Below are 144,179 nucleotides of genomic sequence, written 5' to 3' on the forward strand. Positions count from 1 at the left end.
GGGTTTGGTGTTGGAGGACAGCATGGGTGGTGGGAAATAGTCAGAAATTTCATTCCTGTTCACAACTTGTGAGCTGTGCTGGTCACGGACAGTAGGTTGCAGGTGGTGATGGGGTTATGATGCCACTGCGCATTGAATTATCTGCCAACACTCCCTGTCCAGGCTCATACAAAGAATATTTATTTTGGGGAAATTACATTGCATCAGCATACATTTGTGTTAATAGCAGAAATTCCTTTTTTTGTTTTATTCCCGAATAAACCTATTCGGTAAATGAGACTCCAAAACTAAATACTATTTCTCCTACCCTAAAAAATAATTAAAGAAGGTAACAAAACAATAATTAGAGAGTGGGTTCCAAGTGGCTAATTTTCAAAATAATGCTTTACTTTGTTATATCTAAACATGAATTTTAAACATTAGCACATTTTTCGCCATTTTATAAGGTACTAGGCAACCCAGTGAATGATGAGTCAACAGTAATTGTCAGGCTATTGTCATGGTGGCAGCAACTTTACAACTTGGATAAATCAGTTTATTTCATAAATTCCTATTTTAGATGGATCTTTGTTAAGTAGAATATAGGGGAAGATAAAGAATTAAATGGTTACTTAGCCATTCAACTACAATTCACATCACATCTGTGGCATGCAATAGGGGAAGGGACAGATTGCAGCAAGACAATAGAGCATCGCTATAAAAGGTAGCAATATAAAAATGTATTTAACTTCCTTCTGTCCAAAATAGGGTTTGAGCTCATTTTAATTGCTGAGCAAAGACTGTTGTAAAATTCTGTTGGTGATATTTGAATGCAATGTAAACAATGTGAAGATGGAATTTCTTGCTTTATTTTATAAAGGCCTCAAGCTGGTTAATTCCAAAGAAAGTAGGGCCCATTTATCTACTTCCAGAAGTGTCATTCAACCAATATATGTTTTGTACAATAAATTATGAAAGACCAATATGGTCTATCTTTCAGCATAAATGAAGGATCATACATAAAGTGCCCACTGGTTCAATCATTTTTTAATTATGGCAAAGTGACATTGTGTCCATAATAGTGAGGAATGTAAATTGATCACAGATTTATTGTGCATTGGCAACGCCTCATGATGGTCTAGTATCAGGCTGTTTTTACAATGAATTGAAAACAAACAAGTCAAAATTATTTATGACTAGATATGGAAAAGCATTTTGCTCTCCCAAGATACTATTTGCAACTCTTGCAGCAACTAACAGCACAAATTGTAAGATTGTGTCGCACAGGGACTCAAAAAAAAAGCTTCCTTTAACAGATGATTTTAATCTAGTCAAAAGATTTATGATTTAGTAAGAATAACAAAAGCTTCTTCAAAGAGTTTTACTTTTTTTTATTCAACCTCAACTATTCAAATTATGATCCATTATTCAAATCTTCTGGTGGTTTGTGTTGATGCTGTTGTGTTAATTTCATTCTATATACATTGTTACTTATTTGTTAATTAGACTGAGATTTCAGTTTGAGAGAGATTAGAATAAATCTCACGAACTAGCTACAGCTATTTAAAGAAGAAAGGTTGCAGAGGTCGGCAAAAAGGAAAGCAATAGTTAAAGCCAAATTTAAATTGAGAACAGAATTTCATCCTTTAATTATGAACTTCATGATTAACCAAATATTCTATGCGTGTATTTAGTTGGAAAATTTGAACGATTTGTGCGTTTATTAAAAGGCAAGTTATCTCCTTCAGAATATAACATCACAAAATAAAAGCAGCTCTAGTTATACTCAGCCATTGTTTAATTAAAGAATGACCCAAGTAACTATTGCAAGAGACATGAAATATATTTCTGGAAATCTAATATAAACGAATAACCTTTATCAAAAAATTATAAGTTTTAAACATTAACATTCATTATTGCATTTCTTAAGCTAAAGTGGGATTGTTTTTCAGATCCTTCCCATGGATAAATCACATTCTTTACTATACTAGTTGTTTACACGACCAAATGTAGCTTTCAGAGTAAGGTGGGTTTAGAAGCCAGTGCACAGATGCAAGGCAGTCCCAATTTTCAAGTCATACATTCTCTATCCTGACTTTTAAGTTTCCATCATTTTAAGTTTCCATCCGTTGTCCATATTTATAATGAAAACTGCCTTTACAAAATTGTCACTATAATTATACCTTCCTGCCACTGGTGGTGCTGCAGCACCTTCACTGGGAATAGCATTAAATTAGTATAAGTTTACAAAGAAATTTGTAAAGGAAAACTCAATTGTGAGCAGGCAAGTTTTTTTGAGAAAGACATACAATATTCTCCTAATACTCAAGTAAAATTTAGTGTTACAGGAAACAAAAAATTCTAAATGAATAAAGTTTACCATGAAAAATAGCTCCACCCTATCGAAAATTGCAGCTCATGCACTCGCCAACCCAAGCTTGCAAGCAAGTCAGGGTCATAGGGAAACAAAACCATATACAGTAGATAATTCCAAATTTAAGATAGCAAATATTGGAACACTGATATCATAAAGCTCAATTTCCTGCACTGCCAGAAACAGTGCATATATGCGGTTTATTACCCTCTGCATAATTTTTTAAAAAACCGTCAACATTTACAGATCTAACCTGGAATTGACTGCAGTTGATTATTAATATAATAAAGACTAATCATACTTTTTCAAATGCATTTAACAAAGATGTAGCTGTTTTGGTATTGGGAAGGCAGTCAGGAGGGAGAAGAGGGAAGGGGACTCAACACCACATGGTTGATTTCCTAATATAGTAATTGCTGCTCCATTTATGAAAATTACAGGATACTCTGAGCTTTCTATGGTCAACACTTCCAAATATTTGCCATATGCTTTATCAAAATTGTACCACTATTTAAATAAGTTTGGATATATTTATGTGGCGTACTAAGCCTAATTACGGAACAAATTTATTACTGTATTTAAATTTCTTAGTATTTAAATTATTAAGCTAGCATCAATTTCATGGGATGACACAAAAAATACATTAAGTTTAATTTTTGACGCTTTCTCAATCTTATATAGACCAAAGGAATAGATGCTTGCAACCATGTTGAGTTATTTAATGCACAATCTCAACAAACTATCAAAGCAGAAAAATGCAGCAAAGTAATGCAATGGTCCATTTTTACACCCTGGCCAGGCAAATAAACTAACAGCTAAATATACAGACACAACATATCAACTGATGGTATTGTGAATTTAAACACAATTCATGGTGGCAAAACAAAAAAATTCGAAGTAGCAAAGAGAGGGCAAATGCTAGAACTATTAGGATACATGAACAATCTTCAGTCACCAGCAACAATTTTCCACTGATTTACTAAACTATTAGCAATTTTGGTCCCCATTAGCAAATGATTTTCATAGCCTCTCTCCATACATTTTACTTGAATCTGAAATTACAATAAACTCAAGCTGCATTATCATTTATCTCACTGTTTCACAGAAGGGCTTTAAGGCAGCCACAACTTATTTTCTTAATGTCTCTCCCTCTCCCGTCTTAAAATCTTTAGGCAACTCCTTAAGAATGAAACAGCAGAGAGGGTAGTTTTAAAATTTCTAACAGATTTCAGTAAAGACCTATTGATGGTCTAGAAAAACATAATTGCAATTTGCCTTGTGTTACAGCATATTTTTGCATTAAAAACATTACTTTATTTCCCTTCAAATACCAACAAAAGTGGTGTATTATTTAGTATGTCTCTAAATCTACTCTAAGACACTATGATTGCACATGGATTGTCTTTTCAGGAGGCACAAAAATTACTAAAAGGTTAAACAAGACAACATTAAGGTGCACAACAAGCTACATTATCTGCATTCTCACTGTTCATAAAGTACATGACAAACTGTCCACAGGATTAACAGGATGAAAAACGTGTGCAATAGCTTTGTGAAATGGTCTCGTTTTGAAATCTCCAAGGTAGTTAACATATACCACAGTGGCCAGTTTAGAAGAATGTAAAAACCATGTTGATGGAATTTATAAAGAAAAAGCAACATTTGTATAGTAACGCATTCACTGCAGGGCTAAAATTTAAGTTAGCAAATCTGGCATATCAATCCAAGAACTACAACTGATATTCTACATTTGTTTCCTGGGTTTTCAGATACAAACTGATAGGGACAAGCTGCATATAAATAAAGGGATAGTTGGCACTAGTTCTGATGAAAGGTTATGTATTATTTGAAACATAGTTTCTCTCACCACAAATGCTGCCAGACCTGCTGAATATTTCTAGCATTTTCTGCTTTTATCTTAGATTTCCAGCATCCACAGTATTTTGCTTTTGGAAAATAGCGTGTTGCATTATGTTTGGTTACATCTGAAATGGGGATGTTTAAAATTACACATGCAATGTTTTTTTGCATTCCACACACTGGTTTCAGTTGGAATGGGTCATCATTGATTCTTCTTTGCAACATAATTGTAATCATTTAACAAAGTCGGATTCTATACATCTTTAAAAAATCAATTGCCATTTTTTCAGTTTAGCCAATAGGATTGAAATTACTCAACATAAATGCTGGACTAACTGGATTCTGATATTCCCTCCTTGTATTTAATACTTCTATTAAGTTACCGCAAATGTTTGAATTTAAACTTAACAAAACACAAAATTATAGCTCTGCAGTTTTGTCTTTAGGCTATTAACTATAATCTTGCAGTTTTGAATGGATTTTTTTTTGTTCTTGGGACAAGGGGGACAATGGCAAGGCTGCATTTATTGAGCATTACGCGACATGCTCTGAGAAGGTGGTGGGCCTTCCCTTTGAAGAATTGCAGTATTCATGGTGATGGTACTTCTAAAATGGTGTTAAGTAGGGAAATCTAGGATACTGACTCAAGGAGGATGAAGGAACAACAATATATTTCTCAGTTAGGTTGGATGTATAATTTGGGAGTGTCAGTATTCCCACAACATTGCTGCTCTTGGGACAAACAAAAAAAATTAAGGACAAAATAAGAAAGGACCATTATACCCATCAAATCCATCCCTTCCTCAGACCAAGTACAAAACAATTAACCTTCTCATTTACTCTATTAAACATAACTAGCCCAACAGTGTGATGCAAATAAAAGGTAAAACTTCCAGGAAAATGAAGCAAAATTTCTTCAGGACTTGTTAATTAACTTGTTTATTAAGTTAATTAACTCTAAGGTATAACCTAACCATGTAACTTCCATGGTTTAATCCCAAATATTTGCTTTCAACAATGCACCAGTAGCACGGGAACCATCATGTCCCACAGCATTTGACTACCTATATTGAAACATGGCATGTGTACAACTTGCAAATCTATTACACCTGCCAGAAGAGACCTTATCACCAAGATTCCACTTTTCCATCCTCCTCTGTAACTAAATTCTATTCATATTATCAAAGATTAACAGTTCTAAAGAAATATGTAATAGTAAATTACTGTAGCATTTACAGAATTAATTACTACAGTCTTCAGTGGCCATGCTTATGATTATATTTTATATCAATATAGGAGTAACTATTGTGCTATTTAGGTCTTTGTACTGTATTCCAATTCTTCATTTCGATCATAGTATGCACTCTTACTACTGAACTACCTTCTCATTCTTAAATGGTGTTGAAGTTTTGATTGTGTAATCTTGATCTAATATGTCTACATATTACATAGAAGCATACACGCATAGATTAACTCATTTCTTCCTCAAAACACGTGCATAACAAATTGAAGCATTTTATTCTGGGAATATTTATAATATAAAAAATTGAACTATCAAAAGGATTAACATTCTGACAGACAAAGATAGACCAGCCCAGAAAGGAAAGCAAAACTAGACGGTTTCTAAATTGTAGTATGTTTACAAATTCTACTGCACTTTATACAACAGTAGCTTGACCATACACACACCAGAGTAGTGTTGCATAAGTTGCAAACAGAACTCTTGACATGGTTCACCATTTGCCTATTGCACTATAATTACGATGCTTCAGATTCAGAATGTGCAAACATCTCCATGTTTGGAACTGCTTTAAAAATACGACTGAGATACTTGTATTATGACAGTGGTAAGGGTGCAAGCAGTCAGTAGAGTAAACAAATGTATTCAAGGTTCACAGCAATAGTAACTTACCAATACACATAATAAACATGATAAATTAATCTGCACTGCAAATCACTTACATGCCATCGTCTGCAAAGATGTTAGCACAGTGCATGTCAACTAAGAGCATGGTTACATCTTAAAACTTATTAAATCTAAGAAAATACAACCTGGAAGAAAATCTAGAGCCAATAGCAATAAATGTTACATAAACTGGCTTAATATTCAGAGTGTTGCGTGCTTCGCAATGAAAACAAATTGTAGGCAGTTGGAGAATTGCGAAGCTCCGTGATATAATGCTGAACCATTACCAGATCCTACCATAATTTATTTTGGGAGAGGAGTGAGTCAGCAAAACAAGTGTGTTTATATGAAGAATAGTGATACAAATTCTGGGGAATAGACATCCTTGCAATTCTGTTGCCTTGTGTCAGCATAAAATACTCCCTTCTCAAATATAGCACAGATTTGATGTAGAGCAAATGTTCTGCTCTGCTTCAACATTTGCTGTGTCAAGCATGCCTTAACCGACCTCAGAATAGCAATACCTATTACAAAATATTATATTTCCAAATCATTCTTCTCAAAAGGAAACTGCCAGTTTTATATAGTCAATGCATTAACTAGGCACTACATCATGTTAAACTAATTTTATATAGAATCCTTACGGCCAGCACTATGGGGACTTTCATTTTACTAATCTGAGATACCTTCAAACCCTGGTAGTAAAACGGTAAGTGTCCTAACCTCCTCTATGATCCATTTGCTATTGAGAGTCTATCGAACTTAATTGCCCTCTATTAAATGAATTGAGCTGATTTGTCACACAAAGCATCTTAGCCCAACTCAAGAGAAACACCAGGAGACGTAAAACCTTTCCCTACAAACTTACCTCATTTACTTACTAAGAATGGCATTACTGAAAGTTATAAAGCAATATACAACCCAAAAAGACCCATCTAACAGCATCCAAGAGAAAAAACTGAGAAAGCCAGAGTAAAATAGATATTAAAAAATGTAATCATTGCACCGTCAGAATGGTTACTAGGTGTTAATTTCAACAGATTGGTGATGCTCAGCATCATATTTGTACAAAAAGGTGAATACAGCCATGGAAGAAAAATGTGGAACACAAATATGAGAATCTTAAGTGCTGCTAACCAGCTGTAAATGGAAACTTACCACACAGTTGGTAGTACAGGAAGATGGACTAATGGTTGGGTTGTACCATCAAAACCACTCAATTAGCACCCACTGTCTTCCAGCTAGTCAATCATTAACTAACTAAATTACAAGGAATCAGTTTAATGATAACTGATTTCTAAAAAGGACTTGCTTTCATAAGATTTATTGCTAATGGTCTTTAGTAAATTCCATACTGTATGTAAAAATGCTTCATACAGTTTATACATATTTCTGCTCATATTTATGATTGTATTGCAATCATTTGCAATAACCTTCATTGCACGGAATCTTTGTATGGATTGTTATTTTATAAATCGAGTACACTAAAAAAACTTTTTGATCATTTTTAATCTGGATAGTTTACCTTCTCTGATTTTCATTGCATCACAAATACGCACATTATTGAAGGCACAAATAAGCATTTGTGTACCTGCACAGTGCACATGTGCAATACATTCTACATGATGCAAATAGGTAAGTGTGGCACCCCTTTATTAAGGAGGGTTCTCCTGCTGCAGTAATCTTACTGTGGATTATAAACTATTACACCACTCTAAATCAGGAGAGACCGAACTCAAACTTGACATAAATAGATATGCATAGGTAATGAAACACACCACCTATGTCCCCTTTGGGAAAGTGGCAGGACACTTTTCAAAATGTAAACACATTAAACACAACACCTTTCTCTTTTTCCCCCTGCATTCCATGCCAATAAATAAATGTATAACTTCATAACACCAGTTCAATGGCAGCTTCCTAACAAGGGTGACATGCTCTGTAAAATATCTTGAGGAAAGAGTGCAACATGTAGAATATAACTGTAATTTAAAACAAAATGATTTTGATTGTCAGCCTACGAATTTGCATGACATTTTACAACAGTCACGGTGATTTGTCTGGATATCTACTCGATTGTCTCATGCAAAGTTTGAATTCCAATGGATGAAGGACTTTGACAGCAAAATGAGGGCTAACTTGCAAGTTATCTGTTAGTTCTGCTAGTTAGAGGTACTCATTTCCCAAATATCCCCAGGTCCTTTCTGCAAGTTACAGAAATGGTTGCTAATGTCTTGCAGTGCATTTAGTTTTACAGAACACCGTAATGGAACTTTGAAAATACACAAGGTTGAATTTGTTTCAACTGATGTTATATAGTTACTTCATGTGCCTTTGGGTCACAGTGCAAAAAGCTGTCATAATACTACAGAATAACCTGCTTGGGAGTACTATGGTCATAATGATGTGCACCCGCAAATCAGAAAAATCCCCAGTTATGCCAGCAATTATGTTAACCAAAGTCCTACATGTTTCTGATGAAGCAGAGGATTCAGGCCTTGCACCCAGCACTACAGGAAAAGTTCTTAATTCATGGTCTACATCATTATTTAAGTAACTGCAGCATGAATTAGCATAGCTATTCCATGCATGTTATAATTACTGCAGTTGATTGTACTGTGGTTTATTGTTAAATGTGTTTGGTACCCAAGTGAAGTGATTGCTACAGTTTGCCATTTTGTTTAGATAAGTAACAGGCACTGCACTGGTCTGCCTTTGTGCATAACAAGATATTGAAGGGTTGTCCCCAGTTAATATAGGGAAAGTAGAGCAGCAGCCAATTTTGATTCTTTAAAAATGCTATTAAATACCTGTCACAGTTGTTTTACGTGTCAGATACTGTAACAACTTTTCTTTCTCTGCCCCGCCCACCCCCACCAACCATGTCCAAATAAAAAGCAGAATTTTACACATTCTTGCAATTCAGAGTGGACAGTTCTTTCTTGTCTGGGGTTAATCCTATGGCACACTGGTCTGTAATTTACTTCTCATGGTTATTCAACAGAAGTATGGAACAACATATCTATAATGCACTTAGTCTTGTTGGTTACAAATTGATTAAAGTGCATCAGACAAGCTAAACTGAGCTATCTAGCGAGTTATTGCCTGCTTTGAACACCATTTTTGTTTCAATGGGGGGGGGGAAAGACGTGCACTGGATGTGGTACACATTGTAGAGTCAGTACTGAATTGCCTAGGAAGTACTGATTTTTGGTAAACTAAAAATCACAAATATATAGTACATGCAAAACGTACATCACATTTTGTGCTGATTTGAATTTTTAGAAGACTTGAATTTTTAAATTGCCACAAATGACAATTACAAAGGCTTTGATAGCTTGAAAGCTGTAAAAAAGCTTGATTCATTCAGGAAGAGAATGGGTATGCAGCTCATATACTGTGAATCAAATGAAATAAGTTGCTACAACTTTACTTACAGCAGGCAGGCTGTAACTGTTCATTTAGAGAATAGGTGCGCATTTTTTTCCGTGGACAGTTTTACAATTCGAGATGCCAGTCTATTTCTGTTTGTACAAAAAGATAAAGCAACTGCATTTTTATATTAAAAGTGCTCCTTGTTTGTACAATTAAAAAAATTATGAAAGTTTGGCTGGAGAGTTTTTTTAAAAAAATGCAATGTTAACCACAGCAAACTCTAGTTCCTCTCAAGGAGGCTGAAATGAGCACATAACTCCTTCTCCACAAATTTGCTTTTCCGAGGGGTGAACCAATGAAATAAAATGAAGGCAGATAATTTTTTGCATTGTACATGCAATCAGTTAGCATGGTTTGGTGCTAAAGGCAGGGTGAAGTGGGAAAATAAAATTAGGATGGAAACTTGAGGAGAGGGGTAAGATGACGATGATAGCGGGGGGGAGGGGGGTGCAAAGGGAAGTTGAGGTAATGATTGGGGGTGGGGGAGGCAAGATGATAAGACAATGAACTGAGGGAGGGGGAGACGATTTGATGATCTAGGGGAAGAGATGAGACAATTATCTGCGTGGGGAGACAAGATGACAACGATCGGGGGCTGGGCGAAACGAGACGGTGATGATTTGGGCAGGGGAACAAGATGATGATAATTTAGGTAGGGAGGCAAGACGATGATCTGAGAGGGAGGAAATGATCTGGGATGGGGAGGAGAGATGACGACGATGATTTGAGTTGTGGGGGGTGGAAGAGAAAACAATGATGGTGATAATGATTTGGTGGGGGTGGTGTCCAGGGAAAATGATGTGGGATTATATATTTGCCTTGGAGGCAGTAAAATGAACGTTCACCAGATTGCTCCCTGGGATGTGAAGGTTGTCTTTTGATGAGAGGCCGAGTAAATTAGGCCTGTATCCTCTGGTGTTTAGAAAAATGAGTGGTGATCTTATTGAGACATATAAGATTCTGAAGGGGCTTGGCAGGGTAGACATTGACAGGCTGTTCCCCTGGCTGGGGAATCTAGAACATGGGGCACAGTCTCAGGATAAGGGGTCAATTATTTAGGACTGCGATAAGGAGAATTATTTTCCACATAAAAAGGTTGTGAATCTTTGGAATTCTCTATCCGAGAGGGATGTGGATGCTGCATCGTTGAATATATTATAAACTGAGACATATTTTTGATTTCTCGGGGCATCAAGGGATATGGTGAGTGGGCAGGAAAGTGTAGTTGAGGCAGAAGATTAGCTATGATCATACTTAATGGCAGAGCAGCCTCTTAGGGCCATATGGTCTACTCTTGCTCCTATTGCTTATGTTCTTATGCAGATATAGGGGATTTGCTGGACAGAAAAACAATGGAAGAAATTTTCAGGAGAGAGAGGGGGCAACGGGGATTCGCGGGGGAGAGAAAGGATGATGGAGATTCACAGGGGGAAAGAGAGGATGAGGGGATTCGTGGGGGAGAGAGAGAGAAAGGATGACGGGGACTTGTGGGGGAAGAGGGAGGACGACGGGGATTCACAGGAGAGGATGACAGGCATTTGCGGGGAGAGAGAGAGGAGGATGGGGATTCATGGGGTAAGAGAGGGAGGATGAGGGGGTTTCGTGGGGAGAAAGACAATGACAGTGATTCACGGAGAGACTGGGAGGCAGGGAAAGAGTAGGATGGGGATTTTTGGGGAGAGAGACAATGATGGAGATGGGGTGGGAAGAAGGGGAATGGGAGACAACGATGACGACAAGGAGTGAGGGGGCTGCACCTTTCATTTTGTTAAAGGTGCTACATAAATATACATTGTTGTAACATGGGAAAACTAGGATGATGAGGTCAGCTGATATCAAGAGGGAGAGGATATCAAAGGGACTACTGATGTAGGGTGTCAATCCTCCTCCTCTTCCTCCTCTGCACTGTCTGCGGCGGCGATTTCTCTGCTGAGCTCGGCCCTCCTGTCCCTGCGCCTCTCCTGGATCGCCCTCATCTCCTCGGCGTATCTGAGGAAGTTGTCGCCGAAGCGGGCCCAGGCTTTGTACGGCACGGTGATGGAGTGGCGGTACGAGGGCTTCACCTCGCTCAGCCGCAGGAAGATCCCGTAGCGGTTGGAGCCCGGGTCGAAGAAGAACCTCTTGTTGTCGACGGGCACCGAGATGCCGGCGGGCAGCTCCGGCGGCGGCCCGGGGGCCCCGGCCTCGTCCCGCGGGGAGCCGCCGCTGCCGCCGCCTCCTCCTCCCCCCGCCGCCGCCGCCGCCACCGCCGGGGCGGCTCCGTAATCCTCGATGAGTCGGGCCAGGGCGTCCCGGAACTCGATGAGGCCCTGAGCCGGGAGGGCGATGGTCTGTCCCTGGGTCGCCCCGGGGGTTTGCCCCGGGTAGCCCCAGCCGGGGCCTCGGCTGACGGTCTGGCGGATGCGCAGGAAGCGGCCCCGCTGATTCTCCTTCAGGTCCAGGTAGTACTTGCGGTTCTCCCGCACCAGGTACTCGCTCTTCAGCACTCGCTGCGGCTGGGCCTGGCCCTGGGCCTCGGGCGGAGGTTGGGCCGACGCTGGGCTCGGCTGCGGCGGCGGTGGTGGTTGTGGCGGCGGCGGCGGCTGTTGCTCGTCCTCCTCACCCGGCCTCCGCCGTCGCCTCAGGCCCGCGCCGCTGGGCAGCCCGAGCTGCGCGTAGTGCTCGATGAAGTCCCCCAGGGAGTCGCGCATCTCGGCCGCCACCGGCATGGAGACGGTCAGGCGGCTCTTGCGGCCTCCCGCTCCCACCACCTCGGCGATCTTCAGGAAGCGGCCCTTGGCGTTCTGCTTGACGTCCAGGTAGAAGCGCTTGTTCTGGATGTCCACCCGCTTGGAGGCCAGCTCCTGGGTCTCCAGCAGCAGCGGCGGCAGCGGGGGTGGTGGTGTTGGCGGCGGCGGGGGGCCGGCGGCCGGGCTCCGATCCCTCGCCTCGGCTGCCCGGGGCGCCTCACCCTCCACAACCGTCTCCGCTTCCTCCTCCTCTTCCTCCACCTCCACCACCTCCTCCTCCTCCTCGGGCGGTACGACGATGGCCGCCGGCTGAATGTCCCCGGTGGCGCTCATTCCTCCTCTGCCAGAGTCGCTGGTCGCCATGCGAGGCCTGGGCCTAGGCCTCCCCGTCACTCCCAATCCGCCGGCTCGAGCCCCCTCCCCAACCGCCCAACGGCCGCCGCTCGCGGGCGCCCGCACACAGACGCAGCCGTTCGCACCGCGCAGACTCCGCATCCGCTTGGGGAGCTGGGAGGGGGAGAGGAGAGGGAGGAGGATACCCCGCATCACCATGGCAACGAGAGGCGCCGCCGCTGTCCGTGGAAAAAGGAGGCGGGAATTCCTGGAGAGGAAGGGGCGGGGGCGCAAGCGTGCGAGGGGGCGGAGTTTTGGGTGGTGGTGTTTTGGGGGGAGGGGTCGAGGTTTTGATGGGGGGGCGGAGACTTGGCGAGGGGCGGAGATGAGAGGGGGCGTGGACTTATGGAGGGGGCGGCGCCTTGGAAGGGAAGACCGGGGGGGGGGGCGGAGACGTGTGGGCGGGGTTGTGGAATGGGGCGCGGTCTTAGGGTGGGAAAGGAAGCAGCCTCGTTCAATCCTGCGCCGAGAACTCGATCGGAATACACGTTTCACCTCCTTTATTTTTTGTTATAAACCCCGCGGTCTCCCCCACGACCGGAGAGGGCGCCAAGCCGGGTTCCGCCGGCGATACCGTTCACATTGACGACGTCTTTCCTTTTTTCCTCAGAAGCAAAGGAGGATGAGACCTGGCCAATCGAGCGACGGAAAGGTGACCATGGTTACGCGCGTGCGCGTTCCGCCGAGGTGGGGCCGGTGAAGATGGCGGGTGAGTGAGGGGTTCCAATCGCGAGGAGGTTGGCAGCCCCGGTGTTTGGGGTGAACTCTTTTATGGGTTTCTTTCCTGCTGGTTGCAGCATGCACCGAGTTAATGAAATAAAAGCAGAAAGCGCTGGATAAACGCAGCGGGCCTGGCAGCAGCTGTGCAGAGAGGAACCGAGTTAACGCTTCAAGTCCGAATGACTGTTCTTCGGAACCGGACAGAGTTAAAATGTGTTCCCTGCTCAGCTCTTTCTGCAGACTGCTGGACAGTTCACCTTCCAAGACACCTGCATTGATTTATATTCATATTTCGCCTTTAATGCAATAGGGACGGAATATAGAAGCAGGGAAAAAAACAAAAAACTGCGGATGCTGGAAATCCAAAACAAAAACAGAAATACCTGGAAAAACTCAGCAGGTCTGGCAGCATCGGCGGAGAAGAGCAAAGTTGACGTTTCGAGTCCGCATGACCCTTCAACAGAACTAAGTAGAAACAGGAAAGGGGTGAAGTATAAGGTGGTTTTGGAGGTGGGGGTGGGGCGGGGGGTGGTTGTTGGGACAAGCAAGCAGTGAGCGGAGCAGATAACCAAAAGATGTCACGGACAAAAGAACAAAGAGGTGTTGAAGGTGGTGATATTATCTAAAAGAATGTGCTAATTAAGATTGGAGAGCAGGACAAGCAAGGTAGCTCTAGCGGGGGTGGGGTGAAATAAACCATGGGTGGAATACATTTAAAAATAATGGAAATAGGTGGGAAAAGAAAAATCTATATAAATTATTGGAAAAAACAATAGGGAGGGGGAAGAAACGGAAAGGGGGGTGGGGATGGAGGAGGGAGTTCAAGATCTAAAGTTGTTGAACTCAATATTCAGTCCGGAAGGCTGTAAAATGCCTAGTCGGAAGATGAGGCGCTGTTCCTCCAGTTTGCGTTGAGCTTCACTGGAACAATGCAGCAAGTCAAGGGCAGACATATGGGCAAGAGAGCAGGGTGGAGTGTTGAAATGGCAAGCGACAGGAAGGTCTGGGTATTGCTTGCGGACAGACCGAAGGTGTTCTGCAAAGTGGTCACCCAGTCTGCGTTTGGTCTCTCCAATATAGAGGAAACCACATTGGGAGCAGCGAATGCAGTAGACTAAATTGAGGGAAGTGCAAGTGAAATGCTGCTTCACTTGAAAGGAGTGTTTGGGCCTTTGGACGGTGAGGAGAGGGGAAGTAAAGGGGCAGGTGTTGCACCTTCTGCGGTTGCATGGGAAGGTGCCGTGGGAGGGGGTTGAGGTGTAGGGGGTGATGGAGGAGTGGACCAGGGTGTCCTGGAGGGAATGATCCCTGCGGAATGCCGCCGGGGGTGGTGAAGGGAAGATGTGTTTGGTGGTGGCATCATGCTGGAGTTGGCGGAAATGGCGGAGGATGATCCTTTGAATGCGGAGGCTGGTGGGGTGGTAAGTGAGAACAAGGGGGACCCTATCATGTTTCTGGGAGGGAGGAGAAGGTGTGAGGGCGGATGCGCGGGAGATGGGCCGGACACGGTTGAGGGCCCTGTCAACTACCGTGGGTGGAAGACCTCAGTTAAGGGAGAAGGAGGACATTTCAGAAGAACTGTTTTTGAAGGTAGCATCATCAGAACAGATGCGACGGAGGCGAAGGAACTGAGAGAATGGGATGGAGTCCTTACAGGAAGTGGGGTGTGAGGAGCTGTAGTCGAGGTAGATGTGGGAGTCGGTAGGCTTGTAATGGATATTGGTGGACAGTCTATCACCAGAAATTGAGACAGAGAGGTCAAGGAAGGGAAGGGAAGTGTCAGAGATGGACCATGTGAAAATGATGGAGGGATGGAGATTGGAAGCAAAATTAATAAATTTTTCCAGGGCCCGACGAGAGCATGAAGCAGCACCGAAGTAATCATCGATGTACCGGAGAATGAGTTGTGGGAGGGGGCCGGAGTAGAACTGGAACAAGGAATGTTCCACATACCCCATAAAGAGACAGAAGTAGGGAAGGCTGGCTACAGCTGTGCAGGGCATAGTTGAGATCGCACCTGCAGCACTGTGTACAGTTTTGAACTCCTTACTTAAGGAAGGATATATTTGCATTGGAGGCAGTTTAAAGAAGGTTCACTAGGCTGATTCCTGGGATGAGGAGGGTTGTCTCAGAAGGAAAGATTGGGCCTATTACTCATTGGAGTTTAAAAGAATGAGAGGCAATTTTATTGAAACACATGGGGCTGGCAGGGTAGATCAGGGTGACCAAATGTCCCTTATTTTATGGGTTGTCCTGTAATTGAACCAACTGTTCCACACCCTGGGTTGCATGCATCCAGGACATGGATTTTCGCGTAATTCAGGCCTTTGAATCTTGTACATGTGTGGTAACCGCTCTCCTCCCATTTTTTCCTTCTGGCAGCCTCCCCATCATCCTCCTGCCCTGCCTTCCCAACAGGCTGTAACAGACCCCTGTACCAGTAGCCCTTATTTTTCTCTGCGAGAGTTGGTCACCCTGGGGTAAATGCTGAGAACACTTTTCCTCTGGTGGGGGAATTTAGGCCCGGAGGGTGGGTGGTGGGGGGGTGGGGGGGGGGGGGGGGGTTGGCGGTGGTGGGGGGCGCAGTTTCAAAACGAGTTTCCCATTTAAGATGAAGATGAGAAATTTCTTCTCTCAAGAAGATCATTAGTCTTTGGAATTCTCTTCCTCAGAGAGCAGTGGAGGCTAGGTCATTGATTATATTTAAGGCTGTGTTAGATTTTTGATTATTAAGGGAGTCAAGAGTTATGGGGGACAGGCAAGAAAGCACCATTAAGGCAACAATCAGATCAGCCATGATCCTTTTGATTGGCGGACCAGTGTCGATGGGCTGAGAGGCTTACTGCTGCTTATTTCTTATGTTTATGTTCTGTGATTTAAAAGCCCTGAACACCATAGACAATGAATAAGTCAGGGACAGCACACTCATCCGAGTCACAAAGCTGTGGAATCAATTTCTATTCCAGAGACCTGAGCATAATCCAATACCGAGAGAGTGCTACACTGTCAGAGATGCTGTCTTTCAGAAGAGATGTTATTGCAAGCCCAGCGTGTTGTTTCAGGTGAATTTGGCCTGGTCAATTTTTATCCGCCGACTGATATCACTAACCCAAATTATCTAATAATATCCCATTGTTGCTTGTGGGACCTTGTGTGCAAATTGGCTGCTGTGTTTCCTATATTGTGACTCCACTTCAAACATAGAAGGCTGAGAGGAGACTTCAAAGGCATATTCAAATGTACCCGCTTGTGAGAGGATCGAGGAAGAGAGGGCACAGATTTGAAGTAATTGGCAAAAGATGCAAAAGGGATTTGAGAAAAATCATCTTCATGCAGCGAGTGGTTAAGGTTTGGAATGCACTGCCAGAGAGTGTGGTGAAGACGGTTCAGTTGAGGCATTCAAAAGGGAATTAGACCTCCCTGAAAAGGAAGAATATGCAAAGTTATGGGGAAAAGGCAGGGGAATGGCATTAGGTGAGTTGCTCATTTGGAGAGCTGGTGCAGACATGACGGCTGAATGGCCTGTTCTGTAACAATTCTGTGATACTTCATTGGCTGTAAAGCACTTAGGGAAGCCCTGAAGGTGTGAAAGGTATTAAAATAAATGCAATTGTTTTCTTCTCGATGGTCACAGCAGACAGTGTTAGAATTGGTGGCTGTGCAGCTGTTTCTGCAGACTGCGGGACAACAGTCCAGGACACAGAAACAACTTGTGTGCTGGAGACAACTCTCTTGTCTTTCAGATCAGTGGTAATGCTCTTCTCCAAGTCAAAACATTGTGGATTCAAGTCTCACTCCAGAAACTTAATTAAGTGCATTAGTCAGGCTGTTACTTCACTGCAGTACTGAGAGTGCTGTCTTTCAGACAGGCGTTATACTGAGATCTGTCTTATCCTCAGGTGTATTCAAAAGACTCTGTAGCACTACCATTGGCCAGAACACTGGGAGAATTCTCCTGCTCTTCTTTAAATTGTGTCTTTGAATCTTTTATGCCCATCTGACGAGGTCTGGATTTACTGTTCCATCTGGAAGATGGCATCTCTAAGAATGCAGCATTGAAGTGTCAGCCTAGACTATGTAATCTAGTGTCCAGACTGGGTCTTTCTATCGCTTAACAGTGTGCTTGAGAAGAAAAGGAGATTTTGGACCCATGGTTCACAAAGTTCTCCATCACTGGGGTTTTCCTTGCCTCATGCCTGGGTCTGTTATAGACTGATAGAGATTGATTGTTAACATTAGGTAACAACATCCCTATTGTTGTATAATACGGCTCCTAAGAGAGAAGATAGATGGGCTATTGTCAGTTTTGACTTACAATGCCCATCTCCCCATTGTTTAGCAAATGAGTATGCATTGGCAGGTTTGTACTAGTAACCCACGCTTACATTCTCAACAAACATGGTGTAGAGGTCCATGTTCTGTTCTCCGTATCTCTCCTGGAGCTGTCTAACTGCAATCACCATATTGGTGGTTCCTTGACCTTTTTTGAAACTATGCTGACTCTGGCAGCAGATCCTGGTTTGAGGTGTTACACTACGTGGTTCATAAGGATCCTGGCGAAGATTTTGCAGGCGATGGAAAGGAGTGAGATTGGCGAGTTCTTTTCTAGTTGTATAGGTTAACATGGACTCCTGCACCATGTTTGTTCACCTGACCAGGGCCTTTTGAAGATAATGGAGAAATTTGGCTGCTCTGAGAAATTCATCACAGCGGTTCGGCAGTTGTATGGCAGCATGTTCCCGCGTGTCTTAGATTATGGTGAGTCTTCTAACCCATTCCTAGTTAATAATGGAGTTAAAGAGGGCTGCGTGCTAACCCCAGCCCACTGCAGCATGTTTTTCTCCGGCATGCTCTTCCATGCCTTCCATGATGGTGATTCTGGCATCGAAATCAGATATCACATGGATAGGAAGTTGCTTAATCTGAGACAACTTCTGGTAAAGACCAAGGTCTCCAAGGACATACTTGCGATTTCCTGTTTGGCGATAACTGTATGCTAGCTGCCAGTTCAGAGCTGGGGTCTTGTTCCCCAATGCATGCGGCAACTTCAGCGTTCTGAGCACGAAGAAATCTTAAGTGATGTACCAGCCTGCTGCAGGAAAGCCCTATCTCGAACCCACGGTTTGGTCCTTGATCAGAACTTGTCGGCAGTGGACAGGCTCAATTATCTCGGGCAGCACACTCTCTTGAGTTCTCTAAGTTTAGACAATGAGACACATGCAAGAATTGCCAAAGCAAGTGGAGCCTTTGGCAGGCTTCGAACATGAGTTGGGCCCCTCTTTGCAGCAGAACCTTCTGGGGCAGATTGGCCTTAGCAGTCACCCACATACCCACTGGAACCCTACCACACACCCTAGATAATGAACATGGTCATTTTCACCTCGAAGGCCGATCAAGCATCGGTATCAGCCTTAAACACCGGCCACTGTCAGAAATAACCACCTGTTCAAGACTATGTAAAAGCATTTTGGAACAAGTACAAATGAATATCCACTTGTCTCTGGGGCATTCTTGCGAGAGTGATTCGAGATACTGAAAAATATGTAGTCAAAATTGAAATGACAAAACCACGATGATTTGAGAAAGCAAGCATTTCACTTCTTACATTTCTGGAAATCTGACATCCATTCCCTGGTGATCGGCGAAGGGCAGAAATTAATCGGGACATGAGATTATTAAGTACTCTGTGTTTGAATCTTTCCCTATGGTCTACTTCTGCTCTGGCGTGTTTCAGAGTGTTGTCAATTAAAAACAATTTTTTTCCGTACCTCGGCAGGAAAAGCTTGAAAAGGATGCATTAAACGGTGAGAAGATGACTGATGAGCAACGTAAACTACCGGAATGGATGGCTTTGGAAGAAATAAAAAAAGATGAAAAGCAACAGAAGGTATACAGGAATAACTGGCAAACTTTCTATCAGCTCTTGTATGACTCCGTTGTTTGAAAGATATGACTTCATTATTTTTAATTTGTTTAGGGCAAACATTACAAGGTGTTGCATTTTACTTCCTAAGTAAATGGGTGTTTTTTTTAAACCTTGATAGTAACACGCAAAAGGTGGAAATAGAGGGTGTGAAACTTTACCATGTGTTTGTACCAAGAAGATGCATTGACATGATCAGTAAGAGAAAGATACGATTGCATCTGCTGTTATTAATATTGCCTTCATCTTAGCTTTAATAGGAAGGACACTGAAAAAGTTTCTGCTGCAGCACACACACATACTCCTGCACAGAAAGTAATACAGCATTGTAAAAAATTCAGGCCTTGCTTGCTCTAGGAATTAAACGTTTCTGAATGCTTCCCAATTATGACCCTGACTTCTTAAGCCTCTACCCATAAGTATAATCATCCCAGTGAATCTATTCTATACCTTTTCCTTTGGCTATATCTGTCCTTTAATGGGGTTCCTCAGTTGCAGCCTAATTAATATCATTTGCAAGTTCACCATATCCAATTAAGTGTCCTTGCCCATGATATTGCTTTTCCTTGCTATTTCTACACTGCATCTAATTCTGTTTTAATCTGTGTCTCAAATGTCCCCCTACCTTTAGGTCTCCTATGTGCTCTGCTTTTCGACTGGAGGGGCAACATAGTGATTGTTTGTGTTTTGTTTCAAGCAAAAACTCCTCTTTCTCATGAACATTTTCCAGTCTCTTTTTGTACTTTTTCTCCCTGCAGCTCTTGCTAACATCTTTCTGTTGTTTGTTGTTAATTTAAAAAAAAATGTTTTTGGGAAGTTGGCAAGGCAGTATTAATTGCCTGGCCCTAGTTGCCTCTCCCTGAAGCGATTGCTCGTATAACTTAAGACATGAACAGTCAATGGTGTGAAACTGGAGCCACATCTAGACTAGAATGGGTTGGCAGGTTTCCTTCTTTGAAAGATGCTAGTGAACCAGTTGCATTTTTAATGCCAATCCAGAAGATTTTATTAATTTCTTGCTGGCTGCAAAAAAATAACTTTCACAACTTGGCAACGGTGGAGTTTTAACTCCTGAACTCTATAAACTCATTGCGTTGACCAAGTTTTTGATCAGTATGATGTACTATAGTTAGTAATGAGCTCCCAGTACTGTGATTCATTTCTCATTCGCTGCTCAGTTCTGTACAAAGGGATTCTGCATGGTCCACTTGCCTGTTTAGTTCCTTATATTCCAGTGCTATGATATTGCTCCTAGTTACCCCTATTACTAATCACTTCCTTCCTTATCCTATCTGAATCTTTTGTACCTGAGATTATTTAACTGCTAATTCTGACCCTAGTTGCAACCAAATTACTCAAGGATTCCAGTTCACCAGTTATGTTTGTTACACTCCTTAACATGTAGAGGCACAGAGTCATCTATTACTCAAGGAGGCCACTTGACCCATTGAACCCATGCTGGCTGTCTGTAGAGCCATCCAGTCAGTCCCATTTGTCCAGGTCTATTCCTATAGCCCTGCAAATTTATTTACCTTTGTACCTATTCAGTTTCCTTTTGATATCATTGATGTTCTCTGCTTGGTTTGGCAATTTTTCTTCCGGATTCATTTTTATTATCTTATACTGTTGTATCATCAGCTTATTACTATAAATCTTGAGCACGCTTTCCTTTCTGCTCTTCTCCTCCCCATCCCCCCACCATGTTAGTTTAAATCTTCCCCAACAAATCTGGTTAACTTTCCTAGGAATGGTGGAAATTTGCTTCACCATCGGGTGGGTTGAAAGGAGCAGAGTCCCAGTACTTGAAAGCAGCAGCTGGTAAAAATTGAAGTGTTGTTGAGGGGGAGAAACTTAGTACGACTGAGAGAATAATTTGTGCAACTGCCCATGATTTAGCCAATTACCCAACAACTGCACTGTGATTTTTGGTGTCTTATGCTGGGTCAAATCGCTTTGCGACCATGAATAATTCTTTTGTTGAGGAAACAGACATCCTTTTTCCAGGCATTTGCTACTGCTGTTTATTTGAGCTGCTGTTTGGGAGGAGAAAAATTTGCGTGGGTTAACCGAACCAGCAGTGTAAAATCAACTCTCACTCTTTCCTTTTGGCAATTTGCTACCCCAGTTATGGAGCTGAGAGTAGACATTTCTGTGTAGGGAATCAGTAGGGAGCCTGCTCTGTGAGGCAGTGGATTAGTATAACTCCACACTATGAGATATCGCTTCATTGGACAGCATGACAAGTAGGTGTCCATTTAAACAGAGGAGGAAAAAATGGTTTTCTTGTTTTCAAGGTTTCTTGCATCAAGAAAAATGCTCTGGAGGACAGACTTCCCTTCTTGGACTTTCCTGGATCCATTATCTGCAGTTATGAAGCAAATGACTGTTCTTTCCTATCAGAAGATTTAAGGTAAGATTTCTGAAAGTGAGCTATATTTTGTCTCTGAAACTAAATTGAATACCCCTATATTTCTTGTACATTGGTTTGGATGCAGCACAATGATTGGTGCCTAGATTGTCTCTTGGTTGTTATTTCCAAGGCTTGGTTCACCAAGAGTTGCACACTCTCATGAACCAGTGATATCAATCTCTACCCTGCAGAGAGGCATCAATCAAAAATGGACTGTTTTCTCACAGAGCGTGGAAGAAAATAATAGGTGCTGTCATCATTTGGCTGCTGTAATTGTTTTAGGTGTTAGCTTGAGCGGGTGCAGGTCTGGGAACTGGTCTTTTTTGAACAATCTGCGGGAGACCAGAAAAGAACAAATAATAGGTAAGTGGGTAAAATAATTGTGCAATATGCCCCTTCGTTCTTCCCCAAAAATGGGTAGTTCTTTTATCTATAGGAGAAGCCCTAGGTGCTAACAATTCAAATTTCTTGCACTGTTAGAATTGTAACAAAAATGGAAATACGTATATATTAATATTCGTTATTTTTTTCTAACAGTTTTATTTTTAAAGAGGAGGGATCAGTTTCTCTCTTATAAAACTGTGGATTTTAATTTCATATTTTTAATATTTAGGGATTATAAATGCCAGTCGTATTTTTTTGAATAAAATATAATTTCTGTTTCGTCTTAGGTCTTCTATTCCAAAGGAATCAGCCATTGGGTTTGATATGGAGTGGCCTCCGACATATATAAAAGGAAAGGTTGGAAAAGTCGCACTTATTCAACTGTGTGCCTCTGCGAACAAGTGCTACTTGTTCCATATCTCTTCCATGTCAGGTTAGAGTTTGATATGTTTTTAGTACTTATTTTTCTCCCTTCCTCTCACAGTGGTGGGTGAGTGCTAGCAATCCTTTGGTATCTCACAGAAGCAACTGCTCTTCCTGTATAAACCAGCTCTAGCAACAGTTTAACGGCTGAGTCCAACCCTAGCTTTATCTGACATCTACACATTTGCAGGTTCTAGCATGGCTCACTGGAGGAAGAAAGTTCAGAAGAAAGCTCAGTGTAACAAAAGGACTTTAAGCCCATCAGACTAAACCCATCTATTCTATATACAGTCCTCCCCACTTATACACTCCAACTCAACAATTCCAATGCTCCCTGGCTGACCTCTGTCTATGTGAAGCGATTTAGGATGTTAAAACTGCTGTATAAATGTAAGTTATAGCTTGACTAGCAGCTGGAATGTACCAATCCCTACCAATGTCCAGGCACAATATTCTCCCTGTGACCCTGTTCCAATTGTTATAGACAGTAAATGTCACAGCAGCAATTTCAATGTTAATAAGTAAATGTAGCCTTCATTCTAGTTGGAGGATCATACAGCCAGCATCAATGGATGTTAAGTTGAGAACTTGTGTTCTAGAATACACATTTGGAAGAACACAAAGCATAGATTATTGTTCCCTCCAACTACTGTGACTCCCACATAGTCAGTTCATGATATTGGCTGTGCTGTTAACTGAGGTGGTTGCTGAGGCGTATGTCAGAGGGTTGATTACAAATTGCCAGTAATCACGTGGATTTGGAGAATCCAAGAAGGTGAGAAATAAGTAGATACAATTTTTGAAACTTATAAGGTCCCAATGGATACAATAATAAATAGCAAAAGATTTGGAAAATGAAACATTTCTTAGGCCGGAGGTTCTCAACCTTTTTGCTTCTGAGGCCTCCCTCTCAAGTTGAAAAAGTTCCAAATAGCACAGCTTTTTCTTAAAAGATTGTCTCCTGTCATGTTGTAAAAACCAGCAACAATTTGCACTCAACAGAAAAGTAGATGGATCATCATATATGATATGTGCCTAAACTCCAGGCTCAGTTCCCAATATAAACTTTCATGACTGCCCGCTCCTCAACATTGAGTTCAACAATTTTAGACTGTAACCACTGCTCCCCATTTTGTTTCACTTTTCTCTGCAGGATTTGGTTTTACTCTCGTTTTTCCTTTGTTTTTGTTTTATGACAGCAACCGTTTATCATTCTCCTATTTATATCTCCTCTAAACACATCTTTTTTTTCTTGTCCCATTACCACTCCCTTTGGCCCTGCACCACGACTCTTTCGTCATTTAATCTCGCCTGTCTTCCACTCAATTACCTTCCTTTTGGTTCTTCAACCACCCTCCATCCCTTACGCTTACCTAAAACTTATTACATTTCTCACTTTTCCCAGGTCTGATGAAAGCTCATCGACCTGAAACATTAACTCTGTCTCCAAAGATGCTGCCAGACCTGCTGAGTGTTCCCAGCATTTTCTTTTTTTAAAATTCCACTAATCTGTTGTTCTACTTCCCAAAATTAAACATGGTGCCAGGGGAGCCTGTGCTGCATGGCTTACCGGGAAAATAACCTGCTGCCAATTCTCACTAAGGGATTGGGTGGGAGAGGAGACAGGGTCTTGCTCCTCTCCTTCAACATTAGCAGTGGCATCACATGGAACTAACCTCACAGTGCAATGAATCAAGCCTATCTTTTGGAGTTGGGCAAAAGAAGCATATAACTGATTTCGAGGTCTCATTCTTAGTAACGCACAGGGCACCACTAAAATCAATAGTAATCACTCGCGCTCATTTTTTTTTTGTTGATTCTGCTTGCAGAATTAAACTTTTAAAAATCTTTATTCTTGAAAGATGGCAGAACCCTTGAAAGCCTCTTTGGACTCCAAGGGGATCACGGACCCCTGATTGAGCAAGTAGAGTTGCGTTCTAGGCAATACTATGCCATTTATCAGAGGAGTTGAATCTATATTGATGATGCGAATTTGGATTTAGGATTTCCAAGTGGACTGAAAAGGTTGCTGGAAGATGAAGCAGTTAAAAAAGTTGGCGTTGGAATTGACGGAGACCATTGGAAACTAATGAGGGACTATGACATTAAACTCAAAGGTTTTGTGGAACTAACTGATGTGGCTAATCAGAAGGTAAAACCTTATTTATTTTGTATTTTACTGTGGGCTAAAATGTCACTGATCCAAGATCTGAAGTCTTCTGAGAGCTGAGATAGTTAATGAAATCAATTGTAAGCCAAACAGACCTTTTTAAGAAAGGTATTTAAGTATTTTTCAGATTTTACAGTAGAAAAATATTTGAACAATAGCAGATCCAGATCACCAAATAAGCACTTCACACATACATTCTGTTGGGCCAGTGTTTAAGTACTCCAACTCTCATCTCCCATCAGAAAGTCCTGATTCTTCTAAATTAACCCTGTTTCCAAGTTTCACTTCTTTTGCTGACTGCATATTATATCAGTGCTTCCAATTCCTGTCTATCTTTAATCACGGCAACGTTACTGTGGTGAAGTCAGCTAAACTTCTTCCTTTTAGTTGTCCTTTCATTGCAACAACAAGCTTTAAAAGGAAAGATCTTGCATTTATACTCTGCCTTTCATATCTTTAGGACATTCTGAAGTGCTTCAAAGCCAAGGAATTTTTTTGAAGTGCAGTCACTGTTATGTAGGAAGCCAGTTTTGCACACAGCAATGAGATAAATCCTCATTCATTTTTGGTGTTGGATTGAGGGATAAATGTTGTCAGAACACCAGGAAAACTCTACTGCTCTAGCTCTAATTGTTTCATGGGATTTTTTATAGGCAGGAGGTTTAACATTTATTTGAACGACGCCACCTTTGCCAATATAACACGTGCTCGGTACGAGGGTGTGTTACAGTTCACTTGGAATCCTAGCTGCTGTGGCAACATGCACTTTCACATGTATGTTATAGTCTGGATAGTGATGCTGGAGGCTCCAAATTTCTTTCCATCACATGACTATCTAGGAATCTCTCCCACTCTTAACGCCTTCCAATGGCCTGTGATGGCAGGATTTGCAGGTTGATAATCAACCTGTTTGGGCATTTTGTGAATGCACCTTCCTTGGCCATTCCCTGGGTGGGACTCAAACCTGGAGTTTTTGGCTCAGAGGCAGGGAATGCTACCCATCACGCCACAAGACCACCATCCTCAGTACTGCACTGAGGTGTTACCTTAGGTTCTAGCCCCATCTCCAGGACTCAAACACATATGACCACCTGATTTAGGAGAGAAAGTGTTACACTGAGCCATTGTTGACGTATTTATATAGCGTGTTTTATCATGAACAAAAATGTCCCAAGGCAAATAGGAATATTTGGGGGTTGGCTGTTATGCCATGGAGTGACAGATTAGGAGAGGCAAACCTAAAGCTTGGTCAAAAATGTGCATTTTGATCCAATTTTTAAAAGCTGGGAGAGTTGCAGGGTTTACAAGGAAAAGAGATAAAGTATTCCAAGGAAAAGAGATAAAGTGGTTGAAAGCTTCATCACCAGTAGAGCAGAATGCAAGAAAGGTCACAGTCGCAGAACGGGAAGGGTGTGGAAAGGGATATAAAGTTGAAGGGGATTGTAGACATAAGTTAGGGCAAAACTACAGATTTGACAAAGATGAAGATTTTAATTTCAATCCCTTGGACAGGAAACCAGCATTGGTCAGCGAGACTATGCTTGATGGGCAAGTAGGATTTGATGTGTGATAGAAGATGGGTTCTAAGATAGAATGCTGAGAGATCATTAACAAATAAATGTTAGCATGAAATTCAACATTAATACTTTGAACAAATATTAAACAGTAGCCTGTATTTATATAAACCCTCAACATAGAAAAACGACCCAAGACGCTTCACAAAGACATATGAAAAAGATATGAATGGTGAGCCAAAAAAATTAGGAAAGTGATCAAGTGCTACATTTTGTTGGACAAAATTTAAAAGTCTTTTTGATAAAATGTTTGATACCGAATCAGAGATTGGTATCAGCGATATTGGCACAAATTGGCATTTAACCTGACCCTAATCTCCATCGCTTTGTGTAAATCATTTGCAGTGAGCAAAAGATGCTTTTCTGAAATATAATCAGCATTTATTGTCAAATGTCTTTAAACCTGGGGTGAGCTAAAATGGATGGGACTCACAGAGAAGCGGAACTGTGTTGCATACTTTTCATGAAAAATCTGAGTGGAAGGAAGAATTGCTGCCTTAGCAATTTTTAATGTGAACTGAACTTGAAGAATCGTATAAATACATTATGAGCTTGCAATATTTCCAGTAAATCTGCTTCTCATTAGAAAATCTAAGACTATCTTACAAACCTTAAGTTTGTAAATCTAACTAAGGAACAGTATTAGGTAGCTGTGGGAACTTTGTGACCGTCCATGTCCAAGATATTTCCATCTGATAGCTCATTTTAATTCTTCGAATTTGACATTGAGACTTTCTTATTCTTTCCCTTGACTGATTTGCACCAAACATCAATGGGCTTTTTCTTTCTTGTAAAAAGCGTTTTGCAATCCTATCTTCCTGAAATTCGAATTGAGTTTTTAATGCCAACAAGATGTAAAAATGTAATAGCACCAGGATAAAATATAATATTTCCAGTCCCTTTCCAGGTCTGCTTCTGATCTTAGCTGGGATGAATGGCTTATCCTATGAAGAAAGGTTGAACAGTTTGGGCTTATACCCATTGGAGTTTAGAAGAACGAGGGGTGATCTCATTGAAACATATAAGACCCTGAGGGGACTTGATAGGTTAGATATCAGGAGGATGTTTCCCCTTGTGGGTAGACTAGAACTAGGGGATGCAGTTTAAGAATAAGAGGTCTCCCTTTTAAGACTGAGATGAGGAGAAATCTTTTCTCTCAGAGGGCCTTTAACCTGTGGAATTCTCTTCCCTGGAGAGCAGTGGAGGCTGGGTCATTGAATTTATTCAAGGTAGAGTTAGACAGATTTTTGATAGACAAGGGAGCAGGCAGGAAAATAGAGTTGAGACCACGACCAGATCAGCCACAATTATATTTAATGGCAGAGCAGGCTTGAAGGGCCAAATGGCCTACCCTTCCTAATTGCTATGTTCCTATGAACCAGCTGAGAAGATGATAGGCACTGTTATCATAACCCATCAGGTAAAAGTCTGGTTGTTTTCAGAAGCCCAACAGTATATTTCCTTTCTTGAAACCTGTGCAACATTTTTAAAGTGGATGCTCAGATTTCTTTTCATAAGGCTAACCTGAATTAGATATTACGTTACAAAGGCTGTCAGAAGATTTGTTCTGATTCTGAAACTTGTTCTCCTGTGGTACACTGTAGTTGAAATGTGCAGAGACGTGGAGTCTGAATGGGTTGGTGAAGCACCTCTGCGGAAAACAGTTGTGGAAGGATGCATCTGTCCGCTGCAGCAATTGGGATATATTTCCACTCAGTGATCAACAGCAGCGATATGCAGCAACCGATGCCTATGTATGTATATGTCAACTTCAGCCTAAATACCCTGTCCCATATAATTGTTATTTCGGTTCTTTATTATTTAATTGAAAAGCTCTTTCACTCAGGTGCTCTTTTTAAAATGAATAAAGTTTGCACCAATAAGTAGTTAATTCACATGCCTTTTATGTGCTTTGGTATAAGATTTTTAATTGGTTTTTAATTTCCTTTTTAAAATAACTAAAATAACAACAAAGAGGTATATGGAGTATATGAAGCTTAATGGTGATGCTCTGCTACTGAGTGGCACATAGAAATAAAAGTAAGGCGTTCAGCTTCTGTAGCCTGTTCTGCTCTTCAGTTAAATCATAGCTGATCTGTATCTTAACTCCATCTATTTGTCTTGGTTCTGTCACTCCTAATGCCCATACCTAACAAAATACTATAAATCTCAGTTTCAACATTTTCAGTTGACTCCTAGCCTCAACAACCTTTTGGGAGATTTGTAGAACTTAACTTTGCACGCACTCGACATGCTTCTGATTTATGGTGCTTTGATGGCACTGTGTCGAACATGGGCACTTCCTCTTGGCGCTGTGAGATTGGTGTCTGAATTATCAATTGCCGTTCTTGTACACTTTCGGGATGTGGAATAAAGCAGGTCATTAGCAGAGGCTGGTTTACCCAAGTGCCCTATTTGCAGGGATTGGTGTTGGAAACTTTTGGAAAAGAAATGCGGTGGGAGGGTGGGGAAGCAACATTTTTAAAAGACCCTACATCGTACCTTGAAGTTAAAGGCAAGACCGCTGTTGTGCTACAGCACGTGTAGTAGTTGCGGAGTTGTGGCCAAAATTGTCCATGTATTGAGGCTTTAATGCTAATTGTGTTGTGGGCCAGATAGCAAGCTATGCACATCACCAGAGTGAGGGGAAGAAAATTGAGAACGGAGAGCAGGGAATTGGTCCAGGCTGCTCTTGCATGCTTCAAACAGCTGGTTTCAGAGTAGCACTGTGGGGGGTTGGTCCCCAGTTGAGTAAGTGCCATCTTGGCTGTGGTATAGTATACTCATAACACAGCACTATTGTTCAAATATCAATGGGGAAACTAAGAAGATTTAATAAAAAATTATCTGATTTCCTGAAAGTATTTTGGAGCCCTGTAACAAGCATTATACATGCCAGCGATTAATTGCATTGTATTTTTTTAAAATACATTTCTTGTTGCGTAATGCTTTGGCATTTGGGCTCATGTACTCCATTCCCAGTGGTATGTTTTGCTGTTTTGGATCTATTGCTCAAAACAGGACATTATCACATGTCAGAAAGGTAAATCAAGCCTGAGTTTGTTATTAGAAGGACTGCGGTGGCAATATTTTATAATTGACGAAGTTTGCACTCATTTATGTTTCTTTCTCTTTCTCCAGGCTGGTTTTCTAATTTACGAAAAGTTAAATGGTACGTTATGTTCGGGTTAGATAAGTTCCCCAAATGATACGTAACTTGATAATCAAAATCTCCTTAAGCTTGCTCAGTTCCATTATAACATTGGGAAGGAATTTCTCGAAGTTGGCACAGGTTTTTTCCCACTGTTTTTTTTGGCTCCCTGACTAATTATCATCACTAGCAGCTGCAGTTGCACACTCCAGTGGGGTTTGAAGGGCATGATGCTCTTTTCTTACCTTACCTTTTGAATGTTTATGTTAGATTGTCATTATCTTTGTGTAATGTAAATCAAAATGGCCAATTTTTGACAAATGCTCTAATTTTTTATTTGCTTCAATTTTGCCCCTATTTATTTGCTTGTTAACGCTAGCAATAATAATCATCATCTTTTCGTCACTGCAATAAGAGGTGCCTCCAGAGCATATCATGATGCTAGATTGGTGGTTTGTATGACCTGCTGCTCCATTTCAAAGCATGACCAAACCTGCCCCACCAGGCTGCCACGTGGTAATTTATCTAAACTATTTATGAACAAGTGTTTTGTTGAATTGAGAATATCCACTGAATGGATCTGTAATTATCAACATCCTGGGGGGGTTACCATTGACCAGAAAGTGAACTGGACTAGCCATATAGATACTGTGGCTACAAGAGCAGGTCAGAGGCTAGGAATTCTGCAGTGAGTAACTCACCACCTGATTCCACAAAGCTGGTCCACCATCTACAAGGCACAAATCAGGAGTGTGTTGGAATATTCTCCACTTGCCTGGATAAGTGCAGCTCCAGCAGCACAATCCAGGACAAAGCTGTTCGCTTGATTGGCACTCCTTCCAAAAACATTCAGCCCCTCCACCACTGATGAACAGTGACAGCAGTGTGTACCATCCACAAGGTGCACTGCAGGAACTCACCAAGACTCCTTAGGCAGCACCTTCTAAACCCACAACCACGACCATTTAGGCAAGGGCAGCAGACAGATGGGAACGCCACCACCTGAAAGTTCCCATCCAAGTCACTCACCGTCCTGACTTGGAGCTAATTGCCGTTGCTGTCGCTGGGTCAAAATCATGGAACCCCCTCCCTAACAGCACTGGGTGTACCTACACCATGTGGATTGCAGCGGTTCAAGAAGGCAGTTCACCACCACCTTCTCAAGGGCAATAAATGGTGGCCTAGCCAGCGTTGTCCACATCCTGGAAATGAATTTTTAAAAACAAATAAAAGACCTGTTCCCACCCTCTAAGTGCTACTGTTTCTCTGGCTGATTAGCATGAGAGAGCAGTGAAGGGTGATTATCTCTTTCATTGGAAACCATCTGGACTCCATTCCTAGGGTGCTGCTCACGTGGAAACACCACCCCCGCAATGGTGCTGTTTACATGCAGAATTCTCAAGGTGCGCATACGTAACCTATTAATCTAGCAGTGTTTTGGAATGCCACTGGGTGATTCCGTTGTTCTGTCCCAAACAGGGTACAGTTACTTTCAGTAAATGGGAAAGCCATGTGGGGAACTGAGGCATCAGAGCACTATGGTACAGAGCAGTAGGACTTGGGTTTATGCTGATGCTGCTCGCTGCTGAATTCTCAGTGGAGTCACCAAATGGAGGTTTTGCATTTCTCTTGGAGAAATAGAAAATGGCCACCATGGACAAAACTGGTCTTGCACACCTTTTAACAGTTGGCTTCAGCATGTCAGTTACAGAGGCCAGGATAGTGTTTAGTGCAGGAAATAATTGGAAATGAGAAAGGAGAAAATCCAAAATACCGTGTAAAAATTAAGCCCACAGTGCAAGTGCAATATGTTGACGCATCAATTTTGTCTTCATCTGCTACCTACCCACTGGATTCAGGCACCCAGTAGCAAGTGTACCCCTCCATCTAAAGTGGAGCTTTAATTAGAAAGAATTGCTTTTTTGTGAATTAATAGTGCCTTTAACACTGTGGGATTCCCAAATTAACAGCAGTTTGAATTCAGATCATCCACTGAGCCCTGTACAGGTATTTTAGCATCTGAAATGGGCACTCTCCCACACTGCCATGTGAAAGATCAAAGGAGCTAATTTTTGTTTCTTTGATGTTCCCACTTCTTTCCCAAGAATAAAGGTATTAGATTAGAATGACCATTGTGCCTAATGTTGACAGGCAAAAACGAGCTGGACATATGGGTGTAATATCTGCTAACTGATAATTTTCTACCTTGTGTGTTTTCAGACCAGAAACTGCTTCCTTCCCTTGATTTAAGGTCTAACTTGACCTCTGTTGCCTGTGAGATGCAGAAACTGGCAGAGTTGGTCCCTGATTCCTTCATTAGTGGTGTGCAGAGGTTAGTGATGAGCAGCTAATCGGATGCTGCATATGAGGATCTGTTAATCATAGTGTTGTCATCTTTGCACCTAAACAAAAATAAGTGCCTGCTTTAGCCAGTCTTTCAGATTGGGCCTCAGCTTCTGTTGTCTTGTTTTTCAGTAGTCTAATGGCTGTTCTGCAAGTAAGCATTTGGTTTTACAATTAGGAACAGGGGTGTTCACTACGCGCCCTGTGGGCTTTGTGCAGCCTGCAGCCCTTACTATGTCTCCCTCAGCCGGTTTTTTGTACCATTTTATGATTGGAGTCATGAATCCCTCCTCCTCCGAGGCAGCAATGACACCTGTGGAGCAGAGACTCTACCGGGACATTCCTGGGCTTGGCTCCGAGGCCCCATGACACACACCCACGTTTTTTTTCTTGCTGTGGGTTTGGAGGGTGTGCCCTAAGGAAATGCACTGCAAAGTCCCTATAACTGCCTCCATCAGAGACTGCAAAGTGATTGTGAGGGAAAAAAAGAACTCCTTCCCTCCCCTGTGCTGCTCTCAACAACCACCCCCCCACATCTCTCCACCCTCCTCTCTCATGTGGCCCGATGAAAATTTTCAATATCCCAATTGGGTAATCTAGTGAATACCAATGAGCACTGGAAAGTCTACCTTTTCTACGCTCAGTATTTACCTCTGCAATTGCCCCACTAACAGTAATCTTAGTAGATTTCATGTAGCCTTGTACTAGGTTGTCTATTTGTAAATAGTATAGAAACAAGAGGATAACTTGAATTTATATAGTTCTTTTTATCGTCACAGGACGTTCCAAAGCACTTTACAGCTAGTGAAGTACTTTTGAATTGTAGCCACTGTTATAATGTAGGAAACATGGCATCCAATTTGCGCACAGCAAGCTTCCACAAACAGCAATATGAACATGACCAGATGATCTTGTTTTTGTGATGCTGGTTGAGAGGTCAATATTGACCAGGACACTGGTGATGTCTCCCATGCTATTCTTCAAAATAGCACCTGCGATCTGTTACATTCACCTGAGAGGGCAGAAGGGGCAGGGCGGGCTCGGCTTAATGTCTCAACCACAATACCTCACCTCAGCACTGCATTGGATTTGCAGCTTTGAATTTTGTGCTCAAGGCCTGAAGTGGGGCTTGAACCTGAAACCTTGTGACTCAGAGTCGAGAGTGCTACCAACTGAGCTACGGCTCACTCTCATGGTAAATGGCAAATGTTATTACAAGAGCCACTAATAATGAGTTTGCTTAAAAGCAAATAGTAGTATCAAGCATAAGCAACAGCAAATCCTGAAATTATAATATTTATTTAATGTAGTATGAAGAGAATATCTGCATTAGGTTAATTATCTTCAGTGAAAATGCTTTCAGATCTAGTTTAAATGTTGCTGCCAGGCTGACAAAATGTTTGCACTGCAAATTCCATTTATCCCCAAACATTTTTCAGAAGACTTAATTAAAACCTCTATCTCTCCAAAGCTGCTGCTTTTAGCTCCATAAATGTTGAAAGCCAATACCTTCTGGCTATTCACGGATGTTTTGTTTCCCATACAAATTGCCCATACTCACTGTGGACTCTCACGTGAATGGCCACATGGACAAGGCATTTGTGGAGGTCTGTCTTCAGAAAACACATGTTTTTAATAAGTGCATAATTTCAGAGTTAAAATCTCTAAATGTTTATACTTAATGTTTTATCTCTGGATAATCAACTCCCTCAAAAGATTAGATAACATGGGGACAGTCCACTTGAGTGAAAATTATCCACAGTTCATTGGAAGGAACAGGGCACTTTTCCTATGTCTTTATCCAGACAGCAATGCTATAGAATTGATGCAGGATTACAGACACTCGTTAGCATTTACATTTGACTTTAGTGTGCCACGTACTAATACTTGTTTTTTTTTTAATCAGAGCTACGAATATCTTGAGTGTCATTTCTGAAAACGTTTCTGCTTTGAGGACTATTTTGCTTGAATCGACACCTGGAACTAGTGCAGAGTTGGGGAAAGAAGCAAAATCTGAATTGCATACAGACAATCGAGCTGCAAATGATCATTCTGAAAATAGTTTAGAAGGTGTCCACAATACAAGTGGGAGCTACCAAGAAGTAGAGCAAGAAAGTAATTTGACTGACTCACCATTGGATCCACATAATAGTGGTGTAGCTTGTTTGCCATACTCGGAACCCCAGGGGATTGACAAAAATGAGAGTGATGTTTGTGCAGAAAGCAATCAGAATAAGCATGAGGATTACCTGATGTCTTTACCCATATCTGAATATGAGCTCCAGATGTTAGAGCAGCAGGCAGAAGCAGAAGATGCAGTGGAAAATGCTATTTCCTCTTTGCCAATCAAGGTAAAATATCATGCAGTTATATCTTTGAACATTAATTGCACTGCCTTTAGTACAATAAAACTCTCTTGACAGTGACCCAATTTATAATGAAGCAAAAATAGAAAATGCTGGCCCAAACTGGGAGTACATCACATTGAGCTGGTAATGGAGTAAGTTGGAAACAGAGTAGGAGTAAGGACTTCTGAAAATTGAAATTTGGTGAGAGTGGGAATGCACCGTGTGGACATGGAATATAGATGGTGTTTTTTATGGACCTGAAATGCAAGCTAAGAATTATCAACTTGCGTAACTGTAAGTCAGGTTGGCAGTTATCTGCCAGTCAACTGAAAGTTGGTGACTAGCCAAACATTAGTTAGATATTGTGCAGTTGGGGGCTGCCTGACTAGTTGGAACTGGTTTGTGCCTGAGGAGGAAATAATTGAGAGTTCCCACTGAGCACATCGCCAGGTACACTGGTAACAATTCCTGCAAGATCTGGCAGTTAACAAACACCTGAGGTTAACTTGAGCAAAACGTCTATGGCAAGAACCACCAATTTACGTTGCGCAAGCTCAGGACTTGAGAAGGAGATGGAGGCAATTTAACATGTTATGGCAGAAGAGCATTTTATGGAGTGAGAGTTTGAGAGGGTAGTCACTCTGATGACAGATAAGGAACTGGCAGCAGAGGAGGAAGGTTTGACGACTGTCCGCAGGGAAAGAAGGGAAAGAGTGAACCCCGAGAAACTTCTGCTCTGAAACATATTTGAAGCTCTGGCTTTCTTCAGTGAAAATGAGAATTCTGATAGGGCTGTCAAATAAATATTAGTGGCACCAACTGATGGTTCGGCAGAGGGAAGAGATTAGCCTAACAGCAAGAAATGCAGTAGTGATAACGATTCTATAGTTAGACGGCTGACTTGACCTTTTGCACCCAAACGTTCAGCAGTATACAATTTGTCTGTAGAGAAACTTGGTTAGGCTATATTTGCAGTACTGTGTATAGTTTTGGTCTCCATATTATAAGGATATAGAGGCACTGGAGAAGGTGCAAAAAAGATTTACAAGAGCGATACTGGAAATGAGGTGCTATAGCTATCAGAAAAGATTGGACAGTTTGGAGCTTTTTTCTTGAGGAAAGAGAACGCTGAGTGTGACATAATGAGGGCTTTAAAATTATGATGGTGTTTGGTTGGGTAGATGTAGAGATGTTTCCACTTGTGAAGACAACCAGTGTTAGGGGCCATAAATATAAAGATAGTCGCCAATAAACCGAGTGAGGAATTCAGGCAAAACTACTTTATCCAGAGAATGGTTAGATGTGGAACTTGCTGCCACAGGGAGTGGTTGAGGCAAATAGCTTGGATGCATTTAAAGGGATGCTAGAGGAATAGAAGGGCAGACTGAAGGGGTTAGATCAGGGACGGTCAAGGAGACTTATGTGGAGCTTGAGCCAGTTGGACTGAATGGCCTCTTTCTGTATGTATATTATGTCCATGTCTCAATCAGGAAAGCTACTTTGTCCTGGTTGTGTCATGTTTCTTGAGTGTTGTGTGGCTGCACCCATCTAAGTGAGTGGTGAGCATTTCATCCCCTTTCTGACTTGGGTCTTGTGGATGATGGAAAAGCTTTGGGAACAGGCCAGTTATTGCAGAATAGCCCAGCTTCAGCCCTGTTCTTACTGCCACGTCTTTTATATAACTGGTCAGTGCTAATCCCAACATGTTGATAATGGGGGATAAAACATCACTATTTTCATTTCACGTTTTGTAATTCCGCAGGCACCTAATGCTGATGAAGAAGCAGATCTCTCTTATGTGATTGAAAGTGATGAGGAGCTAGAGAACGAAATGATCAAGGTAAGGTCAAAAAGTGGAGGATTGTGTCAAATTATGTTGAAATGTAGAATGAAGGCATGGCAACAATAACAACAAAATATAACTTGACCAACCCTACTCAACTGCAATCTCCTGTTTTGGTTTTGGCAAAGATAGCACAATAACTCAGGTCATTGAAACCTCAGTGGCCACCTGTCAGCTAAACTATTTGTCTCATTTGTCCAAGCTCAGTTCTTTCCTTTTTGGAATTCTCTTGGAAACAGAGGAAGTGACGTATTTTATTAAGGGGAAATAAAAGTGGAAACTCTAATCACATGCGGCTTCCTTCAGGCTCGGGTGATGCTAGAAGTCTGTGTCTGCTGAGTAGGCTCCAACTTGCCCCACCAAAGTCATTCCTTCAATGGTCAGTAGCAATGACATTAACAATAGTAGAAAGTTTGTGGGCCTCACCATCACCATTTGGTACCTATTGTTACATTTAGAAAGTGTACCTTGTTATCGTTGAAATGTGTGAAAACATTCCGGATCAATGGAGTTATCATAACATTAGAGAAAATTACAGAATTTTACGGTGCAGAGAGACGCCATTTGGCCCTTCATGCCTGTGCCAGCTTTCTTGAAAGAGGTATTCAATTAACATCTCCTCATTATTCATAAGAGAGTCACTCTTTAAAATATCTTGTTTGGCTGTGACTGTCAGATGAAGATAATCATCAATAAAGATATAGACATTTTTTTTCCTCTGCTTTGAAAAGCCATTTATTTTGCATCCTATGCTTTCTTTAGCTTTGATGCTGTTGCTGTGCCAGGAGTTAATATGGCTGGCTCCAGTCACCTTTTATCAGTCTTACTTTGTAATGAAGCCTAACTTTTTAATATGCATTCTTAACACTTGGATTACACGAGGCTCCATTGTTATTCCTTAGTTACTCAAAAGAACTGACTGACCAGGGATCACTGCTAGAGCACAAAGTAAATTGTGCTCCTATTTTTCAAAACTTTTTTAAATGAGCAGTATAACTCATGCACTCTCTGTTCACACCAGTATATTAAGGGTGCTGTCAGGTTTAAATGAATCCACAAGCCTGACGCAGCTTTGCTGTATCTTCCAGTTTTGCAGAATTGGTGGTGTCTGTAAAGCTTTTCCTTGCCTAACTATTGAACAGCCGTAGCGGGTAAGCACATCTGAGCAAATGTTTATGACTTGGGTAACCCCAGTAATTTGAGATTACAGTTGTAGGTAATTTCGGTATTCAGGAGGGAAAGAATGTTTTCTGACAGAGCATTGCAATTCAGAGCTGAATTTACAAGCAGCTCATTTACAGATACCCACTAGATGGCACCCAAGTAAAAGTTATACATAGGGGCAGAACTGCAATGCAGAAGTCATTTTCCCTTGGGCGTTGATGCAGTGGTATTCTAACTGAACTGGCAGCTAAGTTTTCCTATGTACTGTGTTTTTGGATATAGTGAAGGATTCCCACCAGAATGTGGAAACTTGAATTAGGCTGCTTCACCTGGCCACTGGCACAGATGGCCCACTAGCAGGCCATATAGAGAACTGCTCTTCAAGGAAGGGTGTTAACTGCAGTCTCCCTGCAGAGTAGACTGTTTCCTTCCACACTTCACAGCTGAACACAGGCAAAGAAAACAAATTGTCATTGAGTCAGAATTTTAATTGTGCTACACAGCTGTACCCAGCTACCTGGGGAGGTGTGGAGGGTGGGCTGGTGGAGAGGGGATGGGGGAAAGCTCAGTTCGTAAAAGGAGTCATTGAAACTTATAGCAGAGAAAGATGGCCATCAACCCATTGTTTACTTGCTAGAGCATATCTTTGCTGGAGGCGGGAGCTGTATAGACCGGGTGGGTTGCACATCAGCAGGGCTGGGACTAATGTCTTCAAGGAGCAGTTTGCTGCTGCTGTCAGGAAGAGTTTAAATTAACCTGGCAGGGGGATAAAAACCAGGATGTAGCATTAGGTGGACAAAGGATTGGGAGAGACAGCACTAGAGTAAGAAATAGTAAGGTAATAGGTGGGTTCAGACGAAGAGGAAATACACTAAGATCTAATTCAGCTTCACAGTGCATGTATGTAAATGTATGGAGAATGATAAATAAGGTTGATGAGCTGCAGGTGCAAATACCCCAAGGGAGTATGATGTCATGGTGTTAATAGAGATCTGGCTCAAAAAGAGGCAGGGCTGGGTACTAAATATCCCTGAACACAAGCTGTTCAGGAATGATAAGGAATAAAAGAAAGGAGGAAGGGTGGCAATATTGATTGAGGGAATGTTATAGAGAGGATGTCCCAGAGCTGCCAATGACAGAATCTATTTGGTTAGAACTAAGAACGATAGAGGTGTCATTACCTGACAAGGTGTATTCTGTAGGCCACCAACTAGTGGGCAAGATATAGAGGAGGAAATTTACAAGGAAATTAGAGAGAGGTGCACAAACTATAGAGTAGTGACAATGGGGCCTTTAATATATCCTAATATAAACTGGGATAGCAATAGTGTAAAGGGCAGAGATGGGGAAGAGTTTCTGAAGTGTTCAAGAGAATTTTCTTGATCAATACATTTCCAATCCAATGAGGAAGGAGACATTGCTGTATATAGTTCTGGGGATTGAAGTGGGCCAAGTAGATCAAGTGTTAGTAGGGGAGTATTTAGGGAATAGTGATCATAGTAATATATGGTTAAGATTAGCAATAGAAAAAGGGTGCATTCTAGTGTTGAAATACTTAATTGGAGGAGGGTCTATTTCAGCCAGTTGAGAATAGACCTGTCCCAGTTAAATTGGAATTGAAGATTGGCAGGAAATACTGTAATGGAACAATGGGCAGCCTTTATAGAGGAGATGGTTCAGTCGAGGTACATTCTCGTGAGAGGGAAAGGTAGGACCAGAGCCAGAACTCCCTGGATGATGAAAGAGATAGAGTAAGCTGAAGTAGGAAAAGGGTGCAGCTAATAGGTATCGATAATACAATGAGAATCAGGCTGATTATATAAAGTTTAGAGGGGTAGCGAGAAAAGAAATTTGAGAGGCAAAGTGAGAGTGAGAAGAGACTGGCAACTAACATAGAGGGGAATCCAAAAGTCTTCCAAAGGCATAGAAATAGTAAAAGGAGGGACTAGGGCTGATTAGGGACCAAAAAGGGGATCTGTGCATAGAGGCAAAAGACATGGCCGAGGTACTTTGCATTTGTCTTTACCAACGAAGAAGATGCTGCCAAAGTCATAGTAAAGGAGGAGGTAAATGAGATGTTGGATGGGCGAAAAATTGATAAAGACAAGGGATTAGAAAGTTTGTCTGTACTTAAATTTGATAAGTCAGCTGGACTGAATGGGTCGCATCTGAGGAGTAAAGGTGCAAATTGTGGAGACACTGCCCATAATCTTCCAATCCTCCTTAGATATAGGGGTGGTGCCAGAGAACTGGAGAATTGCAAATATTACACCCTTCAAAAAAGGGTGTAAGGATAAGCCTGGCAACTACGTGCCAGTCATTTTAACCTCAGTGGTGAGAAAGCTCTTAGAAACGATAATGTGGGACAAAATTAACAGTGAATTGGATAAATGTGGACTAATTAAGGAAAGCCAGATTGTTAAGAGAAAACTGTTTTTAAATAACTTAATTTAACTTTTTGACGAGGCTACAGAGTGGGTTCATGAAAGTAATGTGATTGGTATGGTGTACCTGAAATTCCAAAATGCATTTGATAAAGTGCCACATAATAGGCTTGTCAGCAAAATTGAGGCCTATGGAATAAAAGCCACAGTGCCAGCATGGATACAAAGTTAGCTGAGTGACAAGAAACAGAGAATAGCGGTAATGGTTGTTTTTCGGACTCAAAGTGGTATTCCTCAGGGGTCAGCAGTAGGTTTTCTAGATATATATTTGTGACTTAAACTTCGGTGTCCAGGACAGAATTTCTAAATTTGCTGCTGATATCAAACTTGGAATGTTTGCAAACTGTGAGGAGGATAATGATAGACTTCAAGAGGACATTGGCTGATGGAATGGCGTAACAGCATAGGAAATAGGAGCAGGAGTAGGCCATTTAGCCCCTCAAGCTTGCTCTGCCATTCAGTAAGATCGTGGCTAACCTGATCGTGACCTCGACCTCGACTTTCCTTCCTGTGCCCCCCCACCCACCTTGACTCGCTTATAGATCAGAAATCTGTCTAACTCAGCCTTGAATATGTTCAATGATCCAGCCTCCACTGCTCTCTGGGTAGAGAATTCCAAAATTAGCAACTTTGAGAGACATATGGCAGTTGAAATTTAATGCAGAGAAATGTGAAGTGATAATTTTGGTAGGAAGAATGAGGAGAGGCAATATAAAGTAAAGGATGCAATTCAAAAGGGGGTACAGGAATGCAGAGACCTCAGGGTATATGTGCACAAATCCTTGAAGGCGGCAGGGCAGGTTGAAGATGTAGTTAAAAAGGCATGCGGGATCCTGGGTTTTATAAAACAAGGTATAGAGTACAAAAGCAAGGAAGTTATAAACCTTTACAAAACACTGGTTCGACCTCAACTGGATATTGTGTCCAATTCTGTGTCTAATTTTGGAGGCCTGGACAAAGTAGATAGGGAGAAACTGTTTCCACGTGAAAGGAGTGAGAACGAGAGGGCACAGATTTAAAGTAATTGGCAAAAGAAGCTGAAGTGATATGAGGGAAAGATTTTTTTACGCAGCATGTAGTTAGGGTGTGGAATACACCGCCTCAGAGCGTGGTGCGGGCAAATTCAATAGAAGCGTTTTAAAAGAAATTAGACTGATATATGAAAAGGAAGAACATGCAGCATTGCGGGAAGAAGGCAGGAGAATGGCACTAAGGGAATTGCTCATTCGAAGAGTCGGTGAGACGTGATGGGCCAAATGACCACCTCCTGCGCTGTAACAACTCTGTAATTCTGTGAATTCTGGGCACCACGCTTTAGGAAAGATGTGAAGGCATTAGAGAGAGTGCAGAAAATATTTACGAGAATGGGTCGGGGGATGAGGGACTTCAGTTAGGAGGATAGATTGGAGAAGCTGGGGTTGTTCCCCTTGGAGAAGAGACGGATGAGAGGAGATTTGATAGAGGTGTTCAAAATCATGAGGTTGATGGAGAGAAGCTGTTCCCTTTGAAGAGGTCAAGAACCAGAGGACGCAGGTTTAAGGTGATTAGCAAAAGAACCAAAGGTGACCTGAGAATTTTTTTAATGCAGTGAGTGGTTAGGATCTGGAAAACACTGCCTAAGAGTGAGGCACAGGCAGATGCAATTGTGGCTTTCAAAAGGGAATTGGATAAGCACTTCTTTTAATGTTAAGACAACCAGCTAAATTGAACATTATAGAACTATTGTAAGTTAACAAAATTCAGTTCCGAGAATACAGGAAAATGTATAAATTATTATATCAACAGAATTCTTTTTTGGCTTGCTCTGATCCATTCGAAATAGTCCCAGTATCTCAGATCTATCCTCATAATTATAACTTATCATCCCAGGTATTATAGGACCATAAGACGTAGGAGCAGAAGTAGGCCATTCAGCCCATTGAGTCTGCTCCGCCATTCAATAAGATCACGGCTGATTTGATAATCCTTAGCTCCACTTTCTTGCCTTTTCCCCATAACCGTTGACTCTCCTACTGATAAAAAATTTGTCTATCTCAGCCTTGAATATACTTAACGACCCAAACTCTACAGTCCTCTGCGGTAAAGAATTCCACAGATTGACTACCCTCTGAGAGAAGAAATTCCTCCTCATCTCTGTCTTAAATGGGCCACCCCTTACTCTGAGATTGTGCCCTCTGGTCCTAGATTCTCCCACGAGGTGAAACAACCTCTCAGCATCTACCCTGCCAAGCCCCCTAAGAACCTTGTATGTCTTAATAAAGTCACCTCTCATTCTTCTAAACTCCAATGAGTACAGGCCCAACCTACTCAACCTCTCATAAGAAAATCCCTCCCTACCCGGGGTCAACCTAGTGAACCTTCTCTGCACTGCCTCAAATACCAGTATATCTTTCCTTAGATCAGGGGACCAAAACTGTTCACAGTATTCTAGGTGTGGTCTAACTAGTGCCTTGTATAGTTTTAGCAAGACTTCCCTATTTTTATTCCCCATTCCCTTTGAAATAAAGGCCAGCATTCCATTTGCCTCCCCTATTACCTGCTGGACTTGTATGCGATCTTTTTGTGATTCATGCACGAGGACCCCCAAATCCCTCTGGTGAATCTATGTTTCATAATTTTCAATGGCATTTTTGTCCCCTTTGTAATGGAATTTCCAAAGCTGTAACATTTTACTTTTCTGATGTTCTGTTGACTGCAATTCATTGTACTATATGTGAAGTTTTAGAGAAATTATGATATATACATGCAAATAGATTCTTTCCTAACTAGGGTCTTGCAAAAACAAATTTATTGCCCATGAACTTTAAGACCTGGGTAGCGCACATAAGCATCATGATAATCAAATTATATACTGCTGCCTCATTACTATAATTGTGGCTTCCTGAAATTGTGGATGCACCGTAGTTCAAAGTAAAATGATAGGAAGGTCTCTCATTCATTAAGGGACATTAGATCTCCAACCATATACCTATGCATTGTAGAATTCAATGGGAGGAGATGTGAGCAATGGCAGCGTTGCATTTTTGGTTTGACCAACACATTCATCCATGGTAACACAGATTTTAAGAACTGTACTGTGAGAAGATACCTTAATTTCAGCCTTGCTCATTGCTACAACTCTATTTAAAAAGGATGGCATGATGAAATTACTGCTTCATCCCCATTGTGGAAATTGTCACAGTGGTGACATTGCCTTAGGGGAGAGGGGTATTACTGTTCTTCAGATAAGGCGTTAAACTGGAGCCCTTTCTGTTCTGAAAGTTCAGATGAAGAAGAGCAAGAATTCTTCTGTTGTCCTGCCTGAAATTCATTTCTTAATCTATATCATGCAAGTTGCTGCCTGGTCCATTGCAAAGCAACAATAGCAACTGCACTTGAAAGCATTCATTGTATGCAAAGCATTTTGGGATGTTTCTGAGAGAATTATAATCTTACATAAATGCAAGAGCCTCTTTTTATCTAGTATCTTCCAAAAACAAATTTATGTACATGAACTTTTAAAAACTTATAGCATGCACAAGCATAAAATGATTTCAGGTTATTTTGAATGCAAAAATACTTAATGGGATTGTGCCATGCCTTGATTCTATTATTCTTCCCTCCTGCTCTGGGACCTTCAGAATATACTAACTGATGAGAACACCCCATGAAAAGAAAAATATGTAAATGCTTGCTCAAAGAAGTCATCATAAGTAGCAATGAGCTGAATTACCAGTTGGACTATTTTGATGGAGGTATTTGAGGGAAGAATATCAATCAGGACAACTCATTACGTGAAAAAAAAGCCATTAAGTTAATGAAACTTGGGTTTTCTGTTTATTTTGCCTCTGGCCCGCTTACCCTCCAGGCACTGCAGGATTTGGACAACTCTTCTGGAATGGAAACTCAAGAATCTCTCAAGGATTTATCTGACCAGCTTGATGCATCAGAGAAATTTTGTGGGGTGGAGGATGAAGAAGATGAAAGCATCAAGGAAGAGGAGGACAAGTGGGGTAAATTGGCTTAAAAAGTTGTTTGGAACTAAATGTCGATAGAACTTGCAACACTTGTAGGGCTATGCTTTTGTATTAAAAATATCCAATATATAATATCCTTTTGTGTTATCAGTTTTCCATGGTGCTTTTCCTCCCCACAACTGCCCCCAAATGTTTGCCCTCTCATCATCAAATCAGCCCAATTAAGTAATTTCAATTATGTAATATAATAAATTTGCACTTTTCTGTAATCAAAATATTCAGGGTGTGTTGCAGTTATATACTTGTGTGTTTTGTTATTTTTGATCTAGATGCTTCAATACCTGAGCCAAATGCAAAACAGATCAAGTGCCTGAAGACTTATTTTGGACATTCTAATTTTAAACCGTAGGTTTTATTTTTCTAAAGCATTTGGGTCATTTGGCATGAATTAATAGTAGAAGCCACATATAAATAACACACTTCGGCCTTTCTGTTTTCTCCTCTGCTAATGCCACCCAGCTTTTATTTCTCCATTACTAATCGTCTCTTTAAAGCATTCTCTTTTCCTTCCCCGTCCTCGCTTCCAACAAAAGTGCAAGGAACTTATGGACTTTGTTGTCATTAAGATTGAGAGTGATACCACTATTCAGCTGCCTTTGCTGCTCCCTTTCCTGTTGCCCTGGTTCTGAACCCATCTATTCCTTTAGTTTCCCCCCTGCCTCTCCTCCTGCTATCCCAAACTATTTTTACCTCCAATCCTACCTCCTCTGCCTTGACTAAAATATCCAATATATAATATCCTTTTGCGTTATCAGTTTTCCATGGCGCATTTCCTCCCCACAACTGTCCCCAAATGTTTGCCCTCATCATCGAATCAGCCCAATTAAGTAATTTCAATTATGTGCATTTATATAATAAATTTGCACTTTTCTGTAATCAAAATATTCAGGGTGTGTTGCAGTTATATACCCGTGTGTTTTGTTATTTTTGATCTAGATGCTTCAATATCTGAGCCAAATGCAAAACAGATCAAGTGCCTGAAGACTTATTTTGGACATTCTAATTTCTAATAATCCCACTAAATTACTGACTATGCTACTTTCCTTCTTAGCCCCAATGCCAGCTGACTTTGTAAATAGTTCCCTCTCCTCAGACGCTGCCCTCGTCCATTTTAAATCTGTCATCATCATCACTCCTCAAAGAAATCACCTTGACCTCTCTGTCCTTGCAAATCAGCATTCTATCTTCAACTTACCTTTCAAGCCCTTGAACACATAGTCGCCACTTAGATGTGTGCTCACCTTTCCCAGAACTCCATGTTTGAATCACTCCAATTGGGTTTCCATCCCTGCCACAGCACTGAAACAGTCTAAACCAAATAACATCCATTGTGATTGTTTTGAACTCCTTCTTTTGTTTTTTCCACTTCTCTGTAGGCTTTAAATGGTTGACCACATCAACCTCATCCAATTGTATTCCTGCATTGTCTAGCTTACTGGTAATGCCCTCGCTTTCACTCTTACCTATCTGATCATAAACAGAAGATCTCCAGCAACAGCTTATTTTCCTACCCCTGAGGTGTTGCTTTTAGAGTCCCCTAAGATCTTCTTCCTCAACTTCATGTTGCCCCTTCCCTACGTCATCTGCAGATATGGGGTCAGCTTGCACCTGTACAATAACCACACATAACTGTACCTCTCCACCACCACCCTTTGACTTTCCCAATGCTATTGTGTTGTCCCACTGCTTCCCTGATATCCAGTGTTGAGTGAATCCCTTTCCTTCAGCTATTCTTTAGGAAGACCAAATCCATTGTTTTCAATCCCTGCCATAAGCTACAAAGCCTTATCATTGACTCTGATTCTGTTCCCCATATCCTCTCCGTCACAAAGACTGCCTCTATTCACTTCAGTAACAACACACGCCCCTGTTCTACCACAGATCTTCTGCTGAAACTCTCTGTCACTCCAATGCTCTCCTGGCCGGCTTCTCCACTGTACGTATGTTTCAGTCCACACAAAGCTGTGCTGCTCCATCATACCCTGCTCACCCATCAACCTTGTCCTTGCTGATCTACGTTGGCTACTGGTCCTCAGGCTCCTCAGAATTAAAATTCTCATCCTTATGCTTAAATCCCTTCATGGCTTTGACCCTCCCTATTACTTTATACTCTTTAAGCTTTACATCTCCCCACAAGCTCTCCGTTCCTTTAATGTTGGCCTTCTGTACATCTTCCCACCTCTACCCTCCCAACCCTTCCCACAACATTTGCCTTCCATTTGCAGTGTGCTTTGAGTTGCCTCGGCTTTAGACTCTGAAATTACTTCTCTAAGCACCTCCACCTTCACTTTCTTCTCCTCCTTAAGACTTGCCTTAAAACCCATTACTTTCAGATTTTTGGTCATCCTAATATTTCTTTCTTTGGTTAAAGTTCATTTTCTTTTGATTACACCTGTGAAGTGCCTTGTACATTAAAAATGTTAGATAAATGCAACCTGTTGTAGTATTTGAAAAGGTGAAACTTGTTAGTAAATCAAACATAAAGTTCTAAATGACATTTTGCAATGCCAGCTGAACTGACTGACCCGTTCTTGAATCATAGGGTCCAGTGGAAAGTTATCTATTCAGTACTTCAGGAGAGAAGAGATAATCTTGTTGTTATGGCAACTGGTAAGTATTGGAAGTATGTGTTGTGGTGTAATATATTTTTAATTATTCTTTCAGATATGGGCTTCACTAGCAAAGCCAGAGTTTATTTATTTGTCTGTCTGTCTATCTATTTAGATGTATATCTATCTCTCTATATGCATATATATCTCTATATGCATATATATCTCTATATGTATATTATATATATATTCATTCATGGGATGTGGGCATCGATGGCTAGGCCTGTGAAAACGGTAATTGTTGTTTCCCTTGGGAAGATGATTTTGCTGGCTTCTTCAGCCACACTAGTCTGTGTGGTGAAGTTGCTCTCAAATTGCTTGTATGCAGGATATTTCAGGAGTTTGACTTAGCCATAATAAAGGATCATTGATATTTGATGGCATGTGACTAAGAGGTGAACTTGGAGGCTGTGGTGTTCTCTTGCACCTGTTTCTATTGCCCTTCCAGAATGTGAAGGTCATGAGTTTGAGATGCTGCAGAAGCCTTGGTGAATTGTGTAGTTCGCCCTGTAGATAGTGCACAGTGCTGCCGTGATATGCCGGTGGTGGAGAGTGTGCATGCTTAAACCAGCGAATAAGGTGCCAGTCAAGCAGACTGTTTTATCCTGGATGATGTCAAGCTTCTTGAGTGTTGTTACAGATGGACCCATACAGAAATGTGGAGAGTAGTCCATCACTCTCATGACCTGTGCCTTATTGATGATGGAGAGGCTTATGGGAATCAGAAGGTGGACCACTCGCTGCACAATACCCAGCCTCTGACCTGCTCGATACTGAGTATAAGGAAGAGAGGAAGTTAAAATACAGTATGCAGGTTTCACATATTTTGGTGTACAAAGAATGAAGCTACATACTGCAGACAGTAACTACATTTCACTGCAGAAATGGTTTGCTGAATTACAGTTTTGAGTGATACAGGGACAGATGCTGTCTGGTGGTGGCTGGCTGGGATCTATGGTAGTTAAGAGTAGAATTAGACCTCTTTTTAAATTGCCTTCTTCCTCCACCTTTCCTTTCTTAACTTGCAATGCTTAAAAATAAGTGATAATTTACTTATTTTAATTTTAATAGCCCTGAGCAATATTTGAGCTTGTTACACTGTGACTGAAGACTGGGGATTCCTACTGTTTGTTGTTAGTCTGTTATTGATGCTAGAAAGTTCATTTGTGTAGACATTGAGCAAGAATAGGATCAGGTTCATCTGCAATTTTACCCCATGTCCCTCCACTCCACCAGTCCCCCCACTCCACCAGTCCCCCCACAGTTGAATGCCCCACGGCAGGGCTCCTGACATTCACTGTTCATGAATAAAGGTAATTGGGGAAGGCGTCAGATGTCCCCTTCTGCTTGTGGAACTCTACCGCAGCATAATTAATAACTAAAGGGGAAGAAAGAACTGATCACAATGTCTATGTACAGATCACTTACAACCTTTCTTACATAATGCAATTTGAGAAGCAAATTACTTATTTTTTTTTACTGAACAGGTTATGGTAAGAGTTTATGCTACCAGTTCCCAGCTATTTACACAGGAGGGGTTACCATAGTGATTTCTCCTCTCATCTCTTTGATGGAGGACCAAGTATTACAACTGAAGTAAGTCTATTTAAATATGTTCCCTTTTTTCTTTCTTTTTCCCTTCCCCTCTGCTGAAGCAGTTCTTGCTGGGTAAAATTCCATAACTTCAGATGTTATCTGCCTAGTTCTTCTGAGACAATGAATATGAGTAGATTACTTGACTACATGGGAAATCACAGCCAAACCTGGTTTTGACTTCACCCGATAACCACACAGTTGCACTTCTAACAGAGTCACTAATTGCGGTCGGTTTGGCCAGATTGTCCCCCTCCCAAATCCACAGTACTGGCACCCATTGTAGTGCCTCAGTTCAGATCAGCAATTGGTACAGAATGAGGCTCAAACAAAGGATATTACAGCATATAAAAATGATGGGCAGGAAAAGACCAGTCGGTCTATCAAGCCTGCCCCAAACTCCTGATGACTGCAGTATCTTTGCTCCCCCCACTAACCCCTGACAGCCAGGTAACCTCAGGGAGAGGCAAACTAATATAGAAAAAGCCCAGGGCCAATAAGGAGAAAAAAATTACTCTGGAAAATTCCTAGTCTAAATTCTAAAAAACTAGTCCAAGAAATGACATGGACCAAGTGTTGTCTATAAAGACACTTACCTTCTACCTGATGCAATCCCTGCCCCAGTTAAAAAATGGTCCAGCTCCCTTTGAAGGCAGTGCAGAGTCAGCACACACCGCACCAGCCTGCAATGTATTCTAGGGGCTTATGTCCCCTGGCTCACCGTAACCTGTCAAAACTGGAATAATCTGTCAATCAGCATGCTAGACAGTAAAGTCCCGCCATTTGCGGGGGTTACGTTCCCGTGAAACCTTGCAAACGGCGAAATTGCGAAGGAGGAACAGGCTTTTGAATGGGACTCAGTTGGATAAGTTCCAGCCATTCGACGGCAGCCTTGGTTTGGGCAGTTACTGTACTCTACAAAAAGCTGTGTTTCTCTTCGCTGAAACCGTCAGACGTGTATACTCCTGTATACTCTACGTTTTTGATTTTTGTTTCTGATTTCCAGCACTGGCAGTTTTATTCACATTTAAAAATCACGGTCAATGAAAAAGAGAAAAACCCAGGGCTAGCGAGGAGTAAAATATATCCTGGAAAGTTCCTCTCCGATCCCCCCCCACCCCCTCCCCTCAGACCACTGAAATCAGCCAAGGTGGTCACATGAACCAAGGATTACAAGGATTTATAAAAACGCTTGCATTCAGTTTCATGTGATTTCAGTCCTCAGCAGGAAGTAGTCCAGTTCCCTCTGAAAGCATTTGGAGAGTCAGCATCTACCACATCAGCCTGTATTATATTCCAGAGCCTCACTACTCTGAGAAAAGACAAATCACCTAATATCCAGTCTATTTCCTGCTCTCTCACAGTACATTAGCCGATCCCACACTTGAGCTACGCTCAAAGGGTGTACCTGTCAAAGAATCAGTGCAGTGAATCGGACATTTCAAGTGTAGATACGCGAACATTGCTCACGCGATGAGCGATGTGTACAAAGCGCGAGTAAATGAAAACACAAACAAGGACGTCACGGAAGGCGGAACTTTAGCCTATTGACTATTTTATTAACCTCTATCGGGTCACCTGTTAGCCTACACTGCTCTAGAGTGAATGGACACAGCTCTGAGAGTCTATCTGAGTAACTTATAAGCCAGGGATCATTCTCATAGCTTTCCTGAAGCTCTTCCAATGTCACTATATCATATGAGGGGACCAAAAATGAATGTAGTACTCCAGATATGAGCTAACCAGTGATTTGTATAATGACAGTCTGCATAATTCAGCCACTTACTTCTATATTGATTTTGCAGAATGAAGTTTTCTGCTTTGGTAGAATATGATCGGTAATTCAGTCAGTAAAGTGCTTTTTGACAGAATGCGATTGGTCATTTGTTTCATATGTTTGAAATCAATTGCAAAGCAGAGAAACACACAACAATACTTAACTGATTGAGCGGTAGCACTCCCATTCTGAGACAGGTGATTGTTGCTTAAACTCTGCTGCAGAAACGTGCACATAGAAGTATTTAGCAGTTGAAACATGGAACCAGACCTAACAGACTGTCTGTGTTTACTGTCCATGTAAGCAAATTAGGACTGAATACACATATCACCGTTTTCCCACATCCCTTGATTCCCTCTTCCTTCAACCACCTATCCAATTTCATCTCACTTCTTGACAGTGTTGCTGCCTCAGTCACAAGCCCTGGAAGTGAATTGTGCAGCCTCTCAACTCTGTTAAGAAGTTTCTCTTGCCCTCTGTTCTAAATCCTTAATCTTGTTTTTCTGGGGACTTATTCCACATCCCTCAACAACTGGAAAAGGCCTGCTTCCATTTCTGTCAGTTTTAAACACACCACCTCAACCTGCGTTGTTTCAGTGAAAAAAGTCCAATTTTTCTAGTCTGTCTTTGTGTTTGTCTGTCAGGTAGCATCCTAGTGAATCTTCGCATAGCGCTCAAACGCTCAATATTCCTCCCGTAGTTTGGTGTCCAGCACTGCACGCTGTGTGCTGTAACTGAGATCTTGTTAGGGTTTTATATAGGCTTCTTGTTACCTCTTTGCTTTCATAATCCTTACCGTTGGTGATGAAAACCCAGAATTCTTTTAGCTTTTTTAGTGGCCTTCTCAAATTGAGATGCTGCCTTTAATGTGTTCTGGATCTGCATCCTCAAATCACACTGCTCTTTTATACCACTGAGCTGACTTCCACTCAAAGCATAATTATTCAGCAGTATAATTAGAATGATGAGCCAAAACGAGGGACTTGCAGGAAACATTAGAATCAGGGGAGTGAAAAGTGCAAGTGAGTGACGTTTGGTGAGGGGAGGATGGTGAGGTCATGGAGAGATTTGAAATGAGGATACGGATTCAACACAGGTTAACAAGGATGTGGGGAGTGGTGTGGGTCAAGTCATGGGCAGCAGAGTTTCAAAAGAGTTTGTGGCGAGTGGGAGACTGGCAAGGAGGCAATGAGAATAATTAAAGCTAGAGGGAACTGAAACCTGGTGAAATGTTTCAGTGGCAGAGGGGCTGAGGTAGGGCTGGAAGGAGGCAATGTCTAAGGATAAGTACTGTCAGTGACAGATGGAAGGTGGGCTTTGATTCTCCAGAACAAAACTCCAAAGTTTCACATAACCTGATTCAGTACAATTGAGTAGATGGGGAAGGGCCTGTAGCCACCAGCAGGGGAGCACACTTTGTTGGGAGCCAAATAGTAATGACTTCAGTTTATATGGCTTCAGTGTTCAGGAGGAAATTGAGAATGGATCATGACTTGATGTCAGGTAAGCAGGCTGACAGCTTGGAGGTCACCATGGGTTCAAGACAGGTGGCGCAGAGATAGGGCTGTGTGTATCAGCATACATATATTTTTAAAATTCATTAATGGGATTTGGGCATCGTTGGCTGGGCCAGTATTTATTGCCCACCCCTTATTGCCCTTGAGAAGGTAGTGGTGAGCTGCCTTCTTGAACCGCTGCAGTTCCTGTGGTGTTGGTACACCCATAATGCTGTTAGGGATAGAGTTCCACAATTTTGACCCAGTGACAGTGAAGGAACGGCGATATATTTCCAAATCAGAATGGTGAGTGGCTTGGAGGGGAACTTCCAGGTGGTGGTGATCCCATATATCTGCTGCCCTTGTCCTTCTAGATGGTAGTAGCCATGGGCTTGGAAGGCTGCCTGAGGAGCCTTGATGAGTTCCTGCAGTGTATCTTGTAGATGGTACACACTGCTGCCACCATTTGTCTTTGGTGGAGGGAGTGAACGTTTGTGAAAGGGGTGCCGACCAAGTGGGCTGCTTTGCCCTGGATGGTGTCAAGCTTCTTGATTGTTGTTGGAATTGCATTCATCCAGGCAAATGAAGCATATTAAATCACACTCCTGACATGTGCCTTGTAGATGGTGGACTGGCTTTGGGGAGTCAGGAAGCGAGTTACTCACCGCAGGATTCCTAGCCTCTGACTTGCTCTTGTAGCCACAGTATTTATATGGCTAGTCCAGTTCAGTTTCTGGTAATGGTGACTCCCAGGATGTTGATAGTGGGGGATTCAGCGATGATAATGCAATTGAATGTCATGGGGCGATGGTTAGATTCTCTCTTGTTGGAGATGGTCATTGCCTGGCACTTGTGTGGCGCGAATGTTACTTGCCACTTGGCAGCCCAAGCCTGAATATTGTCCAGGTCTTGCTGCATTTGGAAATGGACTGATCTTGTGCTTGAAGATAATGTCCACAAAGAACAGCCTGATAATGAGTAAGAGGAGGGAGTTGCAGTTAGATTGATCTGTTGGGGGACTCTGAGGGGTGAGGATGGGGGACTGAATAGAGAAATCATGTAGAGTAATGTGAGCTGTATTCCTTTTTAAAGTGCATGATAATGGTTTAAGAAATATTCAAAATAGCAATCTTTTTCATGCTGAAGTATGATAGTGCATGCTTTATAACTATCTTTTTCTGGTTTGCTCTTAAAGCTTGTTATTGAAAGAAATGCAGCAGACTATCAAATCCTCTGGGAAATATGGTAATTTAGATGCTATGCTATTCCAAATGATTCCCACAAATTCTCACTTCTTCATTCACTCGAGCCAGACTATGCAGCTTCTTTGTAATTTAAACAGAAGTATCAACAAATACCAAATGCATCTTTATTAATATCCCATTGACATAATCATTAATGTCTGGTTTTTTTGTGTTGATTCTTTGTACTGCGGGGCAGATTTAGCAATAGTGGGAACTGTGAATTGGTCCAAAAGCATAGAAGTGACTTGTGTGTTCAGGATCCTGCTGCCTCTGCCCCAACCCGCACCAGATCCTATTTACCAATTAATCCTTTGCTTATTACCTACATTGGCACCTTGTCTGGCAGCGCCTTGATTTTGATAGTCTAATTATTGTTTTTAAATCGCTCCATGGCCTCGCCCCTCACTATCTCTAACCCTCTTCCACCTTCAAAGATATCGGTACTCCTCCAATTCTGGCATCCCTGATTTCCTTCGCTGCACCATTGGTGGCAGCGCCTTCAGCTGCACCCCTGTGAAGTGCCTTGGGGTGCTTTACTACTTTAAAGGCGCTATATAAATCGAAGTTGTTAATGGCACTGACCCTGCACAATGCCCAAATGAGAACAAAATGACTTTATATACCCAATATGATGCCCTGACTAGAAATGTCACCAGTGCAAATTGTTTATATAGATCCTGTTGATATCAGTATTGGTCTATAGCGCCAGGAAAAGCAGCCTGTATTATATCACGCTTTTAAACCTAAAAATCGGTGTTTCATAGAGGCACAAGTTAAAATGGAGTTGACCTTAATCCCAGGAGCATTTACGATCTCATTTGACAAGCATGTCAAGTTGTTTAGATACAGGATTGCCATCAGAGGCATCATTGTATTACGACAGAGATATTAACTGCACCAGTTGTCAGCATTTGTCATCTACAGTCATTGCTTCTGCTTGATGATGTAACCAATTAAATAAACTGCATTAATGCAACAAAATGGCTCACTATCCCCGTATCTGATGTTCATTTGTAGCATGTCCAACGTGGCAGCTTGTTTCCTTGGTTCTTCGCAGTCGAAAAATCTTTCCCATGAACTGATAAAGTAAGTATGCTGCCAGTGAATTTTAATGTGCTCCTTGTGACAAACTAGAGAAAACAACACCAGCTAGTTTTTCTTTAATCCTTGGATGATGTGTGGAAATTTGAACAAAGTTTACAAAAATCTCCTGAAATTGCTCAGCCTTTTGATTTTGTAAAAATTAAGTTCTGTACAAGAACTCTACATTGCTGAGAAATTAAAATTATTGCCAAGTCTAACCTTTTATTAGTAAATTGACATCTAAGTTTTGAAGATATCAAAATGTTCAAAAAATTGCTACGTTTATGTAAATTTGTGATGTTAAGATGGCATTTGTGTAAATAATAATATTGAAGGAATGATAAGCTGATGCAATACGTTATAACTCTTAGAAGGTAAAACAGGAAAATGCCATATGTTGCAGCGGCTTGTTTTCCCTTTAAACAAGATCTGCATGTATGTTACTTGTTGCTTTAAAATTAGTTCTGCATGAGTTCCTCGTAATTTGACTTGAGAAGAATCAAATGAACATGTTCCTTTTCAAAAAAGGCATTTGTCACACTTGTTCTAGTGAGCCACACACTTTGAATTTCCTACTTTGAAGAGCACCCAGCCAATTCATACTACGCTGTCGACACATGCTTGGTATCCATAAAAGGTGGCCGGTCGCCTCTCTGTAGTCAGGGAATAAACCGCTTGCAGCTGTTTTGAGTTAGGTAATAATCAAAGCCCCTCTGGCATGTATGATGTATGCATTTCTTGGTTGTTATTTTCATTGTTTTGCAAACTAAATCACTGTTCCAAAACTCCCAAGATCAGTGTGAATTGAGCTTTTGTATAATGTTTACAAGAAAGGTTACTCTATTTCATTATGTAGAATTGTGAAATCTTGCAGCACACAAGGAAGCATTTGTCCCATCATGCATTTGCTGGCTCTTTGAAAGAGCTAAGCAATTAGTCCCGCTCCCCTGCACTTTCTCCATAGCCCTGAAAAGTTTTCCTTAACTTTTGAAAGTTACTACTAAATCACCTTCCGCCTCTCTTTCAGGCAGTGTATCCTGCTGCATAAGACAAAATACTCCTCATCTCTCTTCTAGTACTTTTTCCAAATAGAAAATAAAATGCTAGGAAATTCTCAATGTTTTTCTTTAAGTATTATGTTAATGCTGTAGTGAAATAATGAGAAAAACTAGAATGAATGATAAACGAAATACTGCACTTGTAACCCCATAAAAATTCTGTCATCAAATGTATCTCAATGAAAAGTAGTATAAGGTGGGAGAGCGCTTCATCATGATGAAGAGTGCGTACGTTTGTTACAAAATTGTGAAATACCAGTAGAAATTCCAGAAAGTGTTTATAGGTTGATTGAAATTGGCTTTATGTGAATAGTAATTGTATTTGGGCTTCACATTATGGGGAAAGATTGTTGTAAAATGACTCCAAACTTTGTTTTAATCTTTAGGGGTCATTTCAAAGTTATTTACATGACTCCTGAATTCTGCTCGGGATCTATTTCGTTACTCAAGAGACTTGATGACAGTGTGGGTAGGTGCAACTTACTACCTTCCATGCGTTTTCAATGTGCACAACTACAATAGAAAAATCTAATTTTTAAGAAGTCTGATGGCTGTTCCATTGCATGCACTGCAGTTCAGACGCTTTAATCAAATCTGTTAAACATGCGTTGTGACTCGGCTTCAAATGTCGTTGCTGACCTATTGTCATGAGTGACTGATGCCTCTCTCCACATGAACTTTGGATTAAAGCTAAAATTTTGATTTCAGGCACCTATATTAGCAAATTTTTCACTTAGTTATTGCAATAGGATAAAGGTCACAAAATCAACAATATTGAGTTCTAGAGTGCACTCCTGATACACTAAGCTGATATATTTTCAAGTGATGGATGCTGATCTTTAATATTACTGTAGGGAGTCATTGAGAAGCTCTCTCCTGGGGATGCAAAGAGAATTTATTAAAGGAAGCAGCCACCCTGAACCAATTTTGTGAACTTTCCATTGGTACTCCAAAGAGTGGAATTACTAAAGGTCTGGGAGCTTTTCTCTACCTATCCTCTCATCCAGGGAAGGACCATGGGATGGGAACAGAAGTAATCTGTCCTTTTGACCAGTAACTAATTTGCAGGATTGCTCACTGGTGAGAGTCAATCATTAAATATTGCACAAGTTGAAGCAATTTAATATATTTGTCTTTTTGATTTACTGCCAGGTATCACCCTTGTTGCTGTAGATGAGGCTCACTGCATCTCCGAGTGGGGACATGATTTCAGAAATTCATACAGAAAACTGGGAACTTTAAAAAGTTTTCTGCCACAGGTGAACTGATAAAATATCTTTGCCCAAAAAGAAATCAAAGCATTTTTCCCTTAAGAAATGATATTAAATAAATAGTAACACAAGCTATTGGTTAAATATAAAGTAACTTGGTTCTTTGATATGGCTGTTCATGTACAGGCTGGAACGATAGATTATTGCACTAGGTTTGGAAATGCTTATGACACAATCCTATAAGTTAAGCAGCTTGTGTTTTAACTTCCAATTACTCTTTCAGGGTTAGAAGGACCCAGGAATGTGAGTTTGTATTGAGCTTTACAGAGGCTATACTGAGGAAGAGGTTGCCATCTTCATTGATTAGGATTCAATGGGGTGAAATTGGTCTATGCCTACAGCATAAAACAAGCTTGTAGCGAATTGGCAGCCTGTTATGCACTGAGCCAATTTTTGTTTTCCCTTTGGCTTGTAAAATATCACCAAGATTTTTAATCTTGAAGCATGTGGAGGCGACAGTGAGACTAGAAAATGATTCTCCACAAGATTGTTCTGTGAACTTTATTGGAAAAAAGATCAAGTGTGGTGAAAAAAAATCAGCTGAAGGTTTGCTCCAAACCTGTCTTGTGTTGCTATGTAGACCAATTTAACCCCCATTGGTTTTACTGATTAAAATATTATTCCCCATTTTTTGTCTTGTCCAATGTACATCAAAGTGGCATCAGTAGGTGAAAGAATATAATCTTAAAATGTGCTTAATTATTAACAGTTTTGTATTTCAAGTCCATTGTGTTCACTGTTTGCACAATGAGTTGTTAGTCACAGGGAGAGTAGATTGGATGGTTGGAGTTCATTGAAGGAAAGTTTAGGTTGATTTCTTTTTAATAATTTGAAATTTGCAAAAGCACATTATTACTTCATTTCAATTTGAAAAAATAATTTTACATTCTGTAATTGGATTTTGATTTTGTTATTGGAACTGGGTAAACTGGGCTCATGGTTACAGCACTGTACCAGCAGTCAAGTGACTCAGTTTGAATCCTACCATGGCACGTTATAAAACTGTGGGCTGGCAAGCATAAAGAAAATGACCAAAATACAACTAATGTCCTTCAAGGAGGGGAGCTCTCACCTTTACCTGGTTTGTCCTGCGCTCAGGGCCACTAGGAATTACCAACGAATGCTGCCTCGACTGTGTCACCCACATCCAATGAATGAAAATAAATGTCATTGTTTAAATGGGACTCTTTTACTCTGTTAATATGATCATTTATTGGCACTAGACTCCAGTTGTTGCCTTGACTGCCACCGCCAGCCCTTCAATTAGAGATGACATCATAGAGAGTCTGAAGTTGAAGAATCCTCGGATTGTCTGCACTACTTTTGATCGACCGAACTTGTATTTAGAAGTAGGCTGGAAATCTACAGACATTCAGCAAGATTTAAAGCCACTCTTAATTAAAAGGGATGAGTATGTATTGACTTAAGTTGATCAGATGTATGGAAAATTGCACAATCTACTCTATTGCACAAACAATATGCCTTCATATATTCTAAACATATATGTTTTGTTTGAATGGTAGATTCACATTTGAGTTTGAAGGTCCTGCTATAGTTTACTGCCCCTCCAGGAAAGCCACAGAACTAGTGGCTGCAGAGCTATCACGGATGAATATTGCTTGCGGCGCATACCATGCAGGCATGGGCATCAAAGCCAGGAGAGACGTCCATCACAAGTTCATGAGGGATGAAATTCAGGTCTGAAACAATTTAATTATTTTTCATTTAAATTATCAAGGGCGGTGCTGCACTGGATTAAACTTAGACGGTAAAGCTGAATATTGGTCACTATTTTCAGTTTATCGATATTGATGGTTTGGTATATTTACTGTTTTTGGAGCACTCATGTTAAATTAGAAAAAAAGACTGAGTGGAATTGCCAAAAGTAGTAGGTTTGTATAGAGAATGATGATCTACTGAGGATCAGGTTAAGGCACATTGTTGCAGAGTAGAGGGAGCCTTACAGAGTAGGGAGAGCCTTATCTGTAGCCATACTTGATGCTTACTCTGAGTTTCCAAAATGGAAGTGCTGCCCAGCAGCTTTCCTACACCTTGAATGCTATAGATGTCAGCAAAAAAAAACTAATTCGGAGAAGATAGTGAAAACCCAAAGAGCCAGGGTGGTGTTTCGAAGCTGTTCCACCTTTTTATAAGGAATTGAATATTCTGCCTTACCCTTTCTAAATAAAATGAACCAGGTGAAAACAAATTCAGCAGAGACTACACTTACTTTTCTCCCAATTTTTTCCCTTTACTCTCTGCAAGATGGCGACAACTTGTGCTACATTTCTGACATCATTAGTGGCCTCGACTGCTTTGACCAAGTGATCTGACCAATGTGGTTTACATACACATGAAATTGGAGCAGAAGTAGCCATTTGGCCCCTTGAGCCTGCTCCACCGTTCATTAAAATCATGGCTGATTTGTTTGTGTTTCGAATTCCACATTCCCATCTACCCCCAATAACCTTAGATTCTTGTTAGGCAAACGAATCAGTCTACCTGCGGCTTAAAAATATTCAATGACCCCACTTCCACCACATTCCGAATCCGAGAGTTCCAAAGTTGCACAAAACTCTGAGAGAAAAAAATTCTCTTCACCTTTGTCCTAAAAGGGCGCCCCCTAATTTTGAAACAGAGCCCCCTAGTTCTGGACTCACCCTCAAGAGGAAACATCCTTTCCACGTCCACCTTGTCAATACCGTTCAGGATCTTATATACTTCAATCAAGTCACCCCTCACTCTTCTAAACTCCAGTAGATACAAGCCCAGTCTGTCTAACCATTCATCATAAGACAACCTGCTCATTCCAGGTATCAATCTAGTAAACCACCTCTGAACCACCCCCAACGCATTTACATCCTTAATTAAATAAGGAGACCAAAACTGCACACAATACTTGAGATTTGGTCTTTCCAATGCCCTGTATAACTGAAGCATAACATCCTTACTTTTATGTTCAATTCCTCGCATAATAACGGATAGCATTCCATCCGCCTTCTTAATTACTTGCTGTCCCTGCAGCCTAACTTTTTGTGACTCATGCACTAGAACACCTAGATCCTTCTGCAGCTCGGAATTCTGCAACCATTGGCTTCTATTGATTTTGAATTGTGGGGGCCATCACAACCATGTCCAACCATGAACCCAACCAGCATCCACAGAAACATTTCCAGCTGTGGCCACCTCTGGATCGCAATCAGGAACAGGAACTCATATTGACAGTCTTCTTTCCTCTTGAAAACCATAGAAGCCAACAAACAATTGTAAATTCTGCATATTATTTGAGATCAGCTAATGCAATACAGACCAGTGATCAATCCTGGGGGCAGGCCTTTATATGACTCTGGAGAACTCGATATGATTGACTATCCCTTGTTCTTAAAGCACTTCCCTGGTTATGATGATTTGAGGAGAAGATTCCATTTACCTGGCTGCTGCCTGTCTCTTTTAGCGGGTATTTTTTTTTTGCCAAAGCCTGAAAGCTTTTCACCATTAGTAATCAGCCTTTAAAGATGCTGTAAATGCTTTGCAGCTGATGGGCTGCAAGAATTTCCGTTAAAACAGAAAATGTTGAAAATCCTCAACAAGTCAGGCTGCATCTGTGGAGAGAGAAACAGAGTTTCTGCTGAAGCTGACACAATGAACAAAGATGTTTTAAAAACCTACTTTGAAACAAAGCTGCTCAGCTTGCAACCTCATAAAGTGTCAGTCAACCACAGCCATTCATAGTATCAATGTCAAAAGCTTCTATTCATTTCACACCTTTTAATCTTTCTTAAATAAATACACAGGCATTGAAAAACCACATCAAAGAATAATGTATTATAAGGTAATAAACATGTCAATTAAACAAAGCCTGCAAGCTGATTCCTGGTGTGCTCAATGCATTAGCCATTCTTGGAGCTCAGCCTGCCATTCATAATGGGGCCACCTGGAAAAACAGATGTTTGGCCAACTGTTCTAACAGCTTCTGTGGATGCAGCTCAAAGCCTCCTTGTTTATTGTATCTTTTTTCAGGAGCATTTCAAAGACTTTGCCTGACTTGCTCACAGCTTATTTGTTCTGAATGTAGTGTATACTGGCAGAGGGGTATGGAGGATGCATTGGGAGGGTGAAAGAGGGAGTGTGAGGGGGAACAGGGGGCATGGGATATGTGGGGCATGGAGGGAGCATGGGATATGGGGATGTATGGAAAGTGTAGGTGGGGAGGGGGGGAGGATGAGGGCTAGGGGGCCTAAGAACCATGTAGAGTATTAGAGAGTCGAAGCCGGCCTACTAACCAGCCCATCTCGGCACCTGGTCACCTCTGCGCTGCCTCGGGCCTGCATAGGGAGGGAGCAGACCCGAATCATTTCCACCGCGCCTCATGGACAAAAATTCTTTGGGAGTGGGAGGGGGGTGTTATGCGCTTGGGACCCTGAGTTCGGGAAATGGCCCGGCTCGTATTCCCTGAAACAGAGGGGAAGGCCTGGCCCAATGTTTCAGGTTTGTGACACGAAAGGTTATTGACCTTAAACATTAGCTCAGTTTCTCTCTGCACAGATGCAGCCTGACCTCCTGAGTATTTCCAGCATTTTATGTTTTTATTCCTTTTGTCATTTACTGTTAAAATGGGCCCGATAACAACTGAGTGGGGAAGGGAGCATGGGCGGTGTGGGGGAAGATTTGCAGACTGAAATCCTTGAAAGTAAGTTTTTTCTTGAAGGTCCTACTGAATTTAATGGTGGGTTTTCCAGCCGGCACCAAGCTAGCTTCACAGACTGGCTATCTGTCAGGCTGGAAAACAGTTGATCATCATCCAGTGACTGGAGGGTGGGTGCAGGATCCTGCCTGCTCCACAAGAAATGCAATAAAGGCACCAAACTTAATTACCTGTCGCTTTTGCCTCCTTTCATTTACCTAGTTTCCTGAGTACTGGGAAACCCAGCCTGCAGAAGTTAAAAATAAAATTAGACTCCTGATTTCAAAAAGTTAAATTTCAGAGCCAGAGGGGTTTACTGGCATTAAATAAGCTTTATTATGTTGTCAAAAGGGCACTGAGACTGAAATGGACAAAGCCTAACTTTCTGTGACTAATTTAGTTGGCATCTACCATGTAAATACAGCTACTTGACGCAACCTCCTTAAATGACCAGTCTGCTTCCTGTGAGTGGATAGGTCACCCGCTTTCGACCTGACTGCATTATAATTGGAAACAGGTGCATTGGATTGGGTTTTGTGTTTCGATTTTTAAGGCCCCGCCCCACCACCACCCTGGAAGGGGTGTTAAAATTGCCCTCAGCGTGTCTGCTCCACAAGTAACTGCAGGACTCCATAGAAAGGACCCAAAGTTGGGAGAAGACTACTCTTAACCCAACGTATCACCCATTCACCTTCATCTTCACAAATTTGAAGTGTTAACAATTGAATAATTTTTTTGATGCTAACATGAAACTATTATAATGGCCCATCATATTGACCACGTCTGCCATTTGTTAGACTTGCTCTTGTACATTTAGGTTTTCTAAATTTATATGTCGCAAGTTGCTGAATGTGGGAGCTGTTAATGTCAAGCTGAGGGAAACTGGGTATCTGGAATCTGAATTAACAGGAAAAGCAACTGTGACTGGGAAATAGCACACGGACTAAGAAGGAACTGTCAGTTAACATGGCTGCATTCAATGTCAAATCAGGTACAGGAAGAGAAATAATGAGAGGGAAAGAAAGATTGGAGACAGAGGGGTAAATACAGAAAGGAAAAGTTTAAAAAAAAATTAGATGTCTGATTTGACATTTCTAAAATCTCCCAACAATTAACCTCGAGAGAATGAGACTCCTGATTTCAAAAAGTTAATTTTCTGAGCCAGAGAGGTTGACTGGCACTAAATAAACTTTATCATGTTGTCAAAAGGGTATTGAGACTGAAATGGACAAGACCTAACTTTCTGTGGCTAATTTAGTTGGCATCTGCCCCCGTGCAAATACAGCAATTTGACGCAATCCAATGCATTTCAATGGTGAGCCAGACGGTGACACATCTTGGACAGCGACTTTTCAATTTAGACTCATAGATGTTTACAGCACAGAAGGAGGCCTTTCGGTCCATCGTGTCCGCGTCAGTCAGCAAATATCTGACTGCACTAATCCCATTTTCCAGCGCTTGGCCCATAGCCCTGGAGGCTACGGCAACACAAGTGAATATCTAAATACATTAAATGTTATGAGAGTGTCTGACTCAACCACCCTTTCAGGCAGTGAGTTCCAGACTCCCACACCCTCTGAGTGAAAACATTTCTCCTCAACTCCCCTCTTAGTCTTCTACCTCTTAGCTTAAATCTCTGCCCCCCCTAGTTATTGACCCCTCTACTAATGGAAAAAGTGCCTTCTATCCACCCTATCTATGTCCCTTATAATTTTATACACCTCTATCAGGTCCCCTCTCAAGCTTCGTTGCTCCAAGGAAAACAACCCCAGCCTATCCAATCTTTCCTCATAGCTCAGACCCTCCAGCCCAGGTAGCAGCCTGGTAAATCTCCTCTACACCCTCTCCAGTGCAATCACATCCTTCCTATAATGTGGTGACCAGAACTGCACGCAGTACTCCAGTTGTGGCCTAACCAGCGTTTTATACAGTTCCAGCACAACTTCCCTGCCCTTGTATTCTATGCCTTGGCTAATAAAGGCAAGTATCCCATATGCCTCCTTTAACCTTGCATCGGCCCTTGCCTGAAGTTCTTGTGGCATTTGGATATAAATTACATTGAGGGCCGTTACTCTCACTATTACCTTGGCAACAACTTATGGGCCGTTATTGTTAGAAGAAGAAATGGTTTTCTGTTCTAGTTAACCTGTACAATTATTTATATATCAGTTGCATGTAGTTCTAATTAAGTGGTTCACATTTTCAACTAAACATTTTTTTTCTGCCAGTGTGTGGTAGCTACCATTGCTTTTGGCATGGGGATTAACAAGCCTGACATTCGAAAAGTCATTCATTATGGGGCACCTAAAGAAATGGAATCATACTATCAACAAATTGGGAGGGCTGGACGAGATGGTTTGCCCAGTACTTGTCACGTCCTCTGGTCTCCTGCTGACATGGTGTTAAACAGGTACAAAAGTCTACCGTCACTCTGTATCCATCTGCATCAGTAGGTAGCATTTGTTTATTGGCAGAATGGAATCTTCACTGTACATGGTAGGAGGGAATACATTTAGTACAGCTGTATTTTTGCTTAATGAGGTTATTATTAATGTCACAAAGTACTTTGTACTTTCTCACTTTTCTAATGGGATGGACAGTAATTGAGGACTTGAATTCCAGCAAAATTAAATAACTTCTGATCCCAAGCACTTTGCTTTGACTTTCTCACTCAAAAAACTGGTAAGTATGGGATGGTTGCAGTAAGGAATTCTAATCAATTCTTCCCTCCTCCACTCACCACTCCCCCACCTTTTCCATGCTTGTTGCTGTAACAATGTGTTTCTAGCTCCAGCCTCAGAATGATGCCCTAGTTTATAATCTCTGTTAAATGTGATTTTGTGACACAGGCTTTAGTTCAGATCATTAGCTCTAAAATCATATGACTATTACCAGTAGAGTATTAGAATCAGAATCACAGAATGGTTACAGCACAGTAGGAGGCAATTCGGCCCATCGTGTCAATGCTGGCTGATTGAAAGAGCAATTCAGATAGTGCCCCTCCCCACCTCGTCCCTGTTTCCCTGCACATTATTCCTTTTCAGATTTTAGTCCAATTCCACTTAGCTGGCATTCATTTCTGTACAACAGGACTTGTGAAGTAATTCTTAAATTTATTATTTAAAACATAAATGCTGTACATATTTTCATATTTTCTTGCAGGAATAGTCACTTGTGATTCTGAAGGTGCTGACTCTTGTTCTGTGTATGGCTCCACAGGCATCAGCAACCTTTTACCACGCAATCATTATCAGTGAACCTAGACAGGGAGTGCTGTGAGGTTATTTGACATTGGAAGACATCACAGCTGAGCTCAAACCTGCCTCGGTCTATCCACACACCCCTTTCCAGTAGGGTTTGTTATGTAGCATCAGAATTAGGAGCCCTCCAACTTCCATTGTCTCCAGTGAACTAAGAGAGAACCCTCAGGCCTGCAATGTTTCAACCACCATGTTGAGGACCCAGAGGCAGGAATCATCACCTGGTGGTTACTGCCCGTAGTGGCGCAGCCCGGCCAACAGCGAGATCGTGAGGCCACCTCTGCTCTTTTTGAATCCCAGGGAGAGAGGTCCTGTAGGAAAGAGGACAGTAGGAGGATGTGTGCCTATATGTCCCAGGTTCTCTCAGCAGAGCCTGGTCTTCAGTTGTCTCGGACCCCCTTGCCACTGGACCAAGGCCTTGCTCCGTCAAGCCCATGTAGTAGCTGGTGTGCAGTGGCCATCCCACGTTAAAAGAAGTCATGCACAGGCATCTTCCATCCCCTTAAAATGAAGTTCAAGACCTGGAACACAAGGATCCCCATAGACAACTCCAACAGCGACAGACATGGAATGGTGTACTGCTGTTGTTGCCTGGGAGCTCAGACGTTTTGACATTGACATCACCGCCTCAAGTGAGACCCAGTGGACAGGCTAAGGCCAACTCGAGGAATACGGTGGTGGTTACACCTTCTTCTGGAAGGGTAAACTAGTAAAAGATCGCTGCCTCCACAGGGTTAGCTTTGCCATTAAAAACAGTTTGAAACGTCAAAAAGTTGGCTGTCTCAATCACACCACTTGCGGGATAAGTGAGCGCCTCATGACCCTTCGTTCACCCTAATCCAGAACCAATGCGCTATAGTCCTCAGTGTGTATGCCTCAACACTACAGACAAGTCCAAAGAGGAATTTTACTCCAGCCTTGAACAATCCCTGGCCTGAGTCCCAGCGGACGATAAGCTGATCCCCCTTGGCAACTTCAACACTAGGACAGACCTCTGGGAAGATGTAATCGGCAGAGAGGGGGCAGGGGAATCTAACACCAATAGCACCCTGCTCCTGACAAAATGCCTAGAACAAGGCCTTGTCATAACGAACACCTTGTTCTGTCAGAGAGACAAGTATAAGGCCTCATGGCAACACCCTCGCTGTAAGCACTGGCACTTGCTTGACTATGTCATTGTCCAAGCAAGGGACCGCAAGGACGTGTGTATCACCCGCACCATGACACAAGCCAACGACTGCTGAACAGACCACCGCCTAGTTCGCTCTGTCATCAACATCAATGTAGCCCCAAAACAAAGCAGAAACCGAAATACCTGGAAAAACTCAGCAGGTCTGGCAGCATCGTCGGAGAAAAGTACAGTTGACGCTTCGAGTTCTCATGACCCTTCAACAGAACTGAAGGGTCTGAACAGTTCTGTTGAAGGGTCATGAGGACTCGAAACGTCAACTGTACTCTTCTCCGCCGATGCTGCCAGACCTGCTGAGTTTTTCCAAGTATTTCTGTTTCTGCTTTGTTTTGGATTTCCAGCATCCGCAGTTTTTTGTTTTTATCAATGTAGCCCCAAAGCAGCGATGGCAACAGAAACAATGCAGCAGAAAAATCAACACCGAGGCACTCAAGGATCCTGAGAAGAGAATCCTATTCAGCCAGCACCTCACTGCCAACCTGACGACTCCCGGTGACCCGTAGATGCAGAATGTCTGCAGCGCTTGGTCTGCCCTCAAGGCCTTGATATTCAGAACCTGAGAAGAGACGCTTGGTCACTCGACCAGGAAACACCAAGACTGGTTCGATGAGAATGACCAGGAGATCCGGGAGCTGGTAAGCTGCAAGTGAAAGGCATTTTTGAACCTGAAACAGCAACCCAACCCGAGAGCAAGAAAGCAGCTCTACAGATGTCTGAGGTCCAGCAAAAAAACTCGTGACCTAAAGAATAGATGGTGGGTGGAGAATGCACATGAGACCCAACAGTTAGCCGACACCCATGACGTGCGAGGTTTCTTTAGCACAGTCAAGACTGCCTACGGCCCAAGCACCCAGGGCCCCACTCCACTGCTGGCCAAGAACAGAGAGGTGCTCATAAGGACAGAGAGGCAGTCAGCGCCCACTGGAAAGAGCTCATTGAAGATGATCTTAACAGAGATTCTGTCTTCAACGTGAGTGTCCTTGACTCCAGCCCGCAGCATGCTACCCGCCACCATCTCAGCACAACCCCAACCCGGCAGGAGGTAGAAAAGGCTATTCGACAGCTAACGAGCAACAAGGCATCAGGAGTAGATGGAATCCCTTCCGAAGCATTAACGCATGGCGGGGAAGCACTATTGGTGCGAATGCATGGTCTCATCTCCTTTATTTGAAAGGAGGAGAGCATGCCAGGAGATCTCAGAGACACTGCAATCGTAGCCATCTTCAAGAAAGATGACAAGAGCGACTGTGGTAACAATAGAGGAATCTCCCTGCTGTCGGCCACAGGGAAGGTCATCACAAGAATCCTCCCCAATCTCCTCCTCCTGTGGCTGAAGAGCTCCTCTCAGAATTGCAATGCAGATTCCGCCCACTAATGGGCACAATGAACATGATCTTCACCGCATGGCAACTGCAAGAGAAATGCAGGGAACAGCACCAACCCTTGTACATGGCCTTCTTTGACCTCACAAAAGCCTTCAACACTTGTTAATGCGAAGGATTAGAGCATCCTCCCCCGTTTCAAAAGTTTCCATCCTCTGCCTGTTCCAGGATGACAATGAAGCAGTAATCCTGACCAACGGGCCCACCGCAGACCCAATCCATGGTCGGACCCGGGGCAAGCAAGGCTGTGTCATCGCACCAACACTGTTCTTGATTTACCTTTCCGCAATGCTCCATCTCGCCCTCAGCAAGCTCCCAGCTGGAGTGGAGCTAAACTACAGAACAGGCGGGGAACCTGTTCAACCTCCGCTGTCTGCAGGCCAAATCCAAGGTTGTCCCATCCTCTGTCATTGAACTACAATATGCAGACAATGCTTGTGTCTGTGCGCACACTCTGAGGCCGAACTCCAACCTATCGTCAACAACTTCACTGAGGTTTACGTGAGCATGGGCCTTACATTCAACATCCGTGACACTAAGGTCCTCTACCAACCTGGCCCCTCCACACCGCAGTGCCCCCCACCCAGTTATCAAAATCCACGATGAGGCCTTGGATAATGTTGACCACTTTCCATACCTTGGGAGCCTACTGTGAACAAGGGCAGACATTGACGATGAGGTTCAACACTGCCTTCTGTGTGCTAGCCCAGCCTTCAGCCGCCTGAGGGAGAGAGTGTTGGAAGACCAGGACCTCAACCCAGCACCAAGTTGATGGTCTACAGAGCAATATTGCTACCCGCCCAGAGATGGCTCAGAGATGTACAGCAGGCACCTCAAAACTCTGGAGAAGTACTACCAGTACTACCTCTGCAAGATCTTGCAAATCCATTGGCAGGATAGGTGCACCAATGTCAGTATTTTCACTGAGGCCAACATCCCCAGCATCTAAGCATTGACCACGCTCAATCAGCTCCATTGGGCGGGCACATCGACCGCATGCCTGACACGAGACTCCCGAAACAAGCGCTCTACTTGGAGCTTCGACACAGCAAGCGAGCCCTAGCAGGGCAGAGGAAGCGCTTCAAGGACACCCTCAAAGCCTCCTTGAAGAAGTGCAACATGCCCACCCACATCTAGGAATCCCTGACCCAAGACCACCCAAAGTGGAGGGAAAACATCCAGGAAGAAGCAGAACACCTCGAGTCTCATTGCCAAGGGCTAGCTGAAACCAAGTGTCGGCAGAGAAAGGAGTGCATAGCAACCAGTGTCGCGCATTGGACTCTTCAGTCACCTGAGAACTAATTTTTAGTGTGGAAGCAAGTCATCCTCGACCCTGAGAGACTGCCTAAGAGACAAAAGGAACCCTCAATCACCTCCGTCAAATTATCATGCCCTGCTGCTACACTGATTAAGATCAGCAAACTTGACAAAGATTAGTAAGCTTGCGACGCTCTGGCCTATCTTGCTTCGTTCTGCAACATGAGAGATTTTTAGATATTAAGTTAATATATTTCCTGATGCAAAACTAATGTGAACATATGAAAACTATTATCCTTGGAAATCTGTGTATTATATGTGAAGTTATTATTTACAAGAGAATAGAAAAGGATCTCTGTCCTACCAAAAACTTACTTGTGTGTGTGGACATCAAGGTGGCACAGCACACTGGATTCTAGCTTATTGTGCTTTGAAGCAATGGGTTATGACTAAGTTTTCATTCTTAACTGTTGGGATTTACAGACCAAGCCAAGACCAAGTGCTTAACTATAAGGAGGGAGACAAATTCGGAAAGTAAATCATGTTAAATACGCTGTTGCAGATCATCTAGTGGTTGACATTGCTAGCATACTGGCATTGTGAGTTTACTTTCTTGGGGAATGGTGTACAGCCGAGGGAGGATCAAGTGGGTTGAAGGGCATGAAATAATTTATAGGAATTTGTTCAAAAACATGCATGTCTGTTGAGAAAGCAACAAGTGTGTACGCTGTAATCGCTGCAGTCATTGTTTCTTCTTCAGGCGGCTGATGAGTGAGATTAAAAGTCCAAAGTTCCGTGCCTACAAAATTAAGATGATGGAAAAAATAAAGAAATACCTCACATCATCCAAGTGCAGAAGAAAGTAAGTATTTAGTTCCAATTACTCACCATTTTATCCAATTTCCATGCCATTCAGTGCCAACTTGGCTCAGTTGATGGCACTCTCTGAGTCAGAATGTCATGGTTGGACTGTGTCAGGACTTGAACACACAATAAAGGCTAATACTTCAGTGTAGTAATGAGGGAGGGGCTGTATTATTCAAAATGCTGCCTTTTGAGCAAAACATTGAACTAAGGCCCAGTCTTCCTGTTCTAAATGTGTAAAATGCTCCAAGGGACTATTGGAAGAAAAGCAGAGAACTCTCCTGGTTAATGATCAACATTTATTCTTCATTCAGCACCTCCAGCTGACTGGTCATTTATCTCAATTTCATTGTGCCCATTTGTCATACCCATCTTGCCCTCAACCCCATGTTTGAACCTTTCCAGCTTAGTTTCTTCCTTGACACAGCACTGAAACAACCATTCAGAAAGTTTATCCTCTGGGACTGTGACCTTGGTAGACTGTTGCTCCTCATCCTCCGACCTCCCTGTAGCCTTTGTCAAAGTCAGTCACGTGCCTGATCCTCCTTCAACCCCTCTCCTCCATTATCTTGCTCAGTGGACTGCCATCACCTGGTTTCACCTGCCCTGCTTGACTTCACCACCCCAGGAAACCATCCGAAGACATGACGTAAACTTCCACATGTATCCTGACAACCCCCAGCTCTACCTTACTAATGCCCTTATTGGTTCATGCTGCTTCTTTGTTGTCAGACTGCTTTTCCAAAATCCAGTGCTAGATGAGCCAAAATCTCTGCCAATCAAACATTTTGAAGACCAAAGCCATTGTTTTCAGCTCATGCCACAAACTCTGTTCCCTCATAACCAAATCCATTCCCCTCCATGCCCAGTGTCTCAGACTGAACTAGACTTTCGCATTCTCAGCTTCCTATTTGACCCCAAATCTTCTCCATCATAAAGACTGCCTATTTCCACCCCTGTAATATTGACTCTGCTCCTGCCTCAGCTTATCTGCTGCTCACCATTCCTGCTTTTGTTACCTCTATGTTTAACTGTTCTCATGCTCTCCCACCTTTCATCCTTCATAAACCTGAGCTGATCGAAAACTCTGCTGCCTGTACCCTAGCTTGCACCAAGTTCTTCTCACCTGTTAACCTTCTGCTTGCTGACCTACATGGATTAGCGGTCCACCAGTCTCTCACCAGTATAGCAGTCTCTATTTTAAAATTCCCTATCTATGTAACCCCCTTCAGGCATTTAACTCTCCAAGAAATCTGGGTCCCTCCAACTCTGGCCTCTTGTGCGTTTCCCATTTCTTTCACCCCAGCGTTAGGAGTCACGCCTTCAGAAGCTCTAAACTCTGGATTTCCCTCTCTAAACCTCTCCGCATCTGCAGCTCAGTCTCCTCCTTTTAAGATGCTGTTCAAAATCTACCTCTTTGGCCAAACTTTCAGTTACCCAGCCTGATATCTCCTCTTTTGGCTCAGTGCCAATTATTGGTTGATTAGAGTCTTGTGAAGTACCTTTGGACGTTTTCCTGTGTTAAAAGCACTATGTAAATACAAGTTGTTGTAGTTTGTGGGGCCTTGTTGTCCATACATTGTTTCCATACACCATGTGACTATACTTCAAAAAATATTAATTAGCTGTGAGGTATCTTAGGGTATGCTGTGAAATTGAAAGATGCTATACAAATGTAAGTTTTAAAAAATTCTTTCACAGAATGTGGCATCGCTGGCTAGACCAGCACTTATTGTCCATCCCTAATTGCCCTTGAGAAGGTGGTGATGAGCCACCGCCTTGAACTGCTGCAGTCCATTTGGTGTAGGTACACCCACAATGCTGTTAAGGAGGGAGTTCCAGGATTTTGGATTCTATTTTTTTGGAAATGATCATTGCCTGGCACTTGTGTGGCATGAATGCTATGTGCCATCTATCATCCCAAGCCTAAATGTTATCCAGATCTTGCTTCATATGGGCATGGACTGCTTCAGTATCTGAGGAGTCGCGAATGGTAATGAACATTGTGCAATCATCCCCACTTCTAACCTTCTGATGGAGGGAAGGTCATGTATGAAGTAGCTGAAGATGGTTGGGCTCAGGACACTACCCTGAGGAACTCCTGCAGTGATATCCAGGGACTGAGATGATTGACCGCCAACAACCATAACCACCTTCCTTTGTGCTAGGTATAGCTCCAACCAGTGGAGAGATTTCTCCCGATTCCCATTGACTCCAGTTGTGCTTGGGCTTCTTGATGCCACACTTGGTCAAATGCTGCCTTGATGTCAAGGGCAGTCACTCTCACCTCGCCTCATGAGTTCAGCTTTTTTGTCCATGTTTTGACCGAGGCTGTAATGAGGCCAGGAGCTGAGTGACCCTGAGCGTCAGTGAACAGGTTATTACTGAGTAAATGCCGCTTCCTAGCATTATTGATGACCTCTTCCATCACTTTGCTGATGATCATGATGATGCCTGTTCATTCTCTTTCATGGTAAAAATGCTGATTTCTTCCCTTTCTTAACATACTTCAGCTTTAAATTGAAAAATATTTGACATCTGAATGTTTAGGTACAAAACTTCAACCTAAGCAGGTTCACCTGATGCTGTGTAAATGACTAGTTTTTCCTTGCCTACAGTATTATCCTGTCCCATTTTGAAGATGAACAGCTCAGGAAGGCGACCCTTGGGTTAATTGGGACCGATAGATGTTGTGACAATTGTCGATCAAGGTAAGTGATCCAGCTGGGGATCACAGACAAAGTTAGGTTAATGATTGAGATGTCATTTTGGGAATAAATATGATTTGTGAGCTTTCAGGCTTCCTAGAGATCAAAAATGTGTTTCCCATTTTAGGCATATTTTATAATCCATCTTGTAGAGCCCCTTGTACAGATAAATAGTTAATGAAATTATATGTATATGTTAAAAAAGTACTTGTTATGGTTTTGTTAATAATTCCCTTCCTTATCACTGTAATATTAACAAGAAGGTATTAAATGATGTGATATGTGACTCTTTATATTAACTGTACAATTTCCACAATGTTTTAAAAGATTTAACTGGGAGATGAGGGAAGAACTAAGTTGCAATATGTAACGTACAGTGCAATTCACTATCCAAAATAAATCTATTTATAATGCCCTACAGCAGCTGCTACACATGTGCATTGGAGACTTATGCCATGAATGCTGTAAAAACAGAAAACAACAATAAAGATAATTTTAAACATCTCATTGACCTAAAATTCTAACTTCATATTGGATGATTGTTTGAATTTCAGGCAGCGATCCAATTCTAGAGTTCAGATGATTATATCTGTATATAAGTAATAGTGGTTCAGATGAGTGTAAAAGATTCTATGGCACAATTCGAAGAAGAGTGAGGACTTTTGGTGTTTTGGCTAGTGTTCATCCCCCAATTCAATCCACCAAACACTAAAAAGCTAGTTATTCATCTTGCTTGCTACTTGCATGATCTTGCTTACCACAGATTGACCCCTGCATTTTTTGACATAACCATGACTGCACTTCAAAAGTGATTCATTAGTTCAGAGTATTTAGGGTATCTCAAGAACATGATTGGTGCTATATAGATATGATTTATTTTTAGCAATGTAGTTCATAAATATAAGGGCAGCTGGGATCAAACAGCCCCTCCCTAAAACAGAGGTAAAAGGATTGCATTTTTGATTTTTTTTTTTGGTTTACTTAACATTCTATAAGTGTTTAATGTTTTCCTTGTTTTCTGCTGTAGAATTGGTAGCTGCATTTCTGCAGATGACCCAGAAAGTGAGATGCAAGATTTTGGAAAAGAAGCGCATCAATTGCTATCTGCAGTCTGTATTTTAGGAGAAATATTTGGCATTGGAGTCCCTGTTTTGTTCTTGAGAGGATCTGTAAGTATATTGCTGTTAAAATCCAATATGCGAAAAAAAGGAAAAATTTGGTTTCAGGATGTCAAAGTTTTAGTATTTGGCTCCAATTAACAAACAAGTCCCGACCTATGGCAACTGTTGCGTCAGATTCATAGTACCACTGTTTATTTCTATTCCTTGATGTCCTGTAGCATTGCACTTCAGGAGTTGCAATCAAATCAAATGAAATGAGGTTAGAGTGGGGAGGATAACTGAACCACGGAGTGCAGATGTGATTCCACCCCATTCATATATTTTGTCTTTATTTTTAGTTTTCCATTATTTATTTCTGTGTCACATTTATAATGGAAACTACCCATGTAAACTTATCATTATCATGCTGTGACTACATCCTCTTACTTGTGCAGCGCCACCCTGGCAGGAAAGTGTAACTATGTGTGGTAAGTTTACGTAGGTTCTATCATAAATATCCATAGAGAAATTTAGTATGAGGAAAATTGACAAAAATGTCATGTCATACTTTTAATACATGTATACCATATAATGTTACAGGGAAAGAAAGAAAAAGATTTGTTGCAGTTAAAAATCACTCCAGCTTTGACACAGGTGCTAGAATTTCTTTTCTAGATTTTATCCATCATTAATACTAGCCAGCAGCTGATTACAGGTGCAGGCCCATTGCTATGGGTCCATACCTCTGTGCTGCATATTTGGAGCCCTACAAATGTTTCTTTTTCAAGTATATATCCAATTCCATTTTGAAAATGATTATTGAATCTGCTCGTACCACTCTTCTCAGCAATGTATTCCATATTATAATGCGTCATTGCTTTAAAAAAAGTCTCCTGATATCCCCTCTGATTCTTTTGCTAGTTACCTGTGTCCACCGATCATCCTGCCAGTGGAAGCAGTTTCTCTTTATTTAATCTATTAGGACCCATCATAATTTTAAACACCCCTATTAAATCCCCCCTTAACTTTTTCTGCATCCTGGAGCAACATCACAGTCTCACCACATAACTCAAGCCCCTCATCCCTCGTTCCATTGCAGATCTCCTCTGTGCTGTCTCTGAGATTTTGACCCCTTCTCATAAATTGTGATGCCCAGAATTGGACACACTACTCCAGCTGAGGCCCACCTAGTGATTTATAAAGGCTTAGCATAACATCTTTGTTCTTGTACTTTGTGTCTATTTAGAAAGCTAAGGACCCTGACAGTGGTAAAATAAGACGCCATGTGTGTAGGAGTAATTGGGATACTGAGTGCTTGGCTTTTTTGATGAACATACTTTCCTTATGTTTGCAGCACTCTCAGCGTTTGCCAGAAAGACATCGTAAGCACCATCTGTTTGGCAGTGGAAAGAACCATCCCGAAAACTGGTGGAAAGCCTTGGGTCAGCAGCTCATCTCTGAGGGCTTCCTGCGGGAAAGTTCTAGCTTTAACAAATTTGCCATTAAATGCACTTTGACTGTGAAGGTCAGCAAGGTTTATTTCATGTTTCAACTGGGATACTGCAAAGGAAACTGGGTTATTAAAAATTATTCAAATGCACTCTATGCAATGTCCTTTGTTCAATCTGGTGGTGACAAAGGGAAATGCAGTACTTTCAGAATGGGTGTAAGGTAAAATTCACAGAGCTGGCTTGTATGAAAGATATGGATTTGAAAGTGAATGCTGAAGCCAAATTGATTAACTATGTCCATTCTACAGAGATGAACCAATGTTTGTACTTGTAAGTGTTTGTATTTAGTTTCCTGGCAACTGGAATTGGTACTTCAGTTCTCAATCCCTATCAAAGCCTTTTTTTCCCAAAAAAGAATTCTTTAATTTTTTTCCTTCGATTTTTTTTTTGTGAAAATCTCTCCCCTTTTGCTGCAATATAAGTAGATGATGTAAGGGCACTCTCCTCTCTTTTTCCAAAGATAACCATTCATTATTTCTCCAAATGCAAATGTTTGATTTGAGATATCAATAATAATTTTTAAATTGTTCGTATCAGTTTTCTGCTACTTTGTATGTTTATTACCGCTCTTCCCTTCTGCACTCAATAACTTCTCATTTATACCAAAAGTAAGCTCCCAAAAGAATTTCTTTTTCATTTTCAAGTTTAAGTAACAGATTTTGCTGAGCAAAGTGCAAAAAGGAAGACTTGCTTTTATATAGCGCATTCCATGATCATGGGATGTCCCAAACTTCTCTACAGCAAATAATGTATTTTTGAAATGTTGGCACTGTTGCAATGTAGAAAATGCAGTAAGCAATTTTCACACAGAAATATTGTAGAACCACAATGTGGTAATGAGCAGATAATCTCTTTCGTGATGTTGATTGAGGGATGAATATTGGCCTGGACATGGGGGTAGCTCCCTGTCATTTGTGATCTTTTTCACCTACCCGAGAGTAGGTGGGACCTTGGTTTTGAACTTATCATTCGAAGGATGACACCTTTGACAGTGCAGGCCACCCTCAGCGCTACAGTGGAGTGTCAGTCTATGTTTTGTGCTCGTCTCTGGAGTCGGACAAAGGTTTGTATTCCCTGGAAGGTTAAGCAGAGATTTGATTGAGTTTTTTTAGGATTTTAAAAGGAATTGATAGGGTAGATAGAGACTTTTTCTGTTGATAAGGAAGTCTAGGACAAGGGGATATAATCGTAAAGTCAGAGCCAGGCCATACAAGAGAGAAATTAGGAAACACCTATATATGAAAGGTGGTGGAGGTGTGGAACACTCTCCCACAAAATAAGCAGTAGATACTAGCTCAATTAATTTTAAATCTGAGATGGATAGAGCATTGCTAACCAAGGGATATTGAGTGATATGGCGTCAAGGTGGGTGGATGGAGTTGGGATCCAGATTAGCCAAGATCTCAAAAAATGGGCTGACATGTTCAAAGGGATTGAACGACTTAGCCTGTTCCTACGTTCAAAATGGTTTCCCCTCCACCCATGTTGCACTCAGAACCTGACCTATACCAGTAATGCGAAGAAAATAGCATCTTAAACAAGTTAACCCTCATTCACAGTCGCTGATAATTAGTGTTGTGCAGAGTTTTAGTTTTATAGTTATGACACTGGATTGCTGGTACAAAGCAGAAGGAAGTGTATTCTGCATCTGGCCCATGCTGCTTTACGTTGGAGTCCTTGGTATTGCCATTGAGTGACAACTTAGTGTTGACCAGAGGCTGTCATTGTAATGGGCCCCTGCAAAATGAGAACACTGATTTGATCCATACGTGCTTCCAGCTAGGAGCCTCCCCTGTGCATATCATCTTATTGATTGTAAACAAAGCTCGTGATTTCCTAACATGCAGGTTGGTAGTTGAAGCTACCTGTTGATAAATACATGCAAGTAAAATTAGCCCTTAAAACTCAGTAGTTGCAATATATTTTTTATCACAAAAGCCTTAAGCACAGTTTTTTTATATATATTTTATGGAAATATCTTTCAAATATAATTATGGAAGTTAAAGTTTATGCCTAAGGGATATAATGCTAGTTCTGCAGAAGCATCATTTAATATTAAATACCAAGAATCATTGTGTACAATGTGGCTGTGAAGGATTTTGAACAATGCATTAAACAGACTGTTCGCAAATGCTTCGGTTCCCAATAAATTAGTAACTGAAATCTGCACCCTATATTAAATTAAAGCATGAAAATTCTTATTTACACAGGGAAGAACTTGGCTGAATAAGGCCTCTGATGAGTCCTGCCGTACTCTTTTACTTCAGGCCACCAAAGAGCTGTGTCCACCTGTTCCATCAGAAGCGTATGTATTGTGTACTTATTGCATTTTACATCACCTCCCTGAGTACCTACCTCATTTTAAAACTGCACAAATATTCTTTGATTTCATATGTGCTTTATTTCTTTGCAGTCAGGTTCAGTCTCCAACCTCAACTTGGGTATCCTCTCAACAATCTTCTCCATTGGTCAGCCAGTTGGAGCTTCAGGTCTCTATTATTCACCTTTCATTTAATTTGCTTCTAGGGAAGTAATCAATTTAAATTGTTAATCTGATCTCCTATTGTGGAATTTGCATACATGGAAAATATTAAATGTTTCTCGTTCTTATTTGAAATTTGTTAATGGGATTTTTACTTTTTATATAATCGTACCTGTGGTACAAATCTTTATATTCTGTAGCTTTTATTATTATTTTTAGTCCTGTAGAGCCTATATTTCAGTAGGGACTCGATACTTGTGAAATTATAAACTAATGATCACTTGAGTATGCAGCCTTCCTCAATGATATTGAGGAAATTGATAGACAATAAATCTAGGCATTGTGTTATTCATTGAACACAACATTGCAAGTATATTCCAACAAAGAAATATGTCCAAGTTCAAACTTAAAAAAAAATTGTTTTCTGTTCAGTTAAATATTTTTTATTTGATTTAGATTGTCTTTTCTAGCTGTGGGGCAACATGTCTTTTAAGAACTGACCTTAGCTTCTAGAATCAACGAATTATTTCTTTTTTATAATCTTGTCCACACAAATCTGCACACTTGAAATGTTAACCATTACCAGACAGAGCAGAGGGTTACACACATAAGTAACTGCCAACTTTATTGGTAATTAAATAGTGATATAAAGCCAAACTTGTGTGCAATTTAAAAAAAGATACTTAGCATCACAAAGACAGTGATGCATATTCTGGGAGCAATATTCTCTGTCCCCACGCGACTGCGCAGAAGTTACCATGGGTGCACGGCTATACAAAAATAATTTACCAAGGGGCCACGTACTTAAATAAATCACCTTCACACTCCACAAAAAAAGAGTGAATGTTGCCTGGGAGATGTGACCCCTTTGTATGGCTGTATTGAGCATACAAAATGTAAAATAAAACAAGCCTAGTTAATTTGAGTGAAAAGTATAAAGCTCATACTTAGATCAAGGAACCAAACCATTTTCTTCTTTAAATTAAATCAGAAGGTCACATTAAAGTTGTTAAGGTTCCAATTGTTCCCAAATTTTCATGCTTCGTCCAACCTTATGGTTGGCGGACGGGCAAATCAGCCAGGCGGACTTTGCATTTTTGATGAAACCTCATCCAAGGTCATCGTGTGTATGTTCAGGTGACTGATTCTGATGAGTGGACATTTTTTTCCAGATTTTAAAATCTTTATTTAATTGTTTTGAAGTCTTCAGCTCTCTGCCTTCAGGGAGCTTTCATGCGGCGCTCGCCCATGCTTCTGTCAGCACCTGCCCTCCTCCCGCCTCCATCCTGGCAGCGCTGAGCATTTTAGCACATGCTTCACAGTGGCTGGCCGTTAATTGGCCATCCAGTGTGAAATCGCGGTTGGGGGCTGATGTAGGCGGCGGTCTGTTCCCTGGCTGCTCCCAGGCCCGCCGATTGTGCCCGCACGCTCGTCTAAAAATTCCTGCCCTAGGTGTAGGGTGAACCAGATGTAGTGCGAGTGCATTTTTTACACTTTACTCCTACTTTTTTACGATATTTTAAAAGAATTAGATCTTTCCATTAATTTGAACTCGACAACATAAGCAGCTTTGCGCAATCGGAATTTAATTGAATCACATAATTTGTGATTAGAGTGATTAGATTAAGAGATGTAGACTTTGTTATTGTCGAGCACCAACTACTGCATCACCGTGTTACTTTAATTGTTCATGCTTGCCATTCTAATTGCTATTTTAAGTGAGAATTAAAAATTATTATTATTAATATTTGCACTGTGCTAGTACTAGCCTTACTAGTAATGGTGTTGACTCTCCAAAGGAATTTAATTTGGGGGCTGAGAGACTTTTATCCAATTTGGGTTGAACTTTCACCCAGATGGTGCTTTGACCTACTATGGTTTCTATTTACTTATCCTTTTAATAATTTTTGGTAAGATAGCAAAGGGCATACTTACGTCAGCAGTTTTCATTGTGATTCATTAACACCTGTGACACGGTAATCATGAGCTGACCCTGTTTGTGCGATTAATTCATTGTACTTTACGCAAGGAAAATGTGGACGAGAAATATTACTCCACTTGTAAGTGATGCAATGGAAACAAAAATCCTTTAAGGATAATCTATATGACTATTGACTTTAAAGGCTGTTACAGCAGAAATTCGTCTAATTTTTTTTTAAGAAACAAAAGCCCTTTAAGCAATATGAAAATGGTGATGTTTTTTAGAACATAGCAATGAATTTGGGTACTCAATTAGTTTTAGGGGAAATCTACTGACCAAAAATAGTGATGTTCGGGGGGGTGGATCTTGACTTCTTAAGTAAATAAAAGTGGGATAAAATAACACTATCCGTTATTAGCAGTAATATGTTAAAACAGTTTGTTAGTGACATTGAGCAGTGCAAATTGTCAAAACCAAGCAATGCTGAAATTTACAAGGTTCAGGACATTGAAAACAATAAATGATTTTTTTTATAATTTAGTTGCTAATTTACTTCAAACTGCAACTCACCTTAAGGGTAAGCTCTGTACAATGGAAAGAACATTCTTTTCCCAGCCATGTTTGGATGCCTCCCCATTCTTTCTTTGCACCCTTCACATTCCTCGCTTTTCTCCCTCCTGCCAATCCATAGAAACCTCTTCTGCTCCCTGCCAACTTAAACCAACCCAAAACTGCCACCATGATTCACAAGCTGACAAATGACAGAATTGGCAGCACAATCACTTTTCTTTCACCCCCTTGCCACAGCTCACGGAGGCATTTCCGTTACCCCCCCCTACCCACCCCGTTTACCACTCATCGACTCGACCAATTCCCTACTCCCACCTCTGCTTTACTTATTGCTAGTCAGCTTCACCACATGTGCATGAATTCCTCATTCCATAAAAACAGGATTAAATTAGGAATTTTCTCCTAGAGCGTGGAGCAGAGTTGGATAGCTGAACGCTGGTTTGCTGGCATGAAGAAATCAGGAAGTCACTGAATGTTGAATTGTAGGGGGAAGGGGGAGGAAATGATTTTCTCAACTGGGAATGGCAGACACGTGGTCAAGGTCTGTTCGCTATTTGCCAGACGTACCTCTTAGCCAGCCCAATTTTAACAAAATTTCATTATTTCATCATTCATCTTGGCTCTCCCCATCCCCCTCCCATCACTTAGTATTTTGGATAATTACATGGGTGGTTAATTTGAAAAAAGTTCATTATTATTGATCACCTTAATTCGCAACTATTTTCCACCAGACCAATTGTACTATTTTTCATTTTTCTTTCAGAAAGTGTCATTGCATGACTTGTTTGAACGAAAGAAGGGAAAAGAGAATGAAAAGCTGCTTTCTACAAATGCAGTCAAAAGGTACATCTATTTGTGGTGTTTCTAATGGGTACGTAATGTTGGGTTATGAGGCTAGACATTCTGTCCAATTATAATTGGTGGAAGGTCTGCCCCCTGATGTTTTAGCCAGCAGGCTGAGATGAACAGCTGATTTTATTGCTAGTGGAAAGATTGAATCATAACCTGGAATCTGTGATGAGACTTCATTTGTCACCATGATTCACAAACTGACATGTTATAGAATTGGTAGTTCTGGAAAATTTCAAGCATTGCAGGATAACAGTTGAATTCCTAACTAAAAAATACATAGCTGCCTCCTTTTGGGAAGTGGAATCTGCAGTGAGAGATTTTAATTTCATGTTCAATAAGCTGACAGTTCAGTGAATCGTGTTGGAAAACTGCTTCTTTCAGACTCGATTAATTGATATTTCATCCATAAGCTAATGTCACTGCAGTATCCCTTGGCTTTTCATCTGTACCTTTACAAATCTTTCACATGCTACTGTGAAGATGTTGGAATGTCCTTTAGGCTGTTAGTATTTTTGTTTGTAGATTATTAAAGGAAACATCTGTTCTGGTTGAATCTGGAATAATAAATCCCAAAAATAATGGCAAGATGCTCAGGAGTCTGTGGCATTTGGTGACTGTGAATGGTAAAATCGCTGAGCAGTAAAGTGATAGTGCATAGCAGTGAGATTTAAAACACGCTGCAGAGCGATGAGTCAGGTCCATGAGGGCTGCTCTTCTGTCAACTTAAAACCGTAAAGGGGATCCTCGGTTACATAAGCAGATCAGCGGTGATTGTTATTTGTTTCTTTAAGCCATGACACACGATGTGTCCGGCGTGGGCAAACATAAACTTCCAGCATGCTAGTTTAAATGCTTTATTATTACTTAAGCATGTATATGAGGGTTGCAGTATAATTTCCACGCTGGTGTAAAAACCAGGAGCATGATTTTCTTTTAATGTTGTGGTGCTGCTCTTTTGTTTTGTCTGTGAATGCAAACTTTGCTTGCCAGTAACTTGCGCTGATACAGCAGTATAGTGATAGCATGTGGTTTTAAATCCTCATGTTCTTGACAGTGTCTCTGGAGAGCATTGCAGAACATAAGGCTGTGTGTTTCCCCAAGCATTGTGAGAGGGATTCTGTCGGAGAGTCCCTCCCAAGCAATGCACCACCCATATGCCAACTTGAGGACTGTATGGTCAGAGGGCTGGCAGCTGGCTTGCTTCCAACTATCTGGAAGACAGATAGGAGTATTATGGAGACCAGGATACAGGACACAGAGAGAAAACTTCTTTTTCTAACTATGTTTACCAAACTGGATCACCCTGTCATCTATTTGACAACATTGTCGAGCAGTTCTACTGGCCGACGTATCAAGTTTCAGACTGTGCTTATCCTAGGTTTCTAAGAAACACTATTTTAATCTACCTTAAATAAATGTTATGAATGGAATATTCTGTAACTTACTGTATCTCACTTGCCTGTCAGACGTGGCTCAGTTGGTAGCACTCTTGCCTGTGAGCCACAAGGTTATGGGTTCAAGTACAACTCCAGGACTTGAGCACAAAAATCAAAGCTGGCAGTCTGGTGCAGTACTGAGGGGCAGCTGCACTGTCGCAGGTGCCATCTTTTGGATAAGACGTTAAACCAAGGCCTTTCTGTCCTCTCAGGTGGACATGTAAGATCCCATGGCTCTAATTTGGACAAGAACAGAGGAGTTATTCCCAGTGTCCTGGCAAATATTTATTCCTCAATCAGCATCACAAAAACAATAGATTATCTGGTCATTATCACATTGCCTTTGTGGGAGCTTTCTGTGCTCAAATTGATAGCCACGTTTCCTACATTACAACAGTGCTTGCACTTCAAAGGTACCTCTTTGTCTGTAAAATGCTTTGAGGCATCCTGTGGTTGTGAAAGGTGCTTTGTAAATGCAAGTCTTTTTTTTTGAATGTGAAATAGTAACATATTTACGTTCTTCTCCTCAGTCGCATTTTTGTTCCACCCTTATCTGGCTCCCCAGTAAAACCCATTCCGTCTGAAAGAGTCATATCGCCCAGGGAACTGGAGCTGCAGGTAAGAACTTCTGTTTAACAGAATGTCATTTTGTATGCTCACTGTCTCAAAACTATTGTGTGCTTTCTAGTCATGATATTTCTGTAGGCATATGGGGAAACCCCAAGATTTTTTTTATCTGTTTACTTTCTCCCTATCAATACAGTAACCACAGAGTACAACAAATAATATTTTTCATAATCCTCAGACACTGCTCAGTACATGCTTCGCAAGAGTGCTGGCATACAATCCTTTCCAGAGTTTCACCCAGTGCCACTTTAACAACAACTTATATTTGTATAGCATCTTTAACATAACGAAACATCTCAGGAGGCTTTACAGGAGCATTATAAAACAAGGTATGACGCCGAGCTACATTGGGAGATATTAGATGACCAAAAGCTTGGTCAAAGAGGTTGGTTTTATGGCGTGTCTTAAAGGATGAAAGCGAGGCAGAGAGATGTAGGGAGTGGGTATTCCAGTGTTTGGGGCCTGGGCAACTGAAGGCACAGCCACCCATGGTGGAGTGATAAAATTGGGGATGCACAAAGAGGTGCAGAATTTTGTAGAGCGTAGATATCTTATAGGATTGGGCGACTGGAGGAGATTACAGAGGGAGGAGTGAGGTCATGGCAGATTTGAAAACAAAGTTGAGAATTTTAAAATCAAGGCGTTGCTCGACCAGGAACATCAATGAGCACAGGGGTGATATGGGACTTGGTGCAAGTCAGGACACTGGCAGCTGGGGTTTGGATGACCTCAAGTTTATGGAGGTTGGAATGTGGGAGTCCAGCCAGGAGTGTGTTGGAATAGTCATTTCTAGAGGTAACGAAGGCATGCATGATGGGTTTAGTGGCAGATGAGCTCAGACAAGGGCAAATTCAGACAATATTACTGAGGTGGAAATAGAGTGTTTTAGTGATGTCACGAATTGATGTTCAGACTACAAGAGGACTGGAATAATTTGTCTTTGCATTTATTTGCCATTTTATTTTGGGGATGTTGAAGGGTGAGAAACATCTAAACTTCAGTTGGTTCTCCCTTGACAACTCAGTGAAAAGCTTGAATGCAATTTACCCTGTGCGTAGCAATGATCTGGAACTCACTACCTAGGAGGGTGATGGAAGTGGAGACGATGAAGGCTTTCAAAATTAATTGGATAGGCACTTGACGGGAATGAGTTTTTCAGGGCTACGGGGATAGAGTGGGAGAATGGGACTGACTGGATTGTTTTGCATGGAGAGCTAGGGTGGACTCGCTGGGCTGAATTGCCGCCTCCTATGCCATAATGACTCTGACTTGTGAAGAATCTAAAGTAACTCAACTGCTTGTGAGAGACCAGGAGGGCAGAGGAAATGTTTCAGGGACGCCTTCAAAGCCTTCCTGAAAAAATGCAATATCTCCACCGATCTGTGGGAACCTTTTGCTCGAGAGCGTCCAAGCTGGGGAAGAAGCATCTGCAAAGGTGCCAACCATTTCGAATGTCTCCAACAGGCCCAGGTAGAGGCCAAGGAGCATACCGAAATCTGAGCATCCCACCCACCCGCCTCATCAAACACTAACTGCCCCACCAATGGTAGAGTGTGCAGATCTAGTATTGGACTTTTTGGTCAGGAAGAAAGTCATCCTCGATCTCGAAGGACTGTCCAAGAAGAAGGTGACTATGTAGCCAGTGGCGCCAATGTTTTTACGTTTTTATTTCTTCATTTAGATAGAACACACATCATGGATAGGCCTGTAAGTCTACCAGATGATTCTGTGTGAATTTAACCCCATCACAGGTTTTCCGGGTGGACTTGATCCAGTTCTTTCTGTTCTGCTGACGTTACTAATTGATAAATTATCCTTGTCTAAACCCTCAGCTTTCTGTACTCTTTGAAATTATTGATTTTCTCTATTGCTCCCCCGTGAAACTCCCCTCCCTCCCCCGTGTTCTTCCCCTTTAGCAACAACCAACCACTTTACTTCTTGAATGGAACCCCACTAAGCATGATCTTTCTGCTGGTTTTCAGGTTGAAGGGGAAAAAGTTGGTGATAAAATCATTGAACGAAGCGGGGTCAGATTTATGGGTTTTTCTTTTTAAATAGCTCATTGGCTCCATCAGTGGACCAGCCCTGTTAGTCAAACTGTTTCCTCATTCTTAGTTCTTCATCTTTGTGATCAGCAATATGGCATCTCAGTCAACCCTTAATCTCACTTTTTGGCCTTTTTTATTCATTTCAAGTAGCACTTAAAATGGTTTAACTGAGTCCACCTTCATGAATCAGTGATTTTTATCATGTGATTAAATTAACTATACAGACAAGACGGCCCAACTATTGATGTCTTGTTTGTACTGAAATGGCCTGGGCAGCATTAGAGGTGCTAAGGTTGGATTTGGTGCCCTTGCTTTAGGGCGAAACCAATAGCTCCTGCTAAAAATGCACTGCATGTATCAGATGAAAACTGAATTGGGCTGGGCTTTGATGGTCTACCAATGCCCAATGATTGAAAGGTTGCACCTGGCCAGTTGGATAAGGTGCTAGATTTAAGGAACCATATCCTAGGCTGGAGTCAGCGATTCATTGAGGCAAAAGGAAGATGGAAAAGAAACTTAAGCAAGTTGAAGGTTTACTAGACTGGAATGGGAGGGTTGTCTTATGAGGAAAGGTTGGACAGGGTAGGCTTGTATCCGGTGGAGTTTAGAAGAATATGCGGTGACTTGATTGAAACATATGAGATCCTGAGGGGTCTTGACAGGGTGGATGTGGAAAGGATGTTTCCTCATGGGAGAATCTAGAACTAGGGGTTATTGTTTAAAAATAAGGGATCGCCTATTTAAGACAGATGAGAAATGTTTTCTATCAAAGGGTAGTGAGCCTTTGTAACTCTCTTCCTCAAAAGACGGTGGAAGCACAGTCTTTGAATATTTTTAAGACACAGCTAGATAGATTCTTGATAAGCAAGGGAGTGAAACGTTATCGGGTGAGTGGGAATGTGGAGTTGAAGTTACAATTAAACCAGCCATGAGCTTATTGAATGGTGGAGCAGGCTCAAGGGGCCAACTGGCCTACTCCTGCTCCTAATTTGTATGTTCATAAGTCAAATATATTTTAAGAATTGGCTATTGATGCACTAAGCTAGTCCCAACAGTCTCTCTTCCTTAATGTGGTAGTTGACCACGAACACAGTCTGGCATATCAGTACATTGATGTTGAGATTCCATGGGTCATAACAGGCAGGTTCTGGCATTCTCCTCCACTTGGGGAAAATGTGACATAGGTGCCTGAGTCAGACAGACTGGCCCCAGTTTACTTCTTTTGTTTTGAAGAGGCATATCTGAAATTCAGCACGTGGACCCTAAGTAGTATTTTACCTGGTGCTTCTGTTCTTGTGATAGGCTTTCTGGTGCAGACATGATGGGCTGAATGGCCTCTTTCTGTGCCATAACTTTTCTGTGGTTTTTAGAGTTGCGATAAGTCTTGCATTGTTGTACTATTGAGAATCTATCTTGCGGTTGCAAGAAGTGTGCATTTATCTTTTGGTGGTTTCTATATAGAATGCCATAGAAATTATGACCAATCACTGTTGGTATTTATCACCTACACAAGCAGTAGCCTTAATCCCCTATGCCTGCCCATTTCTTTTATCTCTCTAAATCCCTTTAACCATCTATCTAAATTATTCTTAAATGTTGAAATGACCTCTGGTTCAGTCGCTAATTCTGGATCAAATCCTGGACTTTGACCATTATCCCCGGTAAGGTAACTAGAGTATTTCCAGGAAGTTCCTCCTGTGCCTCAGTAAAGATATACCCAGATGTACTATTAAATCAATTGGGTGCAAGTCTACAGTTTATGCAGAAGTAACTGATAGCCCTCCTTAAACCCGACTACTTCAATCAATCCTTTGGTCAAAACAAAAAGCTAAAAGCTACTGCGGATGCTGGAAATCCACTGCGGATGCTGGAAATCCAAAGGTCACCCTTTGGTATCTTTGGTCACCCATCTTGGTATCTTCTTTGTCTAAGCATTCATTTTTTTTATTCCATGAGGCTCTGCAAATTAGCTGTTAATCCCACTGCCCACCCCTAACATTTTTATTCAGGATTTTCGTTTTGATTTATCATTGTGCTTTTCTTAGACCCTTTGTGAATAAAATATTATTTGTTTTATGAAGAGTTTGAAAAAACATATTAAGCATTCAGATTATAACATAATGCAAAGGGCACAAATTATGTTCTTTCTTTGTGTCATTTTGTCAACAGGGGAAGTTATATGGCAAATTGGTGGCAGCAAGACAGAAAATTGCCATTGAGAGGGATGTTCCTCCAGTTATATTGGCTACAAATAAGATACTGCTAGAGTTTACCATGATAAGGTAAATAAAATATATTGAACCTAGACTGAGAACTGAGTACAACTCACGTAATACAGCTGATCAATCAGCTAATAATTCCTTTTTTTCAGTCCACTGACTTTTAAACACACGTGATGTATATTTGAAACTTTCTCTTGTCTAAATTAGTAAATGTGATAGAAGCTTATAGGTCTGTTGTTTTTTATTTGGCAATTTATAATTGTAGTCCCATTTGAAATCACCTGTTAAGGTGCCTTGGGATTTGTAGGATTTGAGAGCTTAATCACAGCATTATGGGGCTGCCAAGCGGAAAGAAAGAAAAACTGTGACAGCACATTAAAAATTCTGACACAAGGTAAAACAGTGTCATAGGAATTGAACAGTTCTGTCGACCTATGTAATTGAATAATTCAGGTGAACCAGTCAATCTCCCATTGTGTTATAGTCAAAACTAGTTTGAATCTCTCAGATCATGTGTAGCATGATGGAACCATTGTGAGGGAGGGGGAAAAGACGGGAAACGGAGTTGTGGGGGAGAAGAAAATCGGAGGGGGGAAGGGAAAGACAGCAGGACAGAAGGGGGCATGGAATGGAGAAGGGTGAGGGGAGGTGGAAAGGAAAGGATTCTGAGAAAAGGAAATCCACACCCTAGGGATTGGGGTATGGAACAGCCCACCATTGTGGGGGGAGGAGAAATACTACTTGTTGGAGCAGGGGTCCTTTGGATGGGAGATGTGGTTGAGGAAAGGAGCATAACTTCAAAAACTTGCTTAAGGAGCTGGAGTTTCAAATTAGCGGCTGCTGCTTGCAATTCCTCTCTGTTTGTTTGGGGACTATCGGACAACGTGTTATGGTGCCATCTCCAGGTTCAAAGCCAGGAAGGCCTTGAGCCCGATTCGCTGTTCCTAATATAACAGATTGGAACTTTGGCTGAAGATGGAATAGATCTTTGAAGTGTAAATGTTTACCTGAGATAAATCCCGCCTCCCAGCTTCGACAGCAACTACTCCTTCCTGTTTCCAAATGCTTTAAATATCCATTTTAAAGCATGATAGAAATTGCTTGGGTGTTGAGTTGGATTCTGTCTGGATAAATTGGAGCTCTTTCAGGGATGTGGGCACTCTACTCTAAGTTGATGCCGCATTTCTTTAGCATTTTTATTGGCACAGCTGGAGATCGGTAGCTCCTGGATCACAGAAAATGTCTCAGATCAAGTCGGCAATTAAGGAAATTATTTGCTTGAGAGAATCAAGGAAATTACAGCACAGAAAGAGGTCACTCAACAGCATTCCTATGGTAGTGCTTGCCGATCAGCTAAAGTTATCCATTCTACTCCTATTTGCCTGCCTTTTATGTTTTACCTTTTAAATATACCTTTTATCTCTGCCTCAGTATCCCTTTGTGAGAAGGCATTTTCTTGCTCTAATAGCCCCTTTTGTGAAATGATTTTTTTTTGCTAATTTCCTTTTTTTTCCAGCAATAGTTCTGAGTGTATATACCCTTGTTACCAATTTGCTGACTGGTGAAAACTGCCAGTCACTATTTAAACTCTCAAAACCTCTCATAATTTTGAAAAACTGTTTAAATTCCCCCTAACCACCTTTGTTAAATGGAGGAAGAAACAGTATTTCAAAGCTTTTTCATAACTACAGCCTCTCCTGAAGAAGAGTCATATGGACTCTAAATGTTAACTCTTTTTTTTCTCCACAGATGCTGTTAGACCTGCTGAGGTTTTCCAGCATTTTCTGTTTTTGCCACTCATTCCTGTTGGTATTCTAATGAAACTATGCTATGTACTTTTTGCATCCACTTTGCTTCACTCTATGCACGATCTTAGACTAGAATTTTCTTAAAATGACTTGCACATTTATTTTTAAAGAAGTATTGCACCTACCTCTTGCAAAATTCTCTTGCAAAATTGTGAGGTTTGTTCCCCCTGTGCCAAGTACCAGCTCAGGCCCATTGCTGCAAATTTCAAAAAGTATTCAAATCATCGGCTTCTCACTCCTATGCTTTATTAATAGCACAAATTCTACATTATTGCATTTGGGAACTAGTTGCTTTGCACGTGCAAGGTATCTACAATCGTAAAGGTGCAACATTAAGAGATTGGGAGCCAGGATCTAATCTACAACTAGCAGTGCCAGAGCATAGATCCTTGTGACAAATATGTGATGCCATACCTTGCCAGTATTAGGATGTTGTCGGGCATTTTAGTTTCTTGAGTTTTGTTAGTTTTAACCTTTTCATTTTAAATGTTAATTTATTTTACTCCAGATTGGAAGAAAATGCCCATGCGGTATCATTCTGTACTTGTCAGTTTGATTTAACAGTTTATAAACTGGTTTTAACCAGTTGACAAGTTTTAATGTAATTAGCACCATGCCTGATACTGGCCTTGTGGCTTATTTACAAGCGATTTAAGCTGGGCCTTGGTTCTGCAGGGACCTAACAGAATTAAGTGGTCAAAAGCATTGGAATGATTGCATCAGGCTTAACGCTTTAACTGTTGGCTGGATGTCTCAGAACTGTTGCTACCATATCCATCTTTGTTGATAAGAGTTCACATAAGTTGTATGTTAAAATACAAATATCTATCTGGGTTACTTTCCCTTCTTCTACCCACAGACCAACTACTTCTGACAATATGAAAAGAATTGATGGTGTAAGTGAAGGTAAATCTCCTGTGTTGGCTCCCCTCCTGGATACTATCAAGGAGTTCTGTCAAGCTAATGAATTGGAGGTATGTTTCAAAAAGACCCGTCTATTTTGTTTTTTGCTCCCTCATTACTTAAAGGTAAAGGAGGCATAGACACAGACTTTTACTAAACACTGGGGTCTAACACTGGGCATGTGCAGTTCAATCCAGTGTCATGAAAATATAATGCCCCTCATGATATTATTGTGATTTATTGTAAAATTGGGTTAATAGTGGGGTTTTGGATAGTTTCTCTGTGTGTATGTGTGGGGAGGGGGATTTAATTGAATTGGAGACAGCTGGACTGGAGGCTTTGAGTTATCAATAAGAAGCTAGGTTTGAAATGCTAAATACGTAAACATGACTGAAGTTTTAGAATGTGAGGTGTGAGGAAAATGTGCATTTTTAGATAAATTAGAGCAGTTTGAATTTCAAAGAGATAAGATGTTACACCTAGCCAGAAGAAACTAAGCCAAACAGTCTGTTTATTTTTCCCAAGGGTTACTGGTAAAATTAGTACGATGAAAAGATTTATATTATGTAAAAGGTAAAGTTCCAAAGATATATCCGAACAATGGAATTTGCATTAAAAAGAGAGAAACGTGTACAAAGGAGATGAGGCTATGTGTCAGAGTGGAAGGCATTCTAAGATCTAACAAGTGTGAAAAACCTCCAGCCTCTGTGCATCAAGTTTCTGTCTACAGGAACCGAAGCTGAAAACTCACTTTGAGTTCTACTGTCCAGGGCATTGTGTTGCTTTGCCTGGGCCTGTTTAAATCTATTTGTTTTTAGTGTTGCCTTAATGAGGGTGTAACTGGAAGCCAGATTAATTATGGGTTTTAGGAGTTATTATAATAGCAATTTGTAGACCTATGTACGTGCTTGAAATCTTTTTTTTTTGTTAATAAATGTTCAACCTAGTTTTCTAAAAACCTCTGAAGTCGTGGTAGTCTTATTGCTCCTGGATTCAGGGCACACGTCTCAAAATAAAATACAACTTGCAAAACAGTTGTGACCATGTGATCAAGTTTCCCTTGTGGTTTAACGTCATAACACCAGTGCCACTGATTGGCAGAAGGAGAAAAGAATTGTATGACTTTTCTACTTTGTTTTCTGCTTCTGTCTCCACCTCTGTCCTTATCCACCCTCGATTGCTCCTGATACACATTATGTATCAACTCTGTGTTGTCAGCTTGTAAACTCCCAGCACATAAATAGGATTAATCGTTTGACTGCTCTTAGACAACAGGCATCAGATAGCACCATTGCGGAAGCAGTTCCCCCTAAGTGCCTTTGGACGCTCCTGTCTGTCCTTTCACACAGTCTGGAACAGATATATTCATTGCCAGTTCACAGTGCAGAATGGGCAATAAGCAATTCAAAGCACACAGGCCTGTAAATAAAGAAATCTCACTTAACCATTAGATTGGGTAGCCAGTGAGCGACATATAACTTCTATTAGAGAATTAGCTGCAGCAGCACATATACATTAAAATCAGATTTCAAGGAGGCTGATGAGGCACCACAATACCTTGGGTAATTCTGGTTGAGCGGTGAGGTGATCTAACAGTATAGGAACATTTGGGAAGCAGCAACTGTAGCATAATTACGTTAAGTGAAATAACAAAAAGGAAAAACGAATCAAGAACAAGGAATCTTCCCCATTATAATTAGGAAAAAATTGGCCAATAAGACAATCGATTATCAATGGAAAATATTTTAACATGGAGATGGAATGAAGAAGTATGTTTGACTAAGGACAAAGTGGAGTGCATCAAATACTGGGATTCTAGGGATAAAACTGAAAAAGAGCCATTTGATGCTGACTCCTTCAGTGCATTACTGAGGGAGTGCTGCACTGGATGAAGGCTTTAAACTAAAGCTCCAACAGCCCTCACAGGTGGGCATAAAGGATTACATAGTATTATTTGAAGGAGCAGGCAAGTGTTGCTACATTTCGTCATCATTTAGTATTTTCAGGTTTTATTACAGTACTGCAGAGTCTTATAGAGATCAACTTATCATAGTTAATTGCATAATTAGGTAGATAGACCAGCATAGGCTGACGACCCTTTTAAGCTGCCTTTTCAGTTTTTTTTAATACTCCACTCTTTTCACTATTAAGTAGCTTTTTGGTCTTTGTAATAAGATTGAGAAGTTAGTAATTTTGTGCTGAGGTAGTAAAAGCTATCTCATTAACTAAAACATCATCATCTAACATTACTAACTAGCCATTAATAAGCTCTCCAAATCAAATCTAATTTCATCAGATTTTCAGAATTAATTTCTGAACAAATTTTGTGGGCTTAGATTTGCTGGATTCACTTAAAGCATGTTTATGCCAAATTCATTGCTGTATGAAACATAATCTACACTTTTCACCAGATGGACAAGTTTTCTGTTTCGAGTCATGGTGTAGAACAACAACCAGTATTCCAGTTGAGCTCTACCTTTAAACCCGTGTCGGATGTCGCACTTTCAACATTGGTAAGACATTATTCTAAAAATACCACTTATTTTACCCATTTCTTTTCATTGTTACATATTTAGATGTACTGTCCAGTATTACTGTCCAGTAAACCATAAGTTTACTGGTGCTCTTAAATTCTGAGGTGTTCTGTGCATAGCCTTCGCATATTTGTTTCTTTTTTACCTTCACTTCACTGCATTAGTTTTGCAACTGCTGATCATTAACCATCCTCTCTCTGCCTCCCTTGTCCACAGCAAAATCCTAATTCGCTCCTATCCTGCTTGCTCCACCCTCACCCCTGCTATGGCTCCCATCTTTGCCCCCTGATGTCAAGAGGTGCAGATTTGAGCACCTTTTGCAGTGAGGCCTCACTTTCATCTACCAAAACCCTTTGTTTAATATTTGGCGTGAGGGTGTATCAGCTCCTTTCCCCCACTACCAGGAATTCCCACTCCCTTGTTCCCTCCACCACCTCCACTACAAGCATGAAAGGAAGTACAGTTCTTTGTTGCTAAGATTAAGACCATCTATTCAGATGCCTCTACAGCTTCCCCCTCTTCCCCTTCCCCTTACTTACCATGCCAGATCTTCCCCATTCCTCGCACCTATTTGAATCTGTGTATTCCTGTAGTTTCTCACTCCTCTCCCGTCATGCCTACTCCAAGCTCACCTTGTCCATGAGACCCACCTCCTCCTTTCTCAACCCTATTCCCATTAAACTGCACACCACCCAACTTTTCTTCTTGCTTATACTCCAGCTAGCTAATATTGTAAATGGTTTCCTCTTCTCAAAATACTCCCATTATCATGTCTCAAAAAGCCTGCCCTGTCCACTCCCACCGCACCTCCAACCTCTCAATTTTCTCCACAATCCTCAAATAGGTTGCCACCCCTGAAAGCAGTATGTGTATTTTCTATAACTGCATGTTTGCATCTCTCCAATCAGGTTTCTACTCCAGCCAAAGCACAGAATCCATCTGAACCAGAGTTACAAATGAAATTCTATGTAATTGTGATCGTTCTGCAGTGTTTGACATGGTTGACTCAATGCATCTCATCAGTTGCCCAGTTTAGTGGGCATGCCCTTTTTGGTTCTGCTTCTAAACCTGATTGTATCATGAACATTTCCAGCAATGGCTTTTCTTCATGCATCCACACCGTTACCACCTCTTTTTCATCTTCTGGTGGGTTTATCCAGAGGCTTAGAGCCTTCCAGCCCTGCTGCCAATTATATTTCCCTCCCCAACTATTTCTTGAGCTGAACCAGGCTCTTTGAAGCAGCAGCATCCTATTTGACCACGCCCACCCAGCTCTATCGATCTTCTGGCTCCCCATTGCCTCCAGTTTAAAATTCCCTTCTTTGTATTTAAAGCCTTTTATGGTTTTGGCTTTCCCAATCTCTGTAACCTTCTCCAGCCCTGGAAGTGACCCTCATCCTGCCCTCTTTGGTGACTTTTTCACTCCTCTCACTCCGGCTTCTTGTGCATCCAGCCACTCTTTGGGCTACCATTGGCAGTTATGCTATAACAAAACATTTGGGTACCCTTCCTAATACCTCCGATTTAGCTGTGTCCATTTTGTCCCTGACTACACCTCCATGAAGCACCTTGAGATGTTCTTCCATGTTAAAGTCACCATGTAAATTTAAGTTGTCAGTGCTAAATTGGTCATTGAAATCTCACTTCCAAGGAAGCAAAACTGGTTGTCTATATATTTTTAATTTTAAGAGCTCGTATCCTGCTAAGATATTAGGCATCAATCTTTTTTGCTGGTGCTATTGCCTTTATTATTACTATCTGGTTTATTAGGCTGGGGAGGACACTGGCTTCCAAGTCAATGCTGTGTTAATCTATTGCAAGTAGGAGCATAGAACCAGCTCTGAGAACTTTTCTGACTAATTTTCCTTAGCTTCCTCATGGATGCTGCTTGGTTTCTAATAGTTCCCCCATTAGCAGCACACCTTACATCAGGTTCTTAACTGTATGAGTTTGAGTAAAAAATTTGCAGATGATATAAAAATTGGTTGTGTGGTTAATAGTGAGGAAGAAAGCTATTGACAGTGTTAGGCAGCGATGGATTGGTCAGGTTGGCGGAACAGTGGCAAATGGAATTCAGCCCTCAGAAGTGTGAGGTAATATGTTTGGGGAGGGCGAGCAAGACAAGGGAATACACAATGAAGGGTAGGTTATTGAGAAGTGCAGAGGAACGAAGAGACCCTGGAGTGCATGTCCACAGATTCCTGAAGGTAGCAGGACAGATAAATAAGGTGGTTAAGAAGTTGGCTAGCTAACAGAAAGCAGAGAGTTGGCATAAATGGGTCTTTTTCTGGTCGGCAGGATGTGACGAGTGGTGTGCCACAGAGATCAGTGCTGGGACCTCAACTTTTTACAATTTATATAAATGACTTGGATGAAGGGACCGAAGGAATAGTTGCTAAATTTCCTGACGACACAAAGATAGGTAGGAAAGTAAATTGTGAAGAGGACGTAAGGAGGCTACAAAGTGACATAGTTTAAGTGAGTGGGCAAAGATCTGGCAAATGGGGTATAATGTGGGCAAATGTGAAATCATTAATTTTGGCAGGAAGAATAAAAAAAGAAGCTTATTATCTAAATGGTGAGAGATTGCAGAGCTCTGAGATTCAGAGGGATCTGGATGTCCTAGTGCAGGTGCAGCGGGTAATTAGGAAAGCTAATAGAATGTTATCATTTATTGTGAGGGGAATTGATTACAGAAGTAGGGAAGTTATGCTTCAGATGTACAGGGCATTGGTGAGACCATATCTGGAGTATTGTGTACAGTACTGGTCTCCTTATTTAAAGAAAGATGTAAATGCGTTAGAAGCAGTTCAGAGAAGGTTTACTTGACTAAAACCAGGAATGGGCGGGTTGTCTTGGGAAGAAAGGCTGGACAAGTTAGGCACGTATCCACTGGAATTTAGAAGAGTAAGAGGCAACTTAATTGAAACCTTTAAGATCCTGAGGGGCCTTGATAGGGAGGATGTGGAGAGGATGTTTCCTCTTGTGGGAGAATCTAGAACGAGGGGTCACTTTTTAAAAATAAGGGGCCACTTATTTAAGGCAGAGATGAGGAGAATTTTTTTCCCTGAGGATTGAGAGTTTTTGGAGCTCTCTTCTTCAAAAGGCGGTGGAAGTAGAGTCTTTGAATATTTTTAAGGCAGAGCTGGATAGATTCTTTATTACTAAGGGGGTGAAAGATTATCGAGAGTAGGCAGGAACGTGGGTTTGAGGTTACATTCAGATCAGCCATGACCTTATTGAATGGTGGAGCAGGCTCGAGGGGCTGAGTGACCTTCTCCTAATTCGTATATTTGTATGTTGGTAAACCTTCCAGCAGCACCATTTGTATTATCAACCAGATAAAACAAACCATCATATATGCTAATACACAAGGTATAAAATGTGTATGTATGAACAGTTTTGTATGCATGTGCATGTATATATTAACACACAAGCTGATAGTGAGAAATCATTGATAATATACCATGGACTTAATTCTGGAAATGGTTCTGGTGATTTTGTACAGTATAATCTGGTGATTTTCTATGCCATCCTTTTAGTTTCACACAAAAATTGGAGATTCAAGCAATGTGGCTCTTCCTGTCGTTGGTCGCCATTTGGCTAACGCACCGAAATCTAGTCACTCCATGGGTGTTAATCAAGCTGGACTTAGTCATCCAGTTCAAGAACTGAACATCAACACCACTCCGAATCCTCCAGTTACCTCAGGTGAAAATAACTTAGTCTTGTTCAATGATTCAAACTTTTCTAAGAAATGTTATGTTTCTTTACCCAATCTACTAAACAAGCTAAATAAGTAGATAGAGCCATATAGATATTAGCAATTGAAAGTGTTTTTCAGTCGATGAATGCATTATGTGGTTTGGGCACTGAGACCAGAGAGAAGGCCCAGCTTCAATCCTTACTCCTTGCCAAGTTAGCTTATCTCATCTGGTGTGGAATTGGAGACACTGCACTTGACGTTGAGCCCATAGGCTAGGGAAGAGAAAATATTTGCCAATTCCAAGTTCCTGTCTGTGGCAGGTGTATATAAAACATAATTATTCCAGTTGTCAATTTGTCCACAAACATATTATCCAAGCACACATGGGAAGGAAGATTATTTGGGTAAGTTGCTGGGGAGCAATTGCCACACATAGAGTCATAGAGGTCCACAGCACAGTAAAAGGCTCTTCAGCCCATCAAGTCTGCGCCGGTCAAACAAGTTCCTAACTATTCTAATCCCATCTTCCAACACTAGGCCCATAGCCTATATAGGATAAGGGTGTGGGTACAAAATAGAATGAAAAAATATCCACACAGTGCCACAGATCGTAAATTATAGATTTCTCGGCTGTGAGCTCTCAATCTTAGCCAGGATGTTGCAAGATGGGGATGCAAGTGACTTCATCGTAGGAAGAGAGCCAATATGGAACACTCAGTCACACTGAGCTGTTGTTTTAGCTTAGTTTTAGAATTTGCATTAATGAGGATTGGAGAATGCTGCCTTGTAGTATGAGACCCAAAATTAAGGAGAATAAAATATTGCGGTAAATAGGAATGTCCTCTTCATTGGCAATGATACCTCCCTGCAATGACAAGGAGATTTGGATGGGACTGGTGTTGATGGGTCACTAGACATGATCACTGAAAGCCCAGCTGCTGAGCAGTTGTCAAATGTCTAGAAACTAATTCCCCATCTGTCATCTCAGAACCAGAAGCAAGGGACCAGGCAGAATGCAAATTTATAATGCGCGCACACACACCACTGAAGCGAGTAAATGCCCTGAACAAAAACAAATGTTCTTTCTGAACCATTGCTTATCCATAAAGCATGATGCAGCATAACAACATTACAGTACAGGCATGAAAATTATAACTTCAAAATATACCAGCACAAGAATCATTTGTTGTGTTTTTTTTTCCCTTTTCTGCTAGGGATGTCTTCTCAGATTGCTTTTGGGTAAATGTCTGGTTGGCTTTTTCTTTATACTCTCTGTATCTACTTCTAGTGACCCTATTTGTTGTGTTTTGCTTGGGTATGCATCTGTGCTTTGGTTGGCAAGGGTGCCTTAAGTTTGATATAATTGAATGGTTTGTTAGGATACTTCAGAGGGCAGTTAGCGTGGGGCTGGAGTCATCTGTAGACTAGACTGAGTAAGGACGATCACTTTCCATCTTGAAATGACATTAATGAACCAATGGTTTTTTATGACCATCTGACGGCTTTGTTGTGGCTTTTACCGATGCGATCTTTTCACCTCCATATATTTTTCTTTAAGCTTAATTCAAATTTTCAGTCTTCAATGGTGGCATTTGAACTCTAGTTCTCTAGCTTAATAGACCTCTGGACAATAGTCAATAATAACTACATTATTATCCTTGTTTGCGCTCTGTGTCTCTAGCTTTGCTGTAACTTGCCTCTCTGGGCTTTAAAAGGCTAATATTGTTGAAAGCAGAAAATGGTATTACAAAAGATCAGGGTCAACAACACAAACTTCTAAATATTTACACACACAGGCTTCATAGCTTAGTGTTGTCCAATCAGACCTGCACATGGAACCATACCATACCACACCATACGGTTTACTGTTGAACGAAATGCAACTTTTAAGCCACCCTTTGCTAACAGATTTAACGCAATTCATCTAATCCAAATGTATTTTTAAATTCGAGAAACCAGAAATTTAAAATCTCATGCAGAACGGAACAGTGCAAGCTATTGGTGCTCTAAGCCCCTGCACTAGTGAGTGGTGTGCTTGTAGTTTAAGATTACAGTTTTCCAAATTCCTGATCTCAGCTGTAATGCTCACGGTGTAGCAGAGTGGAAGCGAAGTACTTTTTGACGGGGAGGAAGGACAACTGGGCAGGGCTAATCCTGGTGGCAACAAGTAGGGCATTATGAAAAGTTTGAGGGCAAGGCAACTATCCATTCTCTGGATTGCGAAAAAATCCAGAGAAAGTACCAGTGTTTTTTTTTGCCAATGTTGTTCCTGCATTACTGTATACTTATAAATGAGCCCCAAACTCCTCTTGTGCCTGTAGACTTGGAATCTGTTGAGAAACAGCATGATGGCAAGCACATGGGACAGCCACAAAGTTCTTGCATTGAAACAAAATCTCCACTACCCAGAACTACTACACCTGATCTCAAAGAGGAAGAGATAACATGGATTGAAACAGCAGTGAGTATTTTACTTAAGACCCTAATTTTTATTTTTCATTAAAATGAATGGTATGCCTTAACCATCATATTGTTGTGGGCATTTTTGGCAAGAAGCTAAAATTAAGAACTAATTGAAAGAAAATAATCTGAAGACTCTCAACTTAACGTTATAACTACCAAGTTACATTCTTATTTTTCATTGTCATGTTGTGACATAATGTATGAACACAAATTAAATAAACTTATAAAGGTTGAATAATCATTTGTACAGACCAGGTCGGTTCTGTAATTGCCAGTGGAAGAGGGAGTGATCAACACCTTAATAGTCAGAGAAACACATCCAACCTCAACAGCAATGTTAAGGCAGAAGTGACAGTTATGAAATAACAATTGCCTCAATTCGATTGTTCCTTGTTTGTTCGTAACATGGTTCCATTTTAGGCTTATCTGTTTGAGATTCTTGTATTGAATTATATTCGTTTGGGATATTGCCTGGTTGTAAGATGTTGTGCCAGTAGATGGCAGCAGAATCCCAGAGATTGATTTACTTTGCCATTCTCCTGCTTATTTATACATGAAATTTGCTATGAGCGATGGATTACAAAGGTTATTGCATTTTTGGATTTTAATAAGTGAAGAAACAGGCAAAAAAAAAGTTTCCTTTAATTAATGGGAGGGAGAGAAATAACCATTTGCTATAATTTATATGCATTCTAAAACATGCAGATAATTTTAAGTCAGTCTCTCATTTGAGACTAGTACTTTTCATATTTGTTCTTGTGCTCAACAAAGTGAGCAATTTCAGTGTAGCAAAACAAAAGTGTTTTTTTTTTCCCTATTGGGGCCCCTTGAGTCAGCAGCAAACAGTTGCAGGCCAGGCATAGAATGGGTATCTGGAGGCTCACAGTTCCTCCAACTGTACCCCAACAACACATCTTTGTTTTATTCCTTCATGGGATACGGGTGTCGCTGGCTAGGCCAGGATTTATTGCCCATCCCTAATTGCCCTTGAGAAGCTGGTGGTGAGCTGCCGCCTTGAACCGCTGCAGTCCATATCCAGTCTCCAAAGAACCACCCTGCCTTTGCACCAGTGTTCGTTTTTCCACTTTTCACTCTGCCATTTTTATGGTGTGATTTCCATTTTAATCCAGCCTGTGCCTAAATTCATCAGGCACTGTGTGGATTGAAAGCACTCATTCTGTTACATTGGAGTCAAATAAACAGTGGAGGGAAAATATTTATCATTCTGTTGGTCTGGGCTAAATTCACAGGAGGATCCAAAAGGGAAAGGATCTAGTACTTTGGCAAGTTTTTTCTGGGTATTAATGATGAAAAGTTTTCGAGAATTAATACATGAAGTTTATTTCAAAATAACAAAAATATAAACACTAATACATATAAATGCTAATACAAATGTAAATTAGCACTTAGAATTATGCTCTGGGTTAACATTTTTAAAGATAACTATTCCTATCCTGGTAACTTAAGCCTCCTCCTTGTTTCTTATAAGATTCTGTGATGCAAAAGATATTTAGATTCTTTTAATGCACATCAAATTATCTGAAGCTTTAGATCCAGTAAATAAATGTTCTGATTGATTTTATGACTTACAAGGTAGAAAAGATGCTCTCTGTCGACACCACCAAAAGTAAATCAACTGAGCATCAACTGATGCTTGAGAGATCTTGGTGTGTGCAAATTGGTTGCCACATTTGCCTACATAACAACAGTAACTACACTTTAAAAGAAATTATTTGACTGTGATGTATCTGGGGACGTCCTGAGGATATGAAAGATGCTGTATAAATATAAACCTTCTTAAATGCCTTGTTAGTGAAAAGTTGCTCTTTTGTATAAAGCAGCTCTTCATGATTCATGAATTTATTCCAACTGTAAATGATCATGTTTCTCCCCTTCAGGGAAAGCACACAAGCAGCTGTCAAAAAGTTCAGTCCAGCGTATCCTCTCTCAGTTTGGTGTCATGGAAACAGCCTGATGCTGGCATAAAAGATTTGTTTGATGATTCACACACAGAGGTGAGTCAGTTCCACTGATAACCGCTTATGATATTTTTTGGGAGAAATGAGCTTCTGCTAATTGATTTAGCCTCATGTACAATTCTTTAATGCCTGCATAACCTTTCAAATTGTAACCACATGCTTACACGTTTCTTAAATATTATGTACAATAATTACAGAAGAATACTTTACAGCGAAATCGGATAATTTCTGTCACTGAGACTTGCTTTTATTTAAAGTGGTTTTGGATAATTTCTGTAACTGAGACTTGCCTTTATTTAAAGTGGTTTTGGATAATTTCTGTAACTGAGACTTGCCTTTATTTAAAGTGGTTTTGGATAATTTCTGTAACTGAGACTTGCCTTTATTTAAAGCGGCTAAAGAAAAATTTTCAGGAGATTGCTTTTTTGGTAAATTATCCTAGCCAAGTGTAACATCCCTAAACTGCACACACAGTCTTTTAATCAGTTTAATGGTGCAGTTGATGTTGGAGTGGTTCCAAATGGACTCCAGACTGAATCTTTTAGACTGTTGGATCTATCTGACATCAGGTCTAGTTCTCCAGCTCCCCCCTTGACCCCTTTGCTGTTTGCTGCATTGGATGACCTGCAATTTCCTCCAGTTAAACAATTGTGAGGCTGAAGCCGATGACTTCACTCTCTGTCACAAACCTTGTTACCAATTCCATCTCCCTTCTCAGCAATTGGCTCAGGCTGAATTTGACTTTTCACTGCATTGGCGTCCATTTCAACCCCAGGTTGAGCTTCAAACCCAATACCCTGTTTGTCATATCTTTCTTCCATCTGCATAGTGCCACCCATCTCTGCTATCTGCCATTGAAGCTCTCGTCTATGCTGTTGTTATCATCAGACCATTTTAATGCTTGCCTGACTGGCCTCCCATCCTCTAACCTCTATAAACTTGTGCTCATTTAACATTCACTGTCTGTATCCAAGCCCATATCCAGTCTTGCTCATCCATCATCCCTTTCCTCACTAATCAATACTGACTTCCTGTTCCTCAAACCCTCTAATTTAAAACTCAAATCCTCGCATCTCCAACCTGTAAATTTATTGAACCCCACAATCCTCATCCTACACCTAACTCTCCTAAACTTTCCACTCCTCTGATTTTTGCCTCTTGTGCATTCAACCTCCATTTGGCCCGGTGCTGGAGGTTGTCTTCAGCCACCTAGGCTGCATGCTCTAGAATTGGTTGCCTAAGTCTGTCCACCTCTCCTCCTTTGAGACCTTCCTTAAAACCCATCTTTTTGACCAAGCTTTTGGTGAATCATCCTGATATCCCCTCCTTTGTCTCCGCATCTGTTTATTTCTGAGAAATTTTCAGGGTTTTTCTACGGTAAAGGTATTATATTAATGCAAGCTTTTGTTGTAACCAAATGTCCAGTGGACCATTGACATTCCTGTTGAACAACAGAGAAACAATGTAAGGTACATTGATTGGATGGTCTCAAAAAAATCAAGGTTCTTGTAGTACTGACAATCTGTAAATCAGATCAGATTTTTGCAAATGCATATTTACAAAATATGTTTTTCTCTTTCTCATTTGCTCTTTTTCTCCTTTGTTTGTTCTTTCTCTCTCATTTTTTTCTCTTTTATTTGTCCCCCCTCTCCCGCTTTCTCCATCTCTCTCTCTCTTTCCCTCTCCCATTTTGTGTCCATTTAGCAACATAGGAGCAGGAGTAGGCCATTTGACCCCTTGATCCAGGTCTGCCATTTAACTCGATTATGGCTGATTTTCTACTTCAGCGCTATTTTCCTGCACAATTCCTGTACCCCTGTCATTGGCATCTGGAAATCTATCGACCTCTGCTTTGAACATACTCAATGACAAAGCCTCCAGAGCCCTCTGGGTAGAGAATTCCAAAGATTCACCCTCTCACTGACTGAAGAAATTCCTCTTCATCCCAGTCCTATATGGCCTACATCTTATTCTGAGACTGTGTTCCCTGGTTCTAAACCCCCCCCCCCCCCCCATCTCCCCCAGCCAGAGAAAACATCCTCCTGTATCTACCCTTTTGAGCCCTGTAAGAATTTTGTAGACTTCAATGAGATCACCTTTCATTTTTCTAAACTCTATAGAATACAGGTCCAGTCTCCTCAATCTCTCCTCGGAGAACAATCTTGCCATCCCAGGGATTAGTCTGGTGACCCTTCATTGCACTCCCTCTATGGCCAGTATATCCTTCCTTAGGTAAGGAGACCAAACTGCGCACAATACTCCAGGTGTGGTCTCAATAAGTCTGTGTACAACTATAGCACGACTTCCTTATTCCTGTACTCATCCCCCTGCAATAAAGGCTAACATACCATTTGCTTTTTTAATTGCTTGTTGCACCTGCATCTTAGCTTTCAGTGACCTCATGAACAAGGACACCCAGGTCCATTTGGTCATCAACCCTTCCCAATCATTCCACATTTAAGAAATATTCTGCATTTCTGTCTCTCCTACCAAAGTGGATAACTTCACCATTTTCCACTTTATATTCCATCTGTTATGTTCTTTCTCACCCACTTAGCCTGTCTAAATCCCCTTGAACCCTCTTTGCATCCCCCTTGCAACTCACATTTCCACCAAGTTTTGTGTTATCAGCAAACTTGGAAATAATTCATTTGGTCTCCACATCCAAATCATTGATATTGATTGCGAATAGCTGCACCCAAGCACTGATCCTTGCGGTACCCCATTAGGCACAACCTGCCAACCAGAGAATGATCCGTTTATCCCTACTGCCTGTTTTCTATCTGTTAACCAATCCTCAATCCACGTCAGTATATTACTCATGAGCTCTAACTTTGCTTACTAACCTCTTGTGTGGGACCTTATCCAAAGCCTTCTGAAAATCCAAATACACCACATCTGCTGGTTCTCCCTTATCTATCCTGCTAGTAATATCCTCAAAAAACTCCAGCAGGATTTTCAAACATGATTTCCCTTTCAGAAATCCACGTTGACTCTGCCCAATTCTACCATTATTTTCAAAGTGTCCAGTTATCACATCCTTTATAATAGATTCTAGCATTTTCCCTACTACTGAAGTCTGGCTAACAAGTCTGTAGTTCCCTGTTTTCTCTCTCCCTCCTTTCTTAAATAGTGGGGTTATGTTTGCTACCTTCCAATCTGCCGGCACCATTCCAGAATCTATAGAACGTTCAAAGATGATCACCAATGCATCCACTGTCTCTACAGCCGCCTCCTTTAACATTCTGGAAGGCAGATCATCGGGTCCAGGGATTTATCAGTTTTCAGTCCCACTAATTTCTCCAGCACTACTATTTTCCAAATACTAATTTCTTTCAGGTCCTCAATCTCACTAGTCTCTTGGCTCCCCAATATTTCAGGGAGGTTTCTTGTATCTTCCTCTGTGAAGACAGACAAAAAGTATTTGTTTATTTTCTCTGCCATTTCCTTATTAACCCATTATAAATTCCCCATTCTCTGTCTGTAATGAGCCCAGATTTGCCTTTAGTAACCTTTCCCTTTTTACATATCTATAGGAGATTTTACAGTCCGTTTTTGTGTTTCTTGCTAGTTTACTTTCATATTCTATTTTTTCTTTCTTGGTTCTGCTTTGCTGAATTTTAAAATGCTCCCAATCTTCAGACTTACTATTTTTTTGGGCAACTTTATATGCCCCTTTCTTTGATCTAATAGAACCTTTAATTTCTCTTGTTAGCCATTGTGGATCACTTTTCCTGCTGGCTTTTTGTGCCTTAAAGGAATTAAATTTGTTGCAAACCATGTATTCATTCTTTAAATGTGAGCCATTGCCTGTCTATAGTTGTACCTTTTAATGTAGTTCCCCAATCTACCTCAGCCAACTTGTCCCTCCTACTTTTGTAGTTTCCTTTGTTTAGATTAAAGACCCTAGTTTTGGATTGAACTACATTACTTTCAAACTTCATGTAAAATTCCAACAGATTATGGTCACTCTTCCCTAAAGGCTCCTTTACAACAAGATTATTAATTTCCTTTTCTCACTGCACAATACTAGATTTTAAAAAGCCCGTTCTCTAGTTGGTTACTCAACATATTGTTCTAAAAAAAACCCCATCCTGTATACATTCTAAGAATTTGTCCTTCTCAGCATTAGTGCTAATTAGGTTTACCCAATCTATACGTAGATTGAAGTCCCCTATGATTACTGTATTACCTTTTTTTTATGTACCTCTAATGTTCTGATTTATACTGTGGCCTACACTACCACTACTGAATTGATAATGCTAAAGTGAGATGTAGCCCCACGATCGAGCGCGCTTTTATGTGTGATGAGATTGAACAGATTGGTAATAGGGTTTACACTATGCCCTACACTGCACTTGGTCTGAGGTGCGCAAATTTCTTTCATTTCTCGATTTGATCCTTTTATGCCGCTGTATTGATTCTATAGATGACCGCACCATAAACAGTACCTGTTTGAAATACGCCCGCACAATAAACTCACATAAGTGGAATCGGTTTGGCAATGCAATTATTGACGCCACTAACCACATAACAAATCTCTGCAATCACGTACCCTCAGAAAGCAAGGAGTTTGTTCTTATGCATGGCTTCAATTTTCATGTGCCTTCATTCCAAATCAAACGGGAAGAGGTATTTGCTGAGTTTGAACTCCATCACTCCCAACTATCCCGCCACAAACCAGCGTCCACTGGAGACGTTGAATCCTTGAAAGCATGCCTAGCTGGCCTAGCGCGTGCATATTGCGGGATTCTAAACGACCTGTCTGACTTTCACATGCAACGCGAATGTGTTGTAGCGTTGTGAGGCTTTAAGATCAACCTGGACGTGCACTTTGGTAAACCTGACAAAGGGACGGGAGAAGTCATCCTTAACAAGTGTGACTATGTCAACAAAATGCACATCTTAATGACAGGCCCAGAGGACACGAATTTGGACCCGCCGCTCAACATGACCGGACAGCCTTGCTTGAAAGTAAGCTTAAAAAAAATGCTTGCTGGACTTGTGTAAGAGCTGCTGCATGATATATATGACAGGGTTCATCCTCGCTGCATCTGCGTCTGTATGGACTGCCCAAGACACAGAAAAGTGATGTCCCTTTGCATCCTATCTTATCTATCTTCTCTATGACCGATTCAGCAAAACATGAATTGGCCAAATGGTTGGGCACCTCACGCATTTGAGTTCAGTTTTGATGTCCCCATGTGTGTCCAAATAGATGGTGTCACCATGGGATCCCCTCTAGGCCCAGCTCTTGCAAAAACCTAATTAGGTTCCATGCGAAACGTGCCTTCTATGGAATGACACCTACCCTCTTACCCCTCGAATGTCTCTGATATATAGATGATATGTTTGTTATATTTAAGTTTGTTATATTTAAGTCTGTAGCTGCATGTAATCGTTTCCTTATATGTCTTAATGGGTTTCATCCTGCATTCAAATTCACCTTTGAAATGGAGCAGTCAAATGATCTCCACTTCCTTGATGTACTAGTTGAGAAATCTGCCGGGGGTTCTCTACCACGGTCTACCGCAAGTGTTCCTTCACTGGTCAGTATACGCATTGGGATTCTTACAGTTCCACACGCTATAAGATTGGTCATATCGACAACCCTGAAAATAGGGCCCGAGCCATTTGGTCACCATGCAAGCTTGATGCTGAAATAGGGGCATCAAAGGCATCCTGTGGGATAATGGCTACCCTGATCAGATCATTTTGTGCCGTATATCACGCAAGCTCATCCATGGGCCTAAGGCTGTCACTTTCGGCCCTGAAAAGTGCCCAGTCCTTCTCAGATTACCCTGGAAGGGCAGAGTATCTCAAAAATTTGAGCAACAGGTAAAGCTGGCTGTTTCACGCTGCTACTATGCAGTGGTAACACAAGTGGTATTCGCCACTAACAGGATGCTGCTGTCAAACCAAAAAGACGCTCTGCGTATCTCTCAAATGGGTAATGTGGTATATGAATTTCAGTGGCAGTGTGATGCTAGGTATGTAGACAGTATGCCCAAAAGTTGGCGGACCGTATCAAACAGCATGTTCCAGCCACTGTTCTCAACGGACAAAGTACAGACTGTACCCAACCAGCCTATGTTTGCAAAATTCAGAATATGGTGTCCAACATTAGATGTGATTCCGCGAATGAACAACATTTGCTAAATAACCCACAGTATGTTAAGAATTATGCTGACAACCAATTTAAGATTGTCAGTTGGGCTCGCAGTGTGGTGCATTTGCATGTACTGGAAGCTACTTATGTTAATACACAGGGCCCTGTTCTTTGCGGACAGAAAGAGCATTGTGCCCACGCACCTGTTTCAACTAAGCAAATAAGTGACAGCCATTCGCTGACTCATTGCTCAGGGCAATGCCTTGACCAATCAGGCTCAAGCTGCCAGGTTTAAATTTCAAACAATGCTTGCAAGTTAACTGTTAGTCACCATCACTGGTGCATTCTCCATGTCACTGCCTTTACCAATCAGAGTCCACTTGCTAACCAATCAACACTCTCTTCTCATATAGCATAAATTGTTGTTTCCCTCTTTCGTTGGTATTCTTGCAAACTGCCCTGATGAGTGCAAGACAAAAAGCTTCAACCTGTCTCTCTTTTCAGCAATACTCATGTTTTGTACTACCAAGTGACTATTACCACTACTATTTGGTGGCCTGCAAACAACTGCTACCACAGTTTGTTGCTCCTTGCTGTTTCTTATGCAGTTGACAATTTGTCATTTGTTGTCTCTCTTTCTGTTGGGCTGGTTTATGTATCTCTTGATCTCCATTATATTGTAGTGCAATAAACCATGTTTCATTCAGTCTCTTCCCCCTGCATGCATACACACATTTTCCTTTTCCCTCGTCTTGTAGCTTCTCTCCGGTGTGCATCAATCTTCAGGAGAGTGGTCAGGTGACCTTTTGATACTTTCTGTATTTAAATATAACAACCATCTGTCCAGAGATTTCTAAGAACAGCCTGACTTGACCCACCCTCTGATTTTCTGTGCCTTTTTGGAATGGAGCACTTTGATCTGACAACCTGGCCAAGATTGGGGTGTTGCTGTCTGGAGGAATCATTGGCATGAATCTGCATCTTAAAATTTTGTGATGTAATGGAGCAGCAGTGCTTTGTGCCCATGGGTTACCATTACCCTTTTGTTTAATCAGTAAATTGGCTTGCTTGCCCTTGACTCTTATACATTGTAGGCTCTGGTCATGTAATTATAGCATACACCGTGATGTTAGAGTGACAGGCACTTCAAATGTGCAGCTGTCACATGGATGAAAGCTTCCATTATACGTTGCCACTTTATTGCTGTTAAGTAACCTGTTTCTTACCATTGCATTAGGATCATCAACTCGGTGAAAGACGCTCTTTAGTCTGCCCAAAACTTGTTAGTTTTCTAGTACAAAGAGTTGTCCACGATCGAGTGTTTGTAGACTGGCACATTCCAAGGTCCAGGAGTACGTGCTGAGGGAAGCACTAAAGCTTGGGGCAGCAGCTGCAAAGGCGCAATGGGAAAAGGCCTCTGTCTAAGGCCTTTCAACCATAGTGCACCGAGGAGCTGGTAACTGTGTAGAACCCTTGCTTGTCATTGAATGTATATGGCAAATGCAATTGTATCAAGGAACCTCAAAGTGCAACATGCTCTATGGAGAAAAGTTGAATATTATTCACTTTATGTAATGACCATAATGAAATGTTTTGGCATGGCTGTTTAGGTATTTTATGAGTAAAGTGTATTTTTGGGAAAAAAACTTGTTTCTTACCATTGCACTGATGTGAACCACGGAAAGACATGGTTTGGTCAATCAACTGTTAAATAATACTGGTTTTTACAAAATACAATTAGAATCTCAATTATTTTTTGTTTTGTAGTCATGAACAAAGTTAAAAAGATCCTTTGGTTAGATATTCTTGGTTCTACCATTGGCAGCTGTGCCATCAGTCGTCTAGGACTCTCGCTGTGGCATTCTGATTCCAAATCTCTCCATCTTTCTCTGTGCCTTTAAGATCCGCCTTAAAACCCACCAAGTTTGTGGTCACCTCTCCTGGTATCTCCTTTTTCAGCTTGGCATGCAGTATTTTTGTCTACGCCTCTCTGAAGCCTTTAGGAACGTTTTTTTTCTACATAAATGGTGCCGTGTTTGTGAAGTAGCAGTAATGAACTCGCAAGCTTGCTCCTGTTTCAAAAATTACTCCAAATGAAAATTTGCATTTTGTTCTCTCCAGGGGAAGGATGCCGATACAGAAAAGCCTGCAGTGACATCTTCCAGTCAGCCCGCTGACAGGAGTCAGAGCGTTCAGAGCAGCGTATCCTCTATTAGTTTAGCATCATGGAACCAGCCAGTGATTGATACATCTGTAGCTGACTTGTTTGACGATTCACAGACAGAGGTGAGGCAAAGTGAGACAGACTATTTGTGTGAGACTTTATGGGTCAAGATAATCCAAGCTGAATGATTCAGGCCCATGCAATTCTTTCATGCATCTATAAAGTTTGTTTTTGAGTGTGACCACATTGCTTAATGCTGTATACGAAAAAGTCGTGTCTACAAAATTCAGTACACCCAAGGACAATGAGATTAAAATAGTTTCATGTTATCTTAATATTATATAACCTTTAGAAAATATGTATATTTCAGTTCCGGTCAAGCAACATCTTATTTAAAAAATTCTCATTTTTCTTTTAAGGTCCCTCCATAGCCTTGTCTCTCTCTTTCCGTGTAATCTCCTCCAACCCCACAGCCCTCTGAGATACCTGCCCTCCTTTAATTCCGGCCTCTTGTGCATTCCCAACTGTAATCGCACCACCATTGGTGGCTGTGCCTTCAGGTGCCTAGGCTCCAGGCTCTGAAATTCCCTCCATACACTTCTCTCCCTTGCATTTGTCTTTTAGGACAGTCCTTAAAACCTACTACTTTGACCAAGCTTTTTGGTCACCTGATCTAATATTTCCTTTTGTGGTTTGATGTCTCACGCATTTTGTTTTATAAGGCTCCTGTGAAGTGCCTTAGGCCTTTTGATTACATTAAAAGCGCTGTATAAATGTAAGGTAGTGTTGTTTAATATCCTGAGAGAAATAGCAGTCAAATAGCATGGATTGGAGTCATGCATGGACCTGACAGGGTAGGGCCAGTAGCTTCGTCTCCCCAAATGACATGTGAACCAGTTGGGCTTTTAACCACAGTCCAGCTTTCATGGTCATTTTTTCTGGTGTCAGCTTGAAAATGACCAAATTTCATGAATTCAAATTCACAACTCGCCACAGTGTTATATGAGCTCATGCCCTCAGAGTTTCTGATCAATGTACTGTGGCATGTTGGGTTTATTCTTTGCATTAGCCTTTGCCACTATTCTAATACCCATGCCCATTACAATGCTGTAGATAATGTTGCTCCTAATACCAACAAGCAGAATGAATGAATGAAGGAAAAACAATATGAATATTAACTCCATCAATTTCCATCAGGAAATGATCCAAAACTACAGAGCAAATTAGCATGACAGATCGAAGATTAATGTAAGAAAGTTATATAGCCCACTGTCAGTATTTGCATTGAATTTATGCAAAAGCTGGAGAAAACCAGTTTACTACTTTTCCAGAATAATTTATCACTGCATCCTCCATGCATTGCTCATCACTTTACTATTTCAAGAAACTCAAAACATTCAGCTGGCCCAGTGACAGCCACAATGGAGCTGGTAACATTAATCAACATTCAGCCACCAGCCAAAGCCATCAGCTGTGACACTGAGTGATTGGAAGAGGCACAGACCAGTCAGTCACTTTGACAAAAGGGCTGCTCCTGAGAAGTCAGTCCAAGGTTAGTGCATATAGCACAGCTACTGGAGTCTCATGAAATTCATCCATCTATGTAGATTCCTTGCATTTTGTAACAGGCAAACAATTTCTTTGAAATATCATTATGTTTTTGCAACAAACTCTGTAGATTAACAACTGAAACTGAGTTGTAAAATATAACCAAACATGCTTGCAATTCAGAGGAGCTCTTAAAACAGTTTACAGCTTCATCAGGCTCTTTGTTGTATGTTGATATGTTCAGTTTATGGAATTATCTTGAACTCTTGTGTTGACTGCTATTACCTTATGTAGAAACAGTGTGCACTTTTGTCAAAGTAAATTGACAATGAATGAAAGCATTTGTCCTGAGTTTAACCGCAATGCAATAATAGTACATGTTTGTCACGCGACCTCTTGAAGCCTTATTAATATAAGTTGTGAAATTGTAAGTACAAAAAGACAATTTACGTGATTCCTCATTACTGTGCATCTATAACATTGTATAATTATAATCTTAATTAATGATGGGGTGAATGTGTAGAAAGTTACTGCGTCTGCTGGGAAAAATTATCGAAGAGTTGTCATCCTTCTGCTTGACACAGATGGAGAAAGCTTCTTCAAAACACCATTTCATGAGTTTTTGTGATTGATTTTCCCTACCCAATTTCACGTGTTCCCAAGCTGTTGGCATACACTAGCTTTAAAATTACTCCGCTAAAAAAAAATCCCTGACCACAAAGCGAACAATGGCAATCAATCTGGAACTAAAAGGATAGCTACTAAGGACCGTGATGGCATTAGAGATTTGGAGAATAGCGAAGAACCTACAAGGCAGTTAATCTTCCCTGCTTCCCTATTTGGGCATTCCTTATGCAACTTGGAAGCTGTCTTATAGTATCATAATATTAATTTAGGAGGGTGTTCCCAATCCTTGCTGCCAAAACAGGCAAAAAATATTGCTGCAGGTTTTAGCCAAATTTAGGCAGCAAACCTAAAAAAGTAAAAGGACACCCCACAAAGCTGTTTTACAGACACTGTCAATGGAATTAAAAACCTAAGGGGAGAGTAGACTAAGTCTCCTGGAGGATATACTTGCTAGCCACTTTACCACTAAGTTGTCCAAGGTCTTCTTTTCACTTGAAATAAACTGCTGGGGCTTCCGAAAGCCGGGTTTGTCAAAACAATCTACTAACAGCATCTACATTATTCCTCTGGTTGTGGTAACTACCGCTCCAAACAAGCACCTGGCAAAACTCTGAAACCACCTTTGCATCCCAAAGCATTTTACAGGCAATGAAGTACTTAGTCATTGCTGTGTAGGGAAATGCAGCAGCCAATTTGTGTACAGCATAAACTTTCTGTTTCAGTTGTGGGTTGAAGGATAAGTATTGACCAAGACACTGGGAAAACTCCCATGCTCTTCTTTAAATAATTGTCAGGTTTGTTTACATCCAGCTGAGAGGCAAACCCTGATTTAACATCTCGTCTAAAAGGTGCGGTCTCCTGACGGTTCAGCATTCAAGAATCAGCCTATTCTGCTTAAGCCTCTGGGATGGGCATTAAACCACAACCTTTTGACTCAGGCTACCACTGACCCACAGCTGCCACAGAAAGGCTCACTTGGCCTCTCCCATACACTTTTGATGCCCTATATATCACAATTAAAGCACTCCCCACCCATCAATGTAATCGTCAGGGAGAGGTGAAAAACCACAAAAAAACCCAAGGCCAATTTGGAGGGAAGAATCATGGAAAATTTCTCTCCGATCCCTACCTTAACCTTCATGGGCAAATGATTATTTGAAGAGCACTCTTTCAAACAAGAGGCTCATTAACTTGCACATCTGAACAGCAAAGGCAAATAAGTTGTAGAAGTATTAATTAAAACAAACAATGTGTCCCAAAACTTAATGTTTCTTTTTTAATCTTACATCGAAACGAAAGCATAAGACGCTAATTTAGTGAAAATATTTAAAAGTAAAAAAATTACCAGACTCTTGTGAATAAGTATTTCATTGAGGACATTACTCTGAAGAAGTGTGATACTATGTCTTAATGAGCTGGCTGATGAGGCACTTGCATTCCTTGCTGTATTCAGCATTACTGGTTGATAGGTTTATGCTTGTAGGTCATCTCACCTTCGAGATAATAATGTGCCTAAGAATGTTTAAGGTATTAACTCTCCACTTTGTATTCATAGGCCATGCTTTTTGAGATGCATATCTTCATGAGAAGTGAGCTATATCTGTCACTGCTACCCTACCTGCAAGTTCAATCATTGAATGGAGGCTGATCATGACAATTAATGAGGGATTATGCGTAATTTTTAAACCTGAGAGACTTTTGTTAAATGTGTATTTCTTGTAATGCTGGCTCAGAATGGAGCAGTCAGTTTCCTCTAAGGGACTCTGGAGAGTGAAAAGCATGAATCACATTGCAAATTTGCAGTGTGTTATTTTTTGCCATATTAATTTGTCAGTATCAATCTTGTGCACCAAAGCATTTAACAATACATGCATCCAGTCACCAACATATGAGTCTGCTGATATAGGTTCACTAACTGATAACATCGTGGCACTAATTTTGACAATTGTTACAGTGAAGGACTTTTGCCCCTGACTTGAACTGGCATTCCTGAATCACGGAAGCCCTTGATGATTGATTGTTATATCTTCTTCTTAGGCAGTCCCTCTGGATCAAGGATGACTTGCTTCCACTCTGGTTCAATGGGTTCTGAAATGGCTGATAAGTCCAATGTGCGATCTGCAGACTCTGCCACCTTTGGGCAGATGGTTCTTGAAGGGCTGGGTAGCTGGGTGGTTTATGTGCTCCCTCCAATGCCTTGACTTCACCCTTTCCCGTTCCTGATGAAGTCTCTTGATGTGTTCGGTGCCTTCCTGAATAAACCTTCTCCATTCTGGTCAGTCATAAGTCATGGTCGCCCATGAGTCAGTGGGGGTGTTTGACCTCTTCAGGGATGCTTTGAGGACCCCTGAAACATTTCTGTTGTCCTCGTAGGAGTCTTCTGCAGATGGGATGACTAAAGAAAATTTGATTATTGGATTAAACGCCTGATAACTAACATAAAGGTGGGTGGTGTAAATAGAGGGTAATTAGATTGAACTGTAGCAGATGTTGGTTGGACCCAAAATGTGTTTGAGTGCTGTGGGCAAGTGGTTGTGTTATGCAGATGACTCTAGTACAGGTTTGACTGTAATTCAGATTAGATCCTTGTGGAGCATCAAGGCTGTGCCATTGGGATTTAAGGCCAAGTGCTAATTGCATATTTCTATTGTCTTCTAGGCCTGCAGTCAGTCAATAAAAAGGAAGCTCCCAGATTGGTTTGACTCTTCAAATCCAGAGAAAATCTCCTGTACTACCAAGAAGAAAGTGAAAAAAGGGAAAGGACTTTTCAATTGAACCTGTTTCACTACCATTGGTTTTCTGATTAACATTTCAACACCACACAACTTGTGGTGGCAAAATAAAAAGCAAGCCATTCGGGCCAGGCTCCATGCTTCCCATGCTTTGCACACATCCTAATTTAGCTGGAGACACCTGGGTTAGGAACATTCAGCTAGGCTGGAAGAAAGCAGCAGAAAACGACAAGATAATTTTGGTATGCTCTCAAGTTATTGTATATTTTAAACAAAATCTTGAATGTATCAGAACTCACCATTAAGTTGTTCTTAATGACATTCTTTATGCATTGTGAAAATATTCACACAACAGCTGTTTTATTGTTATTGTTAGATCCATTAATATATGCTGCTGAATGCTGCAATGGAAGACTATTCTCCACTGTTGGTGTCTTGGAAATGTAATGTAAGTGGGATAATTTCTGCAGTGACATGAGCAACAAATAGGATATTTTGGCGATGGTAGTTTCTCATTTGATTTGGAAGTCTCTGCCTGTATTGTACAGTACGATACTGTACTGCAACAAACGCTTTGAGAGCATATCCTTGTGCTACCAATGTCCACAGTCACTTTGCGACCCTAGAAGGACTGTTAATGGTAGAAAGTCCAAAGGAACTGCCCTGTTGCACAACACATACTGAGGATGGTTCTGTTAACTCTTCTACATAAGTTGAAAAGGAATACCACACATTAAACTGGTGCCGTAACGTGCTTGATGTCTTCATGCAAAATAAATTTTTGGTGCAATTTTTTCTTAAATTTCCACGGTTGACTTCTAGTTAAGCTCTTATGGCCGGAATGTGATTTTTTTTTTTTTCCACATGAAGACATTGATTATTCTGTTCATCAGATAATACTCTTTGTGTTTCCGTATTCATTTTTGTAAGATTACGAAAGTGCCATCACATTGTGGAGCATTGATGCACTTTGCCACCAAAATAATTATGTGGATTCACACCTTTGCTTTCCCGTGTGGAGAGTTTCCCAGTTTTAGTCATGTAATCAAGGACAATGTTGAGCCGTGCCCAAGCACTTCCTCACGTGAGAGGGAAAGTCTGGATGTGGTGACCTAGTTACTGTGAAGCACCCCTCAGCTGCACCTTCTTCAGACACCTTTGAACCGGTCGTCTGCTCAATTTTTTTTGTGCTGAGGCATTTGGATGTCTCCATGAGCCATAAGGAGATGCACTGTCATAATGCAAGTGGGAGAGATGTTACTTGCAGAAAATTTCTAAATATAGTTCGATTAAAGTCCACGTAAAATTGAATATATAGATGGGCACGGTCTTTCTTGACTTTGCTTTAGACAGGATGTAGGTAGATTTTTCAAAATAGTAGTGAAGCAAATCCCTGCAAAGGGATTTATACTGTGTTTTGATGCCTTACTAAAATGGGGGCAAAATGTCTACCAGTAAACAAAAATCACCTTTTAAATTTTTACAGATAGAAGCATGAAGCCTAACATGAGATAAATGTCAGCACTTAGTTTGTTTGCATGGCAGCAGACTGGGTTTCTGATATGATGTTTGTATATTTTGGAACAAGTCAGTGTCTTGGACAAAGTTAATTGGCAATAAATGAGTTTCTACCCATCACTGGCGCTACAGGGTTTGACTCACGCTTATTGGGTCCAATTCAATTTTCGGAGTTCTTATGCTTGATCATGCGAAGGCCTGGAATTCCGACAACTTTGTTACAGCTTACCCACCTTCAGGCACCGACCAATGTCGTCAATTTTGGAGTCAGCTCATTTAAATATATGGTGATGTGCAGATTGCAAGGGCTCTAGATATGCTTAGGAAGTGGTGTTGGGGTCGGGGGTCGGAAACTCCTAGTCTACAGTGGAGTGGGAAGGTAGACTCCATATGTATCATGGAGAGAGAGCTGAAAATATGTGGAGAGTGAGAGGGGGCTGAATAACTCCTGGAAGAAAGGCAGAGATGGGATGCAGGGGTAGGAAGTAAACTGGTTACTTAAAGGAACACTGGGTATGTAGGCAATGGGAGTGATGAAGACAGCAGCCCAGCTCTAGTGTCATGAAAAACCTATTACAGCCACAATTTGCTTACGGGCATATTGAGCTTTTTGAGGAAGACTTGTGTGTTTTTAAAGAAATACAAGAAAGGACTCTGAGAAAAAGATGGCTGATAATGTAAAGTGACCACCTCCTGGAAAATTCCTATGTGGATTATACTGACAGACCTGTCCTGAGAGAGCATGGAATGTCGCACCTGAAAAAGAGTCATGGCCTTCCTCAAGCAGAGACACTTGAAAGGGAGTTAGGAAAGACAACTTTAATCTCCTGTGGTTGCAGAGACAAAAGACTGATTACCACATCTCAGCAGTCACCTAAAATCCATCCCCTGTTGATTTATATTTCGGAATGTGTAATATGATCGGAGATGAAAGAAAACAGACTCTGGGCACAAGATTATTTTTTTCCCCCCTTACAGGAATGCAATGGGAAAATGGGCTAAAAAGCTAGCTGCAGAGCAGAGTAGTGTGTGCTGATGAGCTGTATGTGTGTGACAGCAACAAGTTGCAGGCGACCTCTCTCTCCCTCTCCCTCTCTGTTGCTGGAGGCAAGTCTCAGCAGAAGCCACAATCAAAAAGAAAATAGGACAGTTTCTTCAGCTACCCTGCAGAACCAAGGTGTCTCCAAACCAACTGCGAAACTGCCAAAGTCAGCTCTACTGGAATCACCCAACTTAACGGCTGCAACGTGTTGCAATCTACACCTCACGGACAAGCCAAAGACTGATTCTTTTTTTTAAAACTTTTATTTGGACTCTTAGCTTCTCATTTCTGATCTGTGTGTATGTGTGTTGCCTTTTTATGATTTTTCTCGGGTTTTAATAACTAATAAGCTTTTTTGACTCAAGAAAGCCTGGTTAAATTGGCTCCTTCTAAAAAAAAAAGTACATTTCAACAGGAAAAGATATCCACAGGGGAAGGGATCCATTTTAAATTAACCTTGTTGCCACCAACTGAGGGGGTTGAATAAAGAAGAGGAGCCTGCTCATTCTTCCTCACTTTGGAGCATAACAAAATTGGGATCCTGTTCGCGAAGTTAAATTGGGGTCCTTGCCTAGGGACTGGTCCTAATACTAGGAAACAGGCAGGAACTTGAGGGGTTGTCAGGCATGCATTTCCTCATAACAGTCAGTCTGATGCTGACAGCTAGAGACTTGCCAAGATTGTAGTCTGTACTGTGTGGAGGGAGGTGGCTGTGATTCCCCTGGGGCAGAAATTTTTGCTCGGTGGGCAGGCGTGTGCCCGACCCGCTTGAGTCTGAAATGACGCGCGTTGACATCGGCTGAGTGTGCAGACGTCAATGCACAGTCGCATGATAGCTCGGTCAGCGGGTGTGCGCCAGAGTTGGCGGTGCGCTCACCCACACTTAAAAGGCCTGTTAAGGCCATTAAATAATCAATTAAGCTAAATTCTTCGCTACTCGTCCAACCTTGCGGTTGGTGGGCAGGCAAAAAGGCCAAGTGGCCTTTGCGTTTTTTTGGAAACCTCATCCAACCAGGCAGGATGGGGTTTCCAAAAGCAAATAAAAATAAAATAAAAGGTTTGCAATTGAATTAATAACATGCCCCTGTTCATGTGACAGAGTTACATGAGCGGGGACATGTTTCATTACATTTTTATTTTCTTTATATCTCTTCGTCTGCACTGTGCCTCAGGGAGATTGTAAAGCGAGCGAATGCACGAAGCTCACACTCGACCCGCTCGCCCTTCAATCCCCCTCCCCCAGCCCGCACAGGCAGCGCTGCCGCTCGTGTTTCAGACTGGGCAGGCCTTCATTGGCTCGCCAGTAGGAAATTGTGGTGCGATGCTGATCGCGGGCGGTGGTCAGCCTCCCAGCCGCCCCCGCTGAGCCCACCCGCCATGGGCAAAGTTCTCCCCCTGGAGTGCCTGGACTCCTTTGCAGTGCAGGAACAAGTTTAGCAACTGTTGCAAAACTAAGGAAAGCTACCTGCTCCTGCAACCCTTGCAGTTTTTTTGTATGTGTAGTGCTCCCTCATTCATTCCCTCTTAGTTTTAGGGTTATTAGCTCAAGCCCAAACCCAGAAATCTGAGCACATATGCTAGGCCAACATTTGAATGCAGTACCAGAGGAGTGCTTCACAGCCAGAAGTGACATCTTTTGGATGCAAAGTTTAAGCGAGGCCCTTTCTGGCCCCTCAGGTGGATGGAAAAGATACCGTGGTGCGATTTTGAAAAAGAGCAAGAGAGTTCTCTCATGTCCTGTCTTAAAATTTGCCCCTCGCATCACTGGAACATATTTTGGTCATTTATCTCATTGCTGTTGGTTGGACTTTGCTGTGGAAATTGGCTGTGACATTTCCTTACATTATAATAGTGATTAAATGTCAAAAAGTAATTCATTTGCTGCGATTTGTTTTGGGACATCCTGAGGCTTTGAAATTTTCCATATAAATGCAAGTTTTTTCCCCCCCCCCTTTATCTCCTGAATGCTGATGGGCCTATTGCACATTCCAACATTTTATGTTTTTATGTTGTATTTACGTAGTACCTGTTATTCGAAAACACCTATTCATGCTCTTCAGTGAAGAAAGCTGCTACTGTCTCCAAGAATGAAAGATTAAGAAGGATGATCAAAATAAAAACAGAAAATGCTGGAAACACTTAGCAGGTCAGGCAGCATTTGTGGAGCCTGGGACAAAGTCAACGTTTTAAGGTCAATGACTTTATGATGAAAAGTTATTGACCAGAAACGTTAACTCTGCTTCTTTCTCCACAGGTGCTGTCTTACCTGCTGAGTATTTCCAGCATTTTCTGTTTTTATTTCTGACTTCCAGCATCTGTAGTATTTTAATTTTGTATTAGGGATGATCTTAAAAATTTGGACAAAGTAGTGAGATTTAAAAGAGGGCCCTTAAAGGAGGCTAGAGAGGGTCTGAGCTGCGGAAACTACAAACAGTGGGATCCAGGTGGCTGAAGGTATAATCTCTGATGGGGATGTACAAGATGCTGAAGTTAAAGGAAAGGAGAGTTTGGAGGGAGGTGGGTGTGCTATAAATCTAAAGAAAGTTACAGAGATAGGACCTTCCATTTCAAAGCTCCATCTCAGCCAGTAATTTTGCAATTAAAAAATATGTATGTTCCCTATGTATTTTATGACGCGTGTGTGTGTGTGTGTGTGTGTGTGTGCAAGATTTAGAATAATCCTTATGGCAGCCATTCACAAACTGAATCTTACAATTCAGGGAGCTTTAATCAAGAATGCAGATGTCTTTCTTTCACTCTTTTCCTTTGTGTGTGGGCTGCTTAAGCCTAACACCTGTGAAGTGCGGCCCTGAATGGAAGCAAGAATGTGTACCAGTAATGTTTTGCACAGATGTCCAAGAAATTCAGTGGGAACACGCATTAAACATAAGTGACTGATTAAGAAAGTGTAACATAAAGAGGCTATAATATAAATGTGAGTGCAATTTGACGATGTTAGGGATGCTATTTAACTAGCTGTACTAACATACCAGCTTGTCAATTACTGTGATAGCCAAACAAGCAACTCCCTTAAAACATAATTTTTCCCCATTGTATCTGGTTAAAAATTTTTCTTTGTCTGTTATCTTCAAAGAAGCACCCAAAAGGGCATTACATTTATGTGAGCATTTGATTAATTCTGCAGTGAGTTACTACAACAGCTATTTTTTTAATAGTCTTGTTTTCGAGTGTGCAGCTGGCTCTCAAATAAGTTATTTTGTAATTGTAGAACAGGTATCAGAAATCAGATAGTGCACATGTTCCCAAACATTGCTGTTTGAAAGGCAAAATATGTTTATTGTTCTCAAAACATTTGTATTGTGCCTTTCACAGCATTACTCTGCCAAAGAAATTACACTTTTAAAGTGTAGTTACTGTTCTAATACAGACAAAGTCTGCAACCAATTTGTACACAGCAAGGTCCCACAAATGGCAATGAGATAACTGACCAGGTAATCTGTTTTAGTGTTGGTGTTTGAGAAATAGTTGATGGCCATGATGCTGGGAAGACTCTCTGCCCTTCTTGAAATAAAGCTTAAAGGGTTTTTGCATCTATCCAAGATAGCAGACAGGATCTCAAATTACTTCATGTCTAAAGGACAGCATCTTGAACAATGTAAGACTTCCACAATATTGCACTGTAGTGTGAGCCAAGGTCAGCGTTGTCCAACAGAATTTGCTGACTAGCTCAAATATGGATATAATGACCCTGTTTTAGCCACGCACTAATTTTATTAGAAACCCCTCACTGATACATGTACAATATAAGTAACTACGCTTCACGTATGTATATTTTCTTAAGAAACATCTACCACCATTCTGTAACCATGGAAGTAAAACACTCTCAATGATCAAGAAACACTCGCAGTCTCTTTTTTTACCATTTTATTAACGAACGCACATGATGTACAAGTACACGTGTACATTGTGTGAATGAGTGTTGAGCTCACATGCCCAACAATGGTGTCAAATATAATATACATAACGACAAGTCACAGGAGAACAGGTAGAAACCGGTCACTGAGCAATTAGCATTTTAAAGAAATCAGATTTTCACAAATCAATTTTCCTGAGCAACAACAATTAATCTCGAGTTGATCTCAGCATGTTCCCATCTTCAACATCTCCCTCCAGGGACTTCCTGAGCAGAAAGAAGATGAGAGGATACATTTTCAAGGTCCTGTGCTGATATCCCAATGGATTGACCTTGTTGGATGTCCTGCGATTGGTCCTTATCACCAATTCAAAGTGAATTCCCAGCCCATATTGGGCATGGTGCCGTAAGGCAAAAAGCTACAGTCATTAGCCCTTTAAATGGCATAGGGGCACTTGAAGTTAAGTGGCTGCATATGGGCTATATTTAGCACATCCAAAAACTAACATTTTTCAGACTTAGGATGGAATGTATGAAGACATTAGAAATGGCTAGCTGAATTCAAGGGATGACAGCCCATGGTATCTCTGCAGATGACAGCCCAGCAGTATGCCTGTCTGAAGATGGCAGCCAGGGTCAACATTGCACACATTTGGAACAATATGATAGAAGATTCCGCAACTACAACAAGCTGCTGAGGTAAAATTACTCAGCGCGATTTATCAGGTAGGTGCCATGAACCTGCACACCACAAAGTGTTGCCTGTCAACTTGTTTCACGTTTAATTCTAGCCCATGACATGCTGTCACATGACCCTGTAGATGTTTGGTGGTTTATTATGCTGCAGCAAGGCACACATTCAAGCTACAATTAACAACCAACACTCTTGCATCTTCCAAGGGCTTCACACGTAAAAACATTGCAATGTGGACCGCCTGTATGATGCATTGTTGCTACCCAGCAAGGAAAGGAGATGGTAGTCCTGCCCACATTGGCCTAGGATCCAGTCCACTGTTTGATACATGTATGGGGCAGCACATTGATTAAGCCTGCCTTTGACATACTAGACTGGCCAAGGCAAAAGCAAACAGATGAGGAAGGGAGTGATCCTGTTACTTGTAATGCAGATGTCCTTACAGATATTGCCACAGGTTTTAAACCATCTCTATGCTAACCTGAAGCCTGGAAAGTCAGTTCACCATGATCTCTGTCCAGTGGGTGTTCCAGGGCCAGTTGCTATCAGTGGCTGCCGACAGTCTAACTCTGGTGCTAGCTGATCTCCATAACATGCCCTCTTCCATTTTGTACCACTTCAACAATGAGGTATTTGGGCACTTCAACAGTAATCCCCATTAGTCATTGCAACTTGACCTGCCAATCTTTGCCTCCGATGATATGCCAGGTCCCTGGTGAACCAGCGAAGCAAGAAGCCTTGGTGTAAAGAGCCTCACCCCTAACACAGGCCTTCTCCCAGCATTGCTGATCTTGTAAGGGAGGAAGAAAGGTTCTCGCCCCACCCAAGCCCAACCAGAAAATACTGGAATTATTGGGAACCTGGCGCAATGGGGGGGGGTTCCTACCATTTTCCGATAAGTTCCAATTCGGGTTGTGGCAGTGTCCATTGGCAACTGGAGGGCGTTCAGTGCTGCTGTTCCTGTAAAAGACACATTCAGAAACTGCGGTAAGTTCTTCACTCCATGCCAGATTGGACCCTGTAAACATATGCAGTGAAAGAAAACAATCTGCATCAATGATGAGGCTGACAACTATTTTTCCCAATCAACATAAAGTAAGTAATCTGAAGTAACATATGTACAAAATGTCTTTAATATGAAGTTATTGCTTTACTGAAACCTTGGAGGGAATTCATTTTCTTGGCAGTGAGAATCAACTGACAAAACCAACCTAACCCCAAGTGTGACGGATAATAAAGCTGGAGGCGTTTTGCATACCAAAGTGCTAAATTATATCAAAAGCTGTGTCTCACTTGTCATATTACATTGTTGAGTCACAGACCAAAGGACTGCAATTTTCTTTACCTTAAGGGAGTGCTTTCTACAATTGTTTATGAAAAAGAACTCTTCTGCTAACACGATGGTGCTCAATATGTTTAGGCTGGTGTTGCTAAGTAGTCCATAGCCATGTTGAAATGTGTCATTCCTTTGTTTATATGCTAATGGTTTTGTGGGCTAAGGACTGGGGACATATGAATATATTTCACTTAAAATTGTCACTGAGATAATGAGCAGCGAGATTAAAAAGTAATTTCTTTGTGCAGAGGGTTGCTGGAGCATGGAATTGTGATGTTTGTTTTTAACATTTATGCTTTTTTGTAAAAGGACATTTTAAAAAGAAGTGCTATATAAAAAAACTGACAGGAGGGTGTGCTAAGTCCCAGATGTATTGCCCTCTGGGGTAGAATAAGGAATAAAGGAACCTTTGGTTTTTTACACAGGAAGCTGGGGCTCTGAAGCAGATAGCTGTGTGTGTGTGTATTCGTAATTGTTAAGAAGTGACAAAACACTTCAAATGGCGACAAGGATGGAATTGGTCACAAGTCCGTCAGAAATATTTCAAGGAACTCAAGCAAGAGCTCACTTGTGCTAAAGTTCTGGCACATTTCATTGAAAAGTTACGTGTCAGCCTGGCTTGTGATAAATCTGGATACGGTGTTGGAGTTGTCATCGTCCACACATTTCCTGATGTCAGTGAAAAGCCCATTGCATACGCCTCACGCACATTGTCCAAGGCAGAACAAAATTACGCCCAAATTGAGAAAGAAGCTCTTGGACTAATTTATGGAGTCAAGAAGTTCCACCAATATTTGTATGGGTGTAAATTCACATTAATTACAGACCACAAGACTTTGATCTGGTTGCTTAGCCCAAAGCCACAAATCCCGACACTTGCCGCTGCACGTCTACAAAGTTGAACACCGATCTTATCTGCTTACCAGTACGAAATTACATTCGGCTCTACTGAGAATCATAGAAATGCGGATGCACTTTCCAGACTTCTGTTACACCACAGCTCCACAACCCGAGGTGAAGTCACTGCTTTCAACGTGAACCAGATAGACATGTTACCTGTTAACGTGGATCAAATTCGACTTGACAGGCAGAGGGATGCTGTGCTCTCCAAAGTTTACCTGTACACACAGAAGGTTTGGTGTGTACCTCAGGAAGTGACTGCTGAGCTTAAACCTTACTACATGCGTAGATTTGAGCTGACTCTGCAAGACGGTTGTTTGTTATGGGGATCAGAGTTGTTATTCCTCCAAAATTCCAAACACGAATGTTAGAAGAGCTTCACTTCAGCCACATGGTAATCGTCAAAATGAAAGCATTAGCTCGTCTACATGTAATGTGGCCACATCTGGATAAAGGCATCGAAGGCATGGTCAGTGATTTGCCTTCCATGCCAAGAAATGATGTCTTCTCCTGCACCTGCCCCATTACATCCTTGGGCTTGGCCTGACCACCCATGGCAGAGATTTCATGTGGACTTTGCTGGACCACTTCTCGTACATATGTTCCTGATTGTGGTGGATGCCCACACAAAGTGGCCTCATGTTATTCCCATGAACTCGACTATTTCAGCAAAGACCATTGATGCTCTCCGGAATGTGTTTACTACTTTTGGATTGCCAGAGCAGATTGTGCCTGACAATGGCACACAGTTCACACCATGTGAATTTCTAACATTCCTGAAAAACAATGGGATCAAGCAGATTTTCATCTCGCCTTACCACCCATCCTCAAATGGTGAAGTGGAGCGTTTTGTCCAGACATTCAAAATGGTGATATTGAAGGAGAGGACACAAACAGATTTGAAGTTGAAGCTGAAGAATATTTTGATGATGTATCATAACACTCCACATTCAACAACAGGCGTATCTCCTGCTGAACTGATGTTTGGAAGATGCCTGCGTACCAGAATGGATTTGCTGTGTCCAGATTTGAAAAGAAAGATTGGTTCAAGGCAGCTTGATCAGAAAAGGTTACAAGACACAAGTAATCCAGCTCATGAGTTTAATCTGGATCAGTCTGTTTGGGTCCGAAATTACTGTGGGGCACCAAAGTGGCTCCTGGGAAGAATCATCAAGTGTCGAGAACCACTGATCTATGATGTTGTATCTCCCTTGTGGAACCTGGAAGAGAGACACTGACCAGATTAGAGAAACCAAATCCAAGGAATCAAATTTCCAGGGATCTCCAGCCACAGTGGAAGATTTCTAGGAAACATCTGCTCCAGTTGGTGAAACCCAACTTGATTCAACTGACAAACCTGTAGCTGCAACTGTTGAACCTGAACAGAAACAAGTGGAACAGCAGAACCTTCCATTTCTAAGCAAACAAACTGAGATATCTAAGCCAACTCTCCTCATTAGACCAAAGCGAATCTGCAAACCACCTGACTGTTTTGTTCCTGGTTAAATGGGACGGAGATGTAATGTTTTTGTTTAACGTTTATGCTTTTTTGTAAAAGGACATTTTAGTTAAAAAGAAGTATTATATAAAAAACCTGACAGTATGGTTTGCTAAGTCCCGGATGTATTGACCTCTGGTGTGGAATAAGGAATAAAGGAACCTTTTGTTTTTTACACAGAAAGCTGGGGTTCAGAAGCAGATAGCTTTATGTGTGTGTACATTCTTAATTATTAAGAATTGACAAAACACTTCAGGGATGATTTGCCACAGGGAGTGGTTTAGGCAGAGACTATTGCATCATTTAAGGGAAATTGGATAAATATTTGAAGCAGAGTAAGATACTTGGCTATGGGTAGCAGAGCAGTGCAACTAGCTCCTGATTTCTTCAACCAACCCATGACACAATGGGATGACAGACCTCCTTCTGGGCTGTAAACTTTGGTTATATGAAATCTCATATAGTAAAAAACCTTACTAATTTTTGGAGAAGGATGTTGTGGATGCGATAGTAAGAGATGTATGATGTACTAAAAGGTTAGCGTAACTGAATGTTGGTAAATCACCTGGTTCAGATGGAATGCATTCTAGGTTGTTGAGGAAGCAAAGGTAGAAATAGCAGGGGCATTGGTGATGAACTTTCACTCCTCACTGGATAGATAACCAGAGAGTTGCTAATGTTCAACCACTATTTTAGAAAAGGGTGAGGGATAAACTGGGAAACTACAGACCGGTCAGCTGTGCTTCGGTGGTGGGTAAGATATTGTCCATTATCAGACCGTTCCATTTGGGAAGGCATTGGATTAGCTAAAGAGGGCCAGCATAGATTAGCTCAAGGCAATTGTTATGTAACCAACTCGTTTGAATTCTTTGATGAGATAACAGAGAAGGTGGATCAAGGTAGTGCAGTAAATGTTGCACAAACATGTATTTTCAGAAGGCCTCACAGGAGGTTTGTTAAGAGGAAAGTGGCGGTATGAATGGACACAAAATTGGCTCAGTGACAGGGAGCGAAAGGCAGTGGTGGATGGATGTTTTTCAGGCTGGGAAGTGGTTTGCTGTGGTGTTCCTCAAAGGTTAATTTTAAGTCCATTACTCTTTTCAATTTTTATAAATGACCTAGACTCAGACTAGGGAGCAACATTATAAAGTTTGCAGGTGGTACAAAATTTGACAAAGTAGTAGGCCATGATGAGTATAATTGTAGACCTCATGATGACAAAGAGAGGATGATAAACCAGTCAGAAGTATGGCAGATGGAGTTCAATGCAGAGAAGTGTGAAGTGATGCACTTTGGGAGGATTAATACGGGGAGGCAATGCTGTAGTGGTATTGTCGCTGGACTAGTAATCCAAGGACCTAGGGTAATCCTCTGGGAGCTGGGTTCAAATCCCACCACAGCAAATGGTGGAATTTGAATTCAATAAAAATGTGGAATTAAAAGTCTAATGATAACTATGAAACATTATTGTAAAAACCCAGCTGGTTCACTAATGTCCTTTAGGGAAGGAAATCTGCTGTCCTTACCTGGTCTGGACTCCACACCCACAGCAATGTGGTTGACTCTTAAATGCCCTCTGAACAGGGGCAATTCAGGATAATTGGGGTAATAAATGCTGGCCTAGCCAGTGACGCCCACATCCCATGAATGAATTAAAAAAAAAAGACAGTATTAGTATAAATGGCACAACTTTGAAAAAGGTAAAGAGATTTTGGGGCAGGACTTTTACGTTGGCGTGTGGGCGCGATCGGCCCCCTGACCATGATTTTACGCTGTCTGGCCAATTAACGGCCAGCCAGTTTGAAGTGCGCGCCGAAATGCTCAGCGCTGCCAGAGTGGAGGCGGGAGGAGGGCGGGCGCTGACGTTAACGCGGGCATGGGGAAGCGCGGAATGAAAGCTCCCTGAAGGCAGAGAGCTGCCTCAGGGAACTAAAGACTTCAAAACAATTAAATAAAGGTTTTAAAATCTGGAAAAAAAATGCCCACACATCACAAACAGTCACCTGAATATATACATGATGAAAATTCTGTCCACACATTTTAAAAAAAATTTAATAACGGAAACCTCATCCCGCCCTTGGATGAGGTTTCATCAAAAATGCAAAGTCTGCCTGGCAGATTTGCCCATCCGCCAACCATAAGGTTGAATGGACCACGAAAAATCGGGGACGATTGGAACTTTAACAATTCTAATTGTCTCCTCAATTGTCAGTGGGTGCGCTTCCGACACTCGCGTGTGCCCGCTGGCCAAAATATCTTGCTTGATTTTGTGTCCGATTGGGTCGGGGCGTACCCCTGCACGCCGATTTAAAAATTCTGCCCTTGGTGTTGATATGCACAAATCCTTAATGCTGTCCCAGTGAGTTGATAATGTGGTCAAAAAAGCATATTTGTCTTTTTGAGTTTATAAGTAGAGGAACAGAATATAAAAGGCAAGCAACCATGCTGGTACTTTGTAAATCATTTGCTATTCCTCAACCGGAACATTGTGGACAATTCCGAGCATCACACAGGAAAGATGTAAAGGCCTTAAAAATATAGAGGTGGATATGGCCAAGGCTGAGGGACTTCAGTTATGAGGAGAGGTGAGAAAAGTTAACACTGTTCACCTCGGAACAGAGATATTTTAAAAAGTAACTTAATCAAGGTTTCCAAGCTAATTTCCAAGAGTTTTTGGTGGAGTAGATAGATAAAAACTATTTCCTTTGCAGAGTGGGTTAATAACCAGAAGTCATGGATTTAAAATCATAGGTAAAAGGCCTGGAGGGGCGATGAGGTGAATTTTTTTCACTCACTCAGTGTGGTTCAGTTCTGGAATGCTCTACCTGAAAACTTGGTGGAAGCTGATTCCGTAAATAAATTTAAAAGGGAATTGGACAGATTCTTGAGGATGAGGAACTAGCAGGGTTATGGCAAAAAAGCAGGAATGTGAGACTAAAAACTCTTTTTTCAGAGGTATGACAGGCTGAATGGCCTCCTTCTGTCCTGTAATTTTCTACGATTGAATGATTTGTTTTCCTTGAGCACATAATCTACCCGAATATTCTGGCTCATCCTGTACATCTTGGGGTGCTTGTCTTGAAATTAGACATCAAACCAAGTCTGGTTCCTCAGGTGAAAGATCCCGTGGCATTTTTCGCAGAAGAAGAGGGGGTAGTCTCTTGTGCTCTGGTCAATATTCAACCGTGAACCAATATCACCAGAAAACAGATGATCCAGACATTTATCACATTGCTATTTGTGGGACTTTGCTTTGTGCAAATTGGGTGCCATGTTTCCTATATTACAACAGGGGCTCCACTTCATAAAGCAATCATTGGCCATGAAGCGCTTTGGGACATCCTTGGGTCACGAGAGATGCCATTTAAATGATTTACAGATTGAATTTAGCCGTGACCTAGGAGGCAGTTACCCTGTGGGTCCTACCAGCTGGGAAACTGTGGTTGACACAGGATGGGTGAACAGAAGTTTTAAAGAAATAAAAAAATAAAACTAACAGAATTGCATGTTTAAAATGTACTTTAAAAGCTAATAGTAAATGTTGCAGATGTCTTAAAAGTCGGATTACTTAAGATTGCCAGATGAAGACTCAGTAACTAAACAATTGCACTCACAGTCCAATTCATTCACTTTCTCAAGCACACGCCTCCACTTAAATGAAAACCGCACGCTTCATCCACAGATTATTCATTATTAACTGCACACTGATTCACTCACGGTTAGCTAATTAACTTCCCTTTCATAGGTTTAGTGATGGGCAGCCTCAGCACAGACCCATTGACCTCCTACACACACCTTCAGGGTGCAGCCATGACTCAGGCTCCTACCAATGGGGCTTTTGTGGGATTCGCATTCCAGTATGGGAAAACATACATGTACTCAGTGGGACTGGCCTGGCCCTTCCCATGAGAACGTGTGCCAAGAATTCCTCAGCATGTTAAAACCTATTCTGCACGTATGGAATGTTATTAGGCACTATGGAGAGTCGAACAGGAGATTATTCCTAAATGTGTCATCCAATGGAACAAAAAACAAGTTTATCTTTGAGCAATGTAATACTGTGGGCTATAGGCCATGATTTTTAACAATTGGGAGGACTGTGCAATTGTCAATAGTCATTTAGAAAGACATTTTAAGTTTTCCTTATTATTATAGCTTATTATTTACTTACTATGAAAGCAAGGATTGCATGTTTAAATTAAATATCACAGATGTAAGATCGGTAATCTAGGATCATTCTTAGGAGTATAAAATAAATTGAATGAAAGCCCTAATGAGCTCATGAGCTCTTAATAGCCTTAAACAATATAGAGCCCTGGATACTTTTCTTAAACATAACCCCATTTCTTTCACTCAGAAGAAAGAACTTGTATTTCTGTAGCAACTTCCTCATCCTCAGGGAGCTTCACAGCTGATGAATTATTTTTGAAGGACAATCACTGTTGTTATGCAGGCAAAGGCAACAACCAATGTGAGCATGGCAAAATTGCACCTCCAAGTTGGCACCTAGGAACAGAAGTTGGCCATTCAACCCCTCGAGTCTATTCCATCATTCTGTTAGATCATGGCTGTTTGTACCCCGACTCCATTTACTCCTACCCACCCTTGCACCATATTCCCTTATTTTGAAAACATTTATTGATCCCTGCCATGAAAATTTCAATTGATTCAGCTTCCACATTCTTTTGTGAGGTGCGAGTCCCAGATTTCCTACCCTTTGAGTAAGAATGTGCTTCCTGATTTCGCCCTTGAATGGCGTGATAGTTTCAGCCAATTTGCGCACAGCAAGGTCTCATGTCCAGCAATTAAATATAAGACCAGATCATGTGATATTGGTTGAGGGATAAAAATTGGCCAGTCCAGTGGGAGAACTAACTTATTCGTCGTAAAATAGTGCCACGTATGGGTGCTTTCACATCCCCTTCAGGAAGCAGGCATCTGAAAGGAGGTACTTCCCAACAGCGCTACACTCTGTCAGCCGCATTGCATTGTCAGCCTAAGCTATAAGTTCAAATCTTTGGAGTGGGGCTTGGCCACCTGATGCTCTGACTCAGAAGCGACCTTGTTACCATTGACCCAAAGCTGACACTTTAGAAGCATGCACGGACAGTTCGAAATATTTTTGCAATGTGTGTTAAACACTGCATGCGGCATATAAAATAGTACATGGTCAAGGTGGGATGTTGAATTTGTTTTCACAAGTAAAAGCCTGCATCTGACTCAAAAACAACTCCCAGTAAATTAAATGTCAGGGTCATGAGCTTTGCTATTCATCACATTACAACTTTCCCCATTCATGTCCATTATAATGTACATTTCACTTCCTTCCATTTTTGGAGCTGTTATTTGTCTCCTTTTGTCTCTTGCTTGCCTGTGATGATCTTCGTAGGTGGTTAATATTGGGGAAGTGCTGCACTATAGAAAGTCTGGTCTTTCAGGTGATACATTGAAGCAAGGCTCTGTCTGCCCTCTCAGGTGGATATAAAAGATCCCATGGCCCTATTCAAAGAAGGAGGAGGGGTTCTCCTCAATGCTCTGGTCAATGTTTATTATTCCACCAACATCATTAAAACAGATAACCTGGTCATTTATGTCATTGCTGTTTATGGGAGCTTGCTGTGCAGAAATTGACTGACACCTTTCACCACATTACCACAGTGACTACACTTCAAAAACCGCTTCATTGGACGTGAAGTGCTTTGGTGCATCCCGAGGTTCTGAAAGGCAATAAATAATTGTTTATTCCTTTTCTATTTTGCACTGTTTCACCTCTTTCCAGCCTTTAACGATTGTTTACAATTACCGAACCTACAAGCTGCCTCACAATGACAAGAGGTTAGTATATTGACCTTTATCTGGTGGCCTCTCAATGGCTTGGCTGTTAACAGGGATGGGTTATGTAAGCAAGGGTGGGGCACACGGTGGAAGGGAATGGAGATTTGGATGCAAAACTGGGTTTCCCCACAAGCTGTGTAGTTTTAATCCACAGCATGCACCTCTCCTCTTTCAGGAGTCAGCCTGATTGACAGGTCTGGCTTCCAGTCAGGTGGGGAGTGAAGAATCCTGCTTCGGACACCATGGAGTAGGCTTTGTGTCTAGAGCGTATTAACAGCAAGTCTTTATTTATTAACAACTAATAACTATATGCATATTTACGGTAGAGGATACAGGTATGGAGCTGATTCCAGTCTAGGTCTTTACTCATCTCTGTCCATCTCTAGGCTAACTCTGGCTCATGCGCCTTCTTACATTACTGTGTTGGTGGTACTGTACTCAGTTGCACATTAACCCTTTACATGCCAGACCTTACTACTACAGGGAGCACTTTGGAGCAGACCATAGGAGCTGGAAGGTGCAATCCCTTACCCTACAGAATGCTGATCCTCTGGTGGTGAGGGGTCTAATCTCTGCTCCCAGGGCAAAAGGAAGGGGTTTCAATCCCATGTATCTGTATGAGGTAGCCTGGTGGATGAATCTTTGGGGGTGATGGAGGGGATGGGCTCTTTCTCCTCCTGGTTCACAAGCAGTGCTGTAAAGGCCCTTAACTTCTCCTCTAAGCTGTCCTTGCCTCCCTTCAGATGTTGGGTTTCTTGAAACCTGGAAAACCCAGTTGGCCACTGTTAAACCCATTGCCCTTGTCCTTCCAGGTGGTAAAAGTCGCAGGTGGTGGAATTTAGGACAAGTTGGTATCTATGTAGGGTCGAGTTTGGGCGAGAGCCAAGAGGGCACTGGAGAAAACAAGTTTTCACGTATCAAAATCATGGATGATTATTTCGGTCAGGGGTAGGGGTGGAGTTGTGTGACGTGAAGGTGAAAATAAGCACTGTCGGGGATAAATGAATATGAGCTTTTTAGCTTAACTAGAGGTTGACCAGGTTGTGGCATGTTTGGTTCAGCCTGACTTAGCAGCCAGGTCAGGTCAGACTCGAGGGCAACGTTATGGATTATTTAGCAGGAGCTGAGTAAAGTGGCATCATTTATCTCAATATTGGATTGGAGAAAGCTTTGAGTCTGGGAAGAGTGTCCTGTAGTCAATTCTTGTTGAAAATAACAACAGTGACATCATAAGGCAGCACGAGAGAGCGGCGGAGAGATCAGAACCAGCGCGAGTGCCGGAAAGTTTCAAAAAGTGACGTCAGCACAAAGGTGAGAGCTGATTGGTGAGTAGTGGGTAAGTGTTTTTCTCCAGTTTTTCTCCAGTTTAAAATAGATTAAGCTAAGGAAAGGTAAGGGTTCTAGTTTTTATTTAAAGTATATAAATAATTTAACTTTTTTACTATATTTAACTTAAAGGAACTTTCAACTAGAGGCATGGCAGGGCAACTCAATCCGGTGTTATGTACCACATGCAACATGTGGGAAGCCCTGTACGCTCGTTGCGCTCTGACCGACCATGTGTGCAGGAAGTGCCACCAGCTGCAGCTACTTGAGCTCTGAGTTTGGAGCTTAAGCGGCAGCTGGAGGCACTGAGGTGCATCTGCAAGGCTGAGAATTTCGTTGATAGCACGTTTTTAGACATAGTTACGGAAGTGCAGACAGAGAAGGAATGGGTGACCATCAGTCAGAAGAAAGGTGTCAGACAGGTAGTCAGGAAATCCCCAGGGTGCATCTTGCTTGAGAACCGTTTCTCTGTGTTGGAAAACGGTGAGAGTGGCGGTTCCTCTGGGGAGTGCAGCCACGCTCATGGCACTGTGAGTGGCTCAGCTGCACAGTGGGGGAGGAAAAAGAGGGGAAGAGCAATAGTGGTAGGAGACCTGATAGTAAGAGGGACAGACAGGCATTTCTGCGGCCGTAGACGTGACTCCAGGATGGCATGTAGCCTCCCTGGTGCCAGGGTGAAGGAAGTCACTGAACGGCCGCAGGGTATTCTAAAGGAGGAGGGCAAACATACAGAGATCGTGATACATATTGGTACCAATGACATAGGTAGAAAGAGGGATGAGGTCCTGCAATTTAGGGAGCTAGGAAACAGATTAAAAAACAGGACCTCAAAGGTAGTAATCTCTGGATTACTTCCAGTGCCATGCGCTAGTGAGTGTAGAAATAAGTTAGTCCAGATGAATGCGTGGCTGGAGAGATGATGCAGAAGGGATGGCTTTAGATTTCTGGGACATTGGGACCATTTATGGGGGTGGGGGGACCTGTACAAGGCGGACGGGTTGCATCTGAACCGGAATAGGACCAACTTCCTTGCGGGGAGGTTTGCTAGTGTTGTTGAGGAGGGTTTAAACTAATTTGGCAGGGGGATGGGATCCTGAGTGAAGGTTCAGCAGGGGAGATGCACAGCCAAAATTAGAAGAGAGAGCAAGTGAGTCTGGAAAGCATAGACATTATAGGCCAGTTAAGGCACAAGAGAGTTTGGCAAGGTTGGATGGTACTTTTTAAATGCAAGGAGTCTGATGAATAAGGCATATGAGTTGAGGGCACAAATTAACACGTGGAAGTATGATGTCATTGCTGTCACAGAGACATGATTGAGGAAGAGGCAGGATTGGCAGCTCAATATTCCAGGATATAGGGTCTTTAGGCGAGACAGGGAAGGAGGTAAAAGAGGAGGGGGTATCACAATATTGATCAAGGAATCAATTACAGCAGTAAGGAGGGATGACATCTTAGAAGGCTTCTCAAATGAAGCCATATGGGTAGAACTGAAAAACAAAAAAGGAGCAATCACATTGCTGAGAGTGTACTATAGGCCCCCAAACAGTCAGAGAGAAATAGAAGAGCAGATATGGAGGCAAATTTCAGAGAAGTGTAAAAATAATATGGTAGTAATAGTGGGGGATTTCAACTTCCCCAACATTAACTGGGTTAGTCATAGTGTGATAGGTTTAGAGGGAACGGAGTTCTTAATATGCATCCAGGAGAGCTTTTTAAGCCAGTACGTAGAAGGTCCTACAAGAGAGGGGGCGGTCCTGGATTTAATTTTAGGGAATGAAGCTGGGCAAGTGGTAAAGGTATCAGTGGGGGAGCATTTTGCAGATAGTGATCATAACTCCATTAGATTCAAGGTTGCTATAGAAAAGGACAAGGGTGGGCCAGAAATCAGAGTTCTAAATTGAGCGAAGGCCAATTTTAATAAGATCAGATATGATTTGTCCAGAGTGGACTTGGAGCAGCTACTTCTAGGTAAATCTGCGTCAGAGCAGTGGGACTCATTCAAGAAGGTAATAGGGAGAGCACAGGGCCAACATATTCCAGTAAAGACAAAGGGTGGGACCAACAAACCCAGGGAACTCTGGATGTCGAGGGATATACAGGATTGGATAATGAGAAACAAGGAGGCTTATGGCAGATACCGAAGGCTCAAAACAGCGGAAGCCCTAGAGGAGTATAGAATGTGTAGGGGGGAACTTAAAAAGGAAATTAGGAGAGCAAAAAGGGGCATGAAAAAGCATTAGCAGGTAAAATAAAGGAAAATCCAAAGTTATTTTGCAAGTACATTAAGAGTAAGAGGATAACCAGGGAAAGAATAGGGCCCGTTAAGGACCATAGTGGTAATTTGTGTGTGGAGCCGGAAGACATAGGTAGGGTTTTAAATGAATACTTTGTGTTGGTGTTCACAAATGAGAGGGATGACTTGGGTATGGAAATCAGGCAGAAGGACGTCATATAATTAAAGAAATTAGCATAGTGTGGGAGGAGGTTCTAAGCGGTCTGGCAGGCTTAAAAGTAGATAAATCTCCAGGCCCGGATGAAATGTATCCCAGGCTGTTGAGTGAGGCAAGGGAGGAGATAGCAGGGGCGCTGGCAATAATTTTCAATACCTCTCTGGCCACAGGAAAGGTGCCAGAGAACTGGAGGACAGTCAATGTGGTACAGTTATTCAAGAAGGGAGGAAGGGATAAACCAGGGAACTACAGGCCAGTCAGTTTAACCTCAGTGGTGGGGAAACTATTGGAAGAAATTCTGAGGGACAGAATTAATCTACACTTGGAGAGGCAGGGATTAATTAAGGATAGTCAGCATGGTTTTTTTTAAGGGGAGGTCATGTCTGACCAATTTGATTGAATTTTTTGAAGCGGTGACCAGATGTGTAGGTGAGGGTAATGCATTTGACGTAGTCTATTTGGACTTCAGCAAGGCTTCTGACAAGGTCCCACATGGGAGACTGATAATGAAGGTAAGAGCCCATGGGGTCCAAGGCAATTTGGCAAATTGGATCCAGAATTGGCTGAGTGGCAGGAAGCAGAGTGTGATGGTCAAGGGGTGTTTTTATGACTGGATGCCTGTGTCCAGTGGGGTTCCACAGGGATCGGTGTTGAGTCCCTTACTGTTTGTGGTATATATGAATGTAGGAGGATTGATCAGTAAGTTCGCAGATGGCACGAAAATTGGTGGGGTGATAAATAGTGAGGAGGATAGCCTTAGATTACAGGAGGATATAGACTGGCTGGCCAGATGGGCTGATCAGTGGCAAATGGAATTTAATCTGGGTAAGTGTGAGGTGATGCACTGGGGCAGGACAAACAAGGCACGGGAATACACGATGAATGGTAGGACCCTGGGAAGTACCGAGGATCAGAGGGTCCTTGGTGTGCATGTCCACCGGTCCCTTAAGTTAGCGGGACAGGTAGATATGGTGGTTAAGAAGGCATATGGGATACTTGCCTTTATTAGCCGAGGCATAGACTATAAGAGCAGAGAGGCTATGCTGGAACTGTATAAAACGTTGGTTAGGCCACAGCTAGAGTATTGCATGCAGCTCTGGAATCCGCATTATAGGAAGAATGTGATTGCACTAGAGAGAGTGCAGAAGGGATTTACCAGGATGTTGCCTGGCCTGGAGAGTTTTAGTTATGAGGAGAGATTGGATAGATTGGGGTTATTTTCCCTGGAGCAGAGGAGATTGAGGGGGGACATAATTGAGGTGTTTAAAATTATGAGGGGCATAGATAGGGTAGACAGGAAGGAACTTTTCCCCTTGGTGGGCAGATCAATAACCAGGGGGCATAGATTTAAGGTAAGGAGTAGGAGGTTTAGACGGGATGTCAGGAAGAATTTTTTCACCCAGAGGGTGGTGGGAATCTGGAATTCACTGCCTGAAAGGGTGGTAGAGGCAGAAACCCTCATAACATTTAAGAAATATTTGGATGTGCACTTGCGATGCCATGGCACACAAGGCTATGGGCCTAGTGCTGGAAAATGGGATTAGAATAGTTAGGAAAAACTCAGCAAGTCTGGCAGCATCGGCGGAGAAGAAATCAGTCAACGTTTCGAGCCCTCATGGCCCTTCAGCAGAACTGAAGCATAGTTTCAACAAGGGAGAAATATAAATTGGTTTAAGGTGGGTGGGGGGTGGGGGGGAAGAGACACATTGAGGGTGTGGTGTGAGCAGATAATCAAAAGATGTCAGAGACAAAAGGGTCAAAGAGTTGTTGAAGGTGGTGGTCTTTGTCTGAGAAAAGTGCTAATTAAGAATGCAAGACAGGATATTCAAAGTACAGCTCTAGTGGGGGTGGGGTGGAAAGACTAAAGGTTTTAGTTTTAGATTTAAAAATAATGGAAATAGGTGGGGAAAGAAGAATCTATATAAATTATTGAAAAAAAAGGCGGGTGGGGGGGGGGAAAGAAACGGGGTGGGGATGGGGGGAGGGGGAGTTTAAGATCTAAAGTTGTTGAATTCAATATTCAGCCCAGAAGGCTGTAAAGTGCCTAGTTGGAAGATGAGGTGCTGTTCCTCCAGTTTGCGTTGGGCTTCACTGGAACAATGCAGCAAGCCAAGGACAGACATGTGGGCAAGAGAACAGGGTGGAGTGTTAAAATGGCAAGCGACAGGGAGGTTTGGGTCTTTCTTGCGGACAGACCGCAGGTGTTCCGCAAAACGGTCGCCCAGTTTGCGTTTGGTCTCTCCAATGTAGAGGAGACCGCATTGGGAGCAACGAATGCAGTAGACTAAGTTAGGGGAAATGCAAGTGAAATGCTGCTTCACTTGAAAGGAGTGTTTGGGCCCTTGGACGGTGAGGAGAGAGGAAGTGAAGGGGCAGGTGTTGCATCTTCTGCGTGGGCATGGGGAGGTGCCATAAGTGGGGGTTGAGGAGTAGGGGGTGATGGAGGAGTGGACCAGGGTGTCCCGGAGGGAACGATCCCTACGGAATGCCGTCAAGGGGGGTGAAGCTAGAGCTGTACTTTGAATATCCTGTCTTGCATTCTTAATTAGCACTTTTCTCAGACAAAGACCACCACCTTCAACACCTCTTTGACCCTTTTGTCTCTGACATCTTTTGATTATCTGCTCACACCACACCCTCAATGTGTCTCTTCCCCCCCACCCACCTTAAACCAATTTATATTTCTCCCTTGTTGAAACTATGCTTCAGTTCTGCTGAAGGGCCATGAGGGCTCGAAACGTTGACTGATTTCTTCTCCGCCGATGCTGCCAGACTTGCTGAGTTTTTCCAGGTAATTCTGTTTTTATTTTGTTTTGGATTTCCAGCATCCGCAGTAGCTTTTAGCTTTTTGTTTTTATCTTTGTGTTTGATTGACTGCCACCACTCTTCAAAAAAATGCCCTCTTGGAAGAAGTATGGTTCTGTCCTCCGACAGGATTTCCGACTGTCTCTTCTGCCCTGCTCACCTTCATTGCTTTCCATTTCTCTCCTGGTGTTTGACAAGGTGTTTACTAAAACCCGCTTTCACAGCCATATCTCCTTTCTCAGTGACTGTCTCCGTCTCCGACTCACCCCACGTGGATTTCAACTGAAATTCCATCCCTCTTGTTTCGAACCCACCCAGGATTACAGGTATCTCCGGGACATAAAACGTTTCTCGGACTGCTGTTCCCGTCGCATTCTGAGATCCACACTCAGTGCCATGCGCCGCCATATGAACACACTTGACCTCTCCCTCCAGCAGCACCGCCGCACCCTTTTTCAAAGCTGCGCGTGCCCCCAGTTTCATTTTATTCTTTGCCTCATCCGTCGCCTCAACAAGAAACTTTTTCTCTTTCTCTCAAGTGCTAAGGAACGCAAGCTCCAACAACTCATCGACTCCAACACCCATCGGGGACCCTCCACCCCTGCTTGTCCCTCCGTCCTCACCCCATCTTCCAATCCCAGCCCCAGCCGCGTATTCACTATACCCCCTGACCTTCCCCTCTCCGATGCTGAACGTTCAGTGCTCAGCAAAGGACTTAGTTTCATACCCTTACGCCCTCATCTTAATGAATTTCGGGCTCGGCATGATGCTGAACTCTTCTTCCGCCGTCTTCGTCTCCGTGCTCACTTCTTTGGGCAGGAGTCCTCTCCCCGTTCAACGGATCCTTTTACCCACCTCCAATATTCTCCCTCCACTTGGACCCCTCCCTCTGGATTCTTACCTTCTCTTGATCTTTTCATTGAGAACTGTCGGCGTGACATTAGCCGTCTCAATTTCTCTGCTCCTCTCACCCATTCTAATCTGTCTCTCTCTGAACTTACTGCACTCCGTTCTCTCAGGTCCAACCCCAACATTGTCATCAAACCCGCTGACAAGGGTGGTACTGTTGTTGTCTGGCGCATTGACCTCTACCTCGCGGAGGCTGAGCGTCAACTCGCAGACGTTTCCTCCTACCTCTCCCTGGACCATGACCCCACCACAGAACATCAAGCCATTGTTTCCAGGACTGTCACTGACCTCATCTCCTCTGGAGATCTTCCTCCCACAGCTTCCAACTTGATAGTCGCCCAACCTCGGACGGCCCGCTTCTACCTCCTACCCAAAATCCACAAACACAACTGTCCTGGCAGACCGATCGTGTCAGCCTGTTCCTGCCCCACGGAACTCATTTCTCGTTATCTTGACTCCCTTCTCTCTCCCCTTGTCCAGTCCCTTCCCACCTACATCCGTGATTCCTCTGACACCTTACGTCACATCAACAATTTCCAGTTCCCTGGCCCCAACCGCTTCCTCTTCACCATGGATGTCCAATCCCTCTACACCTCCATCCCCCACCAGGATGGTCTGAGGGCCCTTAGCTTCTTCCTTGAACAGAGGCCCCAACAATCCCCATCCACCACTACTCTCCTCCGTCTGGCTGAACTTGTTCTCACACTGAACAATTTCTCCTTTAACTCCTCTCACTTCCTCCAAATAAAAGGTGTGGCTATGGGTACCCGCATGGGCCCCAGCTATGCCTGTCTCTTTATGGGGTATGTGGAACATTCCTTGTTCCAGTCCTACTCCGGCCCCCTCCCACAACTCTTTCTCCGGTACATCGATGATTACTTCGGTGCTGCTTCATGCTCTCGTCGGGACCTGGAAAAATTTATTAATTTTGCTTCCAATCTCCACCCCTCCATCATCTTCACATGGTCCATCTCTGACACTTCTCTTCCCTTCCTTGACCTCTCTGTCTCAATTTCTGATGATAGACTGTCCACCAATATCCATTACAAGCCTACCGACTCCCACAGCTACCTCGACTACAGCTCCTCACACCCCGCTTCCTGTAAAGACTCCATCCCATTCTCTCAGTTCCTTCGCCTCCGTCGCATCTGTTCTGATGACGCTACCTTCAAAAACAGCTCCTCGGACATGTCCTCCTTCTTCCTTAACCGAGGTTTTCCATCCACGGTCGTTGACAGGGCCCTCAACCGTGTCCGGCCCATATCCCGCGCATCCTCCCTCACGCCTTCTCCTCCTTCCCAGAAACATGATAGGGTCCCCCTTGTCCTCACTTATCACCCCACCAGCCTCCGCATTCAAAGGATCATCCTCCGCCATTTCCGCCAACTCCAGCATGATGCCACCACCAAACACATCTTCCCTTCACCCCCCTTGACGGCATTCCGTAGGGATCGTTCCCTCCGGGACACCCTGGTCCACTCCTCCATCACCCCCTACTCCTCAACCCCCACTTATGGCACCTCCCCATGCCCACGCAGAAGATGCAACACCTGTCCCTTCACTTCCTCTCTCCTCACCGTCCAAGGGCCCAAACACTCCTTTCAAGTGAAGCAGCATTTCACTTGCATTTCCCCTAACTTAGTCTACTGCATTTGTTGCTCCCAATGCGGTCTCCTCTACATTGGAGAGACCAAACGCAAACTGGGCGACCGTTTTGCGGAACACCTGCGGTCTGTCCGCAAGAAAGACCCAAACCTCCCTGTCGCTTGCCATTTTAACACTCCACCCTGTTCTCTTGCCCACATGTCTGTCCTTGGCTTGCTGCATTGTTCCAGTGAAGCCCAACGCAAACTGGAGGAACAGCACCTCATCTTCCAACTAGGCACTTTACAGCCTTCTGGGCTGAATATTGAATTCAACAACTTTAGATCTTAAACTCCCCCTCCCCCCATCCCCACCCCGTTTCTTTCCCCCCCCCACCCGCCTTTTTTTTCAATAATTTATATAGATTCTTCTTTCCCCACCTATTTCCATTATTTTTAAATCTAAAACTAAAACCTTTAGTCTTTCCACCCCACCCCCACTAGAGCTGTACTTTGAATATCCTGTCTTGCATTCTTAATTAGCACTTTTCTCAGACAAAGACCACCACCTTCAACACCTCTTTGACCCTTTTGTCTCTGACATCTTTTGATTATCTGCTCACACCACACCCTCAATGTGTCTCTTCCCCCCCACCCACCTTAAACCAATTTATATTTCTCCCTTGTTGAAACTATGCTTCAGTTCTGCTGAAGGGCCATGAGGGCTCGAAACGTTGACTGATTTCTTCTCCGCCGATGCTGCCAGACTTGCTGAGTTTTTCCAGGTAATTCTGTTTTTATTTTGTTTTGGATTTCCAGCATCCGCAGTAACTTGTAGCTTTTTGTTTTTATCTTAGAATAGTTAGGAACTTGTTTGACCGGCGCAGACTCGATGGGCTGAAGGACCTTTTTCTGTGCTGTAGACCTCTATGACCCTATGACTTTATGACAACTTAATATAAAACAGATAGATTGATAAAGCAAAACTGAATCAGAGAACAATTACCTAATAGTCTGTGAATGGGGTCTCCATCTTACCTGGTACATTCATTAGCCCTGAACAATCAGCTCCTTGGCATGAGGTCTTGACAGAAAGCTGTGCCTAATTCGCCACAGGTAGTCTCAGAGCGAGAGCCTCTGCCCAATATTTCATCCCCCTTCACCCCTCAGTGCCTTTACCTCTTGAGCCTGGCATTGCCAGAAAAATACAAAATTCTATATTGTACCAGATCTAAGTATTTAAATAATTATTAAATTAATACCATTCTTTAGCAAGATCAGAATCATTCCTTCAGCCACTAGGTGCTGCTATAGCTTCAGTAAATCACTGGGCAATATAAAGGATAGGTTTTGCAAAATAAATCCATTAAAATGACCTATTATATTGCCACATATAGAGCTGTGCTGGCTCTTATTATTTATTCTACAGAGAACCTTTTGTTCTTATGTGTAATCTGTAGATTGTACCGAAGAAAGACTGACATATTTTTATACCTCTAAGTTCTGATGCAGTCATTAAATTATAACCCTTTCTGAGAAGTTAAGTTGAGGCTCTGTTTACAAAAAATCCATGATATAATTTGAAGAAGAGCAGGGAAGTTCTCCCCAGAGTCTTGGCCAATATTTATCCTACAGTCATCACCTAAAACAGGTTATTGGCCATTTGTCTCATTTGCTATATGTGGGAGCTTGCTGTGCACAAATTGGCTGCCATGTTTGCCTACATTACAACAGGGGCTACTCTTCAAAGTGTGAAGCGCTTTGGGGTGTCCTGAGAATTTGCCAGGTGCCATATAAATACAAATCTTGCTTTCTTTACCAAGTACGATGTGGTTCTCACAATATAAGCATTGTTTAATACCTTAGCACTCAACATGCTGAGCCACCAAGTGTGAAGGCGAGGGGCCAGCATCGGGGAACCCTGCTTCTCCTCTGCCAAGTAACTGTTCATCAAACTTGACTGAGCTGTTTTTGGGGACTAGGTGGATTAAGTGATGGATGTTGGCCATTTACAGGACAGAGGAGAACACATGCGGCTGCCTTTTCACCTCCTTAAGCACCTTGGAACATTGTCAGGGACCAGCAGCCAAGAGCAGCATTGGAAGAAAGCTGTTGCTCAGCCTCTTGGCCATTATATTATGTCCCAAGGGAAGGAAATAAAACAATTACGCTCTCACAAGAGAAAAGATATGATCTTTTTAACATCTACCTTTCTGCAGTTTCTATCTCCTACTCCATTCCAAGTTAGGCCACTGCGTGTGCTGGTTAGTAAGCTTTGGTTAGCAACCAGAGCGGACTTGAATGCAATCTTCGGCATTCTTTAGTTGATCTGTCAAAAGAAACACTGGAACAATCTATCCTGTCCTTAACTTGCTACAGAACTTGGTTAAGACCTGTCAAATGAACCACGTAGAGGTACCTGAGTGTGAATCATGTTGGCTGAAAATGGGTTCAGGAGCTAGGTTGGCATTAAATTGGAGTGCGAATTTAGTTGGAAACTACGTGTGGTATTTTAATATCTGAGTTATATACAGTTCATGCTCTTAATGAATTAAACTCCATCAAAGGCTGAGATCAGTACAAGAGGAATTCATAATTTTTGATACTCTGAAATGGTGAGAGCACATAGATGACATTGTACTTTACATAAATATTACAGTTAGAGGCTGTGAAGGGTGGGACTGTCAGAGATCTCAAAGTATCGGAAGCATATGTGGTAAAGGATATGTTGATTCTTGTCTTGTGCTGGTGCCAAAACCTTTGAGATTATGGAAACAAGGTTATACAAGAATCACTAATTACACTGTGAACTCAAGTTATGTCGAGAGCTGAAATTGTGTGTTTTTTAACCCATTAACCATCAAACATTACTGTGTTTGGCTAAGGCTGAATTGGTGACTTGCTATCAGGAGACGTTAGAGGCATATTGAGGTGTAAAGCACTGGCCTACTTGTGGGCCTAATCAAAAAATCACTGTGTCTCTTAGAACCAAATGTTTAGTTAACAGTTTTGAAACTATTTGAATATGGGTAAAACTCCAACAGAAATGTGCTGAACTTGATATTTTCGGATGCTGAATTGCTAGTATTTGCCATTCAGATCATTGCTGGAAGGTACAGGTTTTTATTTATGCTGGCCATCAGTGGTGGTTTTGTGGTGTATTACAACCTTTATTAATAGTGGAAGTTTATTCAAGGCCCAATGTAACTTCTGTTTAATCCCCCTCAACTTCAGTTAGAGGGAGCTAGACCCAAGGACACACAACTGGGTTATGAGCCCTGCTTGACCTCTGATTGAAGGATTGAAATCAACAAGAAGTGTTACCATCTCCTTGATAGACTTTTTACACCTATCTCTTAAGCAGGTTGTAATTTCCTGGATATTATAAGCGTCCGGGTGAAATTCCTCAGTAAATATTCTCTCACCACAGGCGAATTGGAGTGGGGGTTCATGAGCCTTTGATACAGAAGTCTAAATGAGAAGATTAAAGTTTAAAGCACACACAAATTTATTCTAATAATAAAGCAGGCAATTGTGATGGTTATACAAAAGGGTATAAATCGCAAGCTGGATAAACTCCGAAGAGAAAAGATAGCTAGTTCTTTTTTTATATAATGGAATCCTAGGTTTAGACTTTACTTGTTACAGATATAGCATTTTAAAAGAAAGTAAGGATATCCATCAAATATTAAAGTAACATTAACTTAATCCCCAAGTATGTGAGATTCTCTAGGTTCAGAACCGATCAGAAATCAATCATCGAGAATCTAACGAATCGGAATATTCGAGTTTGGGTTGAGATATTTACAATGAACTTTAGGGCTGTATGGGTAAATGGAAGATGTTCATTTTATCAATAATAGTACCAATTAGTATCCTATAGTTGGTGAAAGGGCCACCTATTATAATGAGGGTGCCCGTTCAATTTTTAGGAAATGTTATTTTGAATTTATTCCTGAAAACTGGACTTTACATAACAGTCATGTTGGTCAATGTTGCTTCATCAAGGGACAATGTCCAGCAAGATAATAAGACTTGAGGCCTAGCATTCTTTTATCTGATCGTGGTTTTAATTATCAGGGATTGCATTGTATGTGCCAATGTATTGGCAAGAACTATGGAAACCCATTTTTTAGGTGTGTGTATTCCTTATCAGTGAATTCACAGTGTTGTGAAGGGAGATAACCTTGTTGTTTGCAAGCTAGTTTTGACTCTAGTTAAGATGTATTTTACTGTGAGTTTACCCAAAGTAACTCTTAACCTAATATTCCTGTATTAATTTCATATTAATTGACCTTTATTTCTTCACAGTTCTTGAACAGCACTGGAAGGACTCTAGCAAGAGGAAAGCATGGGGGTTCAGCATAGAGGCCAATAAGCTCCAATATAATCTTCCTCCTCTTCTGTATCGAGTGGCAGACGAGACAACCCATTTCTTCCATTGCTTTCCATCTGATAGATCATTCTTTAGCAGCAATGAAGATGCTTGTTATGTGGATGAGCCTTATCAGGAGGACTGGCTTGATATGATGCCAGGGATTGGTGGTGGCAGTTGGGGTAGGGACTGGGGTGGGGGTTGAGTTAGGGATTGGGGTGGGGGTTGTGAGGGTCACCACTTCCCTCCACTCTCATTGGATGCATACACCTCTGGATTCTGAACTCTCATCTTCCCTTGTCACTAATATATTAGGTTCCTAAATTGAGAGAGAAAAAAAACTGCGGGAGATACACATTTCACTGCATAAATGCCATCCTGTTGCTAATCATAATGTCTTGAATGACAATTAAAATATTTATCTTATAGCACATTTGATTGGTTTCACATGATTTGTGTTTGATTTAAATCTTATTGAAATTTCCTCTACCACAACTATTACATAGTGTTATTGAAATCACTCTCACTTCTGAGACAGAAGTTCAGTTGTTCAAGTCTAGCCCATGCATTTTGGCACATAACTTAGGCTAATAATTTAGTACTGAGGGAATGCTGCGCTATCGGAAATGCTGCCTTTTGACTGATTCATGGTCTGCTTGCTCCGTTAGATATAAAAGATTCTACAGTGCTATTGAAAGAAGCGCAGGAGAGTTCTCCTGGTTTCCTGGCCTATATTTATCCCTCAAAACGAATTACCGAAAATAAATCATTTTTGTCAGTTATTTTTATGGGATCTTGCTGTGCACAATTTGGCTGCTGCATTGGCCTACATAACAACAGCAACTACACCTCATTGGCTATGAAGCACTTTGGGATGTTCTGTGGATGTGAAAGACTCTATATAAATGCAAGCTCTTTCTTCCCAATTGACCACTCACCCAACCATAGTACGATGTGCGGCCTGTTATGCCTGTATTAACCACCCAACAGTTTGACGCAAACACAAATCAAATTTACTCTAACCTCTGCTGCACTGCTGCCTGGGCTGACACTAAGGGGAGCTCTACCCTCATTCAACCCAGCCTTAAAGAAACATTGTAATGGATATGGGATAATTGCATCTCCTGATATTTAAGCACGTTTTGGAAACCATAAATACCTTTTGAATAAAGTAATTAGAAGATAGGAGGAGAAAACAAAGAATACAATGAGAAATTCAATACAAAGTGTTGATAAATTTCTGAATAAATATAACAGGAAATGTGAATCAAATAGAAAAAAATGAACTCTACTGGAGGCACCCAGGCAACAGATGATGTGAAACAAGAACAGAATTACCTGGAAAAACTCAGCAGGTCTGGCAGCATCGGTGGAGAAGAAATCAGTTAACGTTTCGAGTCCTCATGACCCTTCGGCAGAACTGAGTATATGTGAGCTTGATTTAGTCATTCTGGTGGGGGTTCCGCTGACAGGGCCAAAAGAGTGTGAGGGCGGTGACTCCACTTCGGATCCAGGGCCAAATCTCGTCAGCGGCAGCCAATCCCGCCAGAGCAGCCATCCTTATGAAGGGCAGCCCAAGAGCTGCCGGACAATCAGGCTCTCAGCAGCCTCCGCAACGCCACCAGGAA

General features: G+C 41.8%; 2 protein-coding genes across 3 annotated transcripts; one reads left to right on the forward strand and one right to left on the reverse strand.

The window, feature by feature from the left end:
- Positions 1–11,359: 11,359 nt before the first annotated feature.
- On the reverse strand, positions 11,360–12,797 carry LOC144671593 (transcriptional regulator protein Pur-beta-like). Its single transcript, XM_078533630.1, has one exon. It carries the CDS (start codon positions 12,776–12,778, stop codon positions 11,432–11,434), a length of 1,347 nt encoding a protein of 448 aa, XP_078389756.1. The 5' UTR covers positions 12,779–12,797; the 3' UTR covers positions 11,360–11,431.
- A 558-nt stretch (positions 12,798–13,355) lies between these two features.
- On the forward strand, positions 13,356–114,044 carry wrn (WRN RecQ like helicase). 2 transcript variants are annotated; one of them, XM_078533433.1, is made up of 36 exons: positions 13,356–13,385; positions 19,173–19,283; positions 21,614–21,729; positions 22,401–22,546; positions 24,540–24,688; positions 27,885–28,034; positions 29,422–29,452; positions 31,652–31,763; positions 33,681–34,125; positions 35,885–35,962; positions 43,421–43,565; positions 43,859–43,934; positions 46,132–46,199; positions 47,686–47,794; positions 53,326–53,394; positions 54,836–54,918; positions 55,602–55,708; positions 56,944–57,131; positions 57,244–57,418; positions 62,633–62,814; positions 68,253–68,354; positions 70,975–71,067; positions 72,092–72,233; positions 73,519–73,689; positions 75,886–75,980; positions 76,089–76,164; positions 79,412–79,491; positions 81,467–81,554; positions 85,781–85,893; positions 88,501–88,615; positions 90,956–91,057; positions 94,621–94,789; positions 97,106–97,245; positions 99,146–99,262; positions 107,457–107,621; positions 112,333–114,044. In XM_078533433.1, the coding sequence occupies exons 2-36, from the start codon at positions 19,209–19,211 to the stop codon at positions 112,447–112,449; spliced, it is 4,389 nt and encodes a 1,462-aa protein (XP_078389559.1). In that variant the 5' UTR covers positions 13,356–13,385; positions 19,173–19,208; the 3' UTR covers positions 112,450–114,044. The 2 variants fall into 2 exon arrangements, with proteins under 2 accessions (XP_078389559.1, XP_078389628.1); XM_078533502.1 differs by lacking the exons at positions 13,356–13,385; positions 19,173–19,283; positions 21,614–21,729; ... (1 more) ...; positions 24,540–24,688; positions 29,422–29,452 and having other exon boundaries at positions 27,921–28,034.
- Positions 114,045–144,179: the final 30,135 nt, after the last annotated feature.

The sequence above is a fragment of the Cetorhinus maximus genome, chromosome 1, assembly GCF_964194155.1.
Source record: "Cetorhinus maximus chromosome 1, sCetMax3.hap1.1, whole genome shotgun sequence".
Taxonomy (NCBI): domain Eukaryota; kingdom Metazoa; phylum Chordata; class Chondrichthyes; order Lamniformes; family Cetorhinidae; genus Cetorhinus; species Cetorhinus maximus.

Excerpts from the sequence above, each read along its gene's own strand:
- wrn (XM_078533433.1), top strand. The coding sequence starts at position 19,209 with ATGACTGATGAGCAACGTAAACTACCGGAATGGATGGCTTTGGAAGAA. Across the intron at positions 19,284-21,613 it reads AAGATGAAAAGCAACAGAAG|GTTTCTTGCATCAAGAAAAA; the intron begins GTATACAGGAAT and ends CTTGTTTTCAAG. Across the intron at positions 55,709-56,943 it reads TAAAAAGTTTTCTGCCACAG|ACTCCAGTTGTTGCCTTGAC; the intron begins GTGAACTGATAA and ends TATTGGCACTAG.
- LOC144671593 (XM_078533630.1), bottom strand. The coding sequence starts at position 12,778 with ATGCGGAGTCTGCGCGGTGCGAACGGCTGCGTCTGTGTGCGGGCGCCC.